Below are 113,877 nucleotides of genomic sequence, written 5' to 3'. Positions count from 1 at the left end.
TTGGAGTAAACGTTTTTACTGGACGGAAAGTGCTATGCGACCTACCCACCCAAACCCCAAACGAGATAAACAATACGGCAAAATGACCAATTAAATAAATGCCTTGGACTAATATTTTTTTAAGTTAAATCAGCTAACCCATTCAAGTGGTTTAGAGCTCTTCAATACTGAGTAATTTTCGGAGAAGAATGCGATAGAATTTTATTAGATTAATAAGAAAAAAAAGGTATAAATAACACAAATTGTAAATAGAATCATCTCAATAGCAATATTGCATACATACATGTGATGTTATATCCACTACTGTTATAAAGTATGAATAGGTCATCTTCATATTATAACACGTGAAATAATTATAATTTTTTACAATATTTCAGTAACATAGAATAATTTCATTTCTTCAAAAATCATGCACGTTTGGAAATGATATGGTGGGCTCCACATATACATTTGAGATTTGTTGAGTGTTTATAAATTCCATGTTATGATAAAAGGTTACTAATATTGCGATGACTTAAAAAAGTCCAAGATCAAATGACAAATCCACACGTGGTACAATTTTGATCCATACATAAATTTTTGGATTGAAGCCAAGCTTAGCAGTGCCTAGACAATGACTAATCATTCACGTGTTTTTTAAGGTTTATATAACATTAGTGTAATCCAGTGGTTTCCATGTTGTGTGAGTTTAAGCTTTTTATTTATTTTATTTTATTTTACTTATTTTTCCTGAAATTTGAGAAACATGCCAATAAATACATGGGACCACAAACAAATGCAAAATTATTGTAAATTGGATTATTCACAACCCCCATGAAATAAAACCAAAGCACCTTTGAGTGTTTGGTGGAGTGGAGCCATTACCTTTGCCATTTCCCCTCCCTACTCATGCTATCTATACATTGATTGCAAAAATGTCTTTATCTTATCTAATATTTTCCCAATTAAACTTATGATCGAACATGAAAAAAAACAAACAAACAAAACAAAAGGATTGGGAGGTTAAATAGCGAGGAAGGGTACACCACATGCATGGTGTACCATCCAATACATATAGGCCACGTAGAATTATTATCCAACTTATTGCATTGCTTTTTATGACATGTGGCTGGCTGCATTTGAAATATTCTACATATCTTATGTCTATTGGATTGTACATCAGCCACATGGTATAACTGGAACACCCAAAAATTACTCGAGGTAATCAGTGGCGAACCCAGACTTTTGCCCATCTAGGGGCGTAAAAAACAATTTCATAGCTGACTCCTACAAAGTCTAGGTTTTCATAGCAATACGATATATATTATAACACATAATCTATTTCAATAATTTTTTTAATATATGATTTTGGGCCAAAATCTAAGGCTTTATATATATGGACCACATATTTATCAAGCCTTGGGTCTTGATATTTTCAATGTAGGAGAGGTTTTGGGCTACAACCTTGAAGGTTTTACTTATTTAGGGTGCTAAGTGGGGATTTTGCATGCAAAATATTAGCCAAGTGTCTTATTTTTATTGGCAAAGTGTTTGGCTAGATGGATGAAGAAAACACTTGAGTGTGGGCAGCTGCCCACAGTAGGCATGTATTGGGTCATCCAATGTTTTTAAAAAAGAAAAAAGAAAAAGAGGATTGAGAGATGATAGATATGAAAATAGTTGTGAAAATTTATAAAGCTAATTAGTAATTGCATAGACTTTTCCTTCAATCAAAAGTTTTGAATCTTTATTTATTTATTTAAAAAACATGTTACTTTATACGACAATAAATTTAATATTTTATGTTTTTTTTTTTGGTCAAGCATAAATTATTAGTACCAAACTTTCGTGGACATTATACTTTATGATGATTTTCATGACTTTTTAATTAGGCCTCTTTTTTTCGTTTATGAGTTTTATTTCGGAAATATATGACAATAAGTTGGAAGAATAATTCTACACCTTTGCTATATTTAAGCCCACAAACCCAATGCGAACCCAAGGCCCATATTTAATCTACGCCGTATGAGTGTAAATATACGATGAAATTGTGTTTATACGTACAGAGAAAAAATACGAACGGGAAAACGTATCTGAACCGTCCACCGACTCCTGGGATGGGATGGACCCTGGATGGATGGGGATCTGTGTAAAATCATGCGGGTCCCACGTGAATAAAGGACTGCAATGAATGTACGTTTCACTTTTTTCTGTGGTGCTTTTACTGCTGCATCTTCTTATTTTATTCTTTTATTTTTCAAACTAAACATAGTAAATGACGTAATACCAAATTACTTAACAACAAATAAATAATAATAAAAAAAGCATACGTGTGGCTTTCTTTTTTTATTTTTTTCTTTTTAATAAGGGCTAATTGTATGTAATTACAAAGCCCTATATCCTCGAAGTTTCCTACTTACCCAACAAAAAATAAATTAAGAAAAATGTTTTTATATTTTTGAAAAAAAAAAGATTATATATCACGCTAGCTACCTCCACAAGTTCCAAAAAATTCCAAGTGTAAGGAATAAACAAATATATGATATTTAAAAAAATATATTTATTATAATAATGTGTTTTTAAATTACCTTTTTCTTCTCCTCGGTAAACGCTATAAGTAGATATGTTCACGTGGACACAGTGTTGGCCCGTTGGGGGTATTTGCGTCACTCTCCGAAATTTTATATTCAATTGTTCGGTGAATTTAATTTTTTTTAAAATGGAATTAAAAGTTAATTCCAATATTCAATATCTAGTTGCTTCAATTAAGGAAGGCAATGAAGTGAAGTGGGTACTAAACAAGCTCTTCCAAAAGAGAAAAAAACTCTAATGATTAAATATTGAGACAACAATCAAGAATTTTGATGTGCTTCCTGTCCACATACATTTTTTCTTTTGTCTTGGTGACTTGGCCAATTTGCTCTCCATTCTATTTGATTGATTTTTACAAATGCTTATTCAAGCATTTAGGACTGTCACGTTATATTATTATATCGTATTTTTTTTTTTATACTAACGATATTGAGGGATAAGAATCGAATCTGGGACTTCATATACATAAATAAATGCTCTTAACCACATATAACATTAACATGTTGTGTTGTGCTGTCTATATATTTTTTTTTATATCTGCAAATAAAAATTAGGTCATTTGACAAATACAATGTATTTGTCCCTTTACATTCAACTTCGATCCGTTTTTTATGTGCCTATTTATCCTCCAATTTTCAAAACCAAAACCTAAACTAAACCCATTACCCCCTCAATTAACACGTGTTATGTTTCTAGATGAGTTTTCTTTTTATTGGCTTCTTCCTTCAAAATTAACACATGGTTGAGCCCTAGCCCTAGGTCATTTAATTCCCACTCCTATTATTCTCTAGCTCTCTTGGTCTCTTTCTTCTCAATCCTCAATTAACAGATGTGATTAAAGTTCTCACAAAATGTACAAAATTGCAAATTTTGGACTAATTAGCTTGGACTCATCTACTAATTTTTGGACTAATTGCAATTTCTTTTAATTTCCATGTAAAATGCATGGAGAATCAAAGAAACTTTATGTCTCATTTTGAAAGTTCGTCTTAGCCCTCGAAATCTCCGGTCCGGACTGATCCTTTAAAAAATTTCTTAACAAAATTCGCACTGAATGTCACTGGACTAAATGATGAAATTTGAATAAGCACAATTTCAAACTCAGTATGTTTCTAGTTCCCTCCATTTCCCCTGGTGTTCTCTATCAATTAGCAATTAGCGCAGTTTAGGCTATAAATCCACATCTCTATAAATAGTTCGCTAATCACTTTTCATTAAGCCAAACAGACCATTTCTTCCATTTTAGCCTTTTCCAAGCTTAAAATTACACACACAAATCCACTCATCTACTGTTCAATGTCGTCTTCTTCACCATCGCAGCCGGATCTTCAGCTCCAACTTCAACCGGAGACCGAGTCTCAGATGTCATCTATCGTCTACGGTTAGTTCATTCCTCCCTCGCACAATTTCATTGTCATTTGCGATTCCTTAGAGCGGTTTGGTTTGAGGTTTTGAGATTTTTGAGCGCCGATGAAAACTATTTGATTTGAAGAAAATTTGGATCAAATCGTGCAGAGATTTCACAACAAGTCCAGGGCGCAATGGAGAACATGTTGAAGATGATGAGGTTAGTTTTCAAACGCTTTTCAATTTTGATTTTAATTTCAAGGAGCTGTTTGATCGCTCTGCATATTATGAAGTTCTGATGGCGATCTGTTTTTTTTTCTTTTTGTAGCGAAATTGATGAGAACTCTGGCGGAATAACCGAAGAGATAGAGAAGTGCAAAGAGCAGGGTCTTGAGAAGAAGAGAGGCTTAGAGGAAGCCAAAGAACAAGTTGAGAAAGCTGCTTATGCCGTTTTAGAGATGCTCAACAACAGAGCATAGAATGTAGGTGCTGTAAGTTCTTCTTCCAATCTTCGTCTTTGACATGAGTTACGCTATAGAATTTCATTGATAAGGTGACTGAAACTGATTAGTGATCATTCATACATCATTTTCATGTTCATGTTCAAAAGATAAACAAGTGATCGTTGTCTCTTAATGCGTCTAATTCTTCGACCTGTGAGCCGTCCGCCATCACAACTGTGCTTCCTCTTTTTCCCAACTTTTTCTCTGCATTCACAAAAACAAAAAACAAAAATGCTATCATTGATGATCTTCTTTTATGCATGAACTTGAATGGCAGCCCAGTAACTCAATTCTGAGATGATTCTCATATTATTATATATATATATATATATATATTCTGTATTGTTTGGCAATGTGTGAAATCATTGAACTCTCTGCCCTTCTAGGGGCGGATTTTAGATTCTCATTAGTTCAAATTTGTAATAGCCACTTATCATCCAAGACCATCTTACAGTATTTTGGAATTGGTTAGCTTAGTCTTCAACAAATCTCTTGGTATTGTTTTAGAAAAGAAGCATTAGTAAAAGAAGAGTTTTTTAGAGGTATTTGGTATTACCTGCTAATCTCAGAAGGTCTTCCATTGATTCAGGCAAATGAATGAGTTTTCCATTCGTGTCACCTGCATCTGGATGATGTCCATGAATTATCACTCTTAGGGTGATTGCCCCTAGAGTAGAAGTTTTGTTTGTTTCTGTACAAAGGATAGCAAACCTATTAATATATACAATGATTGAATTTAATAGTAAGTGAACATGGCACAAATTCTATTACCTTCCATATTTGCATCTCCATGGAAATTCACCAGCTCATTATATTGAGCATTCTCATTTGGTTGTATATGCTGCAAAGAAAATGTAGTCATCATCATTAGCATGAACTGAAACTACTCAGTACTGGCTTTTACATTGGTGAGAATTAATAATATTTTCTTCGATAAACAAATACCTTGTGAAATACAATTCAAGCTAAGGAAAAGCAAGATCAGTAGACTTAGATTTACAGTCCAAGTATTCTGTTAAAAAGGGAGATGTGTACCTCTATATTCAGTTCATCCAGCAATTCTGTTAGAAATGGGATTTCTTGTAGCATCTCTTGTTTTAAGTCTTTCAAGTGCTGAGAAGAAAAGAGTCAGTGTAAACAAATGCCTATGCATGATAGGGTTAGTTATATATCTTAAAAGAAGGAAATGAGAGCAATGGATATTCAGGTTACAATACAAAGCTACATTTGCTAGCTGATATACTCTTACTTAAGTTATAAGGTGGTATTGTTTAAGAAATTTCTAAAAGGTTGTATAACAATGTTCTGATAATAATGAGGGGACAAATGAGATAAATAATGTTACGAACCTGAATGAAGTTTTTGATCATTATCATCCCGTCTTCATTCTGTGGCTGTACCATTTCCTTGAAATGATGATGGCTTATCCGGATAACCTGAGAAAGCTTTTTTGTTCTCACCGTAAAAGGTTGGGGGGTATTGAAAAATACTCCAATCTCTCCTACCAAGTCTGCAGATCCTAGTTTTGACAAAAACTGAAAAATACAAGCTAGTTTAATCAGGAAAATATATATAAGAAAAGGGTTCAGATAATTAATTCTGCGCATCTGCTTCTCACTGTCAACATTGTTGTAGTAGCTTGTCTCTGTGATAGAACCCTTAAATCTTCCGAGAGTTGATTCATACGTCACCAGTTAGTTTGTTTTACATGTTAGGAATCTCCCAATTGACATTCTTTTTTCCCTTAAAGGTGGGAGAAGAGATAGATATTTCATGGTTTCTGCTTTACCATACCTGTGATTCTGTATTTCAACTCCATATGTATGCCATCCTTTTAATTGTAGAGGAAGTCTGATACCATTTTTAAATGACAACAATCTCCTTTCCTGAATATGGTTTAAAGTTGATATTTCGATAATCGTTGTTCATTTGCCTCTGCAGGTTATTGGAAGCTTAACAGACATAACTCAATTTGTGTATAGAGAGACACACATTGGGAGCTGTTAGCAGTCTGAGATACTACTTAAGTGAATTTAGTTCAAAATACATGCTTAAGTCATCTGACTATCGGTTTTTTCTTAATTTGATTCTTGGTTTTGACATCCTACAATGCCAAGAGGTGCGCTTTGTTCATAGCTAGCCACTCTATCGCTGCGTTATAACATAGCCCTTATCTTGCATTGCATGTTTACTACCTTACGATAAGTTCTTAAACTCTTGGGTCTTTTGTGTTTACCCGGAGATTACTTCTTCATGTTGAGAAATTACAGTTAAAATACCACATAGGAACATACACCCAGTTTCTGTATGAAAGAGGCAACTTACCATCCCCACCGTTTGTTATTGGGGACCTTGAGAGCCGGTAAATTGCATCTTCCATACAGGAGAGGTTATGGACCCCGAAATAGTGTATTGAATAGATCATAATGAAGTGTTTAAAGATACCTGTTCTGTGCCGTTCTTGTATGTCAGCACATCCTGCAGTTTCAAAAATGATGTGCAATTAAATTACGTTTCTTGTGTATATAGGATGAGAGAGAGAGAGAGAGAGAGAGAGAGAGAGAGAGAGAGAGTATACCAAAGCTCCAAATACTAAAATGTAGAAATCTGTTGGAATTTCATTTTGTAAGATGATGTCAAATTTGGGTGGAAAATATTCTGCTTTCATCTCCGACGCCTGCAATGACAATGTCTCTGGTAAATTGGCAAAACAAAATCCTATTATGGGTTAAGATTCAGGGGGAAGAAAATGTTTATACCAATTGAACAGTGAGGTGCTCAGAGACTCCTTTGAATAGGTAAGTTTTCTCGACGGTTCTGCGGAAGAGATGCTGGGAAATGCTGGATCTGATTGCTTTCGGAAGGTCTTCTAGCACTTCTTCTTGCTGTAACTCTGCTGTCTTGAACTTGAGTTGCATGTGTGCCAGCATTTGCTCTTTCAAGCCTTCTGGGAGCCTGTTCTTCCTTGCGTATCTGAATATTTCATTGATTGCATCCCTCTATATACAAACCATAATTCAACAGAATATACAATTAGTCACCTAAGTTAGTCTTGACCATCGAATCTCTCGTTTATTTAACTGAAATGCTAGTGCTAATCATTCATGTATAGGTAATTTGGAGAGTTGATGGTCATGGTGAGTTTCACACGCATCAACAGTTCAGAATGAGTAAAATTTACCATGAATAAGGTTCGGACAGCGCTATGGACGACGAGATTGGTCATGTTTCCAACCAAATAGGCAAAGAGGCCAATGTTGAATAGCATATAGAAGATGCTGAAGATCTTCTCCCCAGAGTTGACTGCATGCAAGTCGCCATATCCAACGGTGGTGAGGGTGACAGTGGCCCAGTAGATGGAATAGGTGTAACACAACCAGATGCTTTGGTGCTCGAAGTCATTGACTTGTGTTCCAATCCATGTATTCGATAATGTTTTGTGACGGGTGGCCATCCAAAAGTAGAAGCAACCTGCTGAGTGCACCGCAAATAGTGTAACCTGTGCTCATGCATGGGAAAGGAGAGGTTAAGTATGAAACCCGTTACAATTGATCTAACATCCTATCCTATGTTGTCATACTATTAATCAAGACTGTTGATAATTTGAAATCCGGTTTAAATGTGCGATCAACGTAACATATTGGATATCAAATTGTATCAAATAAAGAGAAATGTGCGGTCAACATAACATCTTTGATATCTAACTGTGTCGAACGAAACAGAGCTCAAATAGTAAAATTTGGTGAGTGGAATGATGGAGGAGTGGTGAAGGGAAACTACTTACACAAATGAGTTTGATGTATCTTATCCAAAAGTAACTAAAGCGTGTGTCTTTCTCTAGCCTGCAGGAAATTAATTAAGAGATTAATTCTTGATTAGGATCTAAAATCAAATATGAATTACGTGTGATTAATACATTATGTAGCTAGTTAGGTACCTTTTGAAGAGTTCACTGACGCGCCTAAGACGCCAGAGACGAAGCAAATTGAGGAAGCCAAAGACCTGGGCATAGTGCGAATTGCCAGTAAACATTCTGTATATGAGCTGAAATGGTAGAGTTGAGGCTACGTCCATTGCAAAATATATGCTTGTCACATACCTGTAACCAACAAAGAGGAGATTGTACTACCATCATCATCATTTCTAATTATCTTTGGTAATTGTTAATTAATTCCTCGTTACATATTTTCCAGTATCAACATCACAATGTTGCGTGGTGTTATAAATTCATTAATATTTTAATACGTGTATTATTAATACTTTATCATCATAGGTCCATCAAATATCAATTATATCGTCCATTGATTTAATAACACTATGTAATGATGTCATACTCAAAAATTTCCATCGTGATAGAAAATAGGCCAAGGCCAATTTTGGACAAAAAGGAAAAATTAGAATAAAAGGGGCTGGGCCAAATGGTGCTTTGGATTTTTATGGGCTGCCTGTTCACATGCTAACTGAATCTTATCACGGGTCGCAAGGCTATGGCCTATAATGGGATATAGGGCTAGGCTACCCAAGGGACAATTTTGTTTTTTGTTTTCTTGTAAAAGCATCAAACGGGGCCCAAAGCAAAACGTATTAGGTTAGGGAGGGTAATTGTTAATTGGGAGATTCACTGTTATACCAAATATAGGGGCCTAAATTTTTTTTAAAAAAATTCATATATGAAATGAACTTCGGAAACACATCCAAAGTCCATTTACAACATAACAAAGAGGCTTTTAATTTCTTTTAAATTACAAAACTGCTATCGATTTCTTAAAACAAGCCAAATCCCAAAACCTCATAAAAAACCTCAAAACACTCAATAAGGCATCAAAGTAATTTAATAATCAAAATTAAATTCAATAGAGTCAGTTGTCATTTTTTTGGGTTTTTTATATATATTTGTTTATAGAAATTAAATAGTGGAGGGTTTATCTATATTATTAATGCTAAGAATTGGTATGTAACTAAATATCTCTTGTTAATATGGCAATCATTAATTAACACAAACATAAAAATGGCACGACTTTCTAATAACATTAAGTAAACCAATTTTGACACAACAAATAAGTTTGTCTATAAACTTCCCATTTGTGTTATGTCTTAATCTCATATGTTTTGAAACCATGATTTACATTAATTTGTTTCCATTTGTTTCAACTTTTTAAGAATATAATTTTCCTTCCAAATCTCTCATTAATTTGGATCAGTGGATTTAAGCTCAAATTAAAAAAAAAACTTTGCATATTAGTATCCACTTAAATCCAAAATCACGTCTTCTTCTATATCATGTTATAAATGGTATCCAATTTTTCTGTTGATTCTTTCCTTAAACTGTAATTTCTGTTTGAGTAAAATGCATTTTTGGTCATTGAGTTTTGCATCAATTTGATCAATGTATTTACTTTTGAAATCGTGACAAAATACAGTAACCAAAAATGCATTTTACCCTTAATGTCTTACCTATTATAACTTTTTTTTTTGGGAAAGTCTGTGGGACAACGCCAAGAACAGTTTAAAAGAGAGCAATCAATTTGGAGACAAATGGGAGCAAATTCAGGAGAGATATATGCATCATACCTCAAAGCAATTTTCTTGTGATCAAGCACCAAAAGGTAAGTTGACTTGTCCAAGTAAGCCACGAAGAACGTTAGGACTATATCAACGGCGAAGAACGCATCCACCACCAAATCAACGGGCATGAGAGACCCCATTGCCACTTTCTTGAAGGCTAGCTCAAATGGCGACGCCCATGCTGAGTATATCACCAGTAACACCAAGAACGCCTGCCACCACCTGCATCACATTCAAACATACACATCGAATGATCTTTTGCCAGACTCTGAATATATATATATATATATATATATCTCGACACGCACGTTGTCAGACAGTGAATATATGTCTCAAGATGCGTTGTCAGATTGTGAATTTGAACAAACTGAGTATATGATAACTGTCTGATAACAGAAAACGATACTTTACCGGTATCTCCTGTCGTAGGGAGCAATTACAAATTTCTTGAGTTGCAAGTGCCCTACATCGACCACAGTACCAAAAGCCGGTAAGATGCTGCTTGAGACCGAGGCCAAATTCCTGATTTCCCCGCTGGACCGCCTTCGGAACAGCAAAGGGAGCGGCGAGGTTGTCCACGACGTCATTGTTGAGAGAGAGAGTGAGAGAGAGAGAGAGAGAGAGAGGGAAGGGGAGGCTCTTGCCTCTTGTTTATGCAAGTCTACGATCTCATTGAATTAGAATAATAATATAGCCGTGTATAGCTTCTAATATTTTGTGCAAGTGTTAGGGCTAATTATTATATAATAGGGGAAAGGTGGTAGATAGCTATCAAACCATCTTATATTATTCATAATTCGGGTGAAGATATTTAGGGAATTAATTGTATCACATTCCTTTGCTGAAGTCAAATCCTATAAACTAGGTAGTGTCGTCTTAATGTCTTGTCTTATTTTGTCAATTCGCACCGTCTTCATAACTTTCTATATTGGGTATTTGTACCATTGGATATGTTATTTTATTTATTTATTTATTTATTTTATATCAACAATATTTGGAGAGTGGGAATCAAATACAATAAAAGAATTATGATAAAATATTGAGATACAGTTGCGTCGTATAATATCCGTTTACGTGTTACAATATCAATAAATATCAAAATTAAGATTTTTCACTCTTAATATATATATATATATATATATTTGTAGGGCCTATTCCGTATTGTATTTCAAAGATCATTTATACAAAAAATCATTTGAATCCAATATCGTTTGACCACTCAATGATTTTGTAGGACACAATTGGATGTTGAAACGGTTTCTGATTTATATAATTTTTTGCAAGGATGATCTATAAATATAGACTCAATGTGGGGGTCTTTTTGTTCCAGCAGCCAGACGAATGGGCTTGGGCTGCTGTAAAGGATGAGCAGATGTGTGAAATTGCCCCCTTTGTGTCCGAGTTCGAAGATTAAGCCCCAAAGATGTCTCGAAAGGGTGATGACGCCTTAGGAAACTCTTTGGTTACCTTCACCAATGAAAACAACAAAAAATTACAGATAAATCTTCTAGCTTTGCATGAGAAGATTATGGCGTGGGAGAAAAATTATCATGGGTTTAGCACTTGAGGAGAGAGAGCTGTGAGTTCCTATGAGAGACAGAGGTTTTAAGGGAAAGAGAAAGGGATTCTAAGGAGGTTTGATGAAGGGGGAGAAGGATGGTGAAGAATTGTGGGTAATCTTAGCAGTTTCCGGCAGCTTGACGGTGACTCTGTCAAAGCTATGCCAATCTGCCAGAACAGGGGAAATAGGGGAAATAGGCAAGCATAGCACGAAAATTTGCTGGGTTTGCATGTGAGAGAGGAAGCTTGCTCTCTGAAGGTTGTGGGTTGTGTTGTGTTGGGTAGAAGAGGCCCTATTTATAGTTGCTGAGGTTTGTTCTTCTCCAAGAAACCCTAATGGTTTCTTCCCAATCTAGCTAAGCTTTCCTCTCCCTTTTTCTCCTCTTTCTTGACTTACTTTTTGGTGGCAAAGTCAGCCCTGCCCAATCCCACAAAATTAGAGATTTTTGGGAGCTGCTTCAGAGGGGAGCTTCCATTTTCACCAATCTTCTTTCTCTTCTTTCTTCCTCTTTCCATGGCCAAATCTGATGAATGAAAGAAAATGGGTATGCCTGCTGGTTTGAAAAGTGGCATCCTTGCCTGTGCGCCAATATCCCTTGGTCCTTTGAATGCCTTTGCTGGAAATTTGTTCCCCCATCACGTGCTGAAGCTTCCAGTAGTTCTGCATACATGGACACCTTTGCTCCTTTTCGTAGCTTTTGTTTTCACCCAAGTGCTGAGGCTCATGCTGACTTTTATGCTAATTGTATGGGCTTATTGAGACAACAATATGACTTGTCAAATAAATGGGCTAAGCTTATCAAGTGTTGGGGCATCTTGGTTGTAGTAATGGGCTATCTTTTTGGTTGAGATATTTTAATTGGGGCAATGAGCTATTTTTCTCTCTTGTGCTTACCCACGTTTGGGCCTAAGAAATGGGCTTGAGTCCCGAGGCCCCCAAGCGACCCGAGACTTCCATTTCTCGATCCATCGATAGGCCCCATGACAACTCATTACCATCCATACAACAACCCACTCAAGCAAGCCTCGGGCATTCGAGTGGCTTGGGCCCACTTAAGCTTTTAGTGCGATTGTGTGTGAAATAATAATTTCCCGCTTGGCATGGCATGTCGCTTGGCATGGCATGTCGTTTGGCATGCTTTTAATTATGACGCTTGATAGGATAATTGGCATGGATTTGCAGAGCTAAATGCATCTTTATAATTTTAATCTCAATTTCTAGCATGACATATTTTTATTTGGCATGGCATGCAGGGTGTGGCTTGTGTATGGCAGACTTTCGTGTACTCCAAATTGGGTCTTTTTTCAATAATATATCGTTTTGGGCTAGGAATTTATTCGGGCCCAACCATGAATTTTTTGGGCCTCAACACTAAAAAAATAGATGATTTGGATAGTTGAATTTTTTTTCATAGAAAACTTGATATAGATCCAAATTTTTATTAAGGAATTGGGTTTAATTTTCAAATTTGGTGACTTTGATCCAAGTCCTTTAATTTTTGTACCACATAGGATTACATTCATTTTTTAATATTTTCTTATGTAATCTTCTTTTTTATTATTTTTAAAATCATTTTTTGTTACAATGTTGCCATTTATGACTTGAATCAAGTAATAGTTATTTATGTTATAATAATTAGTCATTTTTTTTAGGTAACATACAATTTTATTTGTCTATTTTTATATCTGACTTATAGGTAGTCTTCTAGTTTATGTTCCTAACTCATAGGTAACACGATTTGTCACTAGGTTTTTTTCATTGCTAATAATAACACTATTTACCTGGATGTTAGGTACATAATTTCATGTGGATGCTTGTCTGATCAATTGTTATATTGTGTGGGTCTTTACTTTTCATTGATTAAATTATATTCTATCCATATATTAGAAATATTATCAAGGAAAGAATTTAAAATTTAAAATCTAAAATTCAATTACAATGAAATAATGCATTAAATTTAAATTTTCAATGTATTTTCCTTATTTATCTCTAAGGGTAAAATCGACACCACAAAAAAGTAATAAATGTCAAAGAACCTACATCTAAAACTAAAAGTGTGGACTAAATCAAATAACAACTAATTGTTTTGGACCTAGATCTAAGAAACTCAAAAATTTGTAAAGTACCCTAAAGGGCGTCTCTCAAATAAAATTATCTAAAAATTTTCTCAATAAAAAAAGACTGATATATATATACATTTATATTATAATACATAAAGTGATACTCTAATACCACCACATCAATGGATAAGTACTGTTAATTATTTGACCGAATGAACGTGGATGTCATGCATGTGGCCAAATCGTCATATTTACATTTATATAAAATTCGATATTATTCACTGAGCTTAATCTGAAAACCTGTTGTCCCACGTCAGCATCACATGTTTTCGTCCGTTTCTCACCTAATATTTGACTTGAGTAAACTAAAGTGGAAGGGCGTTTTCAGTTTGATAGGCGCCTGAGACTAGGCCTATTGCAATTTTGCCTTGCTTCAAGGAAAAAATAAATAATAAAAAAATACCTTATGCGTAATAAGGGTAAACTTGGAAAGCAAAAGTTAGCTTGTATAATATATTAATGGCATTGTTTTAAGTGTAGAGAGAATGACACATGTCAAGTAAAGAGGGGAGAATGTCCAAAGGAGAAGGTTAGAGAGAAGGTTGCTAGCATTCCCATAAAAAAATACCTTATGCGTAATCATAAATGGTTGGTTCTAGTGATTTATTCTGTATGTCAAAATAAAAGTCGTGTGGATTTGTTTTTGTTGAAAAAGCCGATGCGGTCCTCACATTTTACCAATTTCAGTCAGATTTCCAATTTTCTTTGATTTTGTGAAGGCGTATTCTAGTCAAAATGGCCACATCAGCTCAGCACGTGACAAGCACGTGAATGTCCTCTTTGAAAAAGATATCGCCAAACTTCAATGGTCAAACATTGACCACAATACAATGTCCCGAGTCTTACTGGTATTATTCATAAATCGATCATTGCGTCTATAAATTATTTTTTATGAACAGTAAAATATAATCTTCATACTGTAGGGCGAGAGAAAGGGAGTCAAAGATTTCTTATAGAAAATAAGAAAAATATGGAATTAAAGATCCAAGATTTTACAAAACATCAAACTCTGACAAATAAAAAGAACAAAGAAAAAAAACACACGGCAAAATTTAAAACAAAAACAGAAATATATACAAAGATAAGGCTATTCTTCTTTCCCATCTCTCTATAATCTATCTACAGCCGCAGGCACTCCTCTATCTATTATCTATCTACAGCCGCAGGCACTCCTCCCAACTTGACTCAACTAACTGAAATCACTGATGAAGCAAAGAAACACCGTAACAAACTAGTTTCAATTCAATGCTACACCACTCTTTCCAATTAGACTAACTTTCATGCCGCATGCGAGAAACTTGTGCACTCATACTTGCACAAATTATTTTCGATATCCGTTCGGCCTTTTAATATGATGTTCCCTATGCATGTTTTCAAACTTGAGCAAAGTTGCTGAACATTCTCAATAAGACAGAGCTAACTCAATGCGTCAATAGCAGCTTCAGCAATGCCGGTGGGACAATACAAAACAAAAATTTGTGGCAGGAGCAAACGCCGAGGCAGACAAATGCCTTATGTGTTTAAAGTTCATGTATCACCAGTTATCAGATTCAGCACCATGCCGTTCTAGTAGCAACTGGTTCCACTATCTTTGACCAGGCTCCATGGCTTTCAACCTTTCTGAGTGCAGCAAAGTTTGAAAACTAACTAAACAGGCCAACCCTAATTTGTATTGGTTGTAATTTCCTCGAGCAACATTTCACATGTACTGGGCCAACCATTGTTTACACATATCGAGCACAGGAAGTGCATTAGCATGTAATGCCTGCAAAAAAGTTGGCAAAACCATATGAATAAATCTAGTATAGGAGCGGTGAACTGATTTCACAAGAATCATAGACGTCAAACCAGGTTCCAATTTTTAGGCCAAATATTTATATTATATTATTTTAAAAAACTCGAACTGTAATCCAAATGTAATTGTTTTTGGATTCCAAACCAAAACAGCCCTAAACAAGTAAAAAACATAAACACCAATAATGTCCTTTTTCCATGGATTCTTTTGTGATAGGCGCATTATCATCTTCTCTAATCTCCTATGTCTGCCACATCACAGTTTTAATAGATGAAAAGGATAGTGTGGGAGATATGGGAGATTTTCTGAGGAAAGGAAGGTAACCTGATGAGCTACATATTGGACATCAGCTACACTTCCACTACGAGAAGCAATTTGGAATGCACTTTTTAGACGACCACAAACCACACAAGCCAGAACCTTCCTGCATATACAAGTCAAATACAAAAAAAACACGGAACGAATTTCTCAGCACCAAAGTTCAACTAATCAAAGTTAACAGTATTCCAGCGTCATAAAACTAAAGCAGCTAACTCAAGAATGAAATTGTTAATTGCTTGGAAAAATTGACAGTAATTATTGAGTGCCGTAAAAAGAGACCACATACGGAAGTATGCAAGTAGAAGCCAACAAAGGATGGGGTAGGCATATATGGTCATAAATGTTGAGGTCTGGATCCATTAATTATTAACTTGATCAATAACCACAATGGTAAAATGATACTTTTGAACAATAATGGGAACCTAAAGCAGGTCTCAAGCAGCAATGGGTTAATGACACTGACAGATCACCACCTATACTATGAAAAATGCCTTACAAAGTAAAAACACATAAAAGTTAATAATTTAATGTCCTCAAAATCTACTTAAAACCACAGATCTTGTGTACAGTTATGAATAATGACGACATGGAGTACTGAAAGAAACCATTACCTGTGGCTACTGGTCAACATGTCTATGAGACGGTCAGGGCGTTCTTTGTGCTTGTTAGCATATACGTTAATTGCAGCACCCAGGACCTACATCAATTCAAAAATACACTTTTTATTAAATTTAGAAACAAAGCACAGAAATTGAACTAGTTTCCAGCTTCCACAAAGAGTAGGCTGATTGGGAGACACAGAAAACCAGTTTTACAACAAAATTACAGTTTAGAAGTATGCAAGATATAAACCTTAGGCTGAAAACATGTTGCCAGCTAAAATTTTATTTTCAGAATCGGTTTATTATTAGTCAACCAATGATCAGAATAATTTAGAGGTATTTCAGCTATCTTTGAATTGTTCCTCTTCTGTTAGTAGAAAGTTTGAAATAATACTGAGGATGACGAAATTCTCACCATTTTCCTCATTTATTGTGGTGATTAGTAATCACAAGCTACCTTTGAATTGGGATGTCTTATAAGTGAGTTAATGGATAATTGCACCAGATATAGCCAGATAAAACACACACAAATACATATTGCAATCCTTGAGTGACAATAAAATTTTCTTTTCCTTTTGGTCTTACAATACAATTAGAATAAAAATTTTGATTAGTCAAAAACCATCTATGTTATAATCATTTCAACTCTTAAGCCAACTAAAACTAACCCAAGAAACTAATAAACCATAAGTTTTCTAGTCATTTTACAAACAGTACATACAATCTACTAAGAGATGTAGATCACATTACCTGGTCCCAATCATCATCATCAATGGTCCCTTTTATGTTTCTAAAGAATTCTGTCAGTTGACTACCTCTTTTTCTCTCAGCGAGAGATGCAGCTACCCCAGCATATATATCCACAGCTGAAATTATGAGAAGATGCATTAAATCTAGAAGCTAATCAATTACTTCATGAGAGAAAGGCGGGATTGAAAATGAAATCATTATGTAATGGCTACCTGGAAGATTGAATTCATAAATCACTTGGAAAGCCAAATCAAAGTTCTTTTCCACAAGAGACTCAGCAATTTTGCACCTTCTCCTGCAAAAAGGAGGTGGAGAAGGTGTGACTTTCCTCACCATCATATCAAAATATTTCACAAGTACCATATACCATGGCAGAAGAACATTTTTAAAGAACATGACACCAACAATCGTAATAGAACCCCCAACAGGCCTAAGGTCAACTCTGTGACACATTCGTATTAAGGAAGACAAACTAAAAGACAAATGCATATCAACTACTGACGACACATTGCTCAACAATTTTTTCTTTAACTCACTAACACGAACTGATATTAATTAACAGTAAAAGCTATTTCAGAAAACAAAACTGTTTAAAACCCCTTGTAGAAACAAGACATAATGTCTTTATAACTTGGAATTCTAGTCATGCTTGTTGCTTGTGCAATATATACAAATATATGAAAATACAACGCATAAGAAACAGCTTGGGACAGTGAAGTGATTGGTTTCTTCACTATCATAAAAAACTAAAGAGATCACTAAGCCCAGCAGTAAGTAAAATGACTCGAACCTGAATGTTTCAGGATCATTTGGATTTCCGAAAAGTGAATGTTTCCAATGAGGTCCATCTGAATCGTTATAGGATCTCACAACTTCGACCTGCCATACAATAAACCCACAGGAAACATGAGAGACTAATACCAAACAAGCTGTTTACTGAATTAACTAGATTCTGGATATCAGTTTCAACCAAATAGATACATATTCATATGTCAGCTATTCGTTTGATCCATACAGATTACAATGTACTACACTACCATGGATTTTTTTTCATTTTTTTTTTCTTCATAAAATTAGATACCTGAGGCAGGGCCAAATCGTCAACACAGTTCACAGTATTTTAAATTGCCGTAGAAAATGTAGTTTCTTCCTAACTTATTAAGAAGCAGATAACGGTGCGTCTGTTTGGCAACATGCTTTCTAAGTTTTCTGGTAGTGTGCATGTCTTGGTCAAATGTGCATATATGTGAGCATGCCCTCAAGCATGGGTCAATGAATCTCGTGATGGATTAGTTCTCATGTGTACTCTCCTCTTCTCCAAATCTAACTTTAGACTGTTTCCATCTCTGCTTTTGAGATTACACATGGCAATTAGATACCCACTTGTCTCTGCATTTTCACTCACAAAATAATGTGCATACAAGTAACTTTAAGAATGCCAGCTGTCTCTGTTTTTCAAAATTACAGGAACCGTCTGTCTTTAGAAAAAGGCACAATCTACTTGCCAGTGGATTAATCAACAGAGAGTCAAGAAGGGCAGGCCCTGACCTATCAAGAAAAAACTAAGCTTACAGTGTTTAAGAGAGAATATAGTATTTGAATGATGTAATTACCTGAATTGCTACCCGAGCTGAAAACTTGACAAGTCCTTCTTCAGTGAGCTTTTCAGAGGCACTTTTTCCTCTAACACCCTTCGTCACAAGCTTAGTAGAATCTCCACCTTTGTATCGTGCTGATAACGCTTCATCAAAGTGCATCTACAACCAACAAAAGATAAATGAACAACATGACAAACATATACAGGCAACTACTACAAATTCAGTACATTTGAAACACTAACATGTTTAGGAAACTAATATGCACAACACGAAGGTAATATCATTTTTATATAATGATTGCATCACCAGGCTCTTCAGAAGTGAAACATAATCTGGATGTATTCAACAATTGTTATTATGAACAATTCTAAATTTGTAAGCCAAAGGTGCTATCAGGGTCAAAGCTTTCCTGTGAAACATATCCATTCTATCAGTAATTCTCTAAAATGTAATTTAACTGTCAAGCATTAATCGAATCAATTAGGGAAATGTCATCACACTTTGGGAAGCTTGAATGGATAATAAAACTGAATAAAAAACCTTCTAACCTACACTTGCCCAATCTACTGCAAACTTAGACCTAAATCCCAAACGATAGGGTTGAAATTCCCCCGCCATTATACATCCAAATGCATAGGAACAATCCTGCAAATAGTTCAACAATTAAGGTGGTCCAAGAGCAATAAATAAAAGCATACCTTGGCATTTTCCAAGTGTTTTATAGCTTCCTCTTGCAAAGATGAGTTCATAAACAATTGGATGCAGCAAAGTCCAGCAGCAACGTGGTCCTTCTTAATAACCTGAAAGATGGAGTAAATTTCTGAATTCAACTAAAAGAAAATAAAAATCCAAATGATGAACCTTCAAGCAATAAATGGATGCAACATTCTAACAGAACATTTGTAAGATTAAAACTTCCACAAGTTAAATGTATACTGCAAACAAATAAACAATTAAGTGAATATATAGTGAGAAAAAAAAGATGGAACACTGATCAATATGGTTCGTCCTGAAATTTTAGGTAATAAAACCATGCCTTGTTCCTTTTTCCATTAACTATTTTAATGAAGTCTTATGCAAGGTGGTAGACTTAGAAGCTTGCCCTCTTTATTCAGCAAGACCATGGTGTTTTACAACAAGACTGTCCGCCTTGGAGAAAACATCTTTATGTTTTATAATGGTGGATTTAAACAGGTTCTTGACCCAATTAAGGATGAAGACTTTTCTCAAATCCAAGGAGGGAGACACTTGGGTGCTCAAGAATTTTAAAAAACTCCGTAGTTAATGGGGTTTCAAAATAACCCCACTGTCCATTGCTATAGCACCATGGAAGGATACAAGCATGGACTTTGTGTTGGGATAGTTTACAAGTGGAAGAACAAATGGACCAGAAGATTGGAATAAATGCTCATGAAGAATTATTGCCAAAACACATGAACAAGCAATGTTTAGAGGGGTTGCACTGAAGAAATATAGGCGCCGATAGTATTTGGAGTATCATCAGCCCTCTACTTACTGTGTACGAGGGGTCGCACTGCTTACTATTTGTGTCATGCAATGAATATAAGTAATATGTTGAAGACACAACAAGAAACATCTTTTGTTAAATTGTTATACTATCCTCATTTCAGTACAAGTAAAACCCATTAAGTGAAAACTTTACCTGAAACTTGTATAAATAATTGAAATGCCTATGAGTTTCACAATAGATGCAAATACGGGCAAGGGCTGCAGCGGTATACTGGTTTACTGCTACATCTTGCGGGGTTGCAGATGTCATTCTTTCTGAAATCACTTCTTCCAAAATAGGCATTGCGCCATAACCAATACACAAATCACACAAATCGTCGATAGTCCCATAATCAGTTCCCAAAGGGTCTGGTCTTTGAGGGGATGAGGACGAAGATGCCACCCCCACTGTTGATGGCTGAGGAGGTGGGGCAACAGTATTTGGAGGAAAGAACAGCATGCAAGCATCATTGTAATGGCCATGCCTAAACATGAAATTGAGCAAATGCTGTCGTGCATACTGCAAAGGGTTGCAAAAAGTTACATACAAGAACCTGATTATATGAACAAAAACATAAAATTTATAATTGGCAATAGAACTGGAGAGGGAAGTAGCAAGAACACTACCATTCATAACACTAAGATACAAACAAATAAAGAAAGAACCACCTAAATATGTAATATCAATTGTGTTACCAAACAAAAACAAATAAAACAAAACTTATGATATGTGTGTGGGGCAAGATCAACTGATATTAGTAAAAAAAATCTGAAAAGCAGTTAAGTTTGCACCATTCAAATAAATTTTCAAGTTTTTGTTTTTGGTCAATCCTAGTGTTGGATTGAATGCTCTAATCATGAACATAATATTAACCAAATTTAAGCTCAATCCAATACAGGCAACCATCCAATCACGAAGGTTCAACATTGACTAAAGAGACTCATTCAAATGCAATAATTTTGATTTAAAGAAAATAGGATTTGAGTGAAGTAGGAAAGCTAATTACAAAGAGTAATCCACAATCTCAAGAGAAAATATAAAATACAATAAAGGACAACTCAAAATGGTAAGCTCAAAAAAGCTCAAAATTCGAAATATCTAGTCTCACTTCACAGCTGCTAACAAATCCAACATTATAGTCTCACATTCAAATGCAGTATCACCTAAATATTTAGAGATATCAGATAAATCTGAAATTTGGTAATGTGCAGTACATCATTAAACACAATGGTAAGATAGGCAAAAAGGAAATACTACAAAAATTAGCAAGTAATATAAGTAGCTCATGATGAGATTCCTTAGTCATACTGTTGTTGATGCATGTGACTGAAAACAAAATGTCAAAATGCAAAGTTTAAACATTCAGATGCTTGTCATTTAGAATCTGTAAACTGGGGTGCTAGACATAAGTGTACCCAACTTGGAACTCTAGCTTGAGCATAGAAGGAAGCTGCAACTTACTTCTTGTAAATAGTTGACACACTCAACATACCGAACGCTGTCTAAGTTGCTGCGTGGTCCATCTTCAAAGTCTGAAATATATGTGGAGTTATTATTTGCAGATTCATGAGAACGCCTGGATCTCTCTGAACGAGGAAATGTGGAAGGCAAGTACAACACATTGAGATATGAATCAGCAGAAAGTGAATCATCCAAGATTGTTGGTGCACTTTTAGCCAAATGTTCATACCTGCAGTATAAGTTGCATTTTCAGTTTATACATAATGACTAGCTTCAGAAAAGTGTTTCTTCCCTTGTCCTTTTGTTCATTACAGGAGAAAAATTCGAGCATAGATTTACTTATTCAGAATCAAAATTCCGGTGCACAGAATACATAAGGTACCTGATACATAAGCAAAATTCTATTGGAAATGTCATACAGGGTCATGTTCAGAAACTCAATTAAAAAAACCAAGACCTGATACATGAGCAACACTACAGTGCCTCTCATCCCAGGCCCAGGGCCACACAAATAGATGTCAATCTTAATATATATATATATATTAAATTAAAGAAAAAATGCCTTTCCCATTCCGGGAAAAGGGCTGCTACATACATCATGCACACGCAATGGATAAACTCAACTCTTCTTGAACATTACCTCATCTCAAATTTAACAACCAACCAATGTTTCTTCAGATTGGAAAACAGGCTCAATAGCAAGTAAAGAATCTTGAAGCCTATCACTTTCAGTTTAGTTTATGACTTTCTGCATAGAGTTGAGTTTCTTCTTCCTCAGTTTTATCAAGCTAATACAGAAACAGGAAATTACTAGCATCATCATGCTTATTGTAAACCTTCACATCTACGAAGATCGGATTCTAAAACCTTCAATGATAATGTGTTCTTTTAAGTTGTTATTAAGGCAAAATAGCCTACTGATAATGTGAACTGCATTTTTTTTTTAACAAAGTCACAGCACATGCTCAGAAATACTGCCATTAGGAAATAGAAGGAGCTATCAAACTCCTATTGAAACCTTCTAAAACCTAGCCTAGCTTGGAAAAAAAACTGTCTCAAACTCCGGCTCACATAGCATCCCGTGAAGAACTTGGTACAAGTTAAAAATTTAATTTCTGATTTCAAAGCTGTATTGCATCTTACATAGAACGAACAGCTGAAACATCAACCGGCGGACCTCCCTCGATTGTATTGATGATCTCGAGAATGACAGGCGCAGGATCGGCCTTGTATAGCTGAAGAGCTTGCCTAAAAATCAGAAGGGGGAAAAATGACATTAATAAGCAACTGTACCAGAGAGAGAGAGAGAGAGAGAGAGAGAGAGAGAAGGGGAAACATAGTTCATTTTTATCGATCAATAAAGCCATAGCCTTTTTATGCCAAATTCAAAAAAATAAAAATCCTTAGCCTTTTTTATGCCAAATGTAAACTAAACATACTTGAACTTCACACGAGCTTGTGCATAGTGCTCCATCCGAATCAAAGCATGTCCCCATGCATTCCAAACAGGGACAACATCAATCTGACAGAAGCCCCACGTACTCATAAGCTCAACATGCCTTAAATAATCATGCCAAAGGAAAAACATACTCTAAACAAAACAGAAGAATTAACTGCAACTTCTAGCTACGATACTTACCTTGCACTTTTTGCATGTATATACAGCCATGCTGTACCGTTCATCTACAATCAACCTATCACGGAGACAGGCAGATGACTCTTTATCGGCAATATCATCTAGAGAAGCAGCAATTCCGGATCCCAGAAGGCTCTGGAGCAGCTCAGCACGTCCTAGCCAAATGTCTGCCTGCAAGAGAACTTCAGATAGCTCATCTGTGGACTGACTGCCCACACTGGAGCTACCAGCATCAGAGGATGCATCATCAGCGTCCCTACTTCTTTCAGAATTGCTCGACAAATCACTACCACCCACAAGCTTTCTCAGCAGGGATTTAGCGTAAAGTAGACCCTGTAAAAGCATGTCGTGAGAGCTAGCATTGCAATCTGCATCACCAACTAAACTGCACATAAAGGTGATTGCATAACAAAACCATAACCCTGTCTTTACAAGGCAAAGATACATGATCTGCCTTTGTTGGTTATGGAATTTTAACCATGTTGTAAGAGCTTACTGAAGGTATACCTGTACAAAAGTCTCTGTGGCATGATATGCTCGACCAATTATTTCCATAGATGCATTCTCTGGTAATTGTTGGGAGCTCAGCACATTCTTCATCTGATTAACACACAAATCCAATGCACTCTTTGCAGAGACAGAGTCATCAGAACATAGAGAAAGCAGTGCCTACAAACATAAATACCAAACTGTCAGCCAAGCAGCATGCCTAAACAAGATCCCTGCATGCTGAAGAACCCACTACTTTAACTGGATATACAAGCATAGAATGTTACAAATCAGCGGAAAACTTCATACAGGGAAAGTGTATAATTAAGCTTGCGTGCACTTATGAAATTGGCAATCCTCAGAAGTTAGAATACCGATGTAAGATTAACCCATGGATTCTCCCATAATATCTACATATGAAATGGAGCAAATGGCAGTATGAAACATTATTAGCTTTATGGACAGCAAGGAACATATTTAGCTTTACTGTCTTTATTATGTATCTAGGGGTGCTTTGCAAATTAAAATGCAAAAGGTATAGCCTATTTCACTAGAATACCTTGAAAAGGGTAATGTCAGGGGCACTTTCATATCGGTGAGATGCACGAACAGCCTCATCCTTCGTTGAATCACCAGTTAGCATCCATTCTTCAGAAATTGAAATAGCAGGAAGCCGTTCTTGCCCGTCAACAGAATATGATGAAGCACGATCCTCCTGGATACCAGCCATGGCCTCCCAAGCTACTTTTTCCGATGGTGTCAATCCAGAACTCTTTCTTTTACGGTAAACATCTTTTGGGGCGGCCCTGTCTCCAGTATTTCGTGGGGCCCAAGAGAAAGCTCTGCGAGCCTCTTTTTGCAAGTTACTTAGACTGCTAGTGAAAGAAGATCTCACAGGAGCACCTGTTCTTGTTTTCTGCTTTAATCTAGTCCCTGAAACAGATACCCGATATTCTCTTGGAGGAGAGCTAATACTGATAGCAATAGCTTTAGCAGCGTAGGCAATAATGACATTATTGTCTCTCAACAAAGGAAATTCTTTGAGAATCTGTTAAACAAAAAAATGTTGATTAAGTAACAGCATCAGAGAACTACAAACACAGAAAAACATGCAAAACACCAAACTGGATAAGGAATCGCAATCCAAATTTTATGCCTTTCATGCAGTAAGTAGTGACAAATGATCTTATGGTATTCAAATCTGTCTAAATACAATATATGCTATACATTCGTGTGTGACTGAAGGAACTTAAGAAGTGATATCTAACCAATGCAGCAGACTGTAGCTGTTTCCTCATCAGAAGAACCTCAAGTATCAAATGTGGGTGCTCATGCAAGGAAGAACATCTTTGCTGCCATGGCAATGGCAAGGCAGCCAGAACACGAAGACCTAAGGCCCATGAGTTAAGCCGAGAAACCTCAACATCCGAAAGATTCCCTTCTCTTCGCTTCAGGAAGAAATGAACCTTTACAAAAGTAAAAAATAAAAATAAAAATCACAACTAAGAGGTATATGAAATTCAAAACTCAAATACTATACTTTATGAGATCAAAACAAATTTCCAGCAGAATATTGCCAAAAAGAAAACTAATTACAAGCAGCTGCTTTGACCGCAAATCAGGTAAAAGCTGCATTGCACCCATGGCAACTGGTAGAGCATCATCTGAGTCACGTAGGGAAGAAAGAAATCGTGAAGCTTCTGCTGGACCTCCACCACTGAGAGGATCCGCAGTCAAAAGTTTTACAAGTTGCCGGCCCTGCAGTTCCCTCCGCAATTCTATGGATAATCCTGCACTTTCAGCCACTTCTAAAGCAGCAGAAACAGCTCCTTTTCCAGCTAATCTAAGTGCTAACCCCTCAGGATCTTCCTTACACTCTGCTTCAACCTAACATTGGACCAAGGAAAACAAAAAGAGAGAATAAAACCCAAATTAATATGATATCCATGCTACCATGAAATAAATAAATAAAAACTAGCAGAACTATGCTCTTAATATCTCTATCATTTTTACTTCTCATTTTAGTTCAGAGTCCTGAATTATAACCTCTTGCCAGCTGCTAAAGTGCTCATCTGCATTTAGAATGTGGCTGTACCTCTGCAGAGCTTGTCTCATATGCATGACCTATGCATCCAAAAGGAGTACATCATCAACCAAAAATAGTTGAAAAATGAATGCAACATAGAGAACCCTTATCAAGCTTCAGGTAATCGAGACAGAGATTTAGCAGTAATAGAATATAAGCAACTTATCAAATCAAAAAGCAGTACCTCCTCCCTAATGGGATCATTTTGAGGTAGGTGGCAGCTGCACATTGTGAGAACATCCAAAGCAGCATCCAATTCCCATCTATGCATATACCTGGAATAAAACTTGTAAGACTCAAGAAATTCTATGGAAAGAAGCATGTAATTGTTCCTATATACCATCAGTGCAACAATGGGAGAAGGGTTTAGCTGATTTATAACATGTAATGCTAGGAACCAAGCCAAACAAAAAAAAAAGAGACTCAGAGGGAACGAGTGGGGGAATTGACTCTTTCCAACTAACAGGAACAATACATTTTCATTAAAGACCGCAATAGATTCATAAACTTCCTGCATCACTTAAAAATTAATAAAAGGCCATGTATATAAATCTGTAATATCAAATAGGAACATTTTTATTACTAGAACCAAGCACTGCTCCACATATGTAAAAAATCCGATGAAAGATGATGGATGCCAAGGGAAAATATCTTAGTATATTTCATATCAGCCAGCATTCACCAAGGTAACTTATAAACCCATGACATTACATACGTGAGAGCAAGTCTAGCAGCCACTTGTTTATCCTTCAACCGCAGGCAATACTGCCAATTATTGCTCCAGATACTATTGCCTCCATAACCCTGAGAGAGTCCAGCGACTGAATGATTTTCTTCCCCGCATTCAATGATTAGCTGAAGTAATTGATCTGAAGCTCCATTACGTAGAAAGCGATCAGAAAGTGCAAGAGCATCCATCAGTTTTCCTTCATCTATCAATCTGTTAATTGACAGCAATCAGTGACTGGAAATAGTAATGCCACCTTCAATTGTCAGCATGATGACAAAATTATCCTAAAAGCAAACAAAAGAAGAACAGAATTGACACCAATAACACACCCTCCCTCCAAAAAATAAAGGACAATTCCAGATAAATATGCTCTCCAAAACCAGATAATTTATACATGAAACTACATAGAAACTAAAGACGCTAATCCAACATATATGCATGTATATATTTCTCATAAAATTCCTTATTTCTGAAAAGTCTTCTTTCACTCTGCTTTTTCAGCACTAGAACCAGTCATACGATCATGCTTTCTGTCTAGTGTGTATCTTAGTAGGTCATACAATTCGAAAAATTGACTTAGCAATGTGAGTCCCACCTTAGAATTCAAAGCAAACATGCCAGAATGTATAGCAAACATTTATACAGAACACCAGCAGAAGATAACAAATGAAATCAGCTGAAGAAGTGAACAAGTATTGAGACCAAAAAAAAAGGAAGAAGAAGTGAACAAGTAATTGTTTATTTGAATGAATGTTGAAACAAGACAGAACTACAATACCGCTGTACAGCTTTCTCATATGGTTCTTCATTTTCCCAATCAAAAGAAAGGAAAACTGAAGTGTCAAGCTCAGCAACGTCAGATTTTGAAGAACCATCCCAAGGTTCAGTAGCTGCACCATCTTGGCCACTGGCGTCTGGTAAAGCTGTTGAAACACTACTGCTACCAACAATGTCATCAACTTCTGACTCAGTATCACTATCAATCTCACGTAGTCTCTTGATAGCTCTTGCTTCAGCTCTAGCCTCGCCACCATCAGCAGTTTGCTTAATGGTTACAGCAAACTCCGAAACTCGATGAAGGTTAGTTTGCATTTGTATCCATCGGTTTAAAGTTGGGAACCTGCACGTCAAAATAACAAGTAAAAACTGGGAAACCACTATGTAAATGACAAAGAAAAATCATTTACAGGCATGAAAGTAACCTCTCAGATTGATCAAGAGCAAACTCATAAAACAATCGGTCAACATCAGGTGCCTGCAGCAATCCACCGTCCAAGGAGCTCGATATAGAAGAATCACTGCCATTGTACAAAATGGTACTCCCAAAAACACATGCTAAGACCGCCCTCACTGGGGATAGTTTAACCAAATGTTTTACTATATCTAACTGTAAAGGGTATAGAGGGATTCCAGGCAATGATGAGGAACGGCAGTAACTATTAGGCTTCGCTTCTTTGAAAGAGGGGGACAATACTTTATTTTCTGAGCCACTTTTAGGGAAGGTGGGAGTGACTGGAATGCAAGCCCACCCATGACCAGATCGTGGGGGATAAACTGGAGGTACACATGCTGAAATTACTTCATGGACAAAATCTGCACACATAATCTCAGCTACCTTACCAGCTGCATCAGTGCTGCCTCGATCAAAGACAAGACGGGTTAAAAGCTGCAGAATACAGTAGCCATACATGAGCATATCAATAATAAAGCAGAAACAGAAATTTGCCAACTCCTAACATAAATAACTTGTCAGCTTTCAAGTTAGTCCAAGTCAAATAGATCATGACATATAATTAAGAACTGAGAGACCTTCAACAATCAGATTTCATTGGTATCAAATTAAACAATAAAAACAGACTGGCAAGTCCTGCATCAAACAGAGCTAGTAATACCCCTTTATATATCATTGCTACCATTACATTAAAACCATGTATTTCTGAAAATTAAAATTATTACACATATCTATCTAATCAGTTTTTCATGAGACAAGAGTATTATACTTGAATAGGTTCTAATAGAAAAAATATAGTTTTCAACTTGTACAAATATGAGTAACATGGAAAATAATTCATATAATTGCCATTTGTATTGCATTTCTTTTTCCTCATTTTCATTAATTATACATTCTCTTCTTCTTTTTTTGTATAAGAAAAAACAATCATATTCAAGAAAAAGATACTTTTGAAAACCAAACAGCAGCTTGGGATAAAGTTAAAACTTTTTGTCTTCATCAAGTATACATTTACTGTTTCAGCAAGTGGGACATTCCTGGTAAACAACATGAAATGCTACATACAAAAACTAGCACAAATACTCATCAGTTCCACATTTATTTCCATCATAGATGTGCCTAAAAGTCAATATAACATAGTACTTTATGTCGCATCTACAATAGTTGTAATTGTATAGTTTGAGGTTCTCTTTTGAAATTAAACCTAAGTATCTACGCAGTTCCTGAAATTAAGATGCTTCCAAAAATATCCGATTGTTTGAACCAAATCTCAATTCCAAAATTTTATTGAAAACAGAATGCAGAAAGCAAAGAATACTTCAATAACACAGAAAATAATCTTACATCTTTGGGCCACTCATACACGAGTGAAAAAAAGTTGAAATCATGAGTTGTATCAGTTCCATCAACTATGTCACCAATTGCAGCAATATGGAGAATAAACTGTGAAAGATACGTCATGGGTTTGGTACTTAATGGACCTAAAAATCTCGTCCCACTGTCCTTTACATCATAACCAACAGGCTGCACACTTGTTTCTCCCATTGCAGAACTTGAAGGTATCTGCTTGGCAACTCTTAGCCCAAGTCCAAAAACTCCGTCTTTGTCAAGATCAGAAAGAACCTTCTGTTCAGCAGATGGGCCTTCTCCTTTATAGAAATTTAGCTCTGTTTCTTCATCAGCCACAGCTCTTGCAAGATTATGGAGCTTACCTGTGTGAAATTAAAGACATGTTTAAGCCATATGAAGCAGAGCAGCCATAGAGCATATTTATGTTTAAGCCATATGAAGCAGAGCAGCCATAGAGCAGATTTCTGTTTAAGCCATATGAAGCAGAGCAGCCATAGAACATATTTCCCCTTCCTTCCACACTACGAAAAAGGGGAACTATAAAATGTACCACTGAGAAACTGCCGCTTGCCCTTGTGAGCATCCTCAATCATATGATGTAGCATATCAAGAACACGTTCCCGTTGTCCTAGTCGGTGGGATTCCTTTGGTGAGGCAATAATAATCTCGCCGGACAAAGTGACCTGAAGGGCTGGAGGATTATCCTAGATGAGCAGATCAAGAAGCCAGGATCAATAACTAACAGTAAGAAGTAAACACCAAGAATGCTTTAATGCAGTAAGCATTCTAAACAGTGAAGCTATTAGGGACAGATATTAAACACCAAGAAGTAAACAAAAAAGGAAGAACAATAGGATGGCAACGAATTATTGTGTTTATATCCTGATTAAACAACCTTCATAATTAGATAGTGCAGTCTTTAATGGCCAATAAGAACTCTTTATCCCCAAAAAAAAAAAATCAAGATCTCACCTGATCCAAGAACTCATGTAAACGCTTAAGGATTCGTTTTAAAACAGAAATAACTGCCACTTCAAGGATCTGATCCCAGTAAGTGGAGCCTATCTTTGGAGAAACTCCTGGATATATCTCAGACAGCAGAACTTGAGCCTGCACATATAACAAATCATAGCTTTCTGTAAAACCAAACCACTGGAGACCATATGACTCTTGAATTAAACACCCTAACACAAAAACCGATCTACTGGAAACCATATGGAGGAAAATAAGGGTGCATTTGAATGGAGTAATTTCAAATCTAGGGATTTAGATGACATTATAAGGTTAAATTGTTTGTTTAGACTACTACAATCCATGTATGCCAAAATATTAATAAGAAGGAAATGAAGAAAACAAATGGATTCCAGATGGCTCCTTCCGTAAAGTCATTTCAAATTCATTCCAAATATACTACATCTAGTTATTCTAAATACATCCAACATGATGTTTTCTAGTTTTTTTAAACAAATTTAGCCTTGTTAAATCCAAATCCTATCTTTCAATTTCCTCCATCTAAATGGAGCCTAAGAGAATTTCAAATTAGGGGGAACATGAAATTTCTAGATGTTGCAACACATGGACAAAGTTTTCTCCAGGAGTGAATAATCAGTACCAGTGGAAAGCCAAAGATAGCAATTGAGGCAAAATTTACTTTCTTCCAAATTCATAATATTTCTCACACATGGCATCAAGTTTTACAACTAATACTTCGAACAGGGAAAAAGACCATGAAATGACATTTGTTTAGGAGGACCATAATAACATAAATGTTGGTTTGGTAAAAGTATTTACTGACTACGTAAGGGTGGAAAAGTAAAATAGTAAAACTGACAGTGAAACTTTCAGATTATCCTCCTCACATCGATTTCTCATAAATGTTGGTTTGGTAAAAGTATTTACTGACTACTTAGAGGTGGCTTGGGCAATTTCTATATCATCAAGAAAACATTAAAAATTTCAATTGGTTTTTTTAACACCACTTATCTTCTGGAAATTAGAAAATTCGAAAGCAAAATAATCTAAGACAAGTATATATGAAGACAAAATATCAGTATCTTCATCTTCCGAGTTTATTTGAGCATTGCCTGATCCAAAAGCTGCTGGGATATCTTTGCAGACCGAGCAGAAGTAGCAGCAACGTCAATACAAAGAAGAATCTGGAAGGTAATATTGAGAATATCAGCCTAAACCTTAGAAAATTGATTAAATATTAAACCTCACTTGAAGACAAAGGGGAATAGAGACTTAACACTCTAAGCACTTACTGCAGCCAAAGGACCTAACTGGGAGCGCAACGAAGAAAAATCCAGATCATGTATTGTAGAAGTCCCACCATCAGTAGCACGAGAGACTACATCTTCTACCTAGAAAAGCCAGACAAGTGAGGCCATCTTATCAGAGAATACTGATGAAGGCACCGCAATACAAAACAAAACCACAAAAAAAGTCCACATAGAAAGGAAAGTAAAGTAAATTTGGAACCAAAGACAACAAAGATTCAGTAATATTATTTAAGCAAGATGGTTATAGATAGTTAAAGCTGAGAAGCATAAAATAAGCAGTTACAAGGTATTTGATCTGAATCATACAGATTGTCTTTGGACGGCACTATCCACCCACTCAGCTAATTCGAGGGTAGCTTTATCTTCTGCAGACAATGAAAACCGATGCACTGCTTCTTCCCCAATGTCATACTTTGCTCTTTGCATGCAACTGAGACATATAAGAACAACTACAATATTTACCTTCAGAAAATAAGATGTCATCAACTTCATATTAACTGATGATGTACTATCATCTTCAAATATCAGCATCTATTTCTATCATTTGGCAAATGAGGTCATCATATTTTGTTTGGCCTGGGTGGTCATTATAGTTTATAATCGTTATAAACTACCATTTTCTTATAGGATAAACCCCCATTTGCAAATCCTATAACCAATATCCAAAAAGCAATTCATGCACAAGAACCAATTGATCATCATATAAATTCCCAAAGAAGAAAAGGCTTGTAGAACTCACAGGTTAAGTAGCTTAGATGGTGCGGCACGTAATACAGTTAATGCCTCCTTCCACCGCCACTGGCGTTCAGATAAAGGAAGAAGACGCTGCAAAATTGACAACCGCCATTCCCACTCTTCAATGAAATGTTTAGCAATTGACGCTCTCCACTCCAATGCTTGTCTTCCACCCCTACTTACGCTATCACTTAGAGCATGATCTAGTTCAGTTATAGTTGAAGGAAGACAGTGATGTAATATATCAAGTAGTTTCCCCGTGAAAGATACAACCAATTTGTTTCCCTCTTCACGTGTTAGATCAGTTTGTTCTGAAGCACATGTGTAATGTGATTCAGAATAGCTCCCTGGTGAGGCACAATGAGCCAAATTGAGAGAAAGATCATCCATATGTAAAAGCGAAATTATGACATTCGCCATCATGATCTGCATCATTACAGAAGCATTATAAAATAATTACAATGAACAACAGGAAAAAGATGCAGCAATCTAATAAAACTGATGACATCACAAACAAATTGAGAGCATTTAGATTTCAAAGGAAAACATGAAACTTCAAAGTAAACTTGAACAAAATACCAAAATGCAATCCATTTAGCAGTTGCTAATTCTCTAGCATCAGAACATGAATGATAAATAATTTCTTTTTCATGCATTTTTCGGTGATTATATTTTACACAAAACAACTTTCAAAGACAACATGCAACAGATTTGCCCGAGGAAACATGTTAGACATGTAATTGCAAGTTGAACTTATCAAGCATAAACATGAGATAATAACAGTTTTAACAACCACAAAAAGGAGGTATGATTGAAAATGTTGGGCTAAAAAAAACATATTCACAATAGACTACCTTGCGAGGGATGTCATTGACAGCCTCCAAATGGTTCTGTAGATCTTTCAAATGGTCAAATGCAACTTGATGAAGACTTTCTCTTTCACCAGTCATAGTCCTTTCCATCACTCCAACCGCAAGAACAGCTGAATCTAGAGCATACCGCATGTGCATAAGTTCAATATCCTGCATCCTACCATATGATAAAATAGAATAGAGAAACGCGAAAACATCAACATGTTAAGAAAAGCATGTCAAATCCCAAAATGACAAAAATATGAAATACATAGAGTGCACAATTGGTCCCACATCCCCAGCCCCAGCTTCATATACAGATATCTCTATTATCACCACAAAGAAGAAGAAAAAAGGAAAACCAACTAATTTTAAATATCCAAATATATGAGTAAATAAATAAAGTAGCATAAACGGATGGCAGCATTGTCAACCCCAACTCACTTCCCATTCACAAGATGATTTCTTTTCATCCTTGAGTAATACATGATGACAAAATAAATCGTGCACAACAAAGTAACACTAGTTCTAGTACCCACTTAGCTATTATACAAGAATACACACCTCTTCCAGGCTTCTAAAGTTGAAGAAATTGGCTGCATGCTGATCAATTCAATAGCCTCCTGAAACTTTATGCCTGGAACAACATCAAACAATACCTACAGAAAATGCACCCATCACATTCCAACATTCAATACAAAAGTGTTAAAAAAAAAAGGGTACACTACAATGCTAACTATATCTTTAGCATTTCTAAAGAAATATAATTCAGGGGAAAACGGTAAATGATTGTTCAGTGAAGCTTTCTGAAATAGCAATTCATTAGGCATGTCCACAATAAGAATTTGTGATAAATTATTTTTCCTTTTTAGTAAAAATAATTTGTTTAGAATACAACCTTATTGTGCCTGACATGCCAATAATTCTTCCGAGTTCAGATACAGACAATATTTGGAGTTTCATTGTATAGTCAACACCATCATCAAGGAACTATGGGTTATTTTCGAAAGTTGAATTTATCTTTAACAAGCACTGAGTCAATGTTTTTGCATTTTTCATGTGAAGGCAATGATTCATTACTAACTGGCATAGAAAAAGAAAATGCCCAGCAAACCCCTTAACATACGAAGGTAAGTTGAAAACTGTGATGGGAATTGAACATGTTCAGAGATCAAAAGACAATTTTTATGCAGAGAAAATTTGCTACAAACTTACGAGTTACAACACAATATGATAGTATTATTATATTAATGTATAACAGAATTGTAATGCAAATGCACATAAAAATCAAAAAATAATTTAAAAAAGATGCTAGCATAGACATTTACATAAATCATCACATGGTGTTGGCTTCTATGTGGAGTTTAATTTGAAAGAAATAATACGTTTTTCATGATATGGTGGAGGAAGTGGATTTACTTTGGGATATAATAGAATTACAGTTTTAGCTTTTCTTGGAGTGTATTTGTTGAAGCATTTCGAAGACTCACTCATGTCGATTGGACAGAGTTTTGGGTTGAATGTAATCTGATTTTATATGTCATGCCATGATTGTTGGTCTGATTTTGATGGGATCTAGCCCATCTTTCTTTTAGTTTTTCTTTCTCAGTTTTTAATAAGATATAGTTTTCCTTCTAAAAAGAACAAAGAACTAGCCCACAATAAGATTATTTTGAGGACTTACCCGAAGTGGACTTTGAACCGAAAGCCTTTCCAGTACGAAATTCTCAACAAAAGGGTCTAACTGGTGATCTTCACTACTGAATGCTATTTGTTCTTTAGCAGACAACATCAATGATAATTTTGAATTCCATGATTGACCAGAATTTACGCAGGCAACAAAAGAGGCAAGATCAAGCTGATAACATAAAGAATCACAAAGATATTCCACACAAGATACCTGCCAATGAATAACACATACAGTCACATATTTCCTTTGAATAATAACAATGATATCATGCCACAAGAGTATCATAAGGAAGACTTAAAGGGCAGTACCTCATCTGATAGATTACTATAAAGAGAAGATTCTTCCAGCCGAAAAACTTGTGATTTACTTCTCCACAGCAGTTGCATTAATTTCCTTCGTGCTGTAGTTTTTCCAGATAATAAATCCCAACCCATGGTGGCTACCAGGGGCTGAAGGCGGGGAAACAATAAAAGAATCTGCACATATATGGACAAGAAAGGCTTGTAACTATACTAGCAATCCAGCATCAAACAATGCAATAACTGATCCCACAGAATAATGAGAATACCATTTTACTCACATATTCAATTTAAACATAAAACTGGGCACATACATTGCTAGCTTCTTGAAGCTGCTCTCTCTTTACAGCAGACAAAGCAGTGTCCATGACACATTCAAGGACATGTAATCCCGAAACACGAGCATAATGATACATGTCTCTCATGCAAAATCCGACTACAGTGTTGATGGTAGAAGTTTCTGTATCGGGATTCAATTCTACATGATATCTTTGAAGACGTTCCAGAGGTGGTGGAATCTGGTTGTTATCAAGAGATCTGTACACCTCAATCTCTTTTGAGAGTAAGTCATCTTGAAGAGCCTGCAGGAAGCCACCTACCAAGTCAATATTACCTCCAAGAATGCATGGCTCAAAAGTAATACAAATACATATTGAATGGCACCCAATGAATGATAAAAAATACAAGATGACTGATTGTTAATGTTCAAATACATCTCAACACAGGTTAAATAATTTATTTTATATAAAAAAATCCTGGCAACCATGATATGTATTAAAAAGAAGAAGAAGAAAAACTGCCATTTATAATAACGATTAGCTTCTTACATCAGAATAACCACCTAATAGGTTCGAACAATCTAAAGACCTTATGAAACTGGCTGAACTAATCTACCTAGTTCAGGCTTAACCAGTTTTCTACATACATATCCATGAATTTATGCGGTTTTGAGATGTCTTTGCTGCAAAACTTCAACAAGGGAAAGCATTCCAACTTCGACCATGCACACAAAAATAAATTTAAAAAAGAAATAAAGAAAAAGAGATAACTATCCTTTCCAATTAGGTATTGTAGCTTTCCAAACATCCTGTCCCAGCTTAGCTTTAACAAGTTATGGTATGCATTGTGTAAGGACCTAACCAGGATCCTTCAGCAAAATCATCTCATAAAAAATTAATTGCAAGACTACTGGCATATTTTAAACAATTTGCCGACAAAGACTTGTACCATGCAAAATCCATTATAAGCAAAATGGCAAACATTACTTGTATCATTTCGACAAGATGTCCACAATTTGATGCAATAGCCGTGCTATAAATCCACAGTAATTTTTCTCGCATGTTACGCCAAGAATCTCCATATCCCTCCTTTCCTGATGACACCATCTTGAGGAGATCTTGCAAAACCGTGCTGCAAGGAACATCAAGAGTGAATGGAAATAAATGTTTAGAAGAAAGTAAGCAGTACATCCTAAGGCCATTTTTGGTATTTCAAAAAGAAGATACCCTAATAATAACTACTTCCCTTTCTGATATTGCCATTCTCAAAATTCATCCAAGAAGCAGTAACACATAAACCTAATCTCACATCTGAACACCACAGACACCACTCCTAAGACGGCCCACAATTCATGAAGCATCTTCGAAGTAACATGTATAAAAGCTTTCTTAAACTGACCAATCCTCCAACTGTAGAAGACTATTGAACAGAACCAGAAACCTTTAGTCTTGGTATCAGTGGTTTCTTCTTTGAAAAGGTTTAGCGCAGGTTTAAATTCTAACTAGTTAATGAAACAATTGTGCAAGATAGAGGGTAAGTGGCACTGAGATAAGTACAAACCATAATCTATAAAAACACTACATATATTGTACAAATAATAATCCGTTCAAATTTTATAAACATACCGATACTCAGTCTCCTCCACTCCATAATCAAGGTGAAGAAAATGAATACGCGAAACCACTCCATCCACATCACCATCCTTCATGCACTCTTTCATAGCATCCAAGTGAGCTAACTGAACACTCCTTTGTATCAAACCAAGAACCTTCAAATCCTCCTTGGACATTTCCCCTGCATTTTCATCCCTCCTCAACGTTATTGCTAAACCCGAAGAATCATATCCCTCCCATCCCCTCACTTGGCTCTGTATATTCCAACACAACGCGTCAAAAACATCACGGTTCTCCCAAACTACGCTCCTCAAACACATCAATTCGCCTTCCTCAATAGATACAACGCCTGCAGCCTCATTTTCACTCCCACCATCAGTATCAGCAGCACCTACTACTACGGAGTGTGGCTTCAATCTATTTACGCCCAATTCCAAAACCCTATCCAAAATTCTCACACAGCTATCCAATTCACCACTAGCATCTCTCAAATCCTTGCCAGTATCCTCACTCTTACCCAAAAACTCTGCTCGCTCTTCGAAACTCTCGCTCTCGCTTAACCCTTCTTTCTCCTTCTCTTTCTCTATGCTCTCCAAATCAAAATTCTTCCGCATACTCTCCGAGACGCGGTCGATCAAATTCTGAACTAACAACAAGAACTCGGCGCGCAATCGCAGGGTTTCGGGATCGAAGCTCCATACCGACGAAGCATTATCGAATTGCAACAGTTCAAGGGTCGATAAGTAAGTGAGCAGAGCTGGTGATGGGCATGATTGTGACCAGAGAATGTTCTCGAAGCGACCCGAGTGAGCGACGATGGTTTGGAGCACGGCCAGAGCGAGGTCGGGGTTTCGAGCTCGGAGAGCGACGACAATCGCTCGAAGAGGCTCAAATTGGGCGAGATAGAGATGGTTCGCGGCTAAGCGCGAGAGGATTTCGGTTTCCTTGTCCATTGCAACGCCGAGCCGAGAACCGAGCCCTGGGGTTTTGGATTTCAGTTCATGAGGGTGATTTGGGATTCGGTGTGGTTGTGGGTTGTCGGAGTGTTTGGTTCCCGGAAAGTGGTCGAAAATTGTGGTTTTTGTGGATTGGATGAAGTCGACTGTGGACGTGAAAGAGAAAATTTTTGTATTGAGAGTTGAGAGGGAGTTTTCGGTTAGGGATTGGTGCGTGTGGAAGACGCTAAATCCGTATATGGTTGTTTGGTTCTTGGGAAAGTAGATCCTAGGAATTACGGAAAAGCGACGTCGAGGTAATGTACAGTTTCAATGCACGTCACTGGAACTGAAGAAGAACCGTGAAGAAAATGCAATGAGGATGACAAACCGCCAGTGCAACAGTCAGACGGCGTCGTCTTGCACATTATGTTACCGTTAGGTGAAACTTAAAAGGGTAAATCTCGGAGTGCAGGAAGATTAACAGCTCTCGTTTAAAAATAAATAAATATATGGAGTTTGGTTTTATATCCCTCTAAAATGAAGGGACAGTGTGTTAGGAAATTTTATTCAACATGTATAGATCTATCCCGGCAAAAAATCGTCAGCAAATGTCTATTCCGGCAAAAATACGTCGGCACATGTCGACAAAAGAATTTAAAAGAATTAAATGCTATTAATTAAGTTATTTTTTATATTAATTAAAATATTTAAATACTAATTAATATCTTATCTTTATTTAATTACTAATTCAAGTAATTAAATAAAGCTAAGGTATTACTTAATTACAAACATGATGTAATTTGCTTTCCCGACAAAATTTCAAGTCCTAATTGCCCTATAATAGGTTACAAATGATTTTGGAACAAGTTTGGATAAGTTCTAAAGCTAGGGTGTTTGGTTTGATACTTGAATTTAAGGTTTGGAAATTCATTTTTGGATTACTAAATTTTTTTTTCTTTAGTCTTTTTGCTAACTTTTTAGGTTTAGTTATGAAGAAAATTTGGATACCAATTTATTTGCCAATTCTTAATTTTGTACCGCTCAAATGCAAGCAGATCAATTTTTTGTTCTTAAAATGCAATGAGAGGATAGAAGTCGGAGTTCAAGGAAAACATATTAGCCGCAATTGGTAAGGACCATAATGTGGGCTTCAAATTTGAGTTGTAATCATTTGTACAATTTAGCAATTGGAAGTTCAGTTGAGATATTTAGGAATTCCAGTTGAGATTACATTTTTGCATTGATGTGAAGTGATATGTGAGCTTTACGAAACATGTAATGCCAAAGATGTGGAGATTAAGATCTTGAGATGGGAAGTGATATTTGTACAAGAGTTGAGAATTTGGTAGGAACTGTATTTGATTGGTATACTTTCCCTTTATACTGCATTTTGATAATTGCTATACTTGATGAATTAAGATGTACCTCTCTGAGTATGTGTAAATTATGAACACTAATATAAATACATGATAAACACTCATCGACATAGCAAGTCGATGAAACTATGATGCTTCTGCCATGACATTGGCAGCCCTCTAGCCTTTATTTCTAGGGAGCTTTCATTTTAACACACTATATAGTTTACTAATTTGAAAAATAGGAATTCAATTTCATCTAATTAGGATTAAGCCAAAGATAAAATTCAATTTCACCTAATTTTACAATAATGTAATTGAACCCTAATAGGAATTCAATTTCACCTAATTTTACAATAATGTAATTAAAAAACAATAAAATTTCACACAATGCCACTCCATCTAAGTCAAGCACACTATGCCACATGTCCACCTCCGGCAATCTCTCTATTGTCATGCTGCTTTATTGGGGTCTTTTTTTTGAAATTTATAAATAGAGTTGAGTGGCTATACGCTTTACATAGATACTGTAACCTTTTTTTGTTAATTGTTTTTCCCCGATTTTTGTTTATCAATAAGAGTAGTTTAGAGCATTATCCAGTACTATTAGGTTATTACCTGAGTCTCTATTGTTCCATTTTGAGTTTTTACATTTTCAAAGTTATTACCCATTTAAAGAATTTAGCATTTTCACGTATAATACTTGTATTGCACATGTACATAATTTTCATGTTTAATACTTGTATTGTACATAGACGCACATATTTTTCATGTTTAATACAATTGTTTTTTACCAAATTTTCAATAATACACAAAAAATTCACGTATAAATAGTATAGCCGTGCGGCTATATTCCTTGTAATTTAGCGTATGGCGCGCGGCTACACTGTTTTTACACGTATGGGCACTAGGCGGTCATTTTTTTTGGGTATAAATAGTATAGCCAGGCGGCTATAGTTGGGATTATTTTTGTATACGACAGTTTTTTTATTATTAAAAATAGTATAATCGCTAAGAAGACTGTAGATACCGCTACCAGAGCCCGTGGGCAGCTGCCTGTCTGATTAATGGCGGCTTTGTGTGCTCGAATGACTGATATCGTAAACAATACGGGAGTGGTTGTTGAGATACGAGAGGTCGAGCAGGGAGATGATGATGGGAAAGGCAAACTAGTTGCTAAGCTGCAAAAGGGGGATCGCACAGTGATCAGAGGGATGAAATTTTTGGATCGAATGGCTTATTTGGGCCCCAGAAGCATTCATGTCACTGCGATACTTGCTACTGGTACCACCAAGTTCATCCTTAAAGCGCAGGATTTCGCTACCTACGGACGGCTCGTCTTTCGGCTAGACAAACAAGTACTGGCGGTTGATCTAGAAGAGATGTCCGGAATCCGCCGCATGAGGTAAATCATCTCTCTCTGGCTCTTGCTGATGTATTTGCAATATCAATAATGTCATGAGTGTGGTGAATTGCAGGCCGGTTAGGTTCTTAGCATCTGTTTGGGCAAATCATCGAAACGGCCGGCGCGGATCATGAGCAATATTCATCGGTATCATTTCTTGCTCTTTCTCTCGGTAATATTTGATGCAAAGTGAATTATGGTTTTGCCCGCATGCCCACCAAGTGTTCGATCAAATGACTAAATAAAGTTGGGCTGTGTTTTCACTTACAAAATACCCACCAAGTGTTCGATGAAATGTCTAACTAAAATTGAGCAGTAACAGTTAAAACTATTTGTTAGATAGAGGTCGGTCTAGTGGTGACGATCCAGTTTCATACCCACTAATTGTTCTTGATTTTTTAATTGACTCATACTAAGATTGCCAACAACAAAATAGTCTAATCATAATTGTCTACATCGAAAGTGCCAAGAAAATCAATTTTTTGTTTGCATTGTGTCTCTAAAACCTTGTGTAGCCTAGTGACTAACATTTCTGCTGGTGCTCTTCAACTGATGCAGTTTTACATGAATGCATAACTTCTTTTCAAGATACAGATTCTTTGTTTCCATCTGCCAATTGATGAATAAATTGACTATGTTCACCACTATTGTCTGCAAGGCACTTGAGCAGGTCCGCTATAGAGCTGATCGTTTGGTCAAATTTCAGGTTCACCTTGTGTAACATGATTTGGGTTCCAATTGGACTCACTGCCCATCTCTTGCTGACATGCATTTACAAAATACTGCTACTATAAATTTATATATGTTTCTTCAATATCAAAAGCTAACAAATTGGTCGTTGGTCTTCACAGTTTATATTTGGTTTGTTTGGAAATGGCGTTGTAAGGTGGTCTTTGAACAGAATTTTTCGACTCCGCCTAACTCTCGTCAAATAATTTTGAATTATGCTATGGACTGGTTTACTGTTTGTAATCTTACTCCTGATTCTGTTGTGATGCGTCTGATTCAGTTACATTGGTTTGCTCCCAGGCATGGGATCTGTAAAATCAATACTGATGGTAGCAGGAAAACTGAAACGGGTTGTATTGGTGCTGGTGGTATCTTGAGAGACTCCACTGGCAAGTGGTTAAATGGTTTTTCTGTGAATCTTGGGGTTGGGACAATCCTAGAGGCTGAACTGTGGGGTGTTTTTTGGGGCCTCAAGTTGGCTTGGAATATGGGTTTCAGAGTTGTGGAAGTTGAATGTGATGCTAGCTCTGTGGTGGCCCTCCTTCAGAATGCTCCTATGTATGATCATCCTCTTTTTAGTCTTCTAAACTGCTGTCATCTGAAGCTTCATGATGACTGGACTTGCTCTCTTACCCATATCTACCGTGAGCAAAATCGTGCTGCTGATCTTCTGGCTACCAAAAGCTATGATCTCCCTCTTGGACCTCATATTTTTGACTCGGAGCCTGCCTTTCTTAGTACTGTCCTTGCTGCTGATACTAGCAATGTGGCTAGTCCTCGTTTAATTCCCTTATAGTTGCTGTTTCTTTTTTTTGGGCGTTAGCCCTCCTTTGCACCAAAAAAAAAAAAAAGCTAACAAATTTGATATATGGGTGTTGAAGAATTATGAAAAAAAACGTAGACATCAAAGTAGAGGCAGGGCAGAGAAATTTCTTTTATGTGGGAAGGATACAGAGGTAATTTGGTGGTGTTTTCCCTGACCACTTTATAGTTTGCTGAGAACTGAGTTTCCTGGAAATGGGTTTCATGGGAAAATGTTTTTGTTCGTTTAACTTGGTGATTTTTGTTGGACATGATTTTCTTACATGGTTTCTATTCTGCTCTGGAATTGCAGGGAGTGGTGATATTGACTATGCTGTTTTTCGGGGTGTAATGATTTGGGAAAGCTCTTCGAACGAAGATCTTCTGGTTGAATTAAGCCGGTTTGTCACAAGGACTTTATATGATTTCTGAGAAGATCTTATGTTGAGTTATGTAATTTTAATTACTCTAAGAAGAGCATTGGTGAATTAATTGTCATCTGTAATGACAAAAACCATGACATGCATCCAAAAATGATGTCAAACCTTTTTATGCTACTTGTTTCTGGTTGCTCAAAATTTTCATGCGTTGAAAAATCATGATATTTGTTTTCAGGTCATATATTAGTCCACCATTAATTAATTACTTGGAGGACTCAATATTAACCAAATCGGTTTATTATTCGTATCATGTTTGGCTTGATTGATTGATATACATAGTGGAGAAATTATAGAGGAAAAAAAGCAGCCACAACCATTCCTCGCCGACGAAGCCCCCACCCCACCCCCACAGCCTGCCATGTCTGTCACCAATCTTTCTTTTTTCATCATCTTTCATATCTCTTCACCTTACAATTTATCAACACACAACCTTGAACATTTAGAGCAACTCCAGCGTAGGAGCCCTGCCTGGGCAAAAGGCCCCTGCCAGCCCATTTCCCCCTCCAGAGCAGGAAATCCAGCCCGGGCAAAAGCTGGGTCCCACGAGCCCAGGCAAGCCCACGGGCAAATTCAGCCTGAGCTGTTGCCTGGGCAGGATAATGCAATTCTGACGTCATAATGACGTCAGCAACCAAAAAAATTTGAAAAAATATAGAAAAAAATGGAGAAAAAAAACCCAAAATTCCAGATTTTTTTTTAATAAATACCTAGGCATATTCTTTACTTTCCACACCAAAAACTCTATACAAATTCATCTCTTCATATCTCATGTGAATAGTATTTGCCCTTACCCCAGCCTTTTGGGGTGGAACCAGAGAAGGCAAGGCTGCCACTATTCATATGAATAGTGGCAGCCCTTGCCTTAACCTTCATGGGTGGACTTGCTCGCTGGACTCAAACCGGGCAAAAGGCCCCCCCTTGCGAGCCCAGAAGCCCTCCAGCGCGCAACTAGGAGCCTGGGCTCAAGCCCGAAGGCGTTGACGTCAGCGTGATGTCACCATTCAGAAACCAATGGAAAAATGCCATGTGGCGCTTCCTGGGCTCTGCGATGGTTTTTTTTCCAGAAATCCGACGGCACTCATTTTTTTGGCAAAAAAAAAAAAACCCAAAAAAATTCAAATTTTTTTTTAAAAAAAATACTGGATTTTTTCCCTATAAATACCTATCAATTTTATTCACTTTCCACACCAAATCTTCATACAAACTTTTCTCCTTCCAATATTTTTTCCATTCCACTCACATTTTTCTACTAGTTTCCATTTGTATAAAAAAAATCCGAGAATTTTATCTAAAATAAGATACGTGGCAACCGAGAATCTCATTCAAAAATATTATCTGGAAAGCTTATAAAAATTAATGGTTTAAAGTATGAAAAAAAGGTAACGATTGATGTAATGTCATGAATGTACAATGTTATATTTAGCTCTATCACACAAAATTAAAGAAATATATCATATATATAACTTATTTGAGGCTTTATTTCACATACCAATCCCGCTACATGCAATTTCTTGTAAACAAGATATTTGAGGATTTATTGTTTTACCTTTTAATTTCATTTTCTTTGGAGTATGAGATAATTTGACAAGAATCAAGTAAATTCCTCGCATGTTTAGAGGGAATTTTAGTGTACATATTTACAATGACATCCTCAACTTACCTTCTTCAACTAATGTTTCCTTTGTCATCCTCACTCCCAAATAAATGCATATGGAAATCAAAGCAACAGCAATTGCCACAAGGCCCACAAGGGTACCGATATCAAATTCTGGAGCTGAACTTTCAAATTGATGTTCCAGGATTAACACAACAAAAATCTCAAGGTAGAATTAGAATACATGACAGAGTTTCTCCAAATTGAAAACAAAGGGGATTAATTGAAATCAAATGTAGCCCAGATGACCAATTCACATCTTTTATTCTTCGAACACGCATCTTCTTACCTTGAAAACAATGGTAACTGGGCAGATCTGGTGTTCTCTGAGCAAATCCATGTATCGTTTGATTCGAATTCGAAACGTTTGAGCTTCTTGCTGCATGCTTTCTAAGTTACTTGAGTAACGTAGCATGCATTTTTTGTCGTAGAAAAGGGCTGCTCATGAGTTACAGAATGAACAAAGGAACAACAGGAACAACAGAAAACTTGGCGAAAACAGTGTATTGTTTGCACCATGCACTCTTGTAATATATAGGAACATTTGTCTCCACGAATGAGCCCCCGTGCTGTGACCACAGTTTTGTCGTTTATTGTAATTTTTGATTTATAATGTGTTGGTCAAAAAAATGAAGGGAAATAAACATATAATAATACTGCTGCTTTGAAGTTTGTGTTTAAAAAATACAACCTGTTTGACATGTTTTCATTCCTTGATCAACCTATATGAATATGAACATGGCATTAACAAATGAAATTGCTTGAAATTGCTTCGTTTTCCCTGTTTTGCTTTTGCTTTGGACCAAATATCACGTGTTCACTACACTCGCAACAACTTGGACATGGTCAACTGCGGCTGCCAAACCTCAACTATTTGAAGAATAAAATGGTGGATTTGGAGCTGACTAGCGTTTTTCCTTTGTCTTCCTCACTCCAAGGTGGCTTTGAACATAAGCAGGCAAGACGGCCGCTTAGAGCCTCTAAATGAGGAGGAGAGGGGACCCCCAATTTATATAAATTTCTAAGCATCTAGGCAAATTATACTTTGTAATATAGTTCATACAACTTGTTGTAACAGGTTCCAACTCAAAAAAAACTGCATCTAAGCAAATTACCTAGTTGAATAAAATCAATAAATAAAAGCCAATTTTCAAGTTTCTTAATTCTGCAAAAACAACTCGCGACAAAAAAACTTACTGGATTTACCATTTTTTTCTCAATGATTCAATGAAGTCTGAAGTCTGAATTATTTAACAAATATGGTGATGACCATTTCTCTTTTATTAATTTTATGCCATTAAGAAGAGGGATTTGGAAAAGAAGCAAAATCATCAAGAATAACTTAGGAAGGTTGTGAATCAATATCTTAGGAATAACTTGGGCATGGCTCACACTTACACAAGCAAAATCATCATCCACAAAATTAACTTCTCTAACAATATGCTGAAAAAAAAATACTCACAAACGATAAGGCTCGATGATGAATATCCTTGATAATAGTACGAATGAAATAGAACATGGACCAGCAATGCAGTCAATAATGAGCTAAAAACGCCTTTAATCCATATTTTGTTGCATCCAACCCGAAATGAGAAGAGCGTCCTTTTTTTTTTTTTTTTTTGGGAGCATATGATGTATAAAATAGAAGTACTTTATAAAAAGTATAAAGATAGTGTTCGGGGGTGGTCAAAATTCACCTAATCCGCCAAGGAGGAATTCCTAGTGGCCGAGAATTCCTAGTGGCGCAATTCCTAGCGGCCGAGAATTCCTAACGGCGGAATTCCTAGCGGCCGAGGTGTTTTCTTCAAAGGCCATGGTGCCTTCTCAAAAATGCAGCCGATGTGTTTTCTTCAAAGGCTGTGGTGCATTCTCAAAAATATGGCCGGACACTTCTCTTTGCAAAAATGGTCGGACATATCCTTGCAAAAGTGGCCGAGCATATCCTTGCAAAATTGGACGAATGCTTCCTTTTGCAAAAGTGGCCGGGCACTTCTCAAAAAGTTGGGCGGGGCACTCCTTTATATATAAAAAAAGGAGAGGTTTTTTTTTTACTTTATATAAATAAAAATAATTAATTTTAAACATATAAAATTAGTGTATTTACTCTTCTTTTTTTTGCCAACTTCTTTAGTTTAATATATGTAATTAAGTAATATCTTAGCCTTTTTAATTACTTTAATTAGTAATTATGTTTTAATTATTATTTCTTTAGTGAATATTTAAATATTTTACACATTTCATAAATTAATTAATAAATAGTAATTAATTATTTTAAATTATTTTGTGGAAATTTTTTTTTATACAAAATTAGTTTGGGTAAATCCAAGTCTCGAAGAAAAAACCCTAGCTTCAGAACTTGTTCCAAAACCTTTCTCGACCCTCAAACCCTAACCCTAACCCTACTAAGGAGTAGATACTTTCTCTTCTTTTCCAATGTGGGACTCAAGTTTATGTATTTCAATCAAACTCCAACAAGTGGTTGATATTGTCGAATCACGTTGTGACTTGGATTTAAGTTTCGAGGGTAAAATCCATTTTTGGAATACTAAAATATTTGGGTACCAAAACCAAATTTCTAGGATTTTTATTAAAATATTTAATACTAATTATTCACTAAAGAAATAATAATTAAAACATAATTACGAATGAAAGTATTTAAATAAGGCTAAGATATTATTTAATTAATAAAAAAGGAAATTTTAAAAAGGATGTTTTAAGAGTATAGCCGCGCGGTGATAGTTTTTTTATTTAAAGCGTATAGCCGGGCGGCTGTACTATATAAATAGAATATTCAGCAGTATAGCCGCGCAGATATACACTATAAATAGAATTTTAAGAGTACAGCCACAGGGCTATACTCTTTAAATATAATATTTTAAAAGTATAGTTTTTTATTTAAAGAGTATAGCCGCGCAGATGTACTATATTAATAGAATATTCTAGCAGTATATCCGCGCAGATATACACTATAAATAGAATTTTAAGAGTACAGTTTAAATATAATATTTTTACAGTATAGCCGATCGGCTATACTCTATAAATAGAATATTTTAATAGTATAGCCACGTGGCTATACGTTTTAAATAACATAGTCTTGATTTCTCTTTTTTAATTACTTTATTTAGTAGTTATGTTTTAATTATTATTTACTTAGTGAATAATTAGTATTTAAATATTTGATTACATAAAAAAAAAAATTAAATACCATTTATTAAGTAATATAATTTAGGGAGTTAATTAAAATATTTAATTATTCACTAAAGAAATAATAATTAAAACTTAATTACATATGAAAGTAATTAAATAAGGCTAAGATATTATTTAACTACTAAAAAGAAAATTTATTGGACCTAAGGCCATCTCCAGCCATAGGGCTAAATATAGTACAGGGCTAAAAATTTAGCCCCCCAAAATATTAATTTTTTAAAGAATAGTGCAGGGCTAAATTTTTCCATCTCCAGCTATGCAGGGCTATATTTTAGGGTCCTTCATATTTTATTATTTTGAGAAAAACTATGGTACAACACTCATACATTCCACAACTATATATTGTTTAATTTAATTAAACTACTGTTTAATATATTGTTATAAATTTTTTTTAAACAACACTTGAAAACATTTGAAAAGCTAACCATATTTATTATTATTTTAAAAAAAAAATTGGGAGTGGGTAGGTCCAACGGTCATTTTAAAAATCTGACTACAAATTTGAAAAGCTGACTATTTTTATTATTTTAAAAATCTATATAAATCCAGCAAATGTAGCGTCCTAGGGATAGATGGCAGTTGAAAAGCAGATTATGGGTCCCGCTACAAATTTGGCCCATTCCTAAAGCTGGGCTACATATGGCCTGGTTAGAGGGCTAAATGGCCAAATGTGGCCCTCCAAGTTTGGCCAAAATTTTATTTAGTCCATAACTGGAGATGGTTTTGGTATTATTTTAGGGCTATATTTAGGAAATAGCCCATGGCTGGAGATGGCCTAAAGATAATAAACTTATATTTACTTTTTAAAACGACGAAATTGCGTCGGCACATGTCCATCTTGGTGAAATGTGCCGAATTAGATCTCTCCCGACGACAGTTTGTTGGCAGAGGTGAATTTCATTGGGAGAGATTTCTAGCTTTAAAAAAAAAAAGAATTTTATTTTTAAACATATAAAATTAGTTTCTTTACTCTTTTAATTATTACTTCTTTAGTAAATATTAAATTTTTTTATTCATTTCATAAATTACTTAATAAATAATAAATAATTATTTTAATTATTTTGTGGACCATATTTTATTTTTATTTATACAAAATTAGTTTGGGTAAATCCAAGTCTCAAATCAAAAACCCTAACTTCCGAACTTGTTTCAAATCCTTTCTCGAGCCTCGAACCCTAACCATAAACCTAATAAGGAGTAGATATTTTCTCTTATTTTTCAATGTGGGACTCAAGTTCATGTATTTCAATCAAACTCCATAAAGTAGTTGATATTATCAAATCACGTTGTGAATTGGATTTAAGTTTCGAAGCTAAAATTCATTTTTGGGATACTAAAATATTTGGGTACCAAAACTAAATTTCTAGGATTTTTATTGAAATATTTAATACTAATTATTCACTAAATAAATAATAATTAAAAGATAATTACTAATGAAGTATTTAAATAAGGTTAAGATATTATTTAATTAATAAAAAAGAAAATTTTAAAAAGGATATTTTAAGAGTCTAGCCGATCGGCTATACTATATTAATAGAATATTCTAGTAGTATAGCCGCCCGGATGTACTCTATAATAGAATGTTAAATGTACAGCGAAATATAACCAAATACAACAATATCAGATCCGCAAGATCAAGATCTGATCTTGCATACATAAGATCTGCTAGATATGTGATGGTGAAAGAAATTGAGAGAAAAAAAGAGAGGAAGAGAGATAAACAACACAGAGAAGAGAGAGAGAAATGTGAAAGAAAAAGAGGAGAAGTCGGAGAGGAAGAGAAAGAAGAGAAAAGGAGAAAGAGGACATAATTTTTGAACGAGGAGAAGAGTAGACAAAAAAGAAGAATAGGGAGAAGGAAAAGGGTCATGGCAGAAGAGGAGAGAAAAAGACAAAAAAAGAGAAAGATAAGGTGGACTTGGGCTTTTTAGTTGGTGAAATGGGCCAATGAACTTGGTATAAGGTTTTTTTTTCTGTCTGAAACTTCGGATAGGGCTTTAAGCATTGAGTTTTTGGTATATTTAAAAAAATATTAAGACAATTGGTCCGGTTTGGCCCAATTCGATTTTTCATTACAAAAATTGGAATTGGAACTAGGGGTGGCATTTTAGACCGAAAAACCGAAAAACGGCAAAAACCAACCGATAATTTACTGCAATGGAATCGCAATCGCGGGAAACCGAACCGCATTTGCGGTATGAAGAACCAAACTGCATTTGCGGTTGCGGTTGCGGTATTTGATTTTCAAAACTTGCGGTTATCACAAACCGCGACTATATTTTTAAAAAAAAATTATACAAGGAAATGGAACATATGACAACTTGTAAGTAATTAGTTTATTTTTGCTCATGTTATTTATGCTTCTTCTTATAATAAAATGTACTAAACTTATGTTGTTTTATTTGTAGATAGCATTGGTGCTCAAACAACACAACGGGGTCCTTCAAATCCACTCACCACCACCAACACATGAGTTTGTAACATTGGTGCATTGCATTTTCCTTTTAGTTTGTAACTTTAATTAACTTTGAATTGGATTTTTCCTTTGGGTTGTAACTTTAATTCATTTTGCATTGTATTTTCCTTTTGGTTTGTAACTTTAAAGGATTTGGAATTGGAATGCTTGAGAAGTTGAGGTTGTGAGTGCTTGAGAAGTTTAACTTTAATTGGAATGCTTGGAATTGTAACTTTAATTTTCTTAGGTTGTGAATGCTTGAGAAATGGAGGAGGTTGTGAATTTATATATGCTTGAGAAGTTGAGGTTGAGAATTTATTTCTTTACGTTGTAATTTATATTTTTGGGTTAAAGTATGCTTGAACTCAAAATGCTTCAAAAGAAGTATCAAAATTAGGCTTAAAATGTGGAAGATTGTATTTTAATGACACAAAAAGAACTTGTGGTTTTAAACCGCTAATTCACGGTAACCGACCGCTTTTTGCGGGGTTTCAAAAATCACCATACTATAAATAGTCGGTCGGTTTGCGGTTTGGGCAAAAATTCGCGGTTACCGAACCGCAACCACCCCTAATCGGAACTGTACCAAATCGGTTTGGTTTTTGGTCAACTTGGTCCATTTTTTGGGGCCCAATTCAACTTGGTTTTTTGGTTTGAATGCCAACCCCTACTTAAAATCACATAAAGTAATTATATGGAGAAGTCATTCTCCATAGAAATGATTATTGGTCTATCCATAATCACTCCTAAACGAACCTTTAATCAACTGAGGCATTTTGAGATATTTTGAATGTTTCACCATTCTTTGTCTATACCTTTATATATAGATAAATGAAAAAAAATGTTAAATAAGTAAATAAGTTAATGGGTCATATTTGTGTTTAAAATAATTTCACATGATTAATTTAAAACGCAACACATCGTCAATTATGACTTTATATGAACATTCATGCATTCATATCAAATTAAATATTTTACAACCAAAAAATCAAACCAACATTAGTATAATATATTATTGGATTGGTATCTAATCCTCGACTTGACTTTTCTTTCTCATAAAGTACCTTATTTATATTTTATCTAATAAACTATAAGTATTCTCCCAAAAAACACACTAGAGTCGTTTTCACTTTGAAGGGGAGGAAGCCAATGTTCTTCCTCCCCTCTCCCCTTCTCCCTTCCTCCCTTCCTCCCTTCCTCCCTTCTCATTTCTTCCCCCATTTTTAGAGATAGAAGGTTTCTTCTATTTGTTTTCGTTTTGTTACGATTTTCCTCCACCCATTATAGGCGGTTGCGTCTCGATGTCAGATCTTCACATGCATTTCGGTGCCATATCTCTACAACCATCCTTTTTTGTGGTTTCTTTACGTTTGGAATAAGTCGCAGAGACTCTTTGAGTTTTCTGTGTAGTTTTCATCTCTCATTTTGTGAGAGCTTTTCTCCTCTCCTTTTGTGAGAGTTTTATTTGTATTGTTATGGTTTGGTTTTTTCAAGTGTTGTCTCTATTTGGTTGTTCTGAGTTTGCAATCTTAGTTAGGATGCATATGTCAGAGTTTCTTCGATTATGTGTGATCGTTAGTGGAGGCGCACCAGATTGTCTTAATTTTGATGTTGGATCGCTCCATTATTGTAATGGCTTTTTATGGCTAGTTTGTATTGGTCTTTTGTGGCTAGTGGCTTTTTTGGTTGAATTATGAATACAATTGTCACATCCCGGATCGGCTCCGCCGTTGCATGATATTGTCCGCTTTGGGCCCCCCTCTCTGGCCCTCACGGTTTTGTTTCTGGGAGCTCACTACCAACTTCCCAGTGGGTCACCCATCCTGGGATTGCTCTAGCCCCCAACTCGCTTAACTTCGGAGTTCCCATGACTCTGAAGCCAGTGAGCTTCCAAAAGGCCTCGTGCTAGATGGATGCGGGCATGTACATATAAGACACATCAACCCTCTCTCTGTTGGTCGATGTGGGATCTTACAATCCACCTCCCTTAGGGGCCCGATGTCCTCGTCGGCACACTCGCACCACATGGCAGAGTGGCCCTGATACCAAATTGTCACATCTCGAATCAGCTCTGCTGTAGCACGATATTATCCGCTTTGGGCCCCCCTCTCTGGCCCTCACGGTTTTGTTTCTGGGAGCTCACTACCAACTTCCCAGTGGGTCACCCATCCTGGGATTGCTCTAGCCAGTGAGAGTTCCCATGACTCCGAAGCCAGTGAGCTCCCAAAAGGCCTCGTGCTAGATGGATGCGGGCATGTACATATAAGTAGGGGTGGGCATAAAAACCGATAAACCGATCAAACCGATCGAACCAACCCAAACCGAACCGAAAAAGAGTGTTTTTTGACCAAACTGAAAAAGTCAAATCTGGACCTGAACCGAACTGAAGGTCAACGGTTCGGCTCTCGGTTTTAATTTTTTCAGAACCGGTGGACCTGAACCGAACCGGTTAATATTTAAATATATATAATTTACACGTGGCCTCATGTGATTGGCCATAAAAAGAGGAAGTGTGAGAGTGCTTGCACCAGATCCCTTACGCAATTTTTTTTTTTGCTGTAACCCTCACACACACGCTACTCTCTCAGTCTCTCTCTCTCTCTCTCTCTCTCACGAATCTCACTCAGTCTTCTCTTCGTTCTAATTTTTCTTTTCGTTTTGACCTAACACTAAGTGGCGCCTCACCTCTCTCTGTCTCGACCCGCCTCCTCCCTTAGATCTTCAATCCTCGAATAGCACCAGCACCACTACTCTCTCAGTCTCTCTCTCTCTCTCACGATCCTCTCACTCTCAGACTCTCAGTCGATCAGCCACCGCGCCTCTCTCAGTCTCAGACTCTCTCACGATCCTCGCTCTCAGACGCTCAGACTCTCAGTCGATCAGCCCTGCATGCAGCGACAGGTCAGCTTCTCTTTCTCTTATATGTTAAATTTTTTCCCAGTTTTTTGTTTTGCTCCGCTAACTCTCTCTTCTTATCTCGATTTTTCTATGTTTCTCAGTTTGTGATCACCATCTATTCCTCTCCTCCGATTTCTTCTATGGGTTTCTCTCTCAAATCAGTCAAAGGTGAGAGCATCATCTTCCTTTGAATTTAGGGTTTATTCTAAATTGAATTTATGGTTTATTTTCTTTTAAATTAGGCTTGTCGATTTGGTGGTTGAGGTTGATGTGATGATATATTTTTTCTGTTAAGGTTTTAGGGTTGTCAAATTAGGGCTGCCACCAATTAGTTTATGCTATGTTGTGATGATTATTTGAAAATTGAAATTGACAAAGAAATTATGATTTGTTAGTTTCATTATATAAATTAGGGCTGCTAGCATTTAGGTTCTTCTGTTAAATTATTCTAATTAGGGCTGCTACCAATTAGGTTATTCTGTTAAATTATACTGTTGTGATTATTTGGTTCTGTCCTTGGTGGTTCTGTTTTGCTAAATTAATTTTTGTTTTATGAAATTAGGTTCTGTCAAAGTACTAGGTTTTGTTTCTGCTGCTGCCATTCTGTTGTTATGCTACTGTATTAATTATGTTTATGTTTCTTTTTGTTAAATAGGTTATGCTACATACATGCTAGGTCTGTTTTGATTGGTTAGTAACGTTAGTTTCTGTTTTTTCTTTTTGTTTCTGTTCAAAGATGATCTTTGCTAATTGGAGTCTGTTCTGAAATTTTGGGGTTCAGTTCAAATTTTGGTTTTAATTTTAGGATTTTTAGGGTATTTGGTTTGAATTTGGTTTGAATTTATGAAAGGAATGAAGCTTGTTTAGAACCTAACCCTATTTTTGTTTTCATTCACAGTTGTTTAGCATCTCTGCTGCTGAGCTTTGAAAGTTTCGAAAAGCTTTTGCTTAAATGGAGGTAAATAAGTTTTTTGAATCTGTTTTGAATATGTTTTGTATCTGTTTTGAATCTGTTTTTTGGATCTGTTTTGAATTTGTTTTGTATCTGTTTTCATTGACAGTGTGTGATTTAAATCTGTTTTGTATCTATTTAAATCAGTTTTTTGGATAATATATATGTTGTAGTCTGTTGATGGATAGGAAACTCTATTTAAATCTGGTTTTTGGATAATATATATGTTGTAGTCTGTTGATGGATAGGAAACTCTCTTTAAATCTGGTTTTTGGATAATATATATGTTTTAGTTTGTGTTAATTCTTGTAAGTGTTGTGTAGGTTGTTTTGTTAAGGCTTTTGGAAGAATGGATGCAGCAGATTTTTTGCAAGGATATTATCTTCATGTGTATTTTTGTGATGAGTTGTAATCTTTAATTTCATAAGTTTAATTTGGTTTGTGTATTATTTTTTGTAATGGTTTGTAAGAGATTATATTTCCTTTTCTTGGTTGGTTGGTTAAATGTGTGAATGTGAGATTCATTTAGTTTAGAAATTTAGATTGGAATGATGGATTTTTATAGGTTGAATTTACATAATTTTAGGTTTTGAAAGATAAGTAAAAAGTGTTTTGGGCTTGTTCATAAGAATTTAATAGGTTGTGGCAATTTGACGACAAAAAATGTGTTTTGGCTGAATGAAAGTAAATCTGATTTGGGCTTTGTTTTGATAAAAAAAAAATGATTTGGGCTTTGTTTTGATAAAAAAAAAATGATTTGGGCTTTTTTTTGGCGAATTAAATAAAATTTGGGCTTTTGAAAATGTTAAAATTGGGCTCAAGCCCAAACCGATCAGAACTCAGAACCGACCCGAGAACCGAGGCCTATTTTTAGTTCGGCCCAATTTCGGCTTTCACCCTAGACCCGACCCGACTCGAGAACCGAGCTCTCCATCGATTTGGCTCGCGGGTCGGCCAAATTTTGACCCGACCCGAACCGTGCCCAGGCCTACATATAAGGCACATCAACCCCCTCTCCGTTGGTCGATGTGGGATCTTACAACAATTCTAGAATTTATCCAAAAAAATAAAATAAAAGTATGTTTATTTATTTCTCATGTGTTTATTGACACACGGATATTGGAATGATTTCAATTCTTAACTTCCCATACGTTTACTAACATATAAGGAATAAAATTTATATGGGTTTCATGTAAAATTCATAATCAAATTGAAAATCATGAATGGGATCAACTAAGGGGGAGTAGTTGATCCAATTCCCATACCTTGATTACCCTATCTAAGTAAACAAGTTAACACGACTCACATCTAAATAAATAAATAATAAATAATAACCACACACCTAAATATAAAACATAAAAGCCAAACGCAATGACTAAACGTTAAATTTGACGTCTGGCACCATTTGTTCTTACCTCCTTGAGGCTTTCAAAGTTTTTCTAAGCACACGTCTCCAAAAATCTTATTATTTCTCCCCCTTTAACTATCATGCACAATATAATTCCAAATTACTACTTTGTAACAAAAGCACAGATATATAGCATATAAAGCAGTCTCATATTTGAGAATTTTATGTGTTTTGAAGAAAACTCAGGTTGTATAACCATCACATCGTGCTCTTAAGAAAGTATGATGGCTATAATTTTGAAAAATCATACTGAAATTCTAAAAAAACTATTATATGCCAGTACTTAGATGTTTTCCTTTATGAACCAATTCGTCTATGTCTCTCTGGTCAATAACCCTCAAAATTCGGAGGATTATATGTAGTTGATCTTTTTTATTCAAACATTTTGCAAGCTTAGAAGTTATTTTTCGTTTGGACATTTTTTTGGGGTAACATGTTTTGACATTTGTTTGTGAAATAGACTAGATATGGATTTTTATTGTTATATAAAATTGTAGCTTATATGAAGGTTAAACAAGACATGACTTTAGATTCATATATTTGGATATAATAGGTTAATGGGTCAGATTTGTGTTTGAAATAATTTTCACATGATATATATATATCATATAAATAATAGTCTAAATTAATATAAATTAATATAATTTACAAAGAGAGGGATTCATGACTGGGATCACCGCCCTGCCAATTGGCCTAACCCATGTAATTTCACATGTAATTTCACCTCCTTGCGGCTTCCAATTGGCCTAACCCTAATTCATATTAAATAATTTACAAGCGAACCCAAAAAGATGAACTTCAGAATACTCAAATGACTAGGGTTTTCTTCTTCTTCTTCTTTTCTTTTTTTCTTCCTTTTAAGTTTGGCTTGGGGGATGGGGCATTAAGCCCAAATTAACCACAAAGCAAAGTAACTTTGTAAGGGTTAATATTACATCAGCAACGAAGCACCAAGGAAAGTTTCGAGAACAGCCTTGCCGCTGTTGGTTTATTTGGTACCCTCACGCAACACAGTCTTCGGTTTGGTACTACCGTCCAGCGCGTTCTCACACTAAAGAAAGTAAGTGGTAATTAGTATAAAAATATTATTTGGTATCTGATCCTCTAATTTAACTTATCTTCTTCATATAGCACCTCATTTATATTTCATCCAATAAACAAAAAGTTAACACGTCACACTTAAATAAATAAATAAAAGATACGCAATTAAAAATAAATAAAACTTAAAAGGTAAAGACTAAACGTTAAATTTGACGTCTGACACCATTTGTTCTTATCTGCTTTTGTTTTTCAAAGTTTTTCAAAGCATCAGTCTCCAAAATCCCATTCTTTCTCCCACTTTAACTATATTATTGGTGATTTATATTTCTTTTGTAACAAAAGTTTAGATATGTAGGAGATGAAGGGTTGGTAAGCATTTAGACCATGAACACCTACAAAGATGGCTTATAGGCTTTCATTAGTTTTCGTGAACCATTTGCGATAAAAAGCCTTTTTCAATAAGTAGTTCTATATTTGAGAATTTTATGTGTTTTGACGAAAACTCAGATTGTATAACCATCACAAAAGTGCAAGGGTTTAAAGGGGGAAACTGTGAGATGAAAGTTAACATAGTTGTTGTAATTCGGGGAATTGGCAAGGGCTAGTTTTCATAGGGAAAGAGGATAGATTGTTTACACAAGTTGGGAAGAGATGTGTTTACACAAGTTGTAGGGAAAAGGGAGATGCAGAGATTGAAACAAGAGAGAAGAGAGACTGACGGCTACAACAATGCTTTGAGGTTACTTCGATTAGGCAAATTTTTTTGTTCTTCCCTAATCAAAGTAAAACTCCATGCAACATATGTTTCATACGTCTTTCTCTCAAGTAAGAGAAGGACTTTCATGAAACAGGTATAACACTATTTTGTTATTCCCGATAAATAATACTATGACACGCGTGATAACTCTTCCACGTAACATAACATTATTGACCGAAATAACAAAACATGATATTCGGGTTGCAACTAACACTACTAAAAAACTGGTCAAAGACCACAAGCATAAGGACACAATTTTAACATTGGGCACAAAAAATCATGGCACAGTCTTTATATATTTATTATTTGATATTTTTTTTAAGGAAAAGTAAGTGATTATTTAGATAGACACACAAAATTTGTGTCTTTATCTGACTGATGTGACATACCAGACATAAAAATCATTTTGTGTACAACAATTTAAAAAAATTTACATGTGTAGTAACTTCTTTAATATTTATTTTCTCAAAGCAAAGTTTAAATTTAAAACATTAACCCCCCAAAAAAAGCAATTTAAAACCGGTCTCCACATAATTATTTTGTTTTTATATATATTTTTTCTGTTTTGTGTTCTGCACGTCTCTCTCTCTCTCTCTCTCCTCTCACTTATCGTTCCCTCTATAACCAGCCCCCTCTTCCTCTTCTTCTCCTCACTTTTTTTTTTCTTTTCTTTATTCGTTCTTCGGTTCCATATCATACATGGCTGGTAAGAATTTGTTTCTATTTTTTTGTAAGAAGTTTTTGCCTTTTTTATTTATATCATAAATCTGGGATATTTATACCATTTCAACTTTACTACTATTACTTTTATTTAGGTTTGATTTTTCTGATGGGTTGTTCATACAAAATACACAACCGTTTAAATTGGTTTTTTTGTGTACTATGTTTCTTTTTTGGGTATTTTTGGTAGTGATGCTGGACGGGTATGGGAGGTGTTGTTTGAGAAACAAAGGGAGAAAGTAGGTGGCGGTGGTGCTCTCAGAGAGAGAGAGAGAGAGAAGGTGGTTTAGGTTTTTTTTGTAATCAATTTTTTTTGTGACAAATAAATACTTTGGGCACAAATGAATAATTGGTGTGCATGTATAAAAGTGAAATCAGATGCAGCAGTCAATGTGTGATAACAACTACTTCCATGCTCAAAAGTATTGAGCAAATGACACGAAAGAAGTAAATTTTTGCTTAATGAACAATGGAAACTCTTATATAGGAAACCGATCAATTTATTGTGGTTGCACCGTGGCTGTTAACGAAGAGCACGAATAATTGTGCCTTTTACACTAAAGAGCACAAATAATATTGGTGCCCAAAACCTGATATTGTAGTAGTGTAAGTTTTTCTCCTCAAGCAGCACCTAAGAGAACCAAACTTTACTACAAACATAGGCCATCATGCATTCACCTCACGTTTGGGTAGATGGTGTACCTCGAGAAGCCCTCCAGGCATTGAACTCTGTCTGATATTACTGGTGGGGCTGTGCTCGTGGTTTTGACCTGTAACTCTTGTGTCTACCCCAAAAATAAAAAATAAATTCTCTTTAGGCTTACCTTAAAGTAAAACTAAAGTGCCATGTGGTGTGAAGAAGAGAAGTTAGCAGAGAAAAGCCAAATAGAGGATCCGGATCGATGAATAATACAGCTTTACATGTCAAATGAATGGATTAGTGGGAGAACTTACCATATGTATATATGTCTAAGGTGTAGCATCTCCGTGGCAGGGAATGGATCGGCATGCCTTCAAAATAAGGATGGTGTAGGCCAGAAGGGCTAAAGAAACCAGGTATATGAATGCGTTTCTCTGATAAACTTGTGGTTTCAATATTCCCTGCGGCATATCATACATCCTGGTTTCGACTGAGGATGAAGTGACCATCTTGTGGTGAAGCAAATCTTGCTTTAGAAAGGTCGAGGAGTAATAATGTTTTGTTCGCTCCCAATTTGTGACATAAGTCTGAAATGGGATGGCGAAGATGACGCAAATCAGACAGGAGAGGGAGAAAGGAATCCACCAATACTCGCACGACATGTTGCTGGGATTGTGGAAAACAGACGCGAATATGGCGCCCTGGAAGAAAATATAGCCCATCACCAGCAGCATCATAGTTGTTTCCAGATGCGTCGCTGTTTTGCCAAGTTTTTCGATCCTCTCATTCAGCTTATTCGATTCACTCTCTTGTTCTTTTGATTTAAAATCCATTTTCAGTTTTCTCAAGGCTTTGGTGTTGATGAATTCTGACCTTCCTGCAGACAAGCAGACAATATGACTAATCTTTTCTTCTTTGGGATGGCGGTAGTGGTTGGGTTTCTCGAAGGAAAAAGGCCTACTGCATTTGGTCAAAGGTTATAAGAGTAACTTTAAATTTTAAATTTTAAAGTGTTGATTTTCCCACTCCAATTTTATCTGCTTACACTCTATTTTATAACTTAAAAAAGGAGTGTAAGTGGATAAAATTGGAGTGACGAAATCATTACCCCTAATTTTAATAGAAATTTAGTGAAATACCCATTCCTAGACATAAAACTATAAATATTCCCTATACCATTCAATATATATAAACACACCCAAAAAAAACCCAAAACTGACAGCTGTTACCTTTTTTAATTTAATTAGATAAATGAAATACCTTTATTACCCATTTAGTATTAAATTAGTTTATTTGAAAAATTTTGGGCGCTCTCTCTCTCATCTCTCTCTGTTTGCTCTCGTCTCTCTGCGTTCGCTCCCGTCTCTTTCCAGCGATCTTGGTGCTCCGGCCACAGCCAGCCATGAGACTGGTCAGAAAAGGACCGGCTAGGGCCGACGATCAAGTCTGGGCTAAAGCCCAGCCATATCAGCCACTCACGACGCCGCTGCGGGCTCGGAAAGGTCTGTGGATTTCGAGTTTTTCGACGTCATTTTCGGCAACTTCGGTGGTTGTTTCCGTCAATCGAGGTATGAAACTTCATCTACTTTTCGTGCTCTAGCTGTTTATGTATGTGGTTATGATAGATTTTGAAGTTTTGGAAATTAATCAATACACCCTAGATTGTGGTGTTTATGTATATGCAATTGTAGATCCAATTCTTCTTGATTTTATATGTTTATTTTTGTTATTGCCGATTTGGAGGCAAGCTATTGGATTTTATGATTTCGTTCTAATTTGTATTTAGATATTTGTTTGAGTTTTAAATTGTGATTTTAGTTTCTTTTTGTTTATAATTTGGATTGATTTCATATTCGGTTTGGTTGTGGATTTGTTGTTTGAGCTGTGGTTAGAAATTTGTGATATTCGATTTGGTTTTCATATTAATTGAGGTATGCTTTTTCAGTTGAATCTGAGTATATTCGTGTTTTTTCTGTTTTTCACTGTAAAGTTCCAGTATAAGGTAGTAACACTGCTTGTTTGCTATGAAATCCTATTTCTAATGCATGTCTACCACTGTAAAGTTCCAGTATAGGGTAATAACACTGCTTGTTTGCTATGAAATCCTATTTCTAATGCATATCTACCACTGTAAAGTTCCAGTATAGGGTAATAACACTGTTTTTTTGCTATGAAATCCTATTTATAATGCATATCTACCACTTTACAATCCTATTTCTAATGCATATCTACCACTGTAAAGTTCCAGTATAGGGTAATAACACTGCTTGTTTGCTATGAAATCCTATTTCTAATGCATATCTACCACTGTAAAGTTCTAGTATAGGGTAATAACACTGCTTGTTTGCTATGAAATCCTATTTCTAATGCATATCTACCACTGTGAAGTTCCAGTATAGGGTAATAACACTGCTTTTTTGCTATAAAATCGTATTTGTAATGCACGTCTACCACTGTTAAGTTCCAGTCTAGGGTAATAACACTGCTTGTTTGCTATGAAATCCTATTTCTAATGCACGTCTACTAGTGTTATTACCACATACTGGAACTATACAGTGGTAGACATGCATTACAAATAGGATTTCAGAGGAAACAAGCAGTATTAATACCCTATACTGGAACTTTACAGTGCTAGACGTGCATCAGAAATAGGATTTCAGAGGAAACAAGCAGTGTTATTACCCTATACTGGAACTTTACAGCCATTAATCAGAAATTTCAGTAAACTAGCGACTAAAATAATGATAGTAAATGTCTGAAATTTCAGTATAGGTTTGGTTTGTAAATGTCTTACCTTTGAATCGTTTTCTTGTTGAAATTATTCTCTGAAATTTTGTCTTGGTTTTGTAGGTGAGGTCAGTGTGTGGTGTTTGTTTTTGAAAGTATATCAAGCTTGGTTGTGGTTATGGAGTTTCGGTTTCGAGAGATGAAGAAGACGCTTTGATGAAGACGATGACTGAAGGGACGTTTGGCAAAGATGGTTAATTGAAGTTGCTGGAAGTTACGGTTTTGTTTTCCATTTTTTTGGATAAAAGTTACGGTTTTCTATATGGTTAAAATATTTGGGCTTGTTTATAAATTTGGGTTGGGTTGATTTTGGGTGTCTTTTGAGTTTTTTTCTGTTGGGCTTATAAGTGGCAGCCTTGTAATATATAGTAACTTCAATACCAATTTGTTATTTAATAAATGGGTTTTGGGTGTGTTTATAAAGTGTTTTCCATATGGGATTTTTTTATAATTTCAACACCCATTTTGGGTATATTAGTGAAACTCCCTAATTTTAATGGGTTTGGTATCTATAGAATTTAAAACTTGTTTCCTATTTTTAATACCACTAGCTTTCAATCATCTTAAATATCATTCAAACGTGTTATTATTTAATGGTGACAGCGTGAGTCAACTTTTAGCGGCCCAAGTCGGTCTTTTTGTCGGTAACAAGTGTTTGAACCCGCCTCGGCGGGAACTCCAAAAGCTTTCTTAGAGCGAGATGTCAAATTTAATTGGTTTCGTTTAAAATATAACAAAACAAAAGGCCATTTCAGATGATGACGAAGAATAAACCAAAGTGGCGGCCATAAAACCAAATTTCTATCAAACTTTGGACTCTGCCTAATTATTTTAAGGATTTTCTGGATCAGGATTCACGATGGCCTACTTTTGACACGACAAATAAGGGTGCATTTTTGCTCACCACCTTAACTAAAGGTGTATACTCACCACCACCCTTAAAGGGTGACACCTGTCCAATGGTTAACCTCAGTTAACTTAAATGTGAGAATAAAAATAAAAATTAAAAAGGACCCACATCTCGTTTCTCTCTCGGTTTTTCCTCCTTTCCCCTTCCTTTTCTTTTTCTTTTTATTTTATTTCTTTCCTTCTCCTCCCCCGCCCCTCTCTCTCAAAGATACTAAACCCAGATTGGGAACCTGTCTCCTACTGAGAATTGGGAACTTGAAAAATCAAACCACAGAGCCTTCTTCAATGGCGTTGGCTTCCCACCAAACAACTACCTCCAAAATTAAAAAGAGAAAATCCCCAAAAACCTCAAAGCGCAAAACTTTCAATCACACACTTCTCCACTAGATCATCACCACCACCACAACCACCAACCCTAATTCCAATCAATTTCCAACAAAACCCATCAACAACAACTAATCTGTATATATACATATGTTGAATGAAATCAAGATTGTAGTGTGAGAGTTCGGTTTGGACCATTAAAGTCACCAGCTTGGGCAAAAAGATGACATCTTTTCATTGGTCTTCTCTCTCTCGCTCTCTGGCAATATTGCTATTGTTTTATGTTATTATTATTAGCTTTTTACAGGAGGATACTGTGAATCTGGGTTTAGTATCTTTGAGAGAGAATGGGCGGGGGAGGAGAAGGAAAGAAATAAAATAAAAAGAAAAAGAAAAGGAAGGGGAAAGGAGGAAAAACCGAGAGAGAAACGAGATGTGGGTCCTTTTTAATTTTTATTTTTATTCTCACATTTAAGTTAACTAAGGTTAACCATTGGACAGGTGTCACCCTTTAAGGGTGATGGTGAGCATACACCTTTAGTTAAGGTGGTGAGCAAAAATGCACCCCGACAAATAATGGCGTGCAAAGTGAGTGCGTTAATTTTTTATTGTAAGAAATATTATAATAAGGTGAAGGAAATATCATTGTCGTTGGATATAATTTCAAACTTCGCATGTGAACAGTGCTATGCTTTAGTTAAAAATTCTGTATCTTGCCCAAGTTATTAATTTTGATTTTTAATGTTCAATACTTTAAAATGTGAAGTGAATTGTCTGATTTATCCCTAATATTAACAACAACAAAAAATTTAACTAACTAAATTACAGTACTAAAACAAAACTCATGTACAGTACAAGTTCACGAACCTTATTATAATTTGAAAATATTTTTGTTAATCACTTTAACCCAAAGTGTACTTTTATCATATTTTTCAGTACTTGACTTATATTCATATGCATAACCATAGTTAACTCTTTATTTTGTATTTGTGGAACCATAATTATAACTATGAACACGTATCAAGTGTTGAAAATGATGATGATGATACACGTGTCAAGAAACTTTTGTTGTGGTTAATTTAATTTCGTTATTTGCTAAGCTCGTGGGCCTTGGAATCTCAAACAGCTGTAGGTGATTTATATATGAAGGAGAACTTGTCCAAGCTGTGTGTCTAAAGAAAATATTAAGTATTTGTGGGTACTTAGAAGTCGTTAAGCACCTATTTATAAATAGATTATTTTGTAATTAAAAAAGACTCTGGTTATTGTTTACGCAATGTCAAATTTGTTCTTTTGTTGTTCTACCTACTAGTTTTTTTTAAGTTGGACACAATACCATGCCTGTAATTTTTTATTTGTTATTTCATTAAATATGAACAATAGGAGCATTTTTTTACTAATTATAAAATTATAAATTTGTCTTGTCTACAATCGGTTGCATGCAAATAGGTTTTTCTATCCCTAATAATTTAGACAATAATTTAGATATCCCTAATAAAACTATGGCATTTTTTTCTTCGGGTCCAAAAGTATTTTTCAACAACTTCAAGTTAACATGCATCGATGGATACAAAAAAGTTTAGGCCATTGCACTCCAATGTATAACAATAATTCACTTGAATGAAAAACAAAGAGAGGGGGCATGTACCACCGTCGCCATTGGTCTATATAATTAGGGTAACGAGAGACATAAACACAAATTGGTTGTATGCAAGAATATCTATAGAATATGATCGTTTAGAACAAACAAAAATAAAATATTTATTATGACGTGTATTTTGATGGTCAAAATCTTCTAAAATGCAGGGAAAGGAGAAAACGGTAGATTAATTTAAATAATGCAGATGATGAATAACAAGACTCATACCATACGTAGTCATTTTGGTACATAATGATGGGATCGCAAAATCATATATCCTTGTACATGATGGAGTAGGTACGTAGGAATTTCCAATTTCACAAATGTGCGGAAAGAAAAATTAAAACCATACAAAGCATTAATTATAAGCTTTATTTTGATATTCCAAACAAACAATCCACGAAATGCTGAAAGGAAACCCTAGCTAGCTAGCATCCATTACTGCATATATCTATCATTCAGCTTTGTTGGTACTTACATTTAGCCCCTGGTTTGCGAAGAGTCTTCATGCAAACCAAAACCACGATGACGAAAACGCCCAGAAAACAACCCATGCAAATGACGAAGCAGATTATACGCATATTCCTTCTACAATTATCAATACGTTTTCCAACGGTATCCTTTTTAGATTTTTGTTTCTTGAGAAGGGCTAATTCATGATTGTCCTCATCGCACAGAATCGCGATCTCGTCTCGCTGGGTGATGATTTTTATATATTCCTCTCCAATTAAATACAATGCAACCAAATTAGGGACGGTTGCTAATGCAGAAACGCTGATGAGCAGGCTACGGTCTAAACATCTGAAGACTGAGTCACCACTTGCAATTGCCGTCAGAATAACTCCTTGAAAGACCAAGTAGAAGTTTCCAAGTTGGAAGCCATTTGATTGAAGATAACTGAGACGAACATCATGTTCCTTAAGTAAAGGCTTTTTCTCTTTTATTTTATTCTCTAGGGCTTCCATTTGTTGTTGACGTTCAGGAGTGGTAGCCATGAGTACACACACTATATATTTAGCGTATAGCCAGCAAAAGTGTTTGTGTGTAATCAATCACAGCCGAGAGAGCCCGCAAAATTGTTTGTGTATATTAACAGCCAGAGAGAGAGAGAGAGAGAGAGAGAGAGAGAGAGAGCGCTAGTGCCAATACTAAGCGAGAGTGATCTTCTGATACACACAACTCTTAGTATATATAGCAGTTTTTCTATGTTCAAGATGTCTGAAATATATATTTTAAATGTACACATTTTTTTTTTTAAGGTTATTCAACAATGCATTTCAACAATTGGAATCTTTTATACCTTTTTATCTTGCTCTTTTAAGGGTCATGCCTTCTAAAAATCATGCAAAAAAACATAATTTGTTAGATAAAACGGAAAAGATCATTTAAGCTTCTCGCATTCCAAAAGTTGATGAAGTTTTCTTATCTATTCAGAAAAATTGAAATACTTACTATATGTCGTTTTGTTTATGTATATATAAAGAGTAAGCGACATTTAACGCAAAGAAAAAAAACTTTGGCTTCTTACATATAAACAGGGGCAGAACCACACTAAGGGCTACAGTGGGCTGTAGCCCATTGTGGTTTTTTAAGACAAAAATATAAAACCTATATATTTAACTTATTTTCAATATTATCCCAGTCAGTGGCGGTGTACAAATTACCTTATTTTCATTTTCAACAGTTAAGTAAATTTCTTTGTCATTTTACTTTTATTTATTTTTAAATCACAGTCATGCATGTGTGCATAAATTTTTTTTAATTTTTTTTAAATGAGTTAGTGCCTGTTTGGCATTGTTTATTTGGGGTGATAAGTGATTTTTTTTTTTTTTTTTGGAAGCCTGGCATTGCTGTGCTGTGAAAATAATCGCTGTCAGATTTGCTGTGAGAGAAATCAGCTGTGAGAGAAAGCAGTTTGGCGTTTGGTAAACTTTTTATTAAAAGTGTTGTTGGTACTAATTTTCGCATAATCAGAAAATAATTCCTATATAATCATCAAATCCAGGGCATCTTCGAAACTGATTAATGCATAATCAGAAAATGAAAGCACCTCATTAGCTGCTTTCCCTTATAGCTTTCTCTCACATCAATTTTTAACGATAAGTGATTTTTTCATAGTTTACCAAACGGGCTGGACTTCCCAAATTTTTTTTAAAATCACTTATCATCCCAAATAAGCAATGCCAAACGGGCACTTAGTAAATTATGAGAAAATCACTTATTATTAAAAATGGTTATGAGAGAAAGCTATAAGGGAAAGTAGCTAATGAGATGCTTTCATTTTCTGATTATGTTGGAATTAGTTTCGAAGAGGCGTTGGGTTTAATAATTATACAGAAATCATTTTCTGATTATGGGGGAATCAGTACTAACAACATTTGTAACAAAAAGTTTACCAAACGCCAAACTACTTTCTCTCACAGCAAATTTGACAACGATTATTTTCACAGCACAACAATGCCAAACTGGCCCTTAGTTTTGTCTACGTATTAAAGTGTGATGGATTATAATGCATAATGGCCCTTACTTGTAAGGAGTCAAATAGTGTTCATATATCTAAACGAAACCACTGTTTCCCAAAATGTAAAATAGAATTTTGTTTGATCTTGGTAATTAATATTGTCGCTTTATAAACCATGCTCCCCACATTAGAAAAACAATAATCTGTCTTGGTAATGTGTTTTAGGTATATTTCTCAAGCGCTAACCAAAGCGACTAGAACCAAGGCAGACACGCTTTTTTCCCTGCCGAAGGAAAACACTCTTCCAAGGCGACCAACACCTGCCGAATCTAGTCTCCATGGACACGTGTCACCACCATAGCAACTTGCACAAAGTCCCACATCGAAATTTTGTGCAAGCCTTCTATTTTCACCTTCCTATAAATAGGGAACAGTGCCCAAGACAAAAGGGGTAATAATTTTCTCACATTTACTGTTACTCTGCCAAAATTACCACAAATAGCTGACTTAAGCATCAGAGAGCCTTTGGCAAGCACCACACCAGTGTCCGAAGCTTAACGACTGATTCTTCCCATTGTCTTCTGCAGGTTACTCAATTACCAAAGGTCTACACCTTCTTCCCTGCTTAAGACCCCACTCTTTCTTTCTAAGTTGATCCTCCCAAAAAGAGCATCAACATCTGTAACACTAGGTTAGTTTAAATTTGTGTAATTTCGTCCTCTGCTAAGCCCGTAGGCCTTCTTCCAGAAGGTCAAGCCACGAATGTCAAGCAGCCATAGGTGATTTATACAAATGAAAACTTGTTCTTATGTGTAACGTGTGAAGGAAATATTAAGTATATATATTTTTTGGTACTTTGGAAGTTTTTAATCAACTATATTTTTAATAGAATAGTTTTTAATTAAGAAAGACCTATTTTTTGGTCGAAATTTAGAATGATTTATGTTCCTTTTCTTTACGCAAGAATTTTTGTTTACTAATTGTTTATCAATGCAAGCTAGCACTTGTTTTCAGCTTCTTGTTGTTTATCCCTGGACTTTCCATGTATTGGCTTCAGAAAGTCATCACTGCAAGCTAGCACTTAAAAAATGGATGATGCGCGCAACGTTGGAACCTTGACATCTTCTGGTGACATTGACTAATTTCCCGCCACTTTGGATGCGGTCGAATTATCTTCTGTTTACAACGACGTTCTTGCTTTATTATATTTTTTTTGTTAGTTGTTTATTGCAATTTGCTTGCTTTCCTCGGTCATGGTCTTTTTATAACTTTAAATCCAAAATAGTCATTGCGCTACTCTTGGTTAGAGAAAGGTTAGAGTCAAAAGACTAAACCCACAACTAATACCATTGAGATATAATATTACGTTTTCACATAAATGATATGGACTACAGCTCTTGAGATTTATCATATTTACATATAAATAAACCCCCTGAAGCTATATATATTTTCACATTATTCTCGGGGTTTTATAAACTATGAGATCCGTGAGATCTTAACATGCTTTCACATTATTCGTTACTTTATTTTATTTTATTTTTGATTGGCACATTTAGAAATAGAGAGGGGTCATTCTCACGTACGCACACACGAGGACATAGAAAATTGAACTCGCATGCCGCTGGCATGCACGACAACAACTCTACCACTGAGCTAATAAGACCATGTTTGCCACAATCTCCACTTCTATACCGAGATTAGTCTCTCTGGAAATTGGAAGGGTAGATAATATAGGCCCCTTATTTTAGGGTCTACTTGGTACTATTGGACCAAAAGGGAGAAGGGTGTATACCCTGGAAGAACGGATATGACAAAAGCTTAGGCCCAACCCAGTACGTATAAACCAAATAGCCCAACTTAACTAGCAATATTTATACATTTCTCTATTTTATACATAGTATCGCCGATCGGCTATACGTGGAATTTAAAAAAAAATTATAGTCGGCTTTTGTTGTTTTTAAACAATAGCATAGCCACGCAGCGTTACTGGGTCGTTCTTTTTAATTATATATATATATATATATAGTATAGCCAAGCGGCTATACGCTTTACATAGATACTGTGATCTTTTTTTGAATATTTTTGAATTGTTTTTCCCCGATTTTTGTTTATCGATAAGAGTAGTTTCGAGCATTATCCATTGGTATTAGTATTTATACAAGATAGGTACATTATTTACCTATATACACCTATATTTTTATATTTAACTGTCATTTAGGTCGTCTAGCAACTTCACACAATGTTTCTCAATATTCAAATTCTCATATTCATTCATCATAATTTTGTCTGCAACACCAATACACCATAAAGTGATGGGCCCATAATCGGAGTCCAATCCAATTACGGATTAACAAATATGCTCTCCTCAAGACCATAAACCAACTCTTTCAGATCCTCAATCTTATTTAATTGAACCCTGCATTGAGAGAGAAAGATACCAGGTCAACCATGGCAATTATTAGGCCAACTAGATGATGATTCTCAAGCCTCCTTTAAATGTTCAAGGTTGTGTGTTGATAAATTGTAAGGTGAAGAGATATGAAAGATGATGAAAAAAGAAAGATGGGTGACAGCCATGGCAGGCTGTGGGGATGGAAGGCTTCGCAGGCGAGGAACGGTTGCGGCTGCCTTTTTTCTTCTATAATTTCTCCAGTGTATATCAATCAATCAAGCCAAACATGATACGAATAATAAACCGATTTGGTTAATACTGAGTCCTCCAAGTATTTAATTAATGGTGGACTAATATATGACACGAAAACGAAATGTCATGATTTCAATGCATGAAAATTTTGAGTAACCAGAAACAAGTAGCATAAAAAGGTTTGACATTATTAACTTGCTTTGGATGACAATTACTTCACCAATAGTCATGGTTTTTGTCATCACAGATGACAATTACTTCACCAATAGTCTTATTAGAGTAAATAAAATTACATAACCCAACGTAAGATCTCCTCAGAAATCATATAAAGTCCTGATGACAAACCAGCTAAATTCAACCAGATGATCTTCGTTCGAAGAGCTTTCCCAAATCATTACACCCCGAAAAACAGCATAGTCAATGTCACCACTCCCTGCAATTCCAGAGCAGAAGAGAAACCATGTAAGAAAATCATGTCCAACAAAAATCGCCAAGTTAAACGAACAAAAACACTTTTGATATTGAAGAAACATAAATACATTGATAGCAGCAGTATTTTGTAAATGCATGTCAGCACGAGATGGACAGTGAGTCCAATTGGAACCCCAAATCATGTTACACAAGGTGAACATAAAATTTGACCAAATGATCAGCTCTATAGCGGACCTGCTCAAATGCAAGGCAATGCAGACAATAGTGGTGAACATAGTCAATTTATTTATTGATCATCAATTGGCAGATGGAAACAAAGAATCTGTATCTTGAAAAGAAGTTATGCATCATGTAAAGCTTCATCAGTTGAAGAGCACCAGCAGCAATGTTAATGTCACTAGGCCACACAAGGTTTTAGAGACACAATGCAAACAAAAAAGTGATTTTGTTGGCACTTTCGATGTAGACAATTATGGTTAGACTATTTTGTTGTTGGCAATCTTAGTATGAGTCAATTAAGAACAATTAGTGGGTATGAAACTGGATCGTCAGGCCGACCTCTATCTAACAAATAGTTTTAACTGTTACTGCTCAATTTTAGTTAGACATTTCATCGAACACTTGGTGGGTATTTTGTAAGTGAATACACAGACCAACTTTATTTAGGCATTTGGTCGAACACTTGGTGGGCATGCGAGCAAAACCATAATTCACAGCCCTTAGCATCAAATACTACCGAGAGAAAGAGCAAGAAATGATACCGATGAATATTGCTCATGATCCGCGCCTGCCGTTTTGATGATTTGCTCAAACACATGTTAAGAACCTAACCGGCCTGCAATTCACCACGCTCATGACATTATTGATATTGCAAATACATCAGCTAGAGCCAGAGAGAGATGATACCTCATGCGGCGGATATCGGACATCTCTTCTGGATCAGACTTCAGTTTTTGGTTGTCTAGCCGAAAGACGACCCGTCCGTAGTCAGCGAAATACTGCGCTGGAAAGATCTTCGTGGTGGTACCAGCAGCAAGTATCGCAGTGACATGAATGCTTCTGGGGCCCAAATAAGCCATTCGATCCAAAAATTTCATCCCTCTGATCACTTTGCGATTCCCATTTTGCAGCCTAGCAACTAGTTTGCCTTTCCCAACATCATCTCCCTTCTCGACCTCTCGTATCTCAACAACCACTCCCGTATTGTTTACGAGAGCAGTCATTCGAGCAAACAAATCCGCCATTAATCACACAGGAGGCAGCTGCCACGGGCTCTTAGTACTTTTAGCCGTGGATAAAAAATAAAAATAAAAATAAAAATCTTTCTAGATCCCCAGATGACCCAGTCAAAAAAACTTGATGAATATTTTCAGAAAAGATTGATCCCATCGGGATTTGAACTCCGAACATCCTACAAACTATGAATTGCAAATCAATCCCACTACGGTAACAATTGCTGTAATGTAATGAATGTACAATGTTATATTTAACTCTCACACCGAAATAAAGAAATATATCATATATACTTATTTGAGGACATCAAATCGCAATTTCTTGTAAACAAAATATTTGAGGCTGTACTCTTCTTTAGTTTAATATATGTAATTAAGTAATATCTTAGCCTTTTTTAATGACTTTAATAATTAATTATATTTTAATTATTATTTCTTTAGTGAATATTTAAATATTTTACACATTTCATAAATTAATTAATAAATAGTAATTAATTATTTTAAATTATTTTGTGGAAATTTTTTTTATACAAAATTAGTTTGGGTAAATCCAAGTCTCGAAGAAAAAACCCTAGCTTCCGAACTTATTCCAAAACCTTTCTCGACCCTCAAACCCTAACTATAAGCCTACTAAGGAGTAGATACTTTCTCTTCTTTTCCAATGTGGGACTCAAGTTTTTGTATTTCAATCAAACTTCAACAAGTGGTTGATATTGTCTAAGTTTCGAGGGTAAAATCCATTTTTGGAATACTAAAATATTTGGGTACCAAAACTAAATTTCTAGGATTTTTATTGAAATATTTAATACTAATTATTCACTAAAGAAATAATAATTAAAACATAATTACTAATGAAGTATTTAAATAAGGTTAAGATATTATTTCATTAATAAAAACGGAAATTTTAAAAAGGATGTTTTGAGAGTATAGCCGATCGGCTATACTCTAATAATAGAATATCCTAATAGTATAGCCGCCCGGCTGTACTCTATAATAGAATGTTAAAAGTACAGCTAAATATAACCAAGAGAAAGAGGAAGAGAAAGAAGAGAAAAGGAGAACTAAGAGAAAGAGGACATAATTTTTGAACGAGGAGAAGAGTAGACAAAAAAGAAGAAGAGGGAGAAGGAAAAGGGTCACGCAGAAGAGGAGAGAAAAAGAAAAAAAAAAGAGAAAAATAAGGTGGACTTAGGCTTTTTAGTTGGTGAAATGGGCCAGTGAACTTGGTATAAGGTTTTTTTTCTGTCTGAAACTTCGGATAGGGCTTTAAGCATTGGGTTTTTGGTATATTTAAAAAAATATTAAGACAACTGGTCCGGTTTGGCCCAATTCGATTTTTTCATTACAAAAATTGGAATCGAAACTGTACCAAATCAGTTTGGTTTGGTTTTTGGTCAACTTGGTCCATTTTTTGGTCAATCCAGTCTTTTCGGGCCCAATTCAACTTGGTTTTTCGGTTTGAACGCCCACCCCTACTTAAAATCACATAAATTAATTCTCCATAGAAATGATTATTGGCCTATCTATAATCACTCATAAACAAATCTTTAATCAAAATGGTCCCCCAACTATTGCCCTATTATCATTTTTGTCCACTAACTAAAATTTTAAATTCAAACGTCCTTAAACTTTTTTTTTTGTACCAAGATGGTCCATCCGTCAAAGTCTGTGTATTATTCCGTGAAATCGAGGGACACAGTTTCTCCAAATTGAAATCAAATGTAGCCCAGATGACCAATTCACATCTTTTATTCTTCAAACATGCATCTTCTTACCTTGAAAACAATGGTTACCGGGCAAATCTGGTGTGCTCTGAGTAAGTCCATGTATCGTTTGATTCGAATTCGAAACGTTTGAGTTTGTTGCTGCATGCTGAGTTACAGAATGAACAAAGGAACAACAGAAAACTTGGCGAAAGCATTGTATTGTTTGCACCGTGCACTCTGTAATATATAGGAACATTTGTCTCCACGAATGAGCCCCCGTGCTGTGACCACAATTTTGTCGTTTATAGTAATTGTTGATTTATAATGTGTTGGTCAGAAAAAATGAAGGGAAATAATCTAATAGTACTACTGCTTTGAAGTTTGTGTTTAAAAAATACAACCTGTTTTGACAGGTTTGGGTAGATGGTGTACCTCTAGACTAGAAGCCCTCCAGGCATTGAACTCTGTCTGATATTACTGGTGGGGCCGTGCTCGTGGTTTAGACCTGTAACTCGTGTCTTACCCCAAAAATAAAAAATAAATTCTCTTTAGGATAGTCTTGAAATTGAAGACATTTAGGTCTTCACTTGGGTCTGCCAACATTGGTGTAGAGTATGAGAAAAGTCTTGCTTTTCACATTAATATACAGCAGCTGATTCATTTAGTGTGTGGAGCATGCAAGCGATATGTGCTTGTGGGTCAAACCAAACTGAGAGTTGAGGCTTACGGCAATGTAAGTGGGAGGGAGTGGGCTGCTTGTGAGATGCAAGCAAGCAGTCCCACGAACTACAGCAAAATCAAGGAGGGTTTCTCTTGGGTTCACTTGGGTATCAAGTGGGGAGCAAAAACTCAGGTGGTGTGTGTTGTTTACATACAAGGTAGTTGTGGTGAGAAAGCATGCAAGCAAGCAGTCCATAAACTCCTGGAGGATGTTTCAGCTGGGAGTTGGCTGGGTTCATCAAATGTTCAAGGGAGGGTATATCTTTTGGTAAGTGACAGTGAGCTTTGGGAAATACTGTGAGTGGGTGTTTGGGGTGGATGTTGCAGAGAGTGAAACTGTGAAAAAGAAAATGGGAGGTATTGTTTTTTGTTTTTTGTTTTTTAGAGACATTTAGTCATATACCCATTCTTAGCACTAAAACTATAAATAAACCCTACGCCATTTAATTTCTATAAACAAGCCCAAAAAAACCCAAAAATGATAGCTGACTTTATTGAATTTAATTTTGACTATTAAATTACTTTGATGCCCTATTGAGTGTTTTGAGTTTTTTTATGAGGTTTTGGGGTTGAGTTTGTTTTAAGAAATCAATGGTAGTTTTGTAATTTAAAAAAAGTTAAAAGCCTTTTTGTTATGTTGTAAATGGGTTTTGGGTGTATTTCTAAAGTCCATTTTATATAGGGTTTTTTAAAAATAATTTAGGCTCCTATATTGGGTATAATAGTAAATCTCTCTATTTTTTAATTTCCTTTTTCAAAGTGGGGGTTGGGCTTGTTTCATTTTAATTTTTTTTTTAAAGATAATTGTAGTCTCTATACATTATAATTTTATTCTTTATAAGAAATGATATTCTCTTTTAGATGAGACATTAAAAACGAATCTATCTAAAGCATTGGTGAAAATATAAAAAATTCGAAATTTCATCCAACAACCACAGAAGATTAGTGAAGAAGCACCATACCATATGATCAAGAGAATTGCGTAGATGCAAGAACATTATAAAGGAGTAGAAGAACCCGTAAAAGTCTTCTTCAACATGATGGAAACACCACCATATTACCTCCATCATCACCATCATTTTCACTTTAATCTCCACTTCTATCACATGCTTAGCACATAACACTTTTAACATTATGTATATTTTAATACAACATTATTCACATACACAACAGTTTTATATTAAAATTTACCAAACAATTTAACACTTTTTTTATACTCACAACACTTTAAAAATATTATTTATCAAACATAAAACTGTTTTACTTTACAATTGATTATTTTCAAAACATACATAAAAAATTATTTTAAAAAGCAAACTAGCAGTAAAAGTGATTTTGATAGTGTTTGGAAAAAAAATTATAATGTGTTTATGGGTAATAAAATTTTAGATTAGTACCTAGAAAGAGCTTATTCAAGAATCACTTTCAAGTACTTTTCTAAAAGAACGGTTTGATTTGTAATTAAAATTTTGATACTCTTTTAATATTACTTTTAAAGAAATGTTTATTAGTGAAAGTGCTTTTTAACAAAATAATCCCAAACGAGCCTTTCATAAGTCTTATATGAAACACAATTGCTTCTGGAGCGATAAGAATGTGTGAGCAAAGGCTTATAGTTGTTGGTGCATTAATGTGTTTTACATTTTGCTATTACTCATTGGCATTGAATGAGCATCTGATTTGGGGTTTGGTGTTTTCATTTGACGAGAAATGTGATTATTGCTTATATATGGAATATTGTTAGATGAAGACAAGGGTGAGAAATGGTGTCTAATGTTTTCTTTTGCTTTGTTTTTTTGTTTTTGGGTGATTAGGCAGAATTGTGCCGTCAATGGATTTGTAGAATGTGATACATATATTTATAGCCGGCAGCAGTATATTTTCTCTTTACTGCAGGTTGCTGAAGGGGAGATTCCGCAAGTGGCAGCTAAAGGGTATTGACAATGTGTTAGTTTGACCGTATTTAATCTGATTTAGTTTTTTTTTAATCAACTATAATTTTTGCCATTTGTGCTGTTTTTGCAGAAAAGAGATATCTCGTTACAAGGAACTCAATCCAACAAAACGCTTACTACTCTTAAAAGCACTTTGTGAACTCAGAGCTGATGTACTAAGTCCTACTTCTTTTTCCTGTATTTGTTTCTATATGTCTAGGTGGTTTACATGCTTTTTAACCATTGGATCACCTAACTTTATGTTACAATTGCATTATACCTGAACATGTGATTATATGTTGGAAGTATATATTGGAGTTTGATATAAGTAGATTTTGTTGTTGTTGTTGAAAGATGGTGTGATATAAATAACTCTTTTTTTTGGTTCCCAGCAAGATGATGCCTTAGCTTATATTAACGATGCTCTGAAACAAGGAACTGAAGTTTCTTTCTTTCGCAAAAATAAGATAGGAGGAGATGGAAATGGAACTTCCTATTGGTAATATTTTGATATGTTATTAATTTTATGCCTTTGATAGCACAATCAGTTGTAATACCAGTTACTGCATTCATTTCAGGTACGAGGGAACTACGATTTATGAGTATTATTAATAAAATTTGTTTCTCATAAAAGAAATTATCCCTTCCCTGTCATGGTAGGATGAACTCTCATCAAGCAAAGTTGTAGCAGATGTTTCTGTTGCTAAGACTATTGAAAACAATGCTATTCCTGTTCTTGAGAAACTTCAGAAGGTAAACTTTTGCAATCCTCTTGTGGCTGTTAATTTTAAGATTCCTGTTCTTGAGAAACTTCAGAACCTTATGCAACAGCTTAGGATTGTGTTGTTTATACTAAGACTGTTGTATTCTACAGAAGAAAGAAAGGGCGCTAAAGCAGAAAGAAAGGCAAGAGAGGCATCTGAATAATTTGAGAAATTCTTGTGGTGCTGGAACTACTCGTTCCTGTCGCAACCGTAGGCCTGTCAGCTACACATTTGGTATGATGAAAATTTTGTTTGGCTAGCTCCTTCTCAACATGTGACACGAGTCAATTGCTCCAATAATTTTGAGCGCATCAAACAGGCCCTAAACTCTAACTGATTGTTTATAAATGATGTCTGGGAAATTAAAGGAGTTTCAGGGTAAGATTTGAACTTGAAAACAGATATATATATTTCCTTTTAAGTTTGGCTTGGGTGGTGGGGCGTTAAGCCCAAATTAACTTTGTAAGGATTAATATTACATCAGCAACGAAGCACCATGGAAAGTTTCGAGAACAGCCTTGCCGCCGTTGCTTTATTTGGTACCCTCACAACAAAGTCTTCGGTTTGGTACTACCGCCTAGCGCTTTCTCACACTAAAGAATACATAAAGTTGTTTATACCATATTCGACCAAGCAACTAGAAGCAATTCTAAGCAAGGCCAAGAGTCCCACATTGAAATATTGCAAGAAGTGAAGACTCCCTCTCACCTATAAAAGGAGACCACTCTCCACCTAGGAAGGGATCCCCCCTTGGTTGGGCTTGATCTTTAGTCTCTCTTCTCTTTATATTTGGGCCCAGCCCCTTGTACAAATGTAAATACACATTGTTATAATAATGAGAATACACTTCTCCGTGGACGTAGCCATTCATTAAGGGTGAACCACGTATATCTTGTCTTCTGTATATTTATCGCTTGTCAAATCCTCACACACTTGATGAAGGTCCTAACCTTCGCTCATCATCTATCACACCTCATCTCTAAGTTGGGCTAAAAAGTGTTGAACCATTTTTTGGCGTCAACAAAAGTAAGTGGTAATTAGTGCCCGTTTGGCATTACTTATTTGGAGTGATAAGTGATTTTTTAAAATTTTTGAGAAGCCTAGCCTGTTTGGTAAACTACGAGAAAATCACTTATTGTTACAAATTACTATGAGAGAAAGCTATAAGGGAAAGCAGCTAATGAGGTGCTTTCATTTTCTGATTATGCAAGAATCAGTTTTGAAGAGGCGTTGGGTTTAATGATTATGGGAATTAGTACCAATAACACTTTTAACAAAAAGTTTACCAAGCGCCAAACTGCTTTCTCTCACAGCTGATTTTTCTCACAGCAAATCTGACAGCGATTATTTTCACAACACAGCAATGCCAAACTTGCCATTAGTATAACAATATTATTTGGTATCTGATCCTCTAATTTAACTTTTCTTCTTCATATAGCACTTCTGTTTGTACCGTATCTGACCCTCCACTCGTACAACGACACGTGGATCTTAGAAACTCGCCCAAGTACCCAAGGCCTTGGACAATCGGCATTGGCCACCGATGGCACTGTCTCAAAACTACGAACAGCCATTACAGGCCCAGCTCGTCTACAATCGGCATCCCTTACCGATTGTACAGAATCAACCTCGAAGTATCCGCCCAAAATATCTAAGGACTCATGTGTCGACCTCAGAGGGCCCTCCCACGAGTCCCACATCGAAAATGAGTACTAAGAGCATACAAAATGCCCTCTATAAATAAGCCCCTCCACTACAATACAGGGGTAAGACTTTTCAGCTTGACTTCTATACTTTTATATGGTTAACAACAAGAGCTCTTATAAACAATCTTACTTAAGCATCGGAGGGTCTTAGGCTGGTTCCACACCGGTTCCATAGACCTCATGAACCTCAAACTCTCTTCTATTCAGGATCTGCATCCAAGGACAAGAAGGATCTGCATCTATCACTCAATCGATCTGCTAGATCGTCCTCATCACTTGTAAGTTGCACTCATCTCTATCTGTTCAGATTTAGCGCCAACAACTTCATTTATATTTCATCCAATAGACTAAAAAGTTAACACGTCGTACTTAAATAAATAAATAAAAGATAATACCCCACGCAACTAAAAATAAATCAAACTTAAAAGGCAAGGACTAAATGTTAAATTTGACTTTTGGGACCATTTATTCTTATCTCCTTCCGTTTTTTAAAGTTTTTCTAAGCATCTGTCTCCAAAATCTCATTCTTTCTCCCACTTCAACTATATTATTGGTGATTTATATTTCTTTTGTAACAAAAGTTTAAATATGTAGCAGATAAAGGGTTGGTAAGCTTTTAGACCACAAACACCTACAAAGATGGCTTATTATAACACCATGTTCCAAAAATTACCGTTTAATTGATTATTTATTGTGAAATTACATTTTTGCTCTTGTGTGTAGGGGTACTTTAGTCACTATTTGTTTGGAGAGGAATTTGGGGAATTGAGCAGCACCATTGTGTAGAGCTCTACGATACGAGTACGTAGACAGGCAGTAGGTTCAATTCAGAGTTAAAACGAAGAAGTTATGATATACGGAAGTGCAGTGGCAGAATAGTAATTTTTGCAAAGTCAAATTTTTAAAGCTGGCAGCTCTCTCTCTCTCTCTCTCTCTCTCTCTCTCTCTCTCCTTCTCCTTCTCCTTCGCGCGACACCGTCATTTCAGACTACGATTTCGTTGCCTTCTGGCAATCAAATTCGACAATTCTTGTTGCAACAGAATCGTCCCTCTCCTCTACCCAACCCAATACTTTTCGTAGCTCGAAAACCCGGCATTACGTGGCAGCGTCGACTGGAAGTTTTTGCAATTTTTTGACCAAGGTATGGTTCTTCATCCCCTTGTCGTGCTATACCTGTTTATGCTGGTATTTTGGTTCGATTTGGAACCCATATAGCCGGCAGCTTTGACCTTGTTTTCGGCTAGTTCCGGCCACTTTTTGGTCAGGGTCCAAGAACAAAAAATGCTCCCTTATGTGGTTGATTGTATTGGTATTATAGGGTGTTTCGAGAAATTTCCGTCGTCAGAAATTTCTCAAGGCACCCACACGCTACTAGCGGCGGGTGGCAGCACGTGGGCCACCTTGTGGCGGTCGATTATGTTTTAAAACACTCCCCACGTCGTCCTGAGCACGACGGTAAGCTCAGATTTGGAATTGGTTACCGTTTGACTATTGAATGGATATTGCGCCTATTATGCGATATCCGAGTTCTATAGGTTCGAACCTATTTGTACAATATCTGTCCAAGCATTCCCAAGCCAATCCAAGCAAAGGGAAGGGAGTCCCACATCGACAAAACACAAGAGAAGGGGACTCTCCCTTCCCTATAAAAAGAGAACCCTTCACTACAATAGAAGGGTAAGACTTTTCAGCTTGACTTTTATACTTTTATATGGTCAACAGCAAGAGCTCTTATAAACAATCTTACTTAAGCATCAGAGGGTCTTAGGCTGGTTCCACACCGATTCCATAGACCTCACGAGTTTCGCTTATCTTCTATTCAGGATCAGCATCTGAAGACAGGAAGAATCTCCAAATATCACTCAATCGATCTGCTAGATCATCCACATCTCTTGTAAGTTGCACTCATCTCTATCTGTTCAGTTTTAGTGCCAACAGATTGGCGCCGTCTGTGGGAAACGACACAAAATGCTATGTTGTTCTCCTTCACGAGTGCTCTCGGCACCCTTTTGAGCCATGCCCTTGGCACCTCATACAATCTGCCTTCGGCCATCGGCACCCTTGCATCATTCGGCGCGTGCGATGTCTTCACATCTCCCCAATGATTCGGCATCTGCCTTCGGCCTTCGGCACCCTTGCATAATTCGGCGCGTGCGATGTCTTCACATCCCCCCAATGATTCGGCATCTGCCTTCGGCCATCGGCACCCTTGCATCATTCGGCGCGTGCGATGTCTTCACATCCCCCCAATGATTCGGCATCTGCCTTCGGCCATCGGCACCCTTGCATCATTCGGCGCGTGCGATGTCTTCACATCCCTCCAATGATTAGGCCATCAGCATCAGCCTTCGGCCATCAGCCTTCGGCCATTAGCTTCAGCCTTCGGCCATCAGCTTGGGCCATCAGCCTTCGGCCATCAGCCTTCGGCTTTCGAGCTTCAGCCTTCGGCCATCAGCCTTCGGCCATCAGCTTCGGCCATCAGCTTCGGCCATCAGCATCAGCCTTCAGCCATGCCGAACGGCACCTTCTAGGAGACACTTCTCCAACGCTTTTTCTCAAAGCCATGCCGAACGGCACCTTCCAGGAGACACTTCTCCCTGACGGCGCCATCAGCTTCAGCCTTCGGCCTTCAGCCTTCGGCCATCAGCTTCAGCCCTCGGCCATCAGCCTTCGGCCATCAGCTTCGGCCATCAGCTTCAGCCTTCGGCCATCAGCCTTCGGCCTTCAGCCTTCGGCCATCAGCCTTCGGCCATCAGCTTTCGGCCTTCAGCTTTCGGCCATCAGCTTCAGCCTTCGGCCATCAGCATCAGCCTTCAGCCATGCCGAATGGCACCTTCCAGGAGACACTTCTCCCTGACGGCGCCATCAGCCTTCGGCCATCAGCCTTCGGCCTTCAGCCTTCGGTCATCAGCCTTCGGCCATCAGCTTCAGCCTTCGGCCATCAGCTTCAGCCTTCGGCCATCAGCTTCAGCCTTCGGCCATCGGCTTCGGCCATCAGCCTTCGGCCATCACCTTCGTCCTTCGGCCATCAGCCTTCGGCCTTCGAGCTTCAGCCTTCGGCCATCAGCTTAGGCCTTCGAGTTTCAGCCTTCGGCCATCAGCTTCATCCTTCGGCCATCAGCCTTCGCGCCATCAGCTTCGGTCATCAGCTTCGGCCATCAACTTCGGCCATCAGCTTCAGCCTTCGGCCATCAGCATAAGCCTTCAGCCATGCCGAACGGCACCTTCTAGGAGACACTTCTCCAGCGCCTTTTCTCAAAGCCATGCCGAACGGCACCTTCCAGGTGACACTTCTCCCTGACGGCGCCATCAGCTTCAGCCTTCGGCCATCAGCCTTCGGCCTTCAGCCTTTGGCCATCAGCCTTCGGCCTTCGGCCATCAGCATCAGCCTTCAGCCATGCCGAACGGCACCCTCTAGGAGACACTTCTCCAGCACCTTTTCTCAAAGCCATGCAGAACGGCACCTTCCAGGAGACACTTCTCCCTGACGGCGCCATCAGCCTTCAGCCATCAGCCTTCGGCCATCAGCCTTCGGTCATCAGCTTTCGGCCTTCAGCCTTCAGCCATCAGCCTTCGGCCATCAACTTCAGCCTTCGGCCATCAGCATCAGCCTTCAGCCATGCCGAACGGCACCTTCTAGGAGACACTTCTCCAGCGCCTTTTCTCAAAGCCATGCCGAACGGCACCTTCCAGGAGACATTTCTCCCTGACGGCGCCATCAGCCTTCGGCCATCAGCTTCAGCCTTCGGCCTTCGGCCATCAGCTTCAGCCTTCGGCCATCAGCTTCAGCCTTCGGCCATCAGCCTTCAGCCATCAGCTTCAGCCTTCGGCCATCAGCTTCAGCCTTCGGCCATCAGCCTTCGGCCATCAGCTTCGGCCATCAGCTTCAGCCATCAGCCATCAGCCTTCGATCATCAACCATCAGCCTGCTAAAGAATGAGCTGAAGCATTACTTGGCCAGTGCATTGATGACTACAAGTCCCCAATCAAGAAAAGTACCTCCTTAATCGGGAACTTGGGGGACTCCTGTTTGTACAATATCTGTCCAAGCATTCCCAAGCCAATCCAAGCAAAGGGAAGGGAGTCCCACATCGACAAAACACAAGAGAAGGGGACTCTCCCTTCCCTATAAAAAGAGAACCCTTCACTACAATAGAAGGGTAAGACTTTTCAGCTTGACTTTTATACTTTTATATGGTCAACAGCAAGAGCTCTTATAAACAATCTTACTTAAGCATCGGAGGGTCTTAGGCTGGTTCCACACCGGTTCCATAGACCTCACGAGTTTCGCTTATCTTCTATTCAGGATCAGCATCTGAAGACAGGAAGAATCTCCAAATATCACTCAATCGATCTGCTAGATCGTCCACATCTCTTGTAAGTTGCACTCATCTCTATCTGTTCAGTTTTAGTGCCAACAAAACCGTTTGATCATTTCTAATTTCAAATATGGTGTTCTCGGTACTTGTAGAATCGTGTAGGAACTTGCGGATAAAAAATTGAAGCCTCGGATATTCCGAATCAATGATTCTAAGTTTAGACAAAACAATCATCGTCCGATCATCCGATTGGCTTATATCCAACCGCTCGATTGAGACCAAAACTTCGGGACTTGTTTAGTATACTTTGTTGGACATGTAGGAATTTTCGGATTGGAAAGCAGAGGTCGTGGGCTCCACGGGCCTAATTGACCTAAATGGTGGGCCTTGCTGACTTGACCGGGACCAATTGGTTGGGAGGTGTTTGTGGTTTAGTTGTTGAATTTTAAAATGGTATTTTGCTACAAGTTTTATTAATTGTCTATGGAACTATTATTCTATTGCCTTTACTTTTCCAATATGATATGTTTACGTTTATGTTTGTGCCTGATAAATCTCGGCCATGAGCTGGCCGAAGGAGCCCCTTCTCTTGGCCCTGGCACTTGTTTGCAGAAGCTGAAACGCAGCGTTTCGCCAGGGTATTTCGCCTTCCTAAAAATAAAAGAAGGAAATGATAAGGCATGATCATCTCGGCCTCAAGCATAGGCCGAGGCCGAACAAATTTGCGGCCAAGGCTTTAAAGGCAAATCATCACGTGACAGCAGGGTCCCATGCTTCATTTAATGAAGTAGTGCCTGTTTAATGCAGCAAAATCCATTGGCCACAAAGTAGCATTTAATGCATGAGGAAAGGTGGGAAGTGACTGAAGTCAGGATTTGATGATGAAGATCAGAGTGATTAGACGTGGACATTCTCACAAGAATTCTGACAGCTTGAGATGTTGGTTCACCAGCTATCCAGGCCATAAATGCGTCTCCACGGCCAGAGGTTCAGAACCCACGATCGAGAGTGGCGGCCGAGATTTACCGGGATTTCTGGAGTCTCACCACCATACTTCACGATCCCAAATGTCGATTGGACTGCCCACTTGCGCTAATCAGACTCCACTATGCGTAAATTCAGCCTCGATTACTCATCCAGGGACTCTTCCTATAAATACAAGACTCGAGCTACATTCAAAGGGTTCAACACCAAAACAAGCCTCCCACGGAGCAACTTATTTTTTCCTGTAATGCACTTTCAATATCTTTACTTGCTTTCCTAGGAGTAGTGTTAGATTGTAAGCAGAATCCATTCATCAATATATCATACGACCCTTGATTTTCAAGGCGCCGGAGCACCATCCTTGTTGTTCGTTCAGTCACCCCATATATCACACGACCGTCGCTCCCTGAGCAGCGCGCCGGAGCACCGCCCAAAATCCACCACCAACACCATCACTCGACGGCCTTGTAGTTCAGGCCATGAACCTAACAGCCGAGACCAGTTCCTCTCTCGGCTACAATCGTTTGACTAGGAAGACAGATCAAACAGGCGCACCATCCATCCATCCAAAACTCATCGAAACATCAAACGCACGGTAAACCGTGCTGGCACGCCCGCGCGCAACCACACCGCACCCAAAAGCAGGAAACCTCGTGTTAACGCACATCCCCTCGGCCCAGAACTCCAGGCCGTGAGATTTGCGCGGCAGACAGTTTATTTTTGTGTTAAATCTTTTGAAATCGGAAATATTGTTGCCTTTGGAAATATTGATGTCTTCGGACATCCTAAATGCCTTCGGAAATATTGATTTCTTTGGACATATAATTGTCTTCGGAATGTCTTTGGATATATGGTTGCCTTCATATTGTCTTCGGATATCCCAATTACCTTCTGATTGTCTTCGAACACCCCAGTTGCCTTCGGATTTGTCTACGTGCAAATGACATTGCTCCACGAGTCTCGGGGATGCCCGAATCATGTGGTGCCAGGATTTGCGTCTCGAGCTGACTTCGTGTCTCCTAATTTTGCTAGGATTTGGGTCTCAGGTTGACCACTTGTCCTTGAGTTTTGCCAGGATTTGCGTCTCGGGCTGACTTCGTGCCCTTTGATTATGTTAGGATTTGCTTTTCGGGCTGACTTTGTGTCTCTTGATTCTGCTAGGATATGCCTTTTAGGATGACTTCGTGTCTCTCGATTCTGCTAGGATGTACCGCACATGTGAAGTGGACTGTTCCATATGTGTAGAACTTGGAATTGACGGATTATGTTTGGGGTACACCTATATGGAGAACAGTGCAGTACTGATATGTTTATACAGTTAGTAGGATATCCTTCACCACCCTGGTCATATTATCTGCACAGGGTTGGCCATGATCCCCAACCACCTACTCGACTTGTCTTCACAGGTGGTTGGCTAGTTTCCCCTTTCCCCGGTTACCTTCGAATTTAATGATATTTTTCATGTACCCCCTAATGGGTGATTGCAGGACATATGCACTATACGGACGGTTGCAGGTACTACATTCAGGTAAAAGGTGTGGGTACCTATGTGTTTTAGTGTACAATGTTAAACTAGTTGAACAGTTAGATACATAATTACATGGGATGACACTCAATTATATAACTTGTTGAAATCAAAATAAAGAATGACTTTAGAATTTTATTGTTGGTTTCACTTTGAATATTTTTGTATTATCTTAATTGTGATTTATAGTAGAAAGAATTATGTGTGGCTTAATCCCTAAGTAAGGATATGTAGGCAACCTAGTCTAACCTAGGTGCAACTACAAGTTTATGATTTGTTTATTATGTTCAGTTTTGTCAAGTTGATTTTGTTGACTTTCTTATGTTGGTAAAGGGGGGCCTAAAGTCCATTGAACTCAGATTGTATAACCATCACATCTTAATCTGAAGAAAGTTTTGATGGGTGTGGTAAGAGAAAGTGCAAGGGTTTAAAGGGGGAAACTGTGAGATGAAAGTTAACATAGTTGTTGTAATTCGGGGAATTGGCAAGGGCTAGTTTTCATAGGGAAAAAGGATAGATTGTGAGTTGGGAAGAGAAGTGTTTACACAAGTTTTAGGAAAAAGGGAGATGCAGAGATTGAAACAAGAGAGAAGAGACTGACGGCTACAACAATGCTTTGAGGTTAGATCGATTAGGCAATTTTTTTTGTTCTTCCTTAATTAAAGTAAAACTTATATGCAACATGTTTCATACATCTTTCTCTCAAGCAGGAGAAAAACTTTCATAAAACAAGAATAACACTATTTTTCTATCCCCGGTCAATAATGCTATGACATGCATGATAACTCTTTCACATGACATAGCATTATAAACCGGGATAGCAAAACATGATATTCTTGCAGCAATTGAGTTGTTCTCCTCAAGCAAAACCTAAGAGAAGCAAACTTTACTACAAATATAGGCCATCATGACTTCACCTCACGTTTGGGTACATGGTCTACCTCGAGAAGCCCTCTAGGGTTTGACCTATGTCTGACATTACTGGTGGGCCTGTGCTCGTGGTTTTGACCTGTAGTGCCTTACCCCAAAAAGAAAATATAAATTTTCTCTTTAGGCTTACCCTAAAATAAAACTATGAAATGCCATGCAAGGATTGAAATATCGGCCGATACATCGATATATCGACCGATATGTCAGTATTTTCAACTGTCGACACCGATATTGGGGGGTAAGGCCATATCTTCCCCTATATCAACGATATGTCCCCGATAAGTGTGATATCCCCGATATTTCCCGATATTTTGTCGATATCCCCGATATTTCCCGATATTTTGTCGATATCCCCGATATTTCCCGATACCCATAACAGATACCAAAAAAAATTCAGAAGTTTGGAAGGCAATTGAAACCCAAAAATAGCTAATCATTGCCCCAAAACCTATAAATTATTAATATGAAGAATCTATGCACAGTCCACTGCCCACATACCTCCAATCCATCTGAAGAGGACATGGCAATCAGTTTTGGATCTATGAGTATAGGAACTAGACCTAGTACTAACTCAAATGAATCTTATGATGGCTATGGTTATGTCATGTCTGATTATAGTGTAACTAGTTATTGAGCTCAAGATGATGAAATAGATTATGGACCTACTAGTTTGGTTAATCATAACTATCCCCATATATGGGAGGATAGTAGGGAGCTCAAGAAAGACCTATGTGCACCATGTTCAAACATAGCTTACAAACTGCTTGGGTTACATGACTTGGTATGACTATTGTATGAATCTAGATGGTTGTTCCTCATTGTTTGAACCTCATAGGAGTTCTTCATTTATGTAGATGAACACTTATCTAAATTGTGATCCAATGTTTAAACAAACTATGGATTTATGCATAGTTTATTCGTTCTAATCAATATTTTATTTTCAAACTTTTCATTAACGCGCATTACATACCACTTATATTTCATCATATGTATATCTTATTGGGTAAATGGCCGAATACCCACTGAACTATTTCGATTGTCGAAATGTCCACCTTGAATTATTTTTTTAGCCAATTTAGCCCTCTGATTATTTTAAATGGTCAATTTAGCCTCTGCCGTTAGTTTTCATCCAATTTTCTGTCTAAATGTCACATGTTAGGCACGTGACTCACTGTTCAATTAAAAATTAAATTTTTTTAAGTTTAAAATAATTAAATTGTTAAAACTACAAAACTAGAAAGAGAGAAAAAAAAACAAAAAAACAAAAAAGGAGGAAAAGGAAGGAGCTGAGCTTGACCGAAATTGGGGCTTTTAGGGCTAAGAATCTGACGATTACGAATGGTTGGGGCTAGAGGGAGCTTGGCGGAGAGGACTTTTCCCAGGATTTGTATCTGGGAATCTGATGGGGAAGCTGGGGATATTATTTGTGATATTATCGATAATGTGGAAGCTTCGATGTTCTATAGAAACGACACAGGTTTCTGGCGAGCCCAAGAAGCCTAGCCATACCATATCAAAAGGGCATAAGAACTGCGATTTGATGCTTAGGGCCAGTTTGGCATTGCTGTGCTGTGAAAATAATCGCTGTCAGATTTGCTGTGAGAGAAATCAGCTGTGAGAGAAAGCAGTTTGGCGTTTGGTAAACTTTTTGTTAAAAGTGTTGTTGGTACGGATTCCCATATAATCAAAAAATAATTGCCGCATAATCATTAAACTCAACGCCTCTTCGAAACTGATTCCTGCATAATCAGAAAATGAAAGCACCTTATTAGCTGCTTTCCCTTATAGCTTTCTCCCACAGCAATTTTTAACAATAAGTGATTTTCTCATAGTTTACCAAACGGGTTGGGTTTCACAAAATTTTAAAAAAATCACTTATCCCCCTAAATAAGCAATACCAAACGGGCACTTAATCTTCAACTGGGTATTAGGTACTTCTTCTAATTTTTCGATTTTACAAGTCGTGGAGTGATTTTTTGCTTATGGGTTTTCTTTATCAATGGAGGCTGGTGTTTGATGTTGTGATGTTGTGGTGCTTATGGGTTTTCTTTATCAATGGAAGCATGATTTGATAGTGAGGGATCTTAAGCCCAGTAATTTCAATCCCAAAGAGAAGTTCTGGACCAGGTTTCCTCCGGAAGGATAGAACAAAATGCCGCCCCATTAGAGGTTAATGTAATTAAAATAAGCTTTGCTAAACAAGCCACGACTGTTTGCTTCTTCTTCTTTGATTGTGAGTGTTGTTACTAAAAGAATCTGTCACTTCTCACAGCTTCCATAAAGGCTTCATGAAGTTCTTGTGTCCAACTCATTCTGAGTTTGGTTGGAGGTGCAGTGGACAATGGTTTGGGGCTGGGACGAAAAGATTGAACGGGATGATGTTGAATCTGAGGCGGGTGCACAAGGATATCAGAATATGGGTTGCACTTGAATCGGATTCTTGAAAGAAAGTGAGAGGGAGAGAAGAATAAGAAGGAAAAATGAGAGAGAGAGAGAGAGAGAGAGAGAGAGAGAGAGAAGAAAGAAAAGAGAGGGAGGAAGAAGAAGGAAAATGAAAAAGAATAAAAAAAGAGAAAGAGAGAAGAAATCATGATTTTACATCTTCTTTATTATTTTTTGGTATTGTCCTTGTAAAATGACAAACTTACCCTCATAATTAACAGAAAATTGGATGGAAGTCTAAAAACTTGACCATTTAAAATAATCCAAGGGCTAAATTGGCTGAACAAATAATTTATGGTGGACATTTCGACTGTCGAAATAGTTCAGAGGGGTATTCGGCCATTTACCCTATCTTATTATTAGTAAATTTTGAATTTTATTTGTTCAATACATTCATTGATAATGTACATAACATCTATGAAAGTTTTACACCAAAATTATGTGTTTCAATGTCTATATGTCATTTTTGTTGATTTTTTCCTGATACCTAAAACGATAACGATATATCTCCCGAAATATCCGTAAATTAGAGCCCCGATATTATCTGCATGGCTGATATTTTAATCCTTGGTGCCATGTGGTGTGGAGAAGTGAAGTTAGTGGAGAAAAGCCAGGCAGAGGATCCGGATCCATGAATAATACGGCTTTCACATGTCAAATGAATGGATTAGTGGGAGAACTTACCGAATGTATATATATGTCTAGGGTGTAGCATCTCCGTGGCAGGGAATGGATCCGCATGCCTTCAAAATAAGGATGGTGTAGGCCTGAAGGGCTAAAGAAACCAGGTATATGAATGTGTTTCTCTGGTAAACTTGTGCCCTATCGCTCTTCAATATTCCCTGTGGCTGCGGCTGATCATACATCTTCAAAATAAGGTTGATATACTTTAAAACACAAGTGGTCAAATATGACTTTATATGAAAATACATGAATTCATATCAAATTAAATAATTTACAAGCGAATCCCAAAAGATGAACTTCAGAATACTCAAATGACGAGGATTTAGCACAATGTAACAGTTATTTTATTTTCCTTTTTCTTTGAAGTTTGGCTTGGGGATGGGGAGTTAAGCCCAAATTACCCACAAAGCAAAGTAACTTTGTAAGGGTTAATATTACATCAGCAACGAAGCACCAAGGAAAGTTTCGAGAATAGCCTTGCCGTCGTTGGTTTATTTGGTACCCTCACAACAAAAGTCTTCGGTTTGGTACTACCATCCAGCGCATTCTCACACTAAAGAATACATAAAAGTAAGTGGTAATTAGTATAAAAAAATAATTTTAAAAAAAAGGAAAAAAAATATAAAAAGAAGAAGAAAAAGACACTGAACCATCAACCCAAAACCCCCCCAGGCAGCACAATCAAGAACGCTGTGGTCACAGTCCCTGCCTACTTCAACGACTCTCAAAGACAGGCCGGCATCCCCATCCCCACGTTAGCTTGCAAAAAGAGATAGAGAGAGAGAGAGTTTCAATTTTCTGTTTTTTTTAATTTTTAAATCTTAATCTTAAGAAAGTTTGATGGGTGCGGTAAGGGAATATGCAAGGGTTTAAAAGGGGAAACTGTGAGATGAAAGTTAACATAGTTGTTGTAATTCGGGGAATTGGCAAGGGCTAGCTTTCATAGGGAAAGAGGATAGATTGGGAGTTGGGAAGAGATGTGTTCACACAAGTTTTAGGAAAAGGGGGGATGTAGAGATTGAAACAAGAGAGAAGAGAGACTGACGGCTACAACAATGCTTTGAGCTTAGATCGATTAGGCGCAATTTTTTTTGTTCTTAAAACACTTTCATGCCACATGTTTCATACATCTTTCTCTTAAGTAAGATAAAAAAATTTATTTTGCTATATCGACACACGTAATTACTCTTCCACATGACATATCATTATTAACCAGATAGCAAAACATGATATCTCCGCAGCAACTGAGTTTTTCTCCTCCAGCAGGACCTAAGAGAAGCAAACTTTGCTACAAATATAGGCCATGGTCTACCTCGAGAAGCCCTCCAGGCATTGAACTCTGTCTGAGTTTTTCTCCTCAAGCAGGACCTATCAGTATTCACCTCATGTTTGGGTACATGGTCTACCTCGAGAAGCCCTCCAGGCATTGAACTGTGTCTGATATTACTGGTGGGGCTGTGCTTGTGGTTTTGACCTGTAACTCTTGTGTCTTACCCCAAAAAGAAAAAATAAATTCTGTCCGGCAAGGAGTTTCGAACTTATCACCTCCTCTGTCCGGCGAGGAATTTCGAACTTATCACCTCCTTCCTTAAAATCCAGCAGCTTACCACTACTCCTTATATTATTAATGTATAATTGTAAAGAACCCACCGGATTATTAAACGGATCATAACGATTTGACCCCAAAATTACCAAATTATTAATTATGCGATCGTATTTTTTCGAGTCGTGTAACCCTAAGGCTTACCCTAAAATAAAACTGTGAAGTGCCACGTGGTGTGAAGAAGAGAAGTTAGCAGAGAGAGGATCCGGATCCATAACTAATACAGCTTTCACATGTCAAATGAATAGAATATATGTCTATATGTCTAGGGTGTAGCATATATGTCATTTGCGAAGAACTTACCGTATGTATATATATGTCTAGGGTGTAGCATCTCCGTGGCAGGGAATGGATCGGCATGCCTTCAAAATAAGGATGGTGTAGGCCAGAAGGGCTGAAGAAATCAGGCATATGAATGCGTTTATCTGGTAAACTTGTACCCTATCGCTCTTCAATATTCCCTGTGGCTGCGGCTGGGGCGGCGGCTGCGGCTGATCATACATCTTGATTTCGACTGAGGAGGAAGTGATGACCATCTTGTGGTGAAGCAAATCTTGCTTTAGAAAGGTCAAGGAGTAATAATGTTTTGTTCGCTCCCAATTTCTGACATAAGACTGAAATGGGATGGCGAAGATAACAAAAATCAGACAGGAGAGAGAGAAAGGAATCCACCAATACTCGCACGATATGTTGCTGGGATTGTGGAAAATCGACGAGAATATGGCGCCCTGGAAGAAAATATAACCCATCACCAGCAGCATCATAGTTGTTTCCAGATGCGTCACTGTTTTGCCTAGTTTTTCGATCCTCTCATTCAGCTTATTCGATTCACTCTCTTGTTCTTTTGATTGAAAACCCATTTTCAGTTTTCTCAGGCTTTGGTGTTGATGAATTCTTGCCCTCCTGCAGATGAGATACCAGTAATATAACTAATCTTTTCTTCTTTGGGATGATGGTAGTGGTTGGGTTTCGTCGAAAGTGCTAGAATAATTCTTTAATTTTAATGGGTTTGTTGGTATCTGTAGAATTTAAAACTTGTTTCCTTTTTTTTTAATACCACAAGCTTTAGGGTATCATTCAAACGTGTTATTATTTATTGGGGACAGCGTGAGCTGTACGCCTAGAACCCCACAAATCACCGTCCGTTAGGTCATTTTAGCGGCCCAAGTCAAGCTTTTTGTCGGGCAACAATTGTTTGAATCCGGCGGAGCATCTCGTTTGGAGATGTCAAATTTAATTTGTTTCGTTTAGAGCATTCACGGGGTTGGGGGGGCTGGATTTACATCCCTTTTATATTTTTGGGTTGTAAATGTGGTTTTTACTTTAATGAAGAAGATATAAATCTGAAGATGTATAGTTGATTTTGGGGTAAACTGTCGAATTACCTCAACTTGTACATAATTATCAATTTTCTTTTTTTTCAAAAAATTAGGGACTCGAATTAAATTTTATTCTCAATTTCCTGCCATCTAATTTCTCAACGTTTCATTAAATTTTGTTAACTCATTAAAATTATATTTCTTTTATAAAAAAAAAATAAATAAAGAAAAGAGAGCCCCTCCACTCCACACAGCCGTCGTAGCCTCCCCTTTCAAAACCCACCCCCAAACCCAAGATCATCCCCGTCCCCACCATCGCTGCAAATCTCTGAAGGATTAGTTCGATTACCTTTGATTTTCAGTGCTCAGCTGCCCTCAGTTTCCTCTCATGTCAAAAAGTCAGAAGCTTCACAATGTAATCAAAGAAAAAGAGATGAACCCATCACAGCCCCGCCAACAAATTGAAAAGCAGGATCAGACTTCCATGGCGGCTCCGAGATCTTCGAATAGCAACCAAGTTCTGCTATAACTTTCAAACCCTTTCACATAACGTGAGGATGGGTCTTGGTGGAGTGGTGGGTTATGAAGATGGGTTTGGGCGCATGTGAGAGAGAATGTGATATTGGGAGAGAGTAATAAAAAAAGTTGTAAAAATATTTAATAAGGATAAATTTGGAAAAAGAAAAGTTAGCTTGTTTGATGCATTAATGATATTGTTTTTAGGTCTAGTTTGGGATTGCTGTCACTTTTAAAAAAAGTTGCTTCTGCTGTGCTTTGAAAATAATTAGTTGTAAAGTAAAGCAGCTCCATGTTTGGTAAACAATATTTTTAAAGTGCTGTTAGTACAAAAAGCAGTGTAAAAGCGTTTGGTAAATTTTAATATAAAATTGTTATAACTGTGAATAATGACTAAAATAGACATAATGTTAAAAGTTTTATGTACTAATCATGTGGTGGTAGTTGTAGTGATGGAGTGGAGGTGGTGGTAGTGATGAAGGTGGAGTTGGTGGTTGTGGGGATGGCGGTTGTGGAGGTGGTGGTGGTGGTGGTAGTGGCAGCGTGGTCAGCGGCGGACCCAGGAACTGTAATGGAGTTTTCCAGTGATCGGAGGTGCAAGTGCACCTCCTTGCGCCTACACAGGTCCGCCACTGAGCGTGGTGGTAGTTGTAGTGATGGATTGAAGGTGGTGGTGGTGGTGATGAAGGTGGAGTTGGTGGTGGTGGTGGCGGAGGATGAGGAGGAGGATGTGGTGGTAGTGATGTTGGTTGTGGAGGTGGTGGTGGATTTGGAGGTTTTGAAGGAGGAGGTGGTGGTGGTGGTGGAGGAGGAGGTGGGGGTGAAGGTGGTGGATGAGGTGGTAGTGGCGGAGGATGAATAGGAGGATGTGGTGGTGGTGGTGGTGGAGGTGGTGGTGGATTTGGAGGTTTTGGAGGAGGTGGTGGTTGTGGTGGTGGTGGTGGTCGTCGTCGTCGTCGTTGTGGAGGTGGAGGTGGAGGTGAAGGAGGAGGTGGTGGTTGTGGTGGTGGTGGTGGAGGATGAGGAGGAAGAGGATGTGGTGGCGGTGGTTGTGGAGGCAGTGAATGTGGTGGTGCAAGTGGTGGAGTTGGATGTGAAAGTGGAGGTGGTGTCATTTTTTAAAATGAATGATGGTATTTTGGGAATTAAAAAAATTCATTACATGTTCATCTCTGCTTCTTTTGAAAGTAGCTTTGAAAAGCAACTCAGAGCCTGCTTTTAAAAGCTGCTGTCAAAAAGTTATTGCTTTTAAAATAATCGATATATTTTCTTTTTACCAAACACCTTAAACTGCTTAACTTTAAAGTGAAGCAGGTTTTTGGCAAAAAAAAGCAATCCCAAACGGGGCCTTAGTGTATGAAAGGCGACACATGTAAGGGAGATGGTTCAAAAAAGAAGGTTGCTAGCATTCCCCATCTTTAAAAGCCATATAATACCCATAATTACAAGAAATGGTGGTTGGCCCAGGTGGTGGCGTGGACGTGGACCTTCTTAATTTTGTTCTTTGCTAAGCGCATGGGCCTTCTCCTAGATACGCCATGGAATCTCAAAGAGTTGTAGGTGACTTACTTCTATGAAAGAAAACTTGGCCCCGACAGGTGATTTATAAATAGATTATTTTGTAATTAAAAAAAACTGTTATATGGTTATTCTTTAGAGATATTTAGTTATATACCCATTCTTAGCACAAAAAATATAAATAAACCCTATACCATTTAATTTCTAAAAACAAACCCAAAAAATAATAGCTGGCTCTATTTAATTTAATTTTGATTATTAAATTACTTTGATGCCCTATTGAGTGTTTTGGATTTTTTATAAGCTTTTGGAGTTGGGGCTTGTTTTAAGAAATCGATGGCAGTTTTATAATTTACAAGAAATTAAAAGCCTCTTTGTTATGTTGTAAATGGGATTTGGGTGTATTTATAAAGTCCATTTCATATATGTTATTTTTATAATTTGTGCCCCTATATTTGGTATAATAGTGAATCTCTCTATTCTTTACGCAATGTCAAATTTGATATTTTTCTTTTGTTATTTTTTAAGTTGGACAAAATACCATGCCTGCAATTTTTTATTTGTTTCATTAAATATGAACAAGAGGAGCAATTTTTATTATTTATAAAATTATAGTCTTGTCTACAATCGGTTGCATGCAAAATAGGTTTTGCATCTGAGAGACGGAAACAATATAATTTAGAACAGGAGGGGCACCTAGCAATTTAGTTTGTTTAACTCAAGGTAGGTCTATCTCATTAGGGTAACGAGAGACATAGACACAAATTGGTTGTATGCAAGAATATTTACAGAATATGATCGTTTAGAACAAACAAAAAGAAACTACTTATTCTGACGTGTAGTTTGGTACATAATGATGGGATCACAAAATCATAAATCCTCGTACACGATGGAGTAGGTACGTACATAGGTATAAAATTCACTAGCAATTTCCAATTTCACAAATGTGCGGAAAGAAAAATTAAAACCATAGCCAATGCTAGAGAGAGAGAGAGAGAGAGTGAGAGAGAACGCTAGAGCCAATGCTAAGCGAGAGTGATCTTCTGATATACACAACTCTATGTATATATAGCAGTTTTTCTACGTTCAGGATGTCTTAAATATATTTATTTATTTTAAATGTACACATCTCTTTTTTAAGGTTATCCAACAATGCATTTCAACAATTGGAATCTTTTATACTTTTTTATCTTGCTTTTTAAAGGGTCATCCCTTCTAAAAAAATTAAATTAAATTAAATAGGAACTCGTTTGACCATTTTACTATCATTGCTATTATTTTCATTATTTATCGAAAACATGGTGCTTTTCTATTTATTTAATCACAATTAGATGGCATACCAAACGTTTTTCGATTTGCCTTTTTTTTGTATAAAGAAAATATTTGAATGACAATCTAAAAAAATGAATAGTTGAATTCATAAGATCGATCACATCATAGATTTGGATACAAACGAGTGATTGATTACTATCATGTAATAATTTTGGATGATTTTATTTGTTTGTTAGAAGGAACCTCATCAACTTTGTCTAAATTTTAGTTTGAAGGGTCTCTGACAACCATGCTCCCCAACAAACAATCATTTTCTTGTAACACTAGGTTAGTTTAAATTTGTGTAATTTCGTCCTCTACTAAGCGCGTAGGCCTTCCAGAAGGTCGAGCCACAAATGTCAAGCAGCAGTAGGTGATTTATACAGACGAAAACTTGATCTTATGTGTTACGTGTGAAGAAAATATTAAGTATACATTTGTGGTTACTTAGGAAGTTTTTAAGCAACTATATTTATAATAGAATAGTTTTTAATTATAAATATGAGACAGCATTTCTGGGTGGAAATGTCGCGGCACATTCTTCTCTTCCCTGGACTTTCCATGTATTGGCTTCAGAAAGTCACCATTGCAAAGCTAGCACTTAAAAAATGGATGATGCGCGCAACCTTGGAACCATGATATCTTTTGGTCGAATTATCTTCTGTTTACATCTTTTATTTAGTTGTTTATGCTCCGGGAGACACCTCCCATACGCTGCCATTATTGCAATTTGCTTGCTTTCCACGGTCATGGTCGTTTTATAATGTCTTTAAGTTTAATCCAAAAGTCATTGCGCTACTTTAGGTAAAAAATAACCCACAACTAATAAGAGATCCCGTGAGATCTTAACATGCTTTCACATAACCCGGTACTTTTTTTATTTTATTTTTGGTTGCCATATAATGTATTTTACGGGTTCTAAGTTGAGCCTAAGTTGTTGTCATATCCGTTCTTCCAGGGTACACCCTTCTCCCTTTTGGTCCAATGATACCAAGGAGCCCCTAAAATACTATCTACCCTTCCAAATTCCAGCGAGACTGATCTCAGTATATAAGTGGAGATTGTGGTAGGTATGGTCTTAGCTCAGTAGTAGAGTTGTTGTCGTGCGTGCTAGTGGTATGCGAGTTCAATTTTCTATGGCCCTGTGTGTGTACGTGAGAATAGCCCCTCTCCATTCCTAAACGTGCCAACCAAAAAATAAAATAAAATAAGTAACGGGTTATGTGAAAACATGTTAAGATCTCACAGGATCTCTTATTAGTTGTGTGGCTTATTTTTTACCAAAAGTAGTGCAATGACTTTTGGATTAAACTTAAATACATTATAAAACGACCATCACCGTGGAAAGCAAGCAAATTGCAATAATGGCAGCGTATGGGAGGTGGGATCTCTTATTAGTTTGTGGGTTATTTTGTACCAAAAGTAGCCCGTGTGTGTACCGAGAATAGCCCCGTGTGTGTACGTGTGTGTATTTAAATTGTGTGGTAAATTTTAATATAAAACTGTTGTGTATGTGAATAATGTTGTATTAAAATATACATAATGTTGAAAGTGTTATGTGCTAAGCATGTGATAGAAGTGGAGATTAAATTGAAAATGATGGTGATGATGAAAGTAATATGGTGGTGTTTCCATCATGTTGAAGAAGATTATCTTATTTTTACGGGTTCTAAAAATATTATTTAACACTTTTTTTACACCCACAACACTTTAAAAATATTATTTATCGAACATGAAATTACTTTACTTTACAATTGATTATTTTCAAAACATACATAAAAAATTATTTTAAAAAGCAAACTAGCAGTAAAAGTGATTTTGATAGTGTTTGGAAGAAAAATTATAATGTGTTTATGGGTAATAAAATTTTAGATTAGTACCTAGAAAGAGCTTATTCAAGAATCACTTTAAAGTACTTTTCTAAAAGAACGCTTTGATTTGTAATTAAAATTTTGATACTCTTTTAATATTACTTTTAAAGAAATGTTTATTAGTGAAAGTGCTTTTTAACAAAATAATCCCAAACGAGCCTTTCATAAGTCTTATATGAAACACAATTGCTTATGGAGCGATTAGAATGTGTGAGCAAAGGCTTATAGTTGTTGGTGCATTAATGTGTTTTACATTTTGCTATTACTCATTGGCATTGAATGAGCATCTGATTTGGGGTTTGGTGTTTTCATTTGACGAGAAATGTGATTGTTGCTTATATATGGAAGGGTAATGTTATGCTTACCACATAAATCTACCACATTTTAATACCATCTTACATGGCAATTGATGTGGACAATTTAGTTTTTTTAAAGGAGATAATATTTTCTATATTTTTCTTTAGTTAATTTTTAAAATTTAAAATTTAAAAAAAAAACTAAACTAAACCCTACTGAGTTAGAGACCACTTTTCACACGTCTCTTTGCCTCCCCTAATTCTCTCTCTCCCTCCTTCCTCTCGTCCCCATCGCAGGTGCTTCGCCGGACTTTTGCCACTGCTCCACCAGACTTCTAACGTCATTCCGCCAGACTTCTTCAAATCAGGATTTGTTTATAATCGTCGGTTCTTGTATTTTTTCTTTCACATCTGTTCTATTATCCATGGCAATCTCATCATCTCCATTATTTTCAATTTTAATCCTATCAAATTCCAGTTCAACAACTTCATCTTGATCAATAACTTCTAAACTTGCAGAAATATTTAAATATTCTTCCATTCCTACATCATATAGGACATGAGCTTATGATACATACGCATATAATACCAAAATTTCAATACTACAGTGAGTCAATTCATCTAATGACTAAAAAAAGAAGAAGAGAGAATTATAAACAAATTAACCTATCAAAAACATTAAACTAAAAAGAGAAACAACATAAGGCAAAAAAGAAAAAGAAAGTTATATCTCAATGGTATGCTAACCAAAAAACCAGAGAAGAGAGAGTTGAGCCCGTGATTCAAATTTTTGAATACCCAAATCATAAATACAACCAGGAGTGGTAGTTATGCTACCATGATTCAAGTTATTACAGGTTCTTAAGAAAAGCATGTTTAACTAGTAAAAAAAAAACTTAATTTGAATACTGATTGAGACAAATAAATTAACGATTCAGCAACGTGTGTGAGAAGAAAGCATTCATCCAAAAAAAAGAAGAACAAGGTAAGCTAAACAGAAAAAGAATGTTTGTAACGAAGGTTTACTAACCTAAAACCGTGGAGGAAGGAGTAGAGCGGAGGAACGACGTCAAAAGTCTGGCGGAGCTGTGGCGGAAGTCCAGCCAAGCACCTGCGATGGGGAGAGGAAGGAGGGAGGGAGAGAATTGGGGGAGGCAGAGAGACGTGTGAAAAGTGGTCTCTAACTCAGTAGGGTTTAGTTTTTTTTTTTTAAAAAAAAATTTATAAATTAACTAAAGAAAAATATAGAAAATATTATCTCCTTAAAAAAAAACTAATATAATTTTAATGAGGTGGTTGTCCACATCAGCTGCCATGTAAGATGGTATTAAAATGTGATAGATTTATGTGGTAAGCATAGCATTACCCTATATGGAATATTGTTAGATGAAGACAAGGATGAGAAATGGTGTCTAATGTTTTCTTTTGCTTTGGTTTTTTTTTTTTTTGGGTGATTAGGCAGAATTGTGCCGTCAATGGATTTTCTTAAGTCATGGATTTGTAGAATGTGATACATATGGTAAACATAAGAATAATCGGTTGGCTCTATTTAGACTATGATAGATGATCGACTGAATAATCGGTTTTGGGGAAGACAAAAATGAAGTCAGTTTTATTACTGATTACGGAGAGTTTTTGGATTAAGAAACAAACAGGATAGTCTTGGTAGGAATATGTCGATTTCAAAAAACAATTTGATTTGTTTTCAGCTGGGTCTGAAATCCCTACATACACAAAATATTCGTCTTTTCTTGTTTTCTTCCCTTTTCCGCATATGATCATCTTCATCTCATTCTAACCTGTGTTCTTTCCAGGGAATACCACCTGCAAGTAAAGCATTGGATGGCTCTAATCTCACATCTGAACACCACAATTCATGAAGCATCTTCGAAGTAACCAATCCTCCTCATACCTATCTATCGTATTTATGAAAAACCAAACAACTAGGCCCGGAAGCTAAAAACATAAAATATGTGTCAATCTTCATATTTGCCTACCAACTGTAGAAGACTATTGAACAGAACCAGAAACCTTTAGTCTTGGTATCAGTGGTTTCTTCTTTGAAAAGGTTTAGCGCAGGTCTAAATTCTAACTAGTTAATGAAACAATTGTGCAAGATAGAGTGTAAGTGGCACTGAGATAAGTACAAACCATAATCCATAAAAACACTACATATATTGTACAAATAATAATCCGTTCAAATTTTATAAACATACCGATACTCAGTCTCCTCCACTCCATAATCAAGGTGAAGAAAATGAATACGCGAAACCACTCCATCCACATCACCATCCTTCATGCACTCTTTCATAGCATCCAAGTGAACTAACTGAACACTCCTTTGTATCAAACCGAGAACCTTCAAATCCTCCTTGGACATTTCCCCTGCATTTTCATCCCTCCTCACAGTTATTGCTAAACCCGAAGAATCATTACCCCTCCCATCCCCTCACTTGGCTCTGTATATTCCAACACAACGCGTCAAAAACATCACGGTTCTCCCAAACTACGCTCCTCAAACACATCAATTCGCCTTCCTCAATAGATACAACGCCTGCAGCCTCATTTTCACTCCCACCATCAGTATCAGTAGCACCTAGTACTACTACAGAGTCTGGCTTCATTCTACTTAAAAAAATAAACGAGCGTATAGCCGCACGGCCATACTATTATTATTATAATAATAATTATAATTATAATAATAATAATTATTATAATTATAATAATTATAATAATAATTATAATTATAATAATTATAATAATTATAATTATAATAATTATAATAATTATAATTATAATAATTATAATAATTATTATTATAATAATTATAATAATTATTATTATAATAATTATTATTATTATAGCCGAGCGGCTATACGTTTTTTACACTCGGGAACGAATCACTAGGCGGCTAGGCGGTTTTTTATATTATAATAAATAGTATAGCCGCATGGCGATACTCCCCATTTTTATAAAAATACACAACAGTATAGCCGCATGGCTATACTGTTTTTGACCCTTGGGGGCCGAATCGCTAGGCGGTAGGTGGATTTTTATTATTATTTATAGATAGTATATACGATGGATTTTTTAAAAATAAACAAGAGTATAGCCGAACGGCTATACTATTTTATTCCATGATATTTATTTAAAAAAAAATCCTCTTCCAACGAAGTTTCGTCAGCACAGGTCTATCCCAACGAAATTTGCTAGATTAGATCTCTACATTTCGTTGCCAGAGGTAAATTTCGTCGAGAAAGGTCTAATCTGGCAAAGTTCATCGGGATAGACCTGTGCCGACGAACTTTCGTCAGGAGACTTTTTTTCACTTTATAATTTTTTTTTAATTTTAAACATATAAAATTAGTGTATTTACTCCTCTTTTTTTTTTTTTTGCCAACTTCTTTAGTTTAATATATGTAATTAAGTAATATTTGGTTGAAATTTTTTACACATTATTTCTTTAGTGAATATTTAAATATTTTACACATTTCATAAACTACTTAATAAATAGTAATTAATTTTTAAAATTTTTTTTTAAAATTTTTTTTATACAAAATTAGTTTGGGTAAATCCAAGTCTCGAAGAAAAAAACCCTAGCCTCATAACTTGTTCCAAAACCTTTCTTGAGCCTCAAACCCTAACCATAAGCCTACTAAGGAGTATATACTTTCTCTTCTTTTCCAATGTGGGACTCAAGTTTATGTATTTCAATCAAACTCCAACAAGTGGTTGATATTGGTTGTGACTTGGATTTAAGTTTCGAGGGTAAAATCCATTTTTGGAATACTAAAATATTTTGGTACCAAAACCAAATTTCTAGGATTTGTATTAAAATATTTAATACTAATTAATCACTAAAGAAATAATAATTAAAACATAACTACGAATGAAAGTATTTAAATAAGGCTAAGATATTATTTAATTAATAAAAAAAGGAAATTTTAAAAGGGATGTTTTAAGAGTATAGCCGCGCGGCGATAGTTTTCTATTTAAAGAATATAGCCGTACGACTGTACTATATAAATAGAATATTCTAGTAGTGTAGCCGCGCTAATATATACTATAAATAGAATTTTAAGAGTACAGCCTCACCCCAAAATTTCTTTTAACATTCTGCAATTCCTGTGCAGATGTCGATTTCTCTGTATTATTAACTCAAGTTCAAATTGAAAGATAACTGTTAACTCATTCACAAAAGAAGGACAATATCATAAGTCACAATATACTAACTTGAGAAGAATATATAATAGGCTGGGTGGCACAATGCATCATTTTCTACTTGCTTAATTGATTTCATAGTTTTCATTAACATCTTACCCAAATTATTTCAATCTCGATCTCGGATCTTATGAACTTCTAGCTCTAGTGGTAGAACACTTACACGTTTATAGTAATTTTTGTTCAGGCGATCATCCTTTTTTTCCTTTTTTATAAATAGTATAGCCGTGCGGCTATACTGGGGTTTTTAAAAAAATAAACAAGAGTATAGCCGATCGGCTATACTCGGGATTTAAAAAAAACAGTATAGCCGGTCGGCTATACTATTTTTTTTTTATTAACCATAATATAGCCGATCGGCTCTACCTGTTTTCACACATCGCTAGGCAGTTTTTTGCTTATTTATACATTTCTCTATTTTATACATAGTATAGCCGATTGGCTATACGTGGAATTTAAAAAAAAATTATAGTCGGCTTTTGTTGTTTTTAAACAATAGCATAGCCACGCAGCGTTACTGGGTCATTCTTTTTAATTTTATATATATATAGTATAACCAATACACCATAAAGTGATGGGCCCATAATCGGAGTCCAATCCAATTACGGATTAGCAAACATGCTCTCCTCAAGACCATAAACCAACTCTTTCAGATCCTCAATCTTATTTAATTGAACCCTGCATTGAGAGAGAAAGATACCAGGTCAACCATGGCAATTATTAGGCCAACTAGATGATGATTCTCAAGCCTCCTTTAAATGTTCAAGGTTGTGTGTTGATAAATTGTAAGGTGAAGAGATATGAAAGATGATGAAAAAAGAAAGATGGGTGACAGCCATGGCAGGCTGTGGGGATGGAAGGCTTCGCAGGCGAGGAACGGTTGCGGCTGCCTTTTTTCTTCTATAATTTCTCCAGTGTATATCAATCAATCAAGCCAAACATGATACGAATAATAAACCGATTTGGTTAATACTGAGTCCTCCAAGTATTTAATTAATGGTGGACTAATATATGACACGAAAACGAAATGTCATGATTTCAATGCATGAAAATTTTGAGTAACCAGAAACAAGTAGCATAAAAAGGTTTGACATTATTAACTTGCTTTGGATGACAATTACTTCACCAATAGTCATGGTTTTTGTCATCACAGATGACAATTACTTCACCAATAGTCTTATTAGAGTAAATAAAATTACATAACCCAACGTAAGATCTCCTCAGAAATCATATAAAGTCCTGATGACAAACCAGCTAAATTCAACCAGATGATCTTCGTTCGAAGAGCTTTCCCAAATCATTACACCCCGAAAAACAGCATAGTCAATGTCACCACTCCCTGCAATTCCAGAGCAGAAGAGAAACCATGTAAGAAAATCATGTCCAACAAAAATCGCCAAGTTAAACGAACAAAAACACTTTTGATATTGAAGAAACATAAATACATTGATAGCAGCAGTATTTTGTAAATGCATGTCAGCACGAGATGGACAGTGAGTCCAATTGGAACCCCAAATCATGTTACACAAGGTGAACATAAAATTTGACCAAATGATCAGCTCTATAGCGGACCTGCTCAAATGCAAGGCAATGCAGACAATAGTGGTGAACATAGTCAATTTATTTATTGATCATCAATTGGCAGATGGAAACAAAGAATCTGTATCTTGAAAAGAAGTTATGCATCATGTAAAGCTTCATCAGTTGAAGAGCACCAGCAGCAATGTTAATGTCACTAGGCCACACAAGGTTTTAGAGACACAATGCAAACAAAAAAGTGATTTTGTTGGCACTTTCGATGTAGACAATTATGGTTAGACTATTTTGTTGTTGGCAATCTTAGTATGAGTCAATTAAGAACAATTAGTGGGTATGAAACTGGATCGTCAGGCCGACCTCTATCTAACAAATAGTTTTAACTGTTACTGCTCAATTTTAGTTAGACATTTCATCGAACACTTGGTGGGTATTTTGTAAGTGAATACACAGACCAACTTTATTTAGGCATTTGGTCGAACACTTGGTGGGCATGCGAGCAAAACCATAATTCACAGCCCTTAGCATCAAATACTACCGAGAGAAAGAGCAAGAAATGATACCGATGAATATTGCTCATGATCCGCGCCTGCCGTTTTGATGATTTGCTCAAACACATGTTAAGAACCTAACCGGCCTGCAATTCACCACGCTCATGACATTATTGATATTGCAAATACATCAGCTAGAGCCAGAGAGAGATGATACCTCATGCGGCGGATATCGGACATCTCTTCTGGATCAGACTTCAGTTTTTGGTTGTCTAGCCGAAAGACGACCCGTCCGTAGTCAGCGAAATACTGCGCTGGAAAGATCTTCGTGGTGGTACCAGCAGCAAGTATCGCAGTGACATGAATGCTTCTGGGGCCCAAATAAGCCATTCGATCCAAAAATTTCATCCCTCTGATCACTTTGCGATTCCCATTTTGCAGCCTAGCAACTAGTTTGCCTTTCCCAACATCATCTCCCTTCTCGACCTCTCGTATCTCAACAACCACTCCCGTATTGTTTACGAGAGCAGTCATTCGAGCAAACAAATCCGCCATTAATCACACAGGAGGCAGCTGCCACGGGCTCTTAGTACTTTTAGCCGTGGATAAAAAATAAAAATAAAAATAAAAATCTTTCTAGATCCCCAGATGACCCAGTCAAAAAAAATTGATGAATATTTTCAGAAAAGATTGATCCCATCGGGATTTGAACTCCGAACATCCTACAAACTATGAATTGCAAATCAATCCCACTACGGTAACAATTGCTGTAATGTAATGAATGTACAATGTTATATTTAACTCTCACACCGAAATAAAGAAATATATCATATATACTTATTTGAGGACATCAAATCGCAATTTCTTGTAAACAAAATATTTGAGGCTGTACTCTTCTTTAGTTTAATATATGTAATTAAGTAATATCTTAGCCTTTTTTAATGACTTTAATAATTAATTATGTTTTAATTATTATTTCTTTAGTGAATATTTAAATATTTTACACATTTCATAAATTAATTAATAAATAGTAATTAATTATTTTAAATTATTTTGTGGAAATTTTTTTTATACAAAATTAGTTTGGGTAAATCCAAGTCTCGAAGAAAAAACCCTAGCTTCCGAACTTATTCCAAAACCTTTCTCGACCCTCAAACCCTAACTATAAGCCTACTAAGGAGTAGATACTTTCTCTTCTTTTCCAATGTGGGACTCAAGTTTTTGTATTTCAATCAAACTTCAACAAGTGGTTGATATTGTCTAAGTTTCGAGGGTAAAATCCATTTTTGGAATACTAAAATATTTGGGTACCAAAACTAAATTTCTAGGATTTTTATTGAAATATTTAATACTAATTATTCACTAAAGAAATAATAATTAAAACATAATTACTAATGAAGTATTTAAATAAGGTTAAGATATTATTTCATTAATAAAAACGGAAATTTTAAAAAGGATGTTTTGAGAGTATAGCCGATCGGCTATACTCTAATAATAGAATATCCTAATAGTATAGCCGCCCGGCTGTACTCTATAATAGAATGTTAAAAGTACAGCTAAATATAACCAAGAGAAAGAGGAAGAGAAAGAAGAGAAAAGGAGAACTAAGAGAAAGAGGACATAATTTTTGAACGAGGAGAAGAGTAGACAAAAAAGAAGAAGAGGGAGAAGGAAAAGGGTCACGCAGAAGAGGAGAGAAAAAGAAAAAAAAAAGAGAAAAATAAGGTGGACTTAGGCTTTTTAGTTGGTGAAATGGGCCAGTGAACTTGGTATAAGGTTTTTTTTCTGTCTGAAACTTCGGATAGGGCTTTAAGCATTGGGTTTTTGGTATATTTAAAAAAATATTAAGACAACTGGTCCGGTTTGGCCCAATTCGATTTTTTCATTACAAAAATTGGAATCGAAACTGTACCAAATCAGTTTGGTTTGGTTTTTGGTCAACTTGGTCCATTTTTTGGTCAATCCAGTCTTTTCGGGCCCAATTCAACTTGGTTTTTCGGTTTGAACGCCCACCCCTACTTAAAATCACATAAATTAATTCTCCATAGAAATGATTATTGGCCTATCTATAATCACTCATAAACAAATCTTTAATCAAAATGGTCCCCCAACTATTGCCCTATTATCATTTTTGTCCACTAACTAAAATTTTAAATTCAAACGTCCTTAAACTTTTTTTTTTGTACCAAGATGGTCCATCCGTCAAAGTCTGTGTATTATTCCGTGAAATCGAGGGACAAAACCGTATTTTTTGGTGAGTATCCTCCTCTAAAAGGGTTATTAATCCTAATGGTCCCCCAACTATTGCTCTAGTATCATTTTGGTCCACCAACTAAAATTTTCATTTGAACTGTCCTTCAACTCTTTTTTTTTTGTATCAAGATGGTCCAATTGTTAAAGTCTGTCAATTTTATTGTTAAATTGAGGGGTAAAAATGTTTCTATGAATTTGTTTGTGCCTGATAAATCACGGTCGTGCGCTGACCGAAGGGGTTTTCCCCCTCGGCCTTAGCACATGTTCGAGATCCAAAACGCAACGCTTTTACCTTCCTCAAAACATAGGAAAAGTTGCGAGGGCATAGTCATCTCGGCCTTGCGAACAAGGTATCGTCAGGCCGAGGCCGAGGGACGAAGGGGACACGGCCGAAGATATTAGGAGTCAAATCGTCACATAGCAGCAGGGTCCCACGCTTCATTTAATGAAGTAACGCCTCTGACTAGCAAACCCACTAGCCGCAAAAAGGGCATTTAATGCATGAGGGAAGAAGGGAAGTGACTAAAGTCAGGATTTGGTGACAGAAATCAGAGTGGTTAGGCGCCAACATGCTCACAAACATTCTTACAAATTGAGGTCAGATCGCCAACCACCAAACAAGGGCATTAAATGCGTCCCCACGGCCAGAAGCGCAGAACCCACGATCAGGGCGGCGGCCGAAATTTACCGTGATTCATGGGGTCACACCACCATGCTTCACGATCCCAAATGTCGATTAGACTACCCACTTGCTCTGATCAGGCTCCACCATGCAGATTTTTAGCCTCGATTACTCCTCCAGGAGCTCCTCCTACAAATACCAAGTTCAAGCTACATTCAAGAGGTTCAAACACCAAACCAAAGCCTCCCACGGAGCAAATTATATTTTCCTGTAATGCACTTTCAAAATCTTTATTTGCTTTCCTAGGAGTAATGTTAGTTTGTAAGGAAAATCCGTTCATCAATATATCATACGACCCTTTATTTTCAAGGCGTCGGAGCACCATCTCTGTTACTCTTTCATTCACCCCATATATCATACGATCGTCGCTCACTGAGCAACGTGCCGGAGCAACGCCCAAAACCCACCATCCACACCACCACCAAACAGCCTTGTAGCTCAGGCCGTGAACCTGACGGCCGAGATCAGTTCCTCTCTCGGCCACAATCGTTTGATTAGAAGTCGAATTCAAACAGGCGCACCACTTAACCATTTTATCCAAACCACATCTCGACGCACGGTAGACTGTGCTGTCACGCCCGCGCACAACCGCATCGCATTCAAAAGAAGGAAGCCACGTGTTAACGCACGTCCCTTCGGCCCGGAGCTCCAGGCTGTGAGATTTGCGCAGCCAACACTTTTTGCACGCCCGGTGGAATTCTTGTCAAAAACTCATGGTGGAAACTAGGGCACAGCCAAAGCTTAAAAACAAAGCAGTCGAAATGACTTCTGAGACTCCTGAGTCCACCTCACCAATCACTGTCACCGAGACCGAACACGCGGTCAGAACCTCGGCCAGCGTCCCAGTGACGACGGATCGCACGGCCGAGTCCATACAAGAGCAAGCCGTGGTGGAAGATCTCATGTCCAAGCAGGCCCAAAGGATAGAGACATCCTTTATGGCCGCAATGGACAAATTTTCCTCGGAACTACGGACGCTTTTCCAGGAGAGGATGCCGGCGACCTCGCCCGCAACACCTCCTAGAGCCGGACAGAGAAGCCAAGAGCGCGAAAGGATCGAGCCTTACGGCAAAAGCAGCAGCCTCGACATCTCTGGCCGAACCCAAGGGTCAGGTTACGATCAGCATTCGCTGCCGCTGAAGAATAGCTGTGGGCAGTCTCAGCCCACATAGGCGCATCCCGGACCAAATTACCCGGCAGAGACGGCATACGGACCACTCCACGCTTTGGCCGTATCCTTGGGACAAACCAGTCCCACGCATTTCGCGGTCCAGCAACTCGGCCTAGTTCACACCGTGGCCGGCCAGACCCACCCTGGCCCATGCGATGCGACCCCTGCTTCATTACAACAGGACGATCAGAGAATCACGGCCGTGGCATCGCCGTCGCAGGCGTACGGTTCGGCCACTCCAACGTCAACACAGACGCGCCCAAGTTTCCGTCACCGGAATGATGCCATCCCACGGAGCCCGGTAACCATACTACCGTGGCCGAAGGACCGTATGCACCCTAGCCAAACCCATGGTATTCGTCTTGCGCAACCTGGCTCGGTTGTAGCAACCGAGCCCCTTAATCAAACAACCCAACCGATCAGGTAACAGAGCAAAGCGCCATAGGTCCAGCGGCCATCCGCAGTCTGGCTAAAGCCGCCCCCTCAGGGCCCTTGGGTCGGAGATGTCCGGCGTATGACCGAGAACGGCTTAACCCGAAGCCGGCTAGAGGCACTAAGGTACACTGAGCCATACCCTTTAGGAAATCCCAGGGCTTGGTACGATTTGCTCCCTAAGGTTTTTTGGGCATACCGCACATCGAAACACTCTTCCACGGGCACATTTCCTTAAGTCTTGGCCTACGACCGTGACACTGATAAACTAATGGAGCTAAATGTTCGATTTCTTCGAGTTTTCAAGAGACTTAGGAAGAAGGTAAAGGACTACATGCAAACCATGCCTCGGAGTTTTGAAAGTTTAGAAAAATCAAGTCTCGACGCTTACAATTCGGTGCAAGCTCAAGAAATAATGGCACCGAGGACCTACGACAAGAAAGTTAAAAAGAAGAAAATGGGGAAATAGGCGAACGGGCTAAACAAACGGTGCAGCCAAAGTAAAAAGGCAAAGAATGCATTTAATCTTTCAGAGAAAAAAAAAAAAAAGAAAAAAAAAAAGGGCCCTTGCCATATATTTAGTTTAAAGGGTTGTTCTTTACAAACGAGTAAACGGCAAGCTATGGCTGATTAGAGAAAGATATACAGATGTGGTACAAAGAAAAAAAAGAGGAAAATATATAAATAATGTATATTGTATTTAATTATTACATCCCCAGAATTTTTAAAACGATCGCCCGCCTAGGCCCCTTCGCTGAACATCCCCCAGATCAGGCAAGTGATCCTTCTCCAAGCGATATCCCCGCCGTCTATGTCCGCCTGCCATCTCGCCCGGATAAGCTTCCATTCAGCCAAAGCCTTCTTCGTCTCAGTCGCTGCTTTAAGGATTTGCCTGGCCAAAGACTTCAGCTCGGTCCCGACCACAACTGCACCATCTCGGCGCTGAAGTATAAGATCTCGACGGGCTTGGAGCTCGGCAATCTGAGCCTCAACCTGCGCGAGTTCTTCATTCTCCCGTCGGACAACGAGGTCATTTTCTTTCAATCGGGCCATCGCAGGTCGGACTTGTTCCTTTATCTCCACCAGTTCTTGCTCGAGCGAGCTTCCATCGGCCATCCTCGTAATAGCTTCAGCATACCGAACGATCATTTCCTCGCCTTCGGCCAAGCGAGCCTGTAACTCATCCAGCTTAGCCAAGTTTAGCAGACCGAGCGCCATAGCGATATCCAGGCAGGACCTAAACTCCATAAACGCCTCGGCGGTGGTCATTTGATGAACTCCAAGGAAAAGGAACTCTCAGAGCCGTTCAACGACGGTCTTGGAATCCTCGTCCAGGGGAGCCGAGGTTGAGCTACCTCCTTCCTCATGGAGGCTGGCGTATAACTCCTCAAGGTCATCAGAGGAGGTGGTCTCCTGAAAATGGAAAAAGAGGTTTGGGTGAGGAACAAACCAGCTGGGACATGAGGAATGACAAGATAAAGAAAAAGGGCCGAATACTCACTACAACGGTGAGCGGCGGGGCAGGAACTTCTGCAACCGAAAGCTCGGTCAGGACCGCCGAAGTAGTTCGCGGGGGATTCGGCACACTCACGACCGTGGCCCCAGTTACCGCCAGCTCGGTTACAACCGTCGAGTCCTGGGACAACGGCGCTGGGGGCATGGTCGCAGCAACCATGGACAGCGGCGGCGACGACGGGGGGCTGGAAGCAAAAATTCGGTCAGAAGCATGTTGCGCAATTCTAAAAATAAAGCTAAGTATAATGAAAGCAAACGCTTACCGAGACGAACACAATGCCACTTGGATGACGAGGAGTGGACAGGAACGGCTCGGCAGACGCGGTAATTGCCAAGGAAGGCACGGAAGAAGCAGCCGAGATGATTTCCACTGGGGCGGTCCGCATTGATTCCACGACGATGATCTCGTCGTCTTGCACATCCACGGCGCCCCCCTCAGCAACAGGTACTTCTGCGGATGCTGACTCGGCGTCCACCATCTCTGCCACCTCAGCAGTGGCCCCCTCCTCAACCAATTCCTCGGCAGTGGCCTCCCCCTCAACCGCCGCCTCCGCGGCGCCCAACTCTTCTATCACCACCTCAGCTGCGGCCACCTCCTCGACCACTATCTTGGCAGCAGTCGCTTCCTCTACACTCAGCTCTTTGGCGGTAGCTCCCTCTTCGACCACTACCTCGTCCTGAGAAAAGAACCAGATTATCAAAATATATAGAGGAGAAGAGGAGTGACCCAAGAAATAAAGAGGAGAGAAGAAATCAGGGAAAACTACTCACGGCCACAGTAGGGGCTTCACTAACAATCACAGGAGGGACTTCCTCCTCATCCTCGCCCTCCGAGAGAACTAGGAGGGTCCTTTTCCTCGGCCGCTCTAACGCTGCCGTCTCGACCGCAATACTCCCGGCTGGTGTGGCCTCAACCGCTACGGCCTCAGTGCTTGGAGCCTCTCGACTCCTTTTGTGACCCAGGGCTGTGTATACAAAGAGAAAGAGGCAAAAGAGGTAAAAGGTAAAATAAACAAGGGCAAAGGTGGGCCAAGGAAGTCGAAGAAAATAAAATATATAATAAAAGAGAAGAGGGGGGAATGCTTACCAGCAGCAGCGCTCGATTGAACCGGTGGAGAGGACGGCACGGTCCTGTGCGCCAGAGTCTTTCGCACCCCCGCCACAGTCGGCGCTCTGGAGGTTGGGATCGCGGTTGAAGTCACGACCGCTGCTCCGGCCAAAGGAGGGGCCGTCACCCTGAGTACGGCCGCGGCCAGGGTACTCGGTCGAGGAGGCACGGTTGAGGCCTTCTTCCCCTTGCCACCCTTGGGTGGGAGGGGGTCCTAATCAGCGTTCTTCAACGGGCCGAATAAATCTGGTCGAGATGCACTCCTCGTACCAGACCCTTCCATCCTCGTCATAAGCATTACGACGCAACCAAGGCGTCAGAGTGAGGAAGGTCATCCCCTTTTGGAGTTGGAAGGAAATGCCAGCTACGACGTGCTGCTGGGCGACATCGGCCCTCCAAGACGAGAGCCGGTTGGTTGACAACGAGAGAAGTTGGGCCATCTGGATCAGGCCGAATTGCCGCGCCACGAAGTTTGGCAGATAAACCTCGGCCCCGGCCTTGGACAAGCCGCAGTGAAGGTCGCGCGTAACTAGGAAGGAGCCCCAGATATCCTTCAAGTCGTCCTTCGTCTCACCATCAGGAATGACGGAGAGGTCGTGTGCCAGGAACAGAGGGAATGGCCGAGCGAGGCAGACGCGGAACTGCGTGCCAGTTCTCTCGACCAAGCCATAGAAAAATTTGTAGCAGAGGGCCGAGGTGTTATGCTTCCTGGGGGCTCGGGCAAATGCGTTGGCCAATGGCTCGGTGTCGGTGATATTGGCCACCCCCCTCAGCTCCGGGAAGTAAGCTTGCAGCCAAAACTGGAAGGCCCATAGTGGACCGCCGTGCTTCGGCTTCATCCCATCGGTGACGATGTCGTGAAGCGTGCGGTGGATGTGGCCGAGAAGGAAGGGGCCAAGTGCTAGCCTTCCGCCCTGAGCAAGGTAATCAGCCAGATGGGCGAACTCCAGGGAGACCTTGTTCGCCTGGGTGCAGAATACAAACTTGCACAGCCAGTACAGCAGGAATGCAGCATGCTCAACTTCGCCGAGGGGGGCGATGTCGTCGTCTTCGGCGCTATCCTCTAAAACGAAGTTGCTGTAAAAACTAGAGTAGTTGAGCATGTTCTTCGCCTTGCTCCCGGCGACTCTCGTAAGAGTAGGCGACGTGGCTTTAAAACTCCCTTCCACCTTGGGAGCAACGAGTGCGGCGTTCACTTCTGCGCCAAGAGGAGAGAGGCCAAACAAGGCGGCCATGTTTAGAACAGTCGACGTCATCATGCCGAACCGAAAGTTCATGGTGTTGGTGGCCGACGACCAGAAGCATAGGGCCGCGGCCAAGAGCGACCGATCCATAACGAGCGGCCGATCGAACAGTTTGATCAAGTGGTAGATACCTTGATCCTTCCATTGCTGGCCGAAGAAATGCTCCATCCTCGGCAGCCATTTCTCCCAGTCCGGGGTCGAGGTTGGCTATTGGGGCTGCGGCTTGGCGACATTCCAATCTTGGAAGTACCCCCCGTCGAAGGCCGAGAGGTCCACCAGTTTGTTTTTTAAATGGGCCACTAACCTCTCTGGCATTCCGCCATCAACAGAGGAGCCGAGGACGCGGGAATCAGTGGCAACGCCGTCATCATCAGTCCAGGGCATGATGATGTTAGGTAGGACCGAGTCCTGGATTTCTCGGCAAATATCTTCAAACTCAGTCTGAAAGACTTGGGATCGAGCTTCAACAGATGTAGTGGTGCTGGAGGCCATTGAGACAGATCGAGGTTGGGTGTTTGGAAGGAAAGTGCAGAGAAAAGTCGATGAACGCGAAGAAAACCGAAAGAAAACCCAAGAAAGGCTGAGAACTTGTAGGTTCTTGAAAAGTCAAAACTCAAGAGTGAAAGAGAGTCGTGGTTTCAGGCAAGATTCTCTGGTAAACTTGGAGACTCGAGAGCTTGGTAGGATTGAAGGATTGAGAGAGAACTTTGACAAGGCTTGGGCATCTGAGAATTCTGAAAGCGTAAAGAAGAAACGAAGAAGTATGGGTTTTTATATTGGCGCTAGAAATCGAAACGAAAGGGCGTAGCTCTCTCGAGAGACGCAACGATCTGACAGCGTGCTCAAAAGGCGCGATGACGTGTCGGAAGCCCAGAGGCCGTCCTTTCATTTGACGAGGCGAAGCGACGCCTCGCGTAAGCCTGGGCAATGATGGCCTGCACGACATGCTTGGGCATTAAATGCGCCGACTGCCCTGCGCATTTAATGCACCAGTTGTCAATCACTTCAGAAGGTATGCAAAGGGTCCATCCCCTGGAATCCATTCGGCCACTACCCATGCCGAGACCGAAGAATCCGGGGATGTGGGGGCAATGTTTGTGCCTGATAAATCACGGTAGTGCGCTGACCGAAGGGGTTTTCCCCCTCGGCCTCAGCACCTGTTCGCGATCCAAAATGCAGCACTTTTACCTTCCTCAAAACAAAGGAAAAGTTGCGAGGGCATAGTCATCTCGGCCTTGCGAACACGGTATCGTCAGGCCGAGGCCGAGGGACGAAGGGGACACGGCCGAAGATATTAGGAGTCAAATCGTCACATAGCAGCAGGGTCCCACGCTTCATTTAATGAAGTAACGCCTCTGACTAGCAAACCCACTAGCCGCAAAAAGGACATTTAATGCACGAGGGAAGAAGGGAAGTGACTAAAGTCAGGATTTGGTGACAGAAATCAGAGTGGTTAGGCGCCAACATGCTCACAAATATTCTTACAAATTGAGGTCAGATCGCCAACTACCAAACAAGGGCATTAAATGCGTCCCCACGGCCAGGTGCGCAGAACCCACGATCAGGGCGGCGGTCGAGATTTACCATGATTCATGGGGTCACACCACCATACTTCACGATCCCAAATGTCGATTAGACTACCCACTTGCTCTGACCAGGCTCCACATGGCTTTTTTTTTTTCGTGAGACTAACTTAACAATTAATAATAAAAAAACTCAGGTTGTATAACCATCACATCGTGATCTTAAGAAAGTATGATGGCTATAATTTTGAAAAATCATACTGAAATTCTAAAAAAACTATTATATGCCAGTACTTAGATGTTTTCCTTTATGAACCAATTCGTCTATGTCTCTCTGGCACTACTACAAAAATGGAAAACTACGACACTTATTTAACGACAGTAAAACTAAAAAGCGTCGTGTTTTTAAAAGGCCCTCATAAAAATTACGACGGGTCGTTATTAAAAACGGTCGTGCTTTAAAACGCGGCGGACAAATAATTCACTTAAGTTTCACTTCAGTTTAGAAACCCTCTATCTCAAACCCGTCTCTCACGACCTTTAGAAACCCTCTCTCTCTCAACTCCCTTTCTCATCGCTGAAACACCATCTCCATCGCGCCGTCTAGGTCACTAAGTTTGCCATCCAGGTTCCAGATCTCGGCATCCAGCCCAATCCTAAGGTCGTCATATCCCTTGAGTCCAGGTTACCGAAGTCGCCAAAAGTATCGCCCTCACGATCTTCACGAGGACACCTCCACAATCTTCGCG

General features: G+C 37.6%; 4 protein-coding genes and 7 long non-coding RNA genes across 19 annotated transcripts in view; 6 read left to right on the top strand and 5 right to left on the bottom strand.

The window, feature by feature from the left end:
• The first annotated feature begins 3,434 nt into the window (after window positions 1-3,434).
• Window positions 3,435-6,670, top strand: LOC110766313 (polyamine-modulated factor 1-binding protein). 3 transcript variants are annotated; one of them, XM_021969616.2, is made up of 4 exons: window positions 3,435-3,952; window positions 4,087-4,138; window positions 4,247-4,404; window positions 6,363-6,670. In XM_021969616.2, exons 1-3 carry the CDS (start codon window positions 3,868-3,870, stop codon window positions 4,395-4,397), a joined length of 288 nt encoding a protein of 95 aa, XP_021825308.1. In that variant the 5' UTR covers window positions 3,435-3,867; the 3' UTR covers window positions 4,398-4,404; window positions 6,363-6,670. The 3 variants fall into 3 exon arrangements, with proteins under 3 accessions (XP_021825308.1, XP_021825309.1, XP_021825307.1); XM_021969617.2 differs by having other exon boundaries at window positions 3,436-3,952; window positions 4,247-4,400; XM_021969615.2 differs by having other exon boundaries at window positions 3,442-3,952; window positions 4,247-4,409.
• Window positions 4,429-10,746, bottom strand: KAT3 (potassium channel protein). Its single transcript, XM_088247006.1, has 13 exons — window positions 10,398-10,746; window positions 9,993-10,208; window positions 8,359-8,520; window positions 8,206-8,263; window positions 7,603-7,920; window positions 7,181-7,420; window positions 7,000-7,098; window positions 6,867-6,899; window positions 5,771-5,956; window positions 5,457-5,534; window positions 5,193-5,262; window positions 4,978-5,112; window positions 4,429-4,625 (listed from the first exon to the last, which is right to left on the bottom strand). The coding sequence occupies exons 1-13, from the start codon at window positions 10,571-10,573 to the stop codon at window positions 4,522-4,524; spliced, it is 1,875 nt and encodes a 624-aa protein (XP_088103132.1). The 5' UTR covers window positions 10,574-10,746; the 3' UTR covers window positions 4,429-4,521.
• Window positions 10,747-14,593: 3,847 nt separating this feature from the next.
• Window positions 14,594-38,257, bottom strand: LOC110766271 (zinc finger FYVE domain protein). 2 transcript variants are annotated; one of them, XM_021969561.2, is made up of 36 exons: window positions 36,988-38,257; window positions 36,349-36,493; window positions 35,398-35,664; window positions 35,093-35,260; window positions 34,779-34,994; window positions 33,659-33,753; window positions 33,098-33,272; window positions 32,248-32,669; window positions 31,815-31,938; window positions 31,491-31,589; window positions 31,311-31,382; window positions 30,199-30,336; window positions 29,777-29,930; window positions 29,221-29,588; window positions 27,848-28,311; window positions 27,424-27,765; window positions 26,631-26,855; window positions 26,100-26,190; window positions 25,876-25,953; window positions 25,426-25,716; window positions 25,098-25,295; window positions 24,389-24,877; window positions 23,848-24,009; window positions 23,344-23,673; window positions 23,144-23,226; window positions 22,848-22,952; window positions 21,705-21,933; window positions 20,397-20,762; window positions 19,432-19,533; window positions 18,749-18,892; window positions 17,926-18,014; window positions 17,348-17,430; window positions 17,136-17,251; window positions 16,395-16,480; window positions 15,787-15,886; window positions 14,594-15,432 (listed from the first exon to the last, which is right to left on the bottom strand). In XM_021969561.2, exons 1-36 carry the CDS (start codon window positions 37,926-37,928, stop codon window positions 15,367-15,369), a joined length of 7,623 nt encoding a protein of 2,540 aa, XP_021825253.2. In that variant the 5' UTR covers window positions 37,929-38,257; the 3' UTR covers window positions 14,594-15,366. The 2 variants fall into 2 exon arrangements, with proteins under 2 accessions (XP_021825253.2, XP_088103567.1); XM_088247441.1 differs by lacking the exons at window positions 36,349-36,493; window positions 36,988-38,257 and having other exon boundaries at window positions 35,365-35,504.
• A 1,993-nt stretch (window positions 38,258-40,250) lies between these two features.
• LOC110766272 (uncharacterized) lies at window positions 40,251-42,760 on the top strand. 6 transcript variants are annotated; one of them, XR_015833159.1, is made up of 4 exons: window positions 40,251-40,673; window positions 40,747-40,820; window positions 41,703-42,358; window positions 42,517-42,760. XR_015833159.1 is itself a non-coding variant. In XM_088247664.1 (4 exons), exons 1-2 carry the CDS (start codon window positions 40,336-40,338, stop codon window positions 40,805-40,807), a joined length of 399 nt encoding a protein of 132 aa, XP_088103790.1. In that variant the 5' UTR covers window positions 40,251-40,335; the 3' UTR covers window positions 40,808-40,820; window positions 41,232-41,261; window positions 42,517-42,760. The 6 variants fall into 6 exon arrangements, 5 of the variants coding, with proteins under 5 accessions (XP_088103790.1, XP_088103791.1, XP_088103787.1 ...); XM_088247664.1 differs by lacking the exon at window positions 41,703-42,358 and adding an exon at window positions 41,232-41,261; XM_088247665.1 differs by lacking the exons at window positions 41,703-42,358; window positions 42,517-42,760 and adding exons at window positions 41,232-41,261; window positions 41,380-41,676.
• A 9,770-nt stretch (window positions 42,761-52,530) lies between these two features.
• Window positions 52,531-54,346, top strand: LOC110744263 (uncharacterized). Its single transcript, XR_015836822.1, has 4 exons — window positions 52,531-52,860; window positions 52,959-53,025; window positions 53,756-53,815; window positions 54,133-54,346. It is a non-coding gene; the product is annotated as an uncharacterized LOC110744263 (long non-coding RNA).
• A 4,014-nt stretch (window positions 54,347-58,360) lies between these two features.
• LOC110766274 (uncharacterized) lies at window positions 58,361-58,785 on the bottom strand. The gene is made up of 2 exons (XR_002528134.2): window positions 58,690-58,785; window positions 58,361-58,520 (listed from the first exon to the last, which is right to left on the bottom strand). It is a non-coding gene; the product is annotated as an uncharacterized LOC110766274 (long non-coding RNA).
• Window positions 58,786-59,268: 483 nt separating this feature from the next.
• LOC148298001 (uncharacterized) lies at window positions 59,269-61,574 on the top strand. Its single transcript, XR_015836687.1, has 3 exons — window positions 59,269-59,351; window positions 59,749-59,943; window positions 61,226-61,574. It is a non-coding gene; the product is annotated as an uncharacterized LOC148298001 (long non-coding RNA).
• Window positions 61,575-69,306: 7,732 nt separating this feature from the next.
• Window positions 69,307-70,816, bottom strand: LOC110766275 (uncharacterized). Its single transcript, XR_015835478.1, has 3 exons — window positions 70,478-70,816; window positions 70,333-70,406; window positions 69,307-69,572 (listed from the first exon to the last, which is right to left on the bottom strand). It is a non-coding gene; the product is annotated as an uncharacterized LOC110766275 (long non-coding RNA).
• Window positions 70,817-75,283: 4,467 nt separating this feature from the next.
• LOC110766276 (uncharacterized) lies at window positions 75,284-75,760 on the top strand. The gene is made up of 3 exons (XR_002528136.2): window positions 75,284-75,336; window positions 75,556-75,662; window positions 75,742-75,760. It is a non-coding gene; the product is annotated as an uncharacterized LOC110766276 (long non-coding RNA).
• Window positions 75,761-88,749: 12,989 nt separating this feature from the next.
• Window positions 88,750-91,310, bottom strand: LOC110766277 (uncharacterized). Its single transcript, XR_002528137.2, has 2 exons — window positions 90,425-91,310; window positions 88,750-89,071 (listed from the first exon to the last, which is right to left on the bottom strand). It is a non-coding gene; the product is annotated as an uncharacterized LOC110766277 (long non-coding RNA).
• A 22,301-nt stretch (window positions 91,311-113,611) lies between these two features.
• The window catches only part of LOC110764145 (uncharacterized), a 2,202-nt gene continuing 1,936 nt past the window's right edge, over window positions 113,612-113,877 (top strand). Inside the window, exon 1 of the long non-coding RNA XR_015832868.1 lies at window positions 113,612-113,877. This exon is cut by the window's right edge and continues 224 nt beyond it. This is a non-coding gene — a long non-coding RNA (uncharacterized LOC110764145).

The sequence above is a fragment of the Prunus avium genome, chromosome 1, assembly GCF_965620075.1.
Source record: "Prunus avium chromosome 1, drPruAviu1.hap1.1, whole genome shotgun sequence".
NCBI classification, from domain to species: Eukaryota; Viridiplantae; Streptophyta; class Magnoliopsida; order Rosales; family Rosaceae; genus Prunus; species Prunus avium.
This window is presented reverse-complemented; position numbering and strand designations above follow the sequence as displayed.

Excerpts from the sequence above, each read along its gene's own strand:
- LOC110766272 (XM_088247661.1), top strand. The coding sequence starts at position 40,336 with ATGGCGGCTTTGTGTGCTCGAATGACTGATATCGTAAACAATACGGGA. Across the intron at positions 40,674-40,746 it reads TCCGGAATCCGCCGCATGAG|GCCGGTTAGGTTCTTAGCAT; the intron begins GTAAATCATCTC and ends GGTGAATTGCAG.
- LOC110766271 (XM_021969561.2), bottom strand. The coding sequence starts at position 37,928 with ATGGACAAGGAAACCGAAATCCTCTCGCGCTTAGCCGCGAACCATCTC. Across the intron at positions 32,670-33,097 it reads TCAATGACATCCCTCGCAAG|ATCATGATGGCGAATGTCAT; the intron begins GTAGTCTATTGT and ends GTAATGATGCAG. Across the intron at positions 27,766-27,847 it reads GCTCTTGATCAATCTGAGAG|GTTCCCAACTTTAAACCGAT; the intron begins GTTACTTTCATG and ends TTTGACGTGCAG.
- KAT3 (XM_088247006.1), bottom strand. The coding sequence starts at position 10,573 with ATGACGTCGTGGACAACCTCGCCGCTCCCTTTGCTGTTCCGAAGGCGG. Across the intron at positions 7,099-7,180 it reads AGCACCTCACTGTTCAATTG|GCGTCGGAGATGAAAGCAGA; the intron begins GTATAAACATTT and ends TTGTCATTGCAG. Across the intron at positions 5,113-5,192 it reads TGGAGATGCAAATATGGAAG|AAACAAACAAAACTTCTACT; the intron begins GTAATAGAATTT and ends TCCTTTGTACAG.
- LOC110766313 (XM_021969616.2), top strand. The coding sequence starts at position 3,868 with ATGTCGTCTTCTTCACCATCGCAGCCGGATCTTCAGCTCCAACTTCAA. Across the intron at positions 3,953-4,086 it reads GATGTCATCTATCGTCTACG|AGATTTCACAACAAGTCCAG; the intron begins GTTAGTTCATTC and ends CAAATCGTGCAG. Across the intron at positions 4,139-4,246 it reads AACATGTTGAAGATGATGAG|CGAAATTGATGAGAACTCTG; the intron begins GTTAGTTTTCAA and ends TTCTTTTTGTAG.